Below are 135,106 nucleotides of genomic sequence, written 5' to 3' on the forward strand. Positions count from 1 at the left end.
TTCTCCATCTATGTTAATTGAGAGTTTTGCAGGATACAGTAACCTGGGCTGGCATTTGTGTTCTCTTAGGGTCTGTATGACATCAGTCTAGGATCTTCTGGCTTTCATAGTTTCTGGCGAAAAGTCTGGTGTGATTCTGATAGGTCTGCCTTTATATGTTACTTGACCTTTTTCCCTTACTGCTTTTAATATTCTTTCTTTATTTTGTGCATTTCGTGTTTTGACTATTATGTGACGGGAGGTGTTTCTTTTCTGGTCCAATCTATTTGGAGTTCTGTAGGCTTCTTGTATGCCTATGGGTATCTCTTTTTTTAGGTTAGGGAAGTTTTCTTCTATGATTTTGTTGAAGATATTTACTGGTCCTTTGAGCTGGGAGTCTTCACTCTCTTCTATACCTATTATCCTTAGGTTTGATCTTCTCATTGAGACCTGGATTTCCTGTATGTTTTGGACCAGTAGTTTTCTCTGCTTTACATTATCTTTGACAGTTGAGTCGATGCTTTCTATGGAATCTTCTGCTCCTGAGATTCTCTCTTCTATCCCTTGTATTCTGTTGGTGATGCTTGTATCTACAGCTCCTTGTCTCTTCCTTTGGTTTTCTACATTCAGGGTTGTTTCCATGTGTTCTTTCTTGATTGCTTCTATTTCCATTTTTAATTCCTTCAACTGCTTGATTGTGTTTTCCTCGAATTCTTTCATGGATTTTTGTGATTCCTCTCTGTAGGCTTCTACTTGTTTATTTATGTTTTCCTGCATTTCTCTAAGGGAGTTCTTCATGTCTTTCTTGAAGTCCTCCAGCATCATGATCAAATATGATTTTGAAACTAGATCTTGCTTTTCTGGTGTGTTTGGATATTCCATGTTTATTTTGGTGGGAGAATTGGGCTCCGATGATGCCATGTAGTCTTGTTTTCTGTTGCTTGGGTTCCTGTGCTTGCCTCTCGCCATCAGATTATCTCTAGTGTTACTTTGTTCTTCTATTTCTGACAGTGGCTAGACTGTCCTATAAGCCTGTGTGTCAGGAGTGCTGTAGACCTGTTTTCCTGTTTTCTTTCAGCCAGTTATGGGGACAGAGTGTTCTGCTTTCGGGCGTGTAGTTTTTCCTCTCTACAGGTCTTCAGCTGTTCCTGTGGGCCTGTGTCTTGAGCTTACCAGGCAGGTCACTTGCAGCAGAAAAGTTGGTCTTACCTGTGGTCCCGAGGCTCAAGTTCGCTCGAGGGGTGCTGCCCACGAGCTCTCTGTGGCAGCAGCAACTAGGAAGATGTGCGCCGCCCTTTCCGTGAGCTTCCGTGCACTAGGGTTCCAGATTGCGTTTGGTGTTTTCCTCTGGCATCAGAGATGTGTGTGCAGAGTGCAGTCTCTTCTGGTTTCCCAGGCGTGTCTGCCTCTCTGAAGGTTTAGCTCTCCCTCCCATGGGATTTGGGTGCAGAGAACTGTTTATCTTGTCTGTTCCCTTCAGGTTTCGGCGGTGTCTCAGGCGCAGGGGTCCTGCCGCTCCTGGGCCCTCCCCTACGAGGACCCAGAGGCCTTATACAGTTTCCTCTTGGGCCAGGGATGTGGGCAGGGGTGGGCAGTGTTGGTGGTCTCTTCCGCTCTGCAGCCTCGGGAGTGTCCACCTGACCAGGCGGTGAGGTCTCTCTCCCACGGGGTTTGGGCCTCTCTCACGGGGTTTGGGCTGTCATTTTTTACAAATAAGTTTGTTTTTATTTTAACTACTATGTAATAATAACATTTCTTCTCTCACTTCTTTCTTTAATCCACTAAATAAGCCACTGTCCCACTGTCCCTCTGAAATTAAGGGCCTCAATTATTTTAATTATACCCATTTATTATTATACCCATTTACCTACACTTACACAAATATAAAAATAAAACTATCAGAGTCCATATCATGTTGCTATTATGTATGTAATTTCAGTGATCACGAAACCAATTAAGGAATTCTGCCCTGGAAAATCCTAATTCTCCCCTCTCTTGACAGTTTAGAAGAAACTGTAAGAAAACAATGCTAAAGTATTATAATAAGCATAACTTTATGATTGATACATTTTCTAAAAAAACAAACATCTGTTGAGTGGGGATTTAAAGAATCATATGAAGAAACAGTTATTATATGCTTTGAAGCTCACACAAGAAATTCTTGTGAACTAAAATCTATGCTCATTCATTTATACATAGAAATTGTTTGTCTATCTACCATAAGAACATGTTAGAAACTCCAAATGTGAATTCACATATCTATCATACTGAAAAATGCACATATTGATTTACCAACATTTTTCTCCAGAAGAAAATGCATAAGCTGGGCTAACTAAAGATGAAAAGAAATTTATTAATAGCATACATCTGAAAAAAAAGAGTATGTTGGTGAATTTGCACAGGTTGAGGACAACAGAGCAGATGTGATCAAAATCATCATGAACATGGATCAGAAGAACTCACATAGAAAGACAAGTAGTGAGATGGAGCTGGAACATGAAATGTTTCCTCATGTATAACATCATCCCAAATGGCACCAAGTTTCCAATGCATTACCATGCATTTGAGGAGACACTGAGAACTTCTCCAATACACACAGTATGTGGGTCAAGAAAGCAAAGTATTCTTGAGACTTATTCTCATTGTTTTTATGTTTTGTATTCATGTTTGAGTGCCTGGGAATTTGAGAAGAGGACATTGCATTCCTAGATTTGGAGTTACAGTCAAAGGTTAGCTAATGCACGGAGGTACTTGGACTCTAGGATTTGTGATAAGAGAACAAATTTGTAACTGCTGATCCATCTCTTTGGCACTGAAGAAATCATTATACATGTTGATTCATTAATATTCAAAGAAGTGAGTTTTATCAGAGCATGTAGAAACAGAGAGACAATATAGAGCACAAAATTGTAATAGTCAAATACAATTCATACATACAGAAATACGTTCTCTATGGGAAGTGAAAATTGTTTAAGGTGATCTGCTTGATGTGTTCATATGGTCTGCCTGTTGTGCATTGATTCATGAGGAGACTCAGGCAGCAGGTATTAGACACATTTCATTGGTTTCCATTTCAAAAATGTATGCAGAGCTATATCTAAAGTAGAAGATTCTTTTGTGCACACTCAGAGCACATTGAAAGATGTTAAAGGTATATGTTTGAATTCAAAGTGTGGGTATGATTAGGGAAAGAACATACAATTCACATATGCACAAGGGGAACAGCAAATGCAGGCCATAACTGTATCTTCTATTTAAAAATAAATAATATTTTAAAATTAAATAGTATTGCAGTATTGAATGCAACAGAGCAAAGGAACAAATAAGATATAAACATAGACTTCCATTAAACAGGCACAGAACTTACTTCATGGTAAAACACCCTAAATCCAGAAAAAAAGACAAAGGTATTTAGCGTTTTGTTTTGTTTTAATTTAACTATCTTTACCCAAAACCTAAAGTTTACCTAATTTTCACTAGCTTTTAGAATTTAAGTATGTTGTATGATCATGCAAATATATAGCTTGCTGTATAATGAAAATAATTGGGTACATTCTTTTACTATCTTGTGTAAAAATGACTCCAATTATTATATACACATATTTATTCATTATATATATTTATGGGTGTGTGTGTGTGTCTGTGTGTGTACACAATCATTTGTAGAACAGGGATATATATCCTTTTATGCAAAAGCCTCCACCGTCAATTATTACCATTACTATGCTGACATTTCTTTTTTTTCCCATTTCTTTAAAATATATGTTTAATTGACCAAGACTGCATACTCAAGTGTGAACTAACAGTACTTGGTGTAACATTGTGTGTGTCACCACAAATACTCAACGCAACTGCCACCTCCCACAGGATAATCTGAACATGTTCACTGATGATGAACTTTGGATCAGTGTTTCTTGATGGCATGTGTTGATCAGGAATATAAGAAAAATGAACAGTCAAAGGGAAAGAGAGACTGAGAATGGGTAGAGCTATTCTACCTATACACACCTCTATATAAGGATATACAGGGAGACTCACAGATGCCAATATGTACACACACATACATGTGTACACACGTATATTTATGCACATTGAGCAGGAGAGCACTGAGTCACTGTGAGATTACATTTGTCAGTATCTCGGCTCCACACCCCTTATCCAGGCTCAGATTCAGTGATCCTATACACATATATTACATATGGTCAGCACTAATTAGACTCAGAGATTGATTAACAATAACAACAACAACAACACTGACGGCAGTGGTAACTTAAAACAGGACATACCAGGACATGGTGGCACACAGCTTTAATCCTGCTACTTAGGAGACAGATATGCTGACATTTCTTTCAGACAGATTTAATAACCATGTTAGAAGTTACCAGAAGCTTTCAGTTCAGTTCTTGGCTAGAGGCTTTGGGGAAATATCTATTCCTTTTCAAGGGCAGGCAGAAGTTGAGCGCCCAAGAGTCATGGTTCATGAAGAAAAAGGGATAAACAGTGGGGAAAAATGAAGCAGATATTGCAGTTACATTCACTATAATCCAGCTGGGATTATACAAGAAAGTTACTAAGAGCTGACATAGAGAAGAGACTGCATAAAAGGAGACAAAAGTACTGACTAGGAGAAGGATTGTTTTGGTGGCTCTGGATGCAGGGGAGGATGTGGAAGAAATATTCATCCTAGGCATCTGTTGCATCTTTTGTTTGTGCCTATACAGGGTTAGAACCATGAAGCCACTGGTGTACAGCATGAGTCCTAAGAAAATTATGTCAGGACCTGACACCAATGCTGCATACAGGATGTCACTGGTTGGGTCATGACGAACAGAATAGCAGTATACATAAGATTTCAGATTTATTGTACTTTCATTGTTATATTTTGCCCTCATATGCAAAAGATTAATAATGCTTATAATGAAATAAATCACCCAGTTCAGGTACAGAGAATAACTAATATACTTGTGTACTTTTACTTTAAGCTTTGAACATCTGGAGTTCCTGGGACTGATGATGATGGCCTGGAGTACACTGAGAAAGGATGTGCTACCAATACAAACACCTCTACCTACTCTGTGAAAGGAGAAAATCAATTTGCATCCAATATCATTGAGGAAATCTTTCAAGCCAAAAGCTGCAATTGTCTGGAGTATGCCTTTGGAGAGGATTGTTAAGATGCTGCCTACAGTTAAGTGCATCAGAACCCAGTCTATAGACCTCAACCTGTACCTTGTTAAGTAAAGAATCATACAGTGGTAGAGGAGAAAGAAATTAGCCAAAACTCCAATCACAGTCTGAGGTAAGACGATCACTCCTATAAACAGTTCACTGGCATCCATATGGTCAGTTCCTCCTCTCACTGAGGATACTAACTCAAAAGATAAGGCTGAGGCCACTTGTTCTTTTTCACAGGATACACAACATTCTCTATCCTAAATGAGTTCATAAGACATATTCAATCTGTAGGGAATCAATGGTACATATGAAAGCTACTGAATGTGGCACAAACTACTCAAATATTTGTATGTTCAAAGACACAAGTGTCTCATTAATTCTACAGGCACAAAATATCTAGTGTCTGAAACACAGCAATGAGAGTGTTGAAACAATTGGTCAAAAATCAAATGGCATACATTTAACTTTGGGAAATATACATAAACCCATGCAAAATGTGGTTAGATGGCAACCAAATCAGTATTAATTTAAGAACCCAGATAATTTCTTTATTTTTACCCAAATAATGTGGTTTTCTAATTAATGAAATCAAAATTGAGTTTTGTAAATTAAGGGTATATTTGCAACATGCAATGTGATAAGTGACAATTTCAACCATTGACACTGGTAGAAGTGGGAATACTATACTAATAGGCAGTTCTGTTTAGAATATTTTATGCTCAGAGCAAAATTTAGGAGTGAGAGAAAAGGATATTCCAAAGAACCTAATTTTCTGGTCAGTCTTCACATTTTTAGTTTCTTCAAGAATGTTTTCCGACTGATCAAAATGTGAATGCTTCACTCCTTCTTTAAAAGGGGAACAAGAATACCCTTGGCAGGGAATAGAGAGGCAAAGATTAAAACAGACACAGAAGGAACACCCATTCAGAGCCTGCCCCACATGTGGCCCATACATATACAGCCACCCAATTAGACAAGATGGATGAAGCAAAGAAGTGCAGGCCGACAGGAGCCAGATGTAGATCTCTCCTGAGAGACACAGCCAGAATACAGCAAATACAGAGGTGAATGCCAGCAGCAAACCACTGAACTGAGAATAGGACCCCTGTTGAAGGAATCAGAGAAAGAACTGGAAGAGCTTGACGGGGCTCGAGACCCCTTATGAACAACAATGTCAAGCAACTAGAGCTTCTAGGGACTAAGCCACTACCTAAAGACTATACATGGACTGACCCTGAACTCTGACCTCATAGGTAGCAATGATTAGCCTAGTAAGAGCACCAGTGTAAGGGGAAGCCCTTGGTCCTGCTAAGACTGAACCCCAAGTGAACGTGATTGTTGGGGGAAGGGCGGCAATGGGGGGAAGATGGGGAGGGGAACACCCATAACGAAGGGGAGGGGGAGGGATTAGGGGGATGTTCGTCCGGAAACCGGGAAAGGGAATAACATTCGAAATGTAAATAAGAAATACTCAAGTTAATAAAAAAAAAAAGAATGTTTTCCGACATTTGAATAACGATTTGAGCCTAATGGTTGAAGGCTGAAAGAAATTATATTTATAAATGCCTTTGTTTAAATATCCATTGTTATGCACTCAGAAAACTTTTCTTACATCTTAATCAATTTGTGTATTTTCAAACTTGCGAAAATTTTGTTCCCATTAATTACATTCTCAATCTGAGGAAGAGGAAATCTTGTTCAAATGAGTTCTTTATTTACAAGAAACTCCATTGCTTTATGAAACACATTTTACTCCTTATTACAAACATAAGGTGATAATAGTTGTAAGCCTAGAAGTTCTGAATATATGTTATGCTTATTAGATGAAGCACAAATTATTATTGTCAATTTGATGCTTTGAGAACTTTTAAATCTGATTTTATTTGTGAAAGTTATTTTGAAATATTTCATGGAAAACTTCGTTGAAGTCAAATTGCACCATGTTACAATCTGCGACACAAACAACATACTAATGAATCCTCCATGAAGTGCTTATGACCAAGTCCATCAATGTCTATAGTCTCCATTTGTACAAGAGCTCAAAGATTAACACTCATAGATATAAATTTCCCACAAAGCTAAGTGTGATAACCAAACACAAAGAGCTTCCTTTATCAGGTGAAATTTCCTTGTAAACAAAACTCTTCTTCCTTTTAGAGAAACATTATGTGACCTGATGAGCACCAGACTTCTCTTCCAATAAGACAGAGCTCAGCAGTCACTAACAGTAAAGGAAGGGAGAAGTTTGAAATGGAAAGCAGTGTTTCCACAATTTGTTTTAATTTCTCCATGATCCATTCTTTAGGAGTTTCTGTGTGTCTTCTGTGGCCTTGCCATAATCCAGATTGAGTCCAAAGTCCTAATATCGTCTATGATCACTTACAAATACTCACACATTTTACCTTTCTTCCTTCTGCTCTCAAATCGTAGTCTGTTACAGTCTCTTCAGTCTTTCTTTTCCTGGGATGCTTTTCTCAGCATGACGGCCCCAAAGTGTTCATATGCAAGGAAGCACCCTGTGCCTCAGTATTTATGATCCTGTGACCTCTCCTCCCCTCAGACTAATTATTATTTTACTTGGAGTAGCAATGGCCATTGCATATAGGATTGAACAGGCAAGAATGTTGTTCGGAAGTCTTCTCCCCTGGTGACTATTACCAAAGTAGAATTAGAAGTTCCAGCTGTCAGTTCTTAAGAGAATATTGTACAGTTCAGATAAGTTGTTATTTCCTCAGTTCTCTAGAGGTCACCAGATCTCAACTTTAGAGTTGACAAAATAATGTGGCCTGTCTGAGGTCTACAATTGAGTTATGCATGTGTATTGTATTTCTAGATTATTCGAGGTGTTCTGTAAACAAATCTATTATGTCTTCTTCATCTCAGAAGGTGTCATCATCATATATAGAATGGAAGTCCAATGACAAATATATTTTGATATTTAGAAAGTGAAACATAAAATGATCCAGATGCTATAAATCGACAGTTGTCCTGATAAAGTAATTTATCATTATTTGCTTTTCAACTGTAGCCAATGTTCAATTATTATTTTATGAGAAAATACCATTTATCACTGTTGACATTACTGAGTGAAGTGAAATAAAATCTTAAAGAGAGATAGTATGGCCCAGCTCACTGCTCGAAAACCCCTTGGGAGAGAGAGCTCACCGCCCGGACAGGTGGGCACTCCTGAGACTGCAGAGCGGAAGAGACCACCAACACTGCCCACCCATGCCCACATCCCTGGCCCAAGAGGAAACTGTATATGGTCTCTGGGTTCCCTTGGATAAGGGCACAGGAACAGCGGGTTTGCTGCATCTGAGACACTGCCAGAACCTGAAGGGACAGACCCGATAAACAGGTCTCTGCACCCAAATCCCGTGGGAGGGAGACCTAAACCTTCAGAGAGGCAGACACACCTGGGAAACAAGAAGAGACTACATTCTGCCCACATCTCTGACTCCAGAAGAAAACACCAAACGCCATCTGGGACTCTGGTGCACCGGCGCTCCTGGAGAGGGCGGCGCCAGTCCTCCTGGTTGCTGCCCCCACGGAGAGCTCATAAGCAACACCCCAAGAGCAAACGTGAGCCTAGGGACCACAGGTAAGACCAACTTTTCTGCTCCAAGCGACCTGCCTGGTGAACTCAGGGCACAGGCCCACAGGAACAGCTGAAGACCTGTAGATAGGAAAAACTACACGCCCGAAAGCAGAACACTCTGTTACCATAACTGGCTGAAAGAAAACAGGAAAACAGGTCTACAGCACTCCTGACACACAGGCCTATAGGACAATCTAGCCACTGTCGGAAATATCAGAACAAAGTAACACAAGAGATAATCTGATGGCGAGAGGCAAGCACAGGAACCCAAGCAACAGAAAACAAGACTACATGGCATCATCAGAGCCCAATTCTCCCACCAAAGCAAACATGGAATATCCAAACACACCAGAAAAGCAAGATCTAGTTTCAAAATCATATTTGATCATGATGCTGGAGGACTTCAAGAAAGACATGAAGAACTCCCTTAGAGAAATGCAGGAAAACATAAATAAACAAGTAGAAGCCTACAGAGAGGAATCACAAAAATCCGTGAAAGAATTCGAGGAAAACACAATCAAGCAGTTGAAGGAATTAAAAATGGAAATAGAAGCAATCAAGAAAGAACACATGGAAACAACCCTGGATGTAGAAAACCAAAGGAAGAGACAAGGAGCTGTAGATACAAGCATCACCAACAGAATACAAGAGATAGAAGAGAGAATCTCAGGAGCAGAAGATTCCATAGAAATCATCGACTCAACTGTCAAAGGTAATGTAAAGCAGAGAAAACTACTGGTCCAAAACATACAGGAAATCCAGGTCTCAATGAGAAGATCAAACCTAAGGATAATAGGTATAGAAGAGAGTGAAGACTCCCAGCTCAAAGGACCAGTAAATATCTTCAACAAAATCATAGAAGAAAACTTCCCTAATCTAAAGAAAGAGATACCCATAAGAATACAAGAAGCATACAGAACTCCAAATAGATTGGACCAGAAAAGAAACACCTCCCGTCACATAATAGTCAAAACACCAAACGCACAAAATAAAGAAAGAATATTAAAAGCAGTAAGGGAAAAAGGTCAAGTAACATATAAAGGCAGACCTATCAGAATCACACCAGACATTTCGCCAAAGACTATGAAAGCCTGAAGATCCTGGACAGATGTCATACAGACCCTAAGAGAGCACAAATGCCAGCCCAGGTTACTGCATCCTGCAAAACTCTCAAATAACATAGATGGAGAAACCAAGATATTCCATGACAAAAACAAATTTACACAATATCTTTCTACAAATCTAGCGCAACAAAGGATAATAAATGGTAAAATCCAAAATAAGGAGGCAAGCTATACCCTAGAAAAAGCAAGAAACTAATCATCTTGGCAATAAAACAAACAGAATAAAAGCACACAAACATAACCTCACATCCAAATATGAATATAACAGGAAGCAATAATCACTATTCCTTAATATCTCTCAACATCAATGGTCTCAACTCCCCAATAAAAAGACATAGATTAACAAACTGAATATGCAATGAGGACCCTGCATTCTGTTGCCTACAGGAAACACACCTCAGAGACAAACACAGACACTTCCTCAGAGTGAAAGGCTGGAAAACAACTTTCCAAGCAAATGGTTGGGAGAAGCAATCTGGAGTAGCCATTCTAATATCAAATAAAATCAATTTTCAACTAAAAGTCATCAAAAAAGATAAGGAAGGACACTTCATATTCATCAAAGGAAAAATCCACCAAGATGAACACTCAATCCTAAATATCTATGCCCCAAATACAAGGGCAACTACATACGTAAAAGAAACCTTACTAAAGCTCAAAACATACATTGCACCTCACACAATAATAGTAGGAGATTTCAACACCCCACTCTCATCAATGGACAGATCATGGAAACAGAAATTAAACAGAGATGTAGACAGACTAAGAGAAGTCATGAACCAAATGTACTTAACAGATATTTATAGAACATTCTATCCTTTTATTTTTCTCAGAGCTGGGGACCGAACCCAGGACCTTGCGGTTGCTAGGCAAGCACTCTACCACTGAGCTAAATCCCCAACCCAGAACATTCTATCCTAAAGCAAAAGGATATACATTCTTCTCAGCTCCTCATAGTACAGTCTCCAAAATTGACCATATAATTGGTAAAAATAAAAACGGGCCTCAACAGGTACAGAAAGATAGAAATAATCCCATGCGTGCTATCAGACCACCACGGCCTAAAGCTGGTCTTCAATAACAATAAGGGAAGAATGCCCACATATACGTGGAAGTTTAACAATGCTCTACTCAACGATAACCTGGTCAAGGAAGAAATAAAGAAAGAAATTAAAGACTTCTTAGAATTTAATGAAAATGAAGGTACAACATACCCAAACTTATGGGACACAATGAAAGCTGTGCTAAGAGGAAAACTCATAGCTCTGAGTGCCTGCAGAAAGAAAGAGGAGAGAGCATATGTCAGCACACCCACCTAAAAGCTGTAGAGCAAAAAGAAGCAAATACACCCAGGAGGAGTAGAAGGCAGCAAATAATCAAACTCAGAGCAGAAATCAACCAAGTAGAAACAAAAAGGATCATAGAAAGAATCAACAGAACCAAAAGTTGGGTCTTGCAGAAAATCAGCAAGATAGATAAACCCTTAGCCAGACTAACGAGAGAACACAGAGAGTGTGTCCAAATTAACAAAATCAGAAATGAAAAGGGAGACATTACTACAGATTCAGAGGAAATTAAAAAAATCATCAGATCTTACTAAAAAAGCCTATATTCAACAAAACTTGAAAATCTGCAGGAAATGGACAATTTCCTAGACAGATACCAGGTACCGAAGTTAAATCAGGAACAGATAAACCAGTTAAACAACCCCATAACTCCTAAGGAAATAGAAGCAGTCATTAAAGGTCTCCTAACCAAAAAGAGACCAGGTCCAGACAGGTTTAGTGCAGAATTCTCTCAGACCTTCATAGAAGACCTCATACCAATACTATCCAAACTATTCCACAACATTGAAACAGATGGAGCACTACCGAATTCCTTATATGAACCCACAATTACTCTTATACCTAAAACACACAAAGAAAGAGAACTTCAGACCAATTTCCCTTATGAATATCGACATAAAAATACTCAATAAAATTCTGGCAAACCGAGTCCAAGAACACATCAAAACAATCATCCACCATGATCAAGTAGGCTTCATCCCAGGCATGCAGGGATGGTTTAATATATGGAAAACCATCAACGTGAGCCATTATATAAACAAACTGAAAGAACAAAACCACATGATCATTTCATTAGATGCTGAGAAAGCATTTGAGAAAAATTCAACACCCCTTCATGATAAAAGTCCTGGAAAGAACAGGAATTCAAGGCCCTTACATAAACATAGTAAAAGCTATATACAGCAAACCAGTTGCTAACATTAAACTAAATGGAGAGAAACTTGAAGCAATCCCACTAAAATCAGGGACTAGACAAGGCTGCCCACTCTCTCCCTACTTATTCAATATAGTTCTTGAAGTTCTAGCCAGAGCAATCAGACAACAAAAGGAGGTCAAGGAGATGCAGATTGGAAAAGAAGAAGTCAAAATATCACTATTTGAAGATGATATGATAGTATATTTAAGTGATCCCAAAAGTTCCACCAGAGAACTACTAAAGCTGATAAACAACTTCAGCAAAGTGGCTGGGTATAAAATTAACTCAAATAAATCAGTAGCCTTCCTCCACACAAAAGAGAAACAAGCCGAGAAAGAAATTAGGGAAACGACACCCTTCATAATAGACCCAAATAATATAAAGTACCTCGGTGTGACTTTAACCAAGCAAGTAAAAATCTGTACAATAAGAACTTCAAGACTCTGAAGAAAGAAATTGAAGAAAACCTCAGAAGATGGAAAGATCTCCCATGCTCATGGATTGGCAGGATTAATATAGTAAAAATGGCCATTTTACCAAAAGCGATCTACAGATTACCAATCCAATTCTTCAAAGAGTTAGACAGAACAATTTGCAAATTCATCTGGAATAACAAAAAACCCAGAATAGCTAAAACTATTCTCAACAATAAAAGGACTTCAGGGGGAATCACTATCCCTGAACTCAAGCAGTATTACAGAGCAATAGTGATAAAAACTGCATGGTATTGGTACAGAGACAGACAGATAGACCAACGGAACAGAATTGAAGACCCAGAAATGAACCCACACACCTATGGGCACTTGATTTTTGACAAAGGAGCCAAAACCATTCAATGGAAAAAAGATAGCATTTTCAGCAAATGGTGCTTGTTCAACTGGAGGTGAACATGTAGAAGAATGCAGATCGATCCATGTTTATCACCCTGTACAAAGCTTAAGTCCAAGTGGATCAAAGACCTCCACATCAAACCAGATACACTCAAACTAATAGAAGAAAAACTAGGGAAGCATCTGGAACACATGGGCACTGGAAAAAATTTCCTGAACAAAACACCAATGGCTTATGCTCTAAGATCAAGAATCGGGAAATGGTTTCTCATAAAACTGCAAACCTTCTGTAAGGCAAAGGACACTGTGATTAGGACAAAACAGCAACTAACAGGTTGGGAAGAGATCTTTACCAACCCTACAACAGATAGAGGCCTTATATCCAGAATATACAAAGAACTCAAGAAGTTAGACTGCAGGGAGACAAATAACCCTATTTAAAAAATGGGGTTCAGAACTAAACAAAGAATTCACACCTGAGGAATGCCAAATGGCTGAGAAACACCTAAAGAAATGTTCAAAATCTTTAGTCATAAGGGAAATGCAAATCAAAACAACCCTGAGATTTCACCTCACACCAGTGAGAATGGCTAAGATCAAAAACTCAGGTGACAGCAAATGCTGGCAAGGATGCGGAGAAAGAGGAACACTCCTCCATTGTTGGTGTGATTGCAGACAGGTAAAACCATTCTGGAAATCAGTCTGGAGGTTCCTCAGAAAATTGGACATTGAACTGCCTGAGGATCCAGCTATACCTCTCTTGGGCATATACCCAAAAGATGCCCCAACATATAAAAAAGACACGTGCTCCACTATGTTCATCGCAGCCTTATTTATAATAGCCAGAAGCTGGAAAGAACCCAGATGCCCTTCAACAGAGGAATGGATACAGAAAATGTGGTACATCTACACAATGGAATATTACTCAGCTATCAAAAATAATGACTTTATGAAATTCATAGGCAAATGGAGGGAACTGGAAAATATCATCCTGAGTGAGGTAACCCAATGACAGAAAAACACACATGGTATGTACTCTTTGATAAGTGGCTATTAGCCCAAATACTTGAATTACCCTAGATGCACAGAACACATGAAACTCAAGAAAGGATGACCAAAATGCGAATGCTTCATTCCTTCTTTAAAAGGGGAACAAGAATACCCTTGGGAGGGAATAGGGAGGCAAGGTTTAGAACAGAGGCAGAAGGAACACCCATTCAGAGCCTGCCCCACATGTGGCCCATACATATACAGCCACCCAATTAGACAAGATGGATGAAGCAAAGAAGTGCAGGCCGACAGGAACCAATGTAGATCTCTCCTGAGAGACACAGCCAGAATACAGAAAATACAGAGGCGAATGCCATCATTAAACCACTGAACTGAGAACGGGACCCCCATTGAAGGAATCTTAGAAAGGACTGAAAGAGCTTGAAGGGTCTCGAGACCCCATATGAACAACAATGCCAAGCAACCAGAGCTTCCAGGGACTAAGCCACTACCTAAAGACTATACATGGACTGACCCTGGACTCTGACCTCATAGGTAGCAGTGAATATCCTAGTAAGATCACCAGTGGAAGGGGAAGCCCTGAGTCCTGCTAAGACTGAACCCCCAGTGAACTAGATTGTTGGGGGGAGGGCGGCAATGGGGGGAGGGTGGGGAGGGGAACACCCATACAGAAGGGGAGGGGGAGGGTTTAGGGAGATGTTTGTCCGGAAACCGGGAAAGGGAATAACACTGGAAATGTAAAGAAGAAATACTTAAGTTAATAAAAAAAAAGTAATAAAAAAAGAGAGATAGTATGTACGTCTGGAGAATTCTGCTATAAGCAGATGTATTTATTAAATGAAAACTAGTTAAATTATTAAATCAAATTTCATTTCTGGACATGACTCTTTCTTTGTGAGTTACTGGTGTGTGATGACTGAGGTGCCTAAACACCAGAGGGTGCTGACATTGCTTTTGCTTGGTGATGATAACTAGTTAGTAAGAGAACATTTCTATGGCACCAGGCACTAATGATGTAGTGTACAGAAAACTAAATATAAACTGTCTACAACATACTCTCACTGTATCCTGCACAGTAGAATGATGACTTTCTAGGCCAGTGGTGTTGACTGTTTCTAGAGTGGTACAGCTGTTATTGGAGTAACCAATCATTTAAAAATGGCTATGGGGCCTGTTTGCTATTTGGGATTTCATATCTGATACAATGAACTAGTCAAAAGTCAGAAACTGAGGATATCATAGGCCCTAGGTTGAATCTACTGCTGTTTTCTTCAAAAATCAGCCGCGCTTTCAATCCTTCTTTTAAATATATTTGTAATCATACATTCATTCTCTCTACCTTTTGTTAAGTTTATTTTTCTTTTGAGTTTTCTGAGGCAGAGATGAGTAAGAACCTTTCCTTTTAAATATATGTTTATATCTGAGGGGAATCTCTATGTTTTCATATATTCCCAGTGAAAGTCACACAATTCAGGGACTTACTTGACAGGGACAGAACAGCTAGGAAGACAAATCTTAATTTGTACAATGTATCTGCTTACTGTAATGGTAGCTCTGCTTTCCTTGAAATGCCACAAAACCACTAACTAAGTTGAGGCAGCTTATTATAAAATACGATTCCCCATTCAGCAAATAGTGAAAAATCAACAAGAATCTATTTCTTAAGAAGTTTTGGATAATTAGTGGTATCTACCACAGGACACATAGTTTCCAATGTAACTGATGGAATAAAAGTAATACTGCTGGAAAGAATCCAGATGCCCTTCAACAGAGGAATGGATACAGAAAATGTGGTACATCTACACAATGGAATATTACTCAGCTATCAAAAATAATGACTTTATGAAATTCATAGGCAAATGGAGGGAACTGGAAAATATCATCCTGAGTGAGGTAACCCAATGACAGAAAAACACATGGTATGTACTCTTTGACAAGTGGCTATTAGCCCAAATACTCGAATTACCCTAGATGCACAGAACACATGAAACTCAAGAAAGGATGACCAAAATGTGAATGCTTCATTCCTTCTTTAAAAGGGGAACAAGAATACCCTTGGGAGGGAATAGGGAGGCAAGGTTTAGAACAGAGGCAGAAGGAACACCCATTCAGAGCCTGCCCCACATGTGGCCCATACATATACAGCCACCCAATTAGACAAGATGGATGAAGCAAAGAAGTGCAGGCCGACAGGAACCAATGTAGATCTCTCCTGAGAGACACAGCCAGAATACAGAAAATACAGAGGCGAATGCCATCATTAAACCACTGAACTGAGAACGGGACCCCCATTGAAGGAATCTTAGAAAGGACTGAAAGAGCTTGAAGGGTCTCGAGACCCCATATGAACAACAATGCCAAGCAACCAGAGCTTCCAGGGACTAAGCCACTACCTAAAGACTATACATGGACTGACCCTGGGCTCCAACCGCATAGGTAGCAATGAATAGCCTAGTAAGAGCACCAGTGGACGGGGAAGCCCTTGGTCCTGTCAAGACTCAACCCCCAGTGAACGTGATTGTTGGGGGGAGGATGGTAGTGGGGGGACGATGGGGAGGGGAACATCCATACAGAAGCAGAGGGGGAGGGGTTAGAGGATGTTGGCCTGGTAACTGGGAAGGGGATTAACAATTGAAATGTAAATAAGAAATTCTCAAGTTAATAAAAATGAAAAAAAAAGATTGTAGTAGTTTAGTAAAGATGTGGTTGTAGGTTCTCCTCTAAGATTCCTGACTTCACTAGCACTGAGTAGGAAGCTGTGTTTCCAGTATCAGTCATAGTTTCCTTTTTAAGATGGTCTGAAGTCTAGTTAGAGAGCCGTTCATTACCACCAAGGTATGATTGCAACTACTGCACTCTTAGGGTTATCATGTTATGATGATATGTGGCTCATGGGCATCATAGGTATCTAGGATGGTTGATTGGCTACCTCCTTTGGAAGCTTGCATGGTGCCAGAAGGTATCATAAAGCTATTCCTTATGGAGGATTTTGCTTTGTTTTGATAAAAGATATCTGCATATTGCCAGCTATCCTTAGACTCACTATGTAGTTCATGCTGGCCTTCATCTTAGAGTTCCCTTGCTTCTGCTTCCTGAGTGGTGGTTTTGAAGGTTTGGATTACCTTGCTCAATTGCATATAACTTTTGTTATCATATCTTTGCGATTACCCAAGGTAACTCCAGAGCCTACTTGATAGTCTTGACTGAACGGGTAGATCTTATGCCTATTGACATTAGAGACTTCTGGTCCACTGAATTGGAAACTCATGTAAATAGATGAGTTCCAGGTGCATATACCATACCAAATTTAAACAAAGTAGTAAGAAATAATGTAAACAGAACTACAAGTAGCAATGAGACTGGAGCAGGAAAAATACCCCCCTAAAACAAAACCCACCCAGGACCAGACTGACAGGATTCTATCAGAACTGCAAAGAACTTAACAGCAAAGCTACTTAACTTTTAACACCTCTTATTACAAAATGGAAATGTCCAAATTCCTAGTAGTTAGTACCTGGTATTAAACCAGATAATGATACAACCAAAAGGAAAGTACAGACTGATGTGGCCTTTTAGAAATTTTGTTATTATTAGCTAGTTTATGCATGCATATATATATGCTTATACACTGTACATATACTTACTATATGTATATGGATATATATACATATATGTGCCTCAAATATGTATAACATATATGTATGTATACATATACACACATGTATTACACACTCAAATACTGCCTAATCTACCTACCTCTGTGCTATTCCCGTCCTCCATTCCAGCAATCACTCTACCGTGTTTATCTCTATTTATATTGGATGGGAACCACTGAGGTTGAGACTGTGAGTTTGCAGCTATGTGCTGGAGCCTGATGTGATCAGCACAGGATAACAACTAATGGCAGTGATTCTTCACCTACAGTCTATCTACAGCCAATGTCTGAGAAGTAAAGAGAGCTGCTTCCTTCCCTGGACAGATTGCGGTCTTCTGTGAAGTCAGCGCACGAATGGACAGTTGCTATTAGATACTGACTACAGTGGTTGTATGGAGTTTAGAGAATGGCGTGGGTTTGCCTCTTTCCCTTCATACTTCCCAACCAATTCTTCTGCCTTGGTGTTTCCAGGGCTAGAGATGGAATGGTGTAACTGACATTTTTAGGGCTGGACCCCCATATCTTTCTTATTTTCTGCACCGACAGCCAAAAGTCTCTGCATTCACTACTGCATTTTTTTTTCCAAAGAAAATTTCTGTTTTATCTCAAAGCAGCTTACAGAAGACTCCCTCTGAGCTACTGAAATGACAAGACCACCATCTAGTGGTGAAAGCAGTACACCGCGGGATGAATCCAGTCCAAGGTGTTTTTTTTTTTTTTTTTTTTTTTTTTTTTTTTTTTTTCCATCTTTATTAACTTGGGTATTTCTTATTTACATTTTGATTGTTATGCCCTTTCCCGGTTTCCCGGCTAACATCCCCCTAACCCCTTCCCCCCACTTCTCTATGCAGCCCAAGGTTCTTAACAAACAGCTGATGACTCAATTTTTGATACATCTATTTCTTTTCAAAATCCAAGTTTCTGAAATATCTGTCCCCAAGTCACAATTGTTGGATTTTGTTTGGGCTTGTCATTGTGTGTGTGTGTGTGTGTGTGTGTGTGTGTGTGTGTGTGTGTGTGTGTGTGTGTGTGTGTTGGGGATGGGACTCTGGCTAGCCCACAGGCTAGTAGTTAAATCGAGGTGTTAGGCTGTCTGTCTTGCATCTGAAAGGTTCTGAACCCAGGGCTGGGGAGCAGGTACTGGGGTGCAGCATCCTACTAAATCCAGTTTAGGTCTAGGTTGGCAGTGGTCATGGGGAGGCTGTGCAGAGCTGTTCCAGAGCAGCCTGACATCTGGAGCTGTGTGAAAGACAGCCTGCGACAAAGTGAGAGGGACTGGTCTCCACGGGGCGGGGAAAGTGTCTTGATAAAAAGGGTGCTGAGAAAAAGAAAGCCGGCTAGGAAGGCGTGGAAAATTCCACTGGACAGCAGGTTTGAATGGGTGGGCTGGGTCAGAGAACCTACGTAACCGGAACCAGTCTATAATAGGCGGACCCAAAGGCGGCTCCAAGGACCACTTGAAGGAGGTGCCAGAAAATCCTCCATTCTCTGAGGGACGTTGGGGCAAGATTTTTGGGCAGGTTGGGTGGCCTATACTTGCCAGAGTCTCCCGTGGATGTGATAACTTACTGCAGCCACCGGAGCCTTCTGGGGTGGTCTGGGAGAGTCACCAGTCGGCACCACTGAGGCGGGAAACGGAGCCCGGCGGTCCTGGAACCTCCCAGGTCAGAGAAGCTGTAAGGAAACAGGTAAAAGGGGCATGTTCAGTTTTCTGATGCTCATAACGATACCGCTTTCACAATTCTGTTGAGGGATAATACTCTTAAAGATAAGTTTGAGAATGTATGAACTGGGGCACATGCTGATTTTATCATTTATCTGTGGTTTCCAGGATAGTCTCATAAGTACATCTCTTACACTGATTGAATTTCTGTGTTGACGTTTGCAAGCACGGTTCTTTTTGCTGTTGTGCAAAAACTAAAACTGTTGGCATTTAAATTCAAACATACTTTCTAATGCCCTTGGTCTACCCCTTTCCTATTCAAGAGAGTGTCATTTAACATAAAGACTTTAAGGTCCCAGAGAGCTTGTAACCTATCAGCCTTCCCCCAACCTCCGCCCCTCCCCCCCCCCCCCCCCCGTTTTTGCCAAGCTACACAGTTACGGTTGTAAATTTTAACAATTATTGAGTAGATTTTACTCACCACTAATTTTGCATTTGAGATGTATACACTCTGATATAAATATAACAAATGTGTATTCTTATGTTGAGGTTTTAAGGCACACCTCAAGAGTCCAGAAAAGTACAATATGAATGTTGAGTGTGAGGATCTCAGGCCACACTGTTTTCATTAAGAAAAACAAACAAACAAACAAACAACCCAATATATATTAGGACAAAGTTAGAAAGCATCTCGTCTGGGGTACAAAACACACTCTGACAACAGACAAATGGCCAAACTGTTGCTTTTCAATTTCAGGGTTGTTGACATGCAGTGATGTGACTGTGAACTTCTTCTGTCAGGAAGAGGGTAAGTGCCTGAACCCCGCTCATAGGGTTTTGTACTGAGGCTGAATATTGCAGGATTGCAGCAGTCCTGTTTCTATGGGTGACAATAGTTTCTTGCAGTCTTCCTTGCTCCTTCTCGGGGTTCTTGGGGAAATTACTCTGTACATCTGTTGTCTCGTCCTGTAGGGCAGTCAACAAGGGTGCAGAGGGTACCTGGAAGAGAATGGGGGACAAGAGATGTGAAGAAGGACGCCAAGACAAGAGTCTGATCAAGGCAACAATTTTATTTTTTCCCAAGGCTGAATTTATATCATAACATGGGTAACAGAGAGAAGGGGGAAATGTGAAACATTTAGGCAGACCGAGGACACAGATCAGGCAATCGGCTTATGTCAACAGGATGTCAGAAAAGTCACAGGTTTGTCATATCTATTAGTCAGCAGGATGTTGGTTTTTCAGAAAGGTTACAGGTCATCACATTGGGCATCTTGGCGTCAGATGTATTTCTCACCAAGGTCACACTTTATCAAATCATTAGTCATCCTGACCACCAGATTTGCATTAGTATTCTGCAGCTGACTGGGTATTTTCCATGAATCCAGTCATATTTAACTCTAACTATACTATTAACATCACTAATGGAGGGTTTTAAGGGCATCGCTCCCAATAATATGTGAGCTGTGTGTGAATGAGCCTCACATCTCACAGAAGAAAGTGAGAGCCTCAGAGAAAAAGAAAGTTTTCATGAAATTTCATCTGTTCTTCATGTTTGTACTTTTGGGAAATGTAAGGCTTCTTTTATTTTTGTTCAATGATGAAATCAGATAGTAGTGTATTATAATATCACTCCAGTAACACAGATCCATTTCTTCCTTTGAGTTTTGATCGAGCTATGATTAGAAGTAGGATTCAAGTTATGGGAATATTTTCAGTGTGCTGGTCCTGTATAACATTTGGGAAATCATTTGTAGAACCCTCTATTGCCTTTTTCTGTATTTCTACTGAGCACAGTACTGTGTTAGAAATCCTGGTACTTTTTGAAGAATCTCTTTCTCATATGCAGGGTGTACACTTTACAGCCACACCTGCTCATCGTGGAGCAGGACAAAGTGCCCTGGAAGGAAGAGAGAGAGGCAACAGTAGCAATGGATCCAGGTACGTTGGAGGATTGACAAAGTTGTCGAAAGGGTTTCAAGTGACAGTGGAAGTGGGACATGAAGTTAGTTTTGCCACATTCTGTTATAGAAATGATTCTAGAGAATTCCACTATGAATAATTTCCTCAGGATTATCCTATTGAAGACTTTAAAAGATTCTCTGTGTAAGAATAAATAGTAGGAACAATTACAATTTGATTTGATTTTGATTGTGAGTGATGCTACCCCTCTTCCATTCATATTGCTGATGTGCTCTCATATCAATATTAAATGGTTGTCCTTTTCATAATTTTAATGTAATGCTTCACTAAGATACTTGATGCCTTTGGGTTTTTCCTGCTTTAAATTTTGGGAGCTTATTGCATTTTCTTTGGTTTTAAATTCTTTCAAGTTAATTTCCTCATTCCATAAAATAAAACCTGTGGGAATTTGACAAGTATCGCATAGTTTCTTGTTAGGAGTTTGCCCTGACCCGCAGGGCAGTCAGGAGAGGTTGGGGACCACCTAGGAGAGAATGGAGGACAAGAGACTCGAAGAAGGATTCCAAGACAAGAGTCTGATCAAAGCGACAAATTTTATTTTTTCCCAAGGCTGAATTTATACCATAGCAGGGGTAACAGAGGGAGAAGGGAGCGGGAAATATTTGCACAAGCCTAGGAAACTGTAATCTTGTGGTTAGGCAATTGGCTGACGTCAACAGGATGTTGGTTTCTCAGAAAGGTCACAAGTTTCTCATATCACTAGGCAACCTGCCAGATTTGTATCTGCACCTGGCTGGAGATTTTCCATCATCTTGACCTCTTAATGAAACCATTCATACTTAACTCTAACTATAATATTAACATCAATAATGGACGGTTTTAAGGGCAAAGCTCCCACCATCTCCCCCTTCCTTATAATCAAATGAAGGGGTGACCAGTGGCCATGCTGTCCTGGAATGAGCCCTTCGGTAACTGTGTCTGTCTTAGGTTGGAGCGATATTTGTCACATGGCCAAGAGAATCTCGTGGCCAGGGTCAGCCATGGGATTAGGCAGCAGCTAATGTCAGCCTTCTGTCTTAGGCCCTCTATTTGTGAGTATATCTCTCTCTTACCCATCATTGACTGTCCAGCTCAGCACGCAGGGGTGATGATGTGTTGATGTTTATTTAGCAAAGGCATCAGGACAGCAGGCAGTAAAAGAATATTGGCCTCATTTGGTCCAAGGACAAAAAGGTCCTTGCCTGGGCTGGGAGGAGATGTGTAAATGAGCTTGGCCCTTATCAAAGGCATCCTCCTATGATAATATACCTGAATAGGTTTTGCTGCCATATTATCTACTCATTGTTTAATAAAGCTGTTTAAATGATTAAATGTCCAAGGGCCAAAAGATATAAGCAAAAGAAGGACTACTAGGGTGCCCAACCGGGAAGGAAGCAGGATGGACAACCAAGGGGAATTGGAGAACCAATTTTGATACAAGCTCTCAGCTTTTTCTCTTTTCTATGCCTTCTCTGATCTTTTTCATGCTCTCTTTAACCCTATTCTAAGACACAGGAAGTGTCCAAGCACTGCCTTTCTCTCACAAACAAGAATTCATTGTGATTGCTCAAAGTTGGGTAATTAAATGTAAAAAGCCAATCAGAAATAAGTACACTTGTTAGCATGTATGGCTTATGTAAAAGGGGGGCCAGACAATTGTTCTTTCTGATTAACTTCTGACACTTAAAGACAATGTGGGTCAAAATTAAAATAGTCAGATATACTTAAAACACTGCTCCATTTTGAATAGATATGAAAGTTTAAAAATTGAATGAATTTATATGATTGTAAATGTTTACCAAGAAATATCATAGAACGGATGCCACCAGGCACGGAATTCCAATTTTATCTGATATTAAACATCTTAAAGAATTTGGAGAAACCTCAGCATTGAATTATAACCATCAGGAAAAAAAAAGACATAAATAGGTATTCAGTGCATGTTACGTAAGAAATAAGCAAACCCCAATTCAGTACAGTACAGTATCAATTACTGAAAGTTAAATAAAATGTTGATACATAGAATGAAAAAATAACATGTTGATTGACATTGTTGAAATTCCCAAAATAATCCTAATAGACAATTCAATTTGGGTTTCTGTGACAGGCATAATGCTTTATCCAAAAAGTCAAGTCCTACGAAAGGTATCGCATTGTGGAAGAATACATATCTCAGCTGTCCTAGGGTGGGTGGTAGAGCTTCTAATTTTTCTTGTGCGATGGCAATGGACTTGAAGCGGTGCAGCTCTTTGAGCAAGCAGCTCCTCTCAGGGAGTGAAGACTGTAGATGAAGTCCAGTGCGCCCTGCACCCTGTTCAGCGCCTCCATGGGCTCCTTCTTGGGGTGAGTACTCAGAAGCCAGGGATACCTGGGGACCCTGAGAGCCAGCAGTCCCAGGCTGCAGCTGCACCAGTATCTCTCTGGAGTATTAAACTCTATCTTCATTGTCTTCCCATTGCTCCTTGCATTACCAGTCTTCATGACATTACTTGACAGTTTGCATCACTATACTTTTAATATATTTTGAAATCACCTCTAGTTTTGATCCTTCTCTCAGAATTTTTGAAGTCTATGGTTTCTCCAATGTTTGCTCATATTAGGATTATTTTCTCTGTTTCTACAAAAAGTAACTGTAAGATTGTTGTATAGATTGCTTAGAATATTTATAGTCTCTTCCAAAGGTCCTGAGTTCAACTCCCAGCTACCACATGGTGGCTCACAACCATCTGTAATGGGATCTGATGCCCTCTTCTGTGTGTCTGAAGACAGCTACAGTGTACTCATAATATAGGTAAAATAAATAAACAAAAACTTTTTTGGGGCTGGAGAGATGGCTCAGCGGTTAAGAGCACCCGACTGCTCTTCCAGAGGTCATGAGTTCAATTCCCAGCAACCACATGGTGGCTCACAACCATCTGTAAAGAGATCCAATGCCCTCTTCTGGTGTATCTGAAGACAGCTACAGTGTACATATATATAATAAATAAATAAATCTTTAAAAAAAGAATATTTATAGTACACAGACCTCCTCTACATTGTCTTTCTATGTTTAAATTAGAATATTCTACCACTGTCTCTTCTAATGTATTCTGTTTCCCATCTACTGTTGGTGTCTGTTTCAGATTCAGAGAAAAGAGTTTTTAAAACATTGATATTTATTAATTTTTTAATTCTGGCGTTTCTAGGACATGGCTACACTGGTCAGTATCTCTTGAAGTTAGAGACTTCTGCCTGGGAATCTCCTACTGTTATATGGTTGATTCTTCTGAATACCTGCTATACAATTGGTTTTCTGTGTGATTTCATTGTGCCTCGAAGACTGGTGGATGTTGAAGCTTCCCTGCATTACTGTCTGTCTATTTTTCCCCTCCAATTCTACACTGATTGCTTCTTGTATTTGGGTGCTTTTGTGAAATGTATTCATATTGAATACAATCCTGTTTGTCAGTTTGAGGTCTGTTGTCATGATATGTAGTTCTGTTCATGAACAACTTCCCTATATCCACATACGGACACATTTCTACTCTGTGTTACTATACAAGTTTCACCGTTACAGATTATACATGAAGGTCTGTGATTCATTGTACACTGGGAGAGAATTGGGCCCCGGTTCATATTTCTGTGTAGATAGATACTTTTCCCAACACCATCAGTTGAAAAAGCTACCTGTTAAGCATCATGTATGTGCTGTTTTGATGATTCACATGGTCATTGTTCTGGGTCTGGTTCCCAATCAGCTGCTCTGTTTCACTGGGCTGTGTCTACTCATCTGCCACTCCCATAGTAATGTTGGTCATATGGCTCTGCGGTGTCATCTGGAATCAAAGCTAGGACAGCTTAAGCTGTGCTCTGTACTCTCAGATTACAGATTGTGCTTCCATGGAAATTCGTAAGAATCTCTGTAGTGTATCTGTGAGGTATATGATGGGGAGTTTGATTGTTGTGGAGTTGAAATTAATCATATCAATCTCTTTCATTAGTATTGTAATAACAGTACTATGCCCCATTCCATGAGCATGGAAATTCTTTCCATCTTCAAGTATCTATTCAGGTCCTTCAACAGATTAACGAGTTCATTTTAGAGGATTTTATTTTGCTTGTTTATGTTTTTGAGTTCCTGTTAAAGAAATGCATTTTTGAGGAAGGAATAGTTGTGTACGTTTTTAATCCCAGCATTGGGAAGCAGAGGTAGGTGGGTGTCCGTGAGTTTGATGTCAGCCTGAGAGTTCCAGGAGGCTGTTACACAGAAGAATCCTGTTGGAGACAGGGATGGGGGTTGGGGGTATGGGCTTCTCTTTAGTATTAATTGTGCAAATAGCAGTAATAACAGCACAAGGGTTTTATAATTGGATGATTGTATAAATGGTAAAAATTTGCCTCCAAATAGGTATTGGTATTTCCTATCATTTACATTTTTACAGATTTTGTAATGATTAATTTCGATATTTAATCATTTCATATTGAGTGTACTGTGATCATAGTTACTCCTCACCATTTTCCATCCTTTTATCACCCCCTACCACTCCTGGTTATTCATATTTACTTCCCAATTATTGCCCCTTTTATTTTACGGATCTATTGTGCCAGTCTTGGGCGAGTATTGAGGCTGTCATTTGTGTGCATAATTCAAATGCCAGTACAGTTTTCCTACATCACCTCCCTATCCTCTGTCTCTTACAGTCTTTTTCCACTTTTTCTGTCGTATTCCCTGAGATTTGAATTTTGTAATGTAGATTTCCTATCACAGCTGTGCAGACAGTGATCTTTGAAATAACACTTTCATGTTATAAATAAAATTTCTCTGGCCCAGACTATGAGCACAAACAGACCGAGTTAAAGGCCAGTGTGAGTATTCCCACCTGTAACAAAAAATTAGGAATGTATTCTTTCCGAGGGTCTTTCTCTTCCCAGTCATAGGCCTTTGGCCAGCTTCCCAGTGATATCCGTCTATTTCCTAATGTAGACCTGACCACAAATCCAACCGGAAAGTCTTCATTAACTACAAAATAGTTTTGGCACCGTTACACTGGTGTCTAGCAGGTAGGGATTTTAGCATCTAGGGTTCACTTCTGGATATGGGCTTTTTACCAGAGCAACCTGCACAACACTGTTTGAGAATTTGGATGCTACCACTAGGGAGACCAAAATATTTGTAGACACTGTGAATGGGCTGCTGACTTCTCAGCATCTTCTTGTAGGAATTCCAAGTGATGTTGTATGTGAATTATATAGCTTATTAAGAGGGCTGTCAAGATCTGAACTTTCTCATGGGACAATACAAAGTTTTTAACTTATAGAATCCTTTTTCTTCTATGTAGGAGTAATTTGCTTTTTGACTTCCTATTTTGACCCCTGTAAGTTTTTCTTTCTTCATCTGGATAACTGTTGATACACTGTTGAGTTGGTGTGGAAGAAATGGACACTCTTGTCTCTGTCCCAACTAAAGAAGAATGATTTTAGTTTTCCTCACTGAATGCAATGTTGGATATATGTTTGTGGATTCTAGTGTTTATGATGTTCAGAGCTTTTATAATGTGGTATTTTTCTGCAGGCCTTTTATGGCTCTATTGACATGATCATATTTCTTCTTTCACTGAGTGTAATTATTTGCTGTTTTACATTGATTGTTTTGTGTGTTTCTGAAACATTTGAACCCCTGGCATGAAGTCAACCTGAACTGTACTTCTGTATAGTTCAGAAAGAGTCTCTGTATCGATTTCTAAACTGACAACTGGTCTGTGCTTCTTCTTTGGTTATTTTTGCTTGTCCTTATCTGTTTTAGGTATCAAGCAGCTTCGTATGATATGTTGTTTCTTGAGAGGATGCAGTGTTGAATCTGTCTAGTCCTGGAATATTTTTAGAAGAAATTATTGGTGCCTAAATTCCAGTATTTGTGTAAGATCTATTCTAGTTTATAACAGAGAAAATTGTTTCTAGGAATTATCCCTTTCTTCTACAATTCCAGTTTATTTGGGATGACTTTCTACAGTACTCCATAAAGTAATACAGGGTTTCTACTGTTATTCCCCCACTCAGCTCTAATTCCATTGCTTAGGGATTTACTCTCTTAGTTCGGATCAGGTAAAGCCTGCTTTGTAAGAACTTTTATTTCTTGACAGAAACAAGTCTGTTACATTGACTCCTAGTGTTGTTCATTGTATCTCTATTACATTAATTTCTCCAAAGCATTTCTAATATCCTTCGATATGTATTATTTTGGATTGATTTGTTCTTATGTTTGTAAGCCCTTGGGTACATAATTATGGGCAAATGTTCTTTAAAACCAGAGCTTCTTGCTTCTAAGCTTCTCAGTGTGTCATTGTTACTTGTGTGTGACTAGTTTTCACCTCACACTCACCCTACCATGACATTTCAACAAGTTTTCCTCACTGCTCCATGAATTCTGTCTCACCATCCATTGATTTAGTTCTTCTCAGGAGTTAATTAAGGACCAGTAAATGAAGGGCTGGAAATGTGGCTCAGCACTTAAGAGTACTCGTTGTTCTTAAAGAGAATCTCGGTTCAGTACTCAACAAGGATGAGATAACAGTACAGGAAAGAGCATAGAGGTGTCTCTACTAGTATTAGAGTAAATACTAGCCTGGATATGTGACAGGAAAGTTCATACATCATACCAACATTGGAAGAGTTAGGAATGATCATACACAGATCTGACTTTATCATACATAAGTGTATGATTAATAATGTTGTTTGTGTTCATGGAGCCCAGAGCTGAAACTATCCTGTGTCCATTGTAATGTGGCAACAGAAGATTTATCATATTGATGATGTAGTTAGGTACCTAGTAGTAACTGTTATGAGGATCCATTTTAATTGTGGACAAATTTATAATTCAGGAAGATGTCGTCACCCAGCATTCCATCAACAAAGAAGTCTGCTATTGAAGGAAAGTAAATTGCATCAAATGCTACAGTTTTCTGGTAACCACAGGTCCGCAAATCTCAAAACCTCTTCGCTGACAATTAGATGTAATGTAGAATGGACATGCGCCCATTCTTTAGTACTTCATTTGCACTAGTACCATAAGTGAGTTAAGGGCTCTGTGTTAATGGTGTCCTGAGTCACACCCAGCAAGCTCTTTCATGCTGTTCATATGTGAAATGCATTGAAACCAAACACACTGAATGACATTCTGTCACATTCATTCCAGTGCTGTGGTTTGCAGTTGAGCTTCAAAGGTCTTGCAGGTCATGCATATTCTCTGAGGAGGGTTTATTGGGTGTGGTGTATTAACTGGGAGCTTTTGTGTTGCCTGCATTTCACCTCCATTTGTACACTGCTGTCAAGTTCTGTGTGGCTGCTGTGAATTTCCTGACCTCATGTGACTACCTGTAGAGCAGTCACATCCCATGTGTAGTTAGGAGTCTCTAAGGAAAAGAACTGATAGAGTGAATCTAGATATAGATACAGAAAGGGATTGTATTAGAGTGGGTTACAGGCTATGGACTAGCTTGTTCAGCCAATAGAAAGGCCACACATCCAGTAATTGTTCTGTTCTTAAGTCTGTGTGTCTCAGCTGAACCTCAGTATACACTGAAACCTTGGAGAAGTAGGCGCTAATGGACTTGGCAATGAGAACAAAGGCAAGCAAGGAAACAGAACAAGCTTCTTTTTTTATGTCATTTATATAGGCTGCTAGCTGAAGGTGTAGCCCAGATTAAAGGGCACCTTTAATCCCTGCAGTTACAGGTGAATCTCTGTGAGTTTGAGGCCAGGCTAGTCTACAGAGCTAGTTCCAGGACAGCGAGGGATATACAAAGAAAGAAAAGGTGGGTCTTCCCACATCAAATGATTTAATTACGGAAAAAAAAAACAAAAACAAACATGTGCACCAGACATTTGGGTTTTAGTTCATTCAGGGTGTGGTCATGTTGTCAAGCAAGAATAGCCATCTCACCCCATTTCCATTGCTGCTCATCTGATTCTTTCCCTTTTGTTGTTTAGAAACAACGAGTGCTTCCTCCCTGTGTTTCCTCAAGTTTTTGCTAGGTGAGATTAATGGAGATCTTGAATTATGTCTGTTTCCCATTTTAGATTTGAGAAATTCTCACCCATTGCCCCATGTTATAGATATGAGAACTACAGTCTGGTTTTGTCTCATTATTGTTTAGATTTTTGTTGTTAATAGTATTATTATATTAAGTTCATATAGTTGTATTTCTTCTTCCTTAGCTCACTATCTCTTGAATTCTTCAAGTAACTCATACATATCCATGGTTCATGATTTAACTTACTTATTTCATTTACTTTGATTTCTTCGAACGCTTCATAGACTCTTGTTTACATTTAAGAAATTTGCACAGGTTTGTAATTTCACTATTAAGGGGATAGTAAAATAGATTCCTCCAAATCACAGGGAATAAAAATGGAATGCCTTTGTTCCATTTTTAATCTTAGAGAGGCTATCATTCTAAGGGCATTCCTTGGAAGGACACACCTTATCCATGCACCTCTTTTCCCTGGAAGCCATGAGATGGATTCTGCCATGCCCTCCACTTTAATGAGTCTGCCTTGACATTGCCAAGAGCAATGGAGAACAGAGACATGTCACTGAAACCACATATTGACCTTTTATATGACTTCAGAAGGGTTGCAGGTATCAGATATTCTCACACAGAGGTGCAAATACAGGCTATCCAGCAAGAGGTCCATCTTGAGAAGAGAATTAAATTGGAAAAGTACACTTTACCTGAGTGAACAGTGTATGGTCTGGTTAGGTGATGCTGAGGTTGACTGTGACTATATCTGATGACAAGTATGCAATATTGAGAAGAAACATAATGTTTGCCAGATAGACTGAACCATTGCATGGTGTATGTACCTGTTCTCCAAGATATCATGACACACATGGTGAACAATGAGATCAAAGTGATACTGCATTCCAGTTATTTTCCACTATATAGAAAAGCTGACAGCAATATGCAATGATGAGAAATTCTATAACCTCTCAAACCTTTTCTTAGGAAATAACCTGTCGGGGAGTGTGATTATTTTTGTGGTGGACATGATTTTCTATATTTATGCTGAGAACATACCATCTCCCTCTACCTCATGTCATTATAGAAGCAGTCCTTTTCCTGAGCTGTGAGCTTGTGATGCTGTCAATAAACACTGCACTCTTGCCTTACAGTTTCCATATAAGGAACACAAGTGCTGAGTTGTTTATTCGTGATGCTTTAGTGCCTGAAGGCCCCACCATGGTTTCCAGGCCCTTCCTCCTGTACACCTCATTCCTGAAGGGCAACTATGTGTCAGTTTCCTTTACCAACCCAATTTCTTCCACTCCATTATCAATTTTGTCTTTATTCCCCACATGCTTCCAGAACTCTTGTTCCACTCTCAAGATGCTCTGTCTAGAACAGTAGTTCTCAGCCTTCCTAATGCCATGGAATACAGTTCCTTGTGTTTCGATGAACCCAACCATAAAACTATTTTGTTGCCTCTCCATAACCGTAATTTTGTTACTGTTATAAATCATAATGTAAATATCTGATATGCAGTATGTCTGATATGTGACCCCGCAAAGGAGTCTAAACACACAGGTTGAGAACCACTTGTCTTGCCCTAGACTCCCACTTACACCCATGTATATAAAAATAGGCTTAGCACAGGGGAGAAAACCTGCAGACTTTCTCATTCCTCTTAGGAAGTACAATTCATATAATTTATATTTCTATTAATTTTAATGCAAAGATCATGATTGCAGTTTTGTTGCAAAATAGAATTCCACCATGTAAGTTTGTAGTTGGGCATCTAGGATGGCTTCATTTATTATCTCCTTTGAATATTGTGCCAATAAACCTGTATGTCTGTCTTTGGTATAACTTAGGGCCTGTGTATTTTTGCTATGGCGGGCAATACAGTGGTTAAGATTTTGGATTGTGAAAACTCCAAAATGATTTCTATGGTTTTTACTGGTTCATAGTTCCTTGAGGAATGAGTAAGTGTCCCAGTTTTCTGTTTCCTCAATAGCATTTGTTGTGTGTTTCCTTTATCTTTATTTTTGTTTGGTTTTGTTTTGAGGCAAAGTCATATGTTGTAGTTCTATCTGACTTGGAATTCACTGTTTATACCAGAGCCAGCTTCTATTTCCTCTGGATTAGTAGAAGGAAATGAGACCCTCTATACCTTCTCCATTTTAGCCATTTTGAATAGGGTAAGAAGGAGTATCAGTTGTTTTGAATTTGTAATTACTTCATGGCTAAGGAAGAAAAACACTTTTTTTTAATGGCTGGCAGCCTCGTAGTGGTGGTGCATGTCTTTAATCACAATGCAGAGTCAGGCAGATCTCTGAGTTCGAGGCCAGCCTGTTCACAATGTAGGGCTGTCAAGAGAGATGGCTAAACAGTTAAGAACAGTTTTCTGAGTCAAGCACATGCCTGAAGATGGATAGCCAACAGAAAATGAACTCAATCGCATCTGCGGAGGCTTCTCCTTTTGTCAAAATGTCATTTTAGTGCATTTCCTTTCTTTTTCTTTAATGTTATCTTACTTTTTTATTTTGTATATTTTTTCTTCTGTCTCTTTACCCTAAAAGTCCTTTGTATAAGTATTATGGCTTAAAGGTTGGTGTTTTTATGAGAATGCTGAGTGTGACGGGCAGACTAGTGGATCTCTGTTTCTTGTGCCTTTGCTTGTCCTTTTCTCCTTTTCTTTGTTTTATCCAATTATGTATTTTTATTATTATCTCTTAGAAGCCTCTTTGCTTTCTAATGAGAGATGGAAAGTGATGGATCTGGATAGGGGGGAAGTGGGGAGGAACTGGGTGGAATAGAGGGAGGGAAAACTGTAATCAGGATATATAATGGTCCCTATAGGCGCATGTGTTTGTTTGGCTTATAGGGATTGGCATTATTAGGAGGTGTGGCTTTCTTGGAGCAAGTGTGTCATTGTAGGGTTGACTTTGAGGATTTCTATGCTAAAGCTATATCCAATATGTCTTACAGTCTCCTTGATCCTGTGGATCAAAGTATAGAACTCTCAGCTCCTTCCTCAGCACCATGGCAGCCTTCACACTGCTATGCTTCTCTCTCTGATGATAATGGACTAAACCTGTGAAACTTGAAGCTAGTCCCAAATAAAGATTTATCTTTATAAAGAGTGTCTATGGTCACAGTATCTCCTCATAGCCATAGAGAACCTAACTAAAAAAATGAAAGAAAAAAACTATTTTCAGTAAAAAACAAGACAAAAATTTGGTATGATCCCTATAAACTCATGTTTGAATGCCTGACCCATGGAAAGTGACACTTTTAGGAGGTATAGTCTTATGGAATAGATGTGGCTTTATTGGAGGAAATGTGTCACTGTGTCACAAAAGAAAACAAAAAGCACTTGTTGCTCTTCCAAAGGACCTGGATTTCTTTCGCAAAAATCTACACCTTAGCTTATAGCTGTCTGTAACTCTAGTTCCATTATATCCAATGCACTTTGATCTCTGTGACCACCAACACCTACATAATACACATTCATACATCTAGGGCAAAAATTCATATACATAGAATAAAAATACTGTAAAAGTGAATACATACACACATTGGCCTTTTTCTGTATTTTCTGTTAATGACTACCTTTTCAAACAAATATTAACTTTATTTTAAAGTTATAAAGATATAGGTGGTTATTTTCTAGCTCTTCTCTATTCATCTTCCTCATATAAGAAATATCTCATAAGAAATATCTTATTTCTTGCATTCTCATGGATAATTTCTTTTTGACTGATCTGTGTATATTTGCCTTTAATTATTATCTGCAATGACTTGAGTAGAATGGAATGTGTTAATTTATGAGTATCTTCAAATGTACTTCTCTATCAATTTTAAGACATAATTTTTCTGGCTGTAAAAATATGGTTTACAGTTACTGTTGGGTATTTAAATATATTTTTCTATTTTCTCCTTGCTTTAGAATTATTCCAGTATATTCTGATGTTTGGGTCTTTATGTTGTTTGACATTGTTCTTTAAGAGAGAATAGTATTAATTTTTGTTTTGTATTCTTGATGCCTGATATGAAATGGCAAGAAGGGGTCCAGTCATGGTTCTTGAAATGGAAACTCAGATCTGAGCAATAAGTGGAAATGGCTGCTTCTCCAGTAAGTACATCCCAGGTCTGTGTCATGTTGACGACTCCTCCTCCTCCTCCTCCTCCTCCTCCTCCTCCTCCTCTTCCTCCTCCTCCTCCTCTTCCTCTTCCTCCTCCTCCTTTTCCTCCTCCTCCTTTTCCTTCTCCTCCTCATACTCCCCCTCCTCCTCACTCTCGCCCTCCCTTCCTCCTACTCCTACTTCTCTTCCTCCTTTTTAATGACAATTGTTTTGGAAGCCTTTATTTCTGTTTCTGATAATGACATCTGAAGTGTTTGTTTCCCATGAATTCCTTTTTCTCCCAATACTTAAGATTAACTTTTTAAATACTATGTATCACAGCCCTTTCTCTATTCAGCCCTCTCCAGCCAGACGCTTTGTATTGGGTAACTATTCACAATGAAAATAAGACCTATGTTTCCATTGTGGTCAAACAAATATGTTGTTGTTCGGTTGCTACAGACGAAGGATTTGCGTACTTATGGATTAGTTATCAAGGCTTCTTTGTGGCATGTAATTCCATCTGAGGGATGTACTTAGGTTTCCTTGAACTACGTTTATGGAAGTGCACATTCAAACGCCTTGAATTTCTTGCTAGAATCCTTAATAATTTTTTTTTTTTTTGGAAAAGGATTCAAAGACATACTATTTGAACCCTCAATTGGATTATAATGCTAAGTATTGAAACTCTTTAGAGAGTGTTGAAGGTGGCAGCCGTACGTGCCTTGACCATGTGTTGAAATTGGTGGAGGAGATGCAGATTGTAGTCTGTTGGCTTCTTTCTTTGACACTTGATTTCACGAGGTGATGATGATGTGCCTGTGTTTGTTGACACTTGGCATCTATTCATCTCAGGAGAAATCCTGCTCATATCATTCCCTCGATTCGAATGTCCAGTGCCAGCTTCCCAAACTAGAGAGATGAGTGTTTTCGCTTTGTCTTTTATCTGTGGTTTCAGACAGCCACCCATTGTGTAGCCTCTCCTGGTGGTGAGTCTTTGTACGACATCATGTGGCATATATTAGTAAGAATTTTCTTGAGTGTGCTGAGTGTTGTACATAAGCCATCACATTTCACACAGAAATGAAGATTCCTCTTAATTACTTTCCTCTAATCTTTACCATTGGAGGAGAAAGGATGTCCCATGGCCTCTTTTTTTTTCTTTTGTTGAAGCTACTGTTTTTCATGGGTGCAGATTATGAAAAAAAAAAGGCTATGATGATCAGATTAACTTTTTTATTTGAAGTGGGTGAGTGTTGTTTCATTGTGTAGAGCTGGCTGTCCTAGAACTTACCCAGTAGATAAGGCTGGTCTTGCAGAGCTCTAACTCTGCCTCTTAAGGGGTGGGATTAAAGGTATGCACCACTACCATCTGGCCCAGGTTAACATTTTTTTCTTTAAAATGTTTTAATTTTGTTTCTACATGACTGAATGTTTCAAATTCTGAGTAAACTTCTGTATAGCACACAAAGTTAGAATATGCAGTTAATTTTTATTTTTATTTCATATGTATGGGTGGTTTTGTCAAAACGTAAGTCTATGTGCTACTTGCACGCATGTTGTCCTCAGAGGCCAGATGATGGCAATGAATCATGGGAAACTGGAGTGACATGTAGATATTAGATGCCATCTGGGCCAAGAACAAGTAGTGCATTTGTCTCCTAAGCTATATCTACAGCCTTTCTAAAAAAAATCTGGAAAATAATTTTCCTGTCTCATTTGTATCACAAAAAAATGTCCATAAATTCTTATGACAATGTCTGCTCATGGTAAAACCCTTAAATTTCCATTACAGGGTCTGTTGACATTCGGAGATGTGGCTTTGGACTTCTCCCAGGAGGAGTGGGAATGCCTGGACTCTACTCAGAGGGCTTTGTACATTGATGTGATGTTGGAGAATTACAGCAATCTGGTCTGTGTTGGTGAGATCATTTTTCCTGCAGAATTCCATTTTTTGTATTTACTGGGTATATAGATGTATAAATTCCTTCATACTGTCTAGAAACTACAGGGAATTAGGAAAATCCTCATAACAAAACAAAACACAAAAATTTTCATGGAATTTCCTTTTCATTTCCCTAAGTCATCTGAAAAATCAACAGTTGCTCTTAATTAGTAGTCCATCTCGCCAGTTCTCTTTCCAAGTTGTTTGTCTTTCTTCCTTTCTTTTGTTGTTTTGTTGTTTTTGTTGTTGTTGTTTATTCAAGACAGAGTTTCTCTGTGAAGCCTTGGCTGTCCTGAAACTCACTTTATAGACCAGACTGGCCTTAAACTCAAAGAGATCCACCTGCCTCTGCCTCCTGGTGCTGGAATTGAAGGTGTACCACCACGAGCTGGCTGTTCCTTCTTACCCAAGTTTTTATTTAAATGTATGGAACAAAGATACAATACACTTAGTAAGTTGATTATTTTAATTTTGATATTGCACTAAACTCTTCTTCAACTATTTTGTGGGGGAAAAGGAGATTTACAAAGAGGAAAATATTTTAAATCTAATCCTTCATATAGCTCTTTTCCGAAGTTATTTATTTTTCATCATCCAATTCTCTCTCCTTCTGCAAGTAGTGCAGTTTAGATAAGAATAAGAATTCTGTTATTAACCCCCACAGTGTGATGGAGATCAAAATGGAGGTTCTGAACATCCATACACCAGTGTTAAAATAAAAAGCCACTACTAAAAGCCGTGTTGTAAATAATTCTCACTTGTCTTAGAGAAGTGAAGCTCACTCAGCTATTGGACGTGTTACCCATGAGTCAATCCCTATTATTCCTAATTGTGCTCATTTCCCAGAGAAGCATCACATGTGTGGTAAATGTGAGAAGGTCTTGGATCAACACTCAGAACATATAGTCTATCAACATGAGAGTATCCAAGAGGAGTCTGACACATATAAGGAGCTTGGCAAAATGATTCATGAGTCCTCTCCATGTACACCTTACAACACAAGAGGCAATGTAGAAAACTGCACCAAGTGTGGATGTGGTATCTACGAGGATGCTTCTACAGAACCCTCAAACCTAAACAGACATAAAAGTGTACACACTAGAGAAGAACTTTTCCAATATAAAGAGTGTGGCAAGTGTTTATGTTCCAACATTAGTACAAATCAGAGTATCCACACTAAAAAGATGGAGCACAAGTACACAGAAAGTGATAACGGCTTTTCCCAGTTATGTAGACTTAAAACCCATTGCAGAATCAATACTACTAGAGAGACACCTTACAAATTCGAGGAATGTGGTAAGTGCTTTTCTCGATTGTCAAGACTTATAGGCCATTATAAACTCCATACCAGAGAGAAACCATACAAGTGTGAGGAATGTGGCAAATCCTTTATCCACTGCACAGCTCTTCGTACACATCAGAAAATTCATACTGGGGAGAAACCCCACTCATGCAAAGACTGTGGTAAATCCTTTTATCTGTTGTCAACACTTAAAGATCATTACAGAGTCCACACTGGAGAAAAACATACAATTGCAAAGAATGTGGTAAGTTCTTCCATTGGTTGTCAGACCTTAAAAAACATTCCAGAATCTACACTGGAGAGAAACCTTACAAATGTGGGGAACGTGACAAATCATTTACCCACTGCTCAAATCTTAAAGTTCATCAGAAAATTCATGCTGCGGTGAAACCTTACAAATATGAAGAGTGTGGCAGGTTCTTTTATTGCTTGTCATACCTTAAAACACATTCCAGCATCCATGGTGGAGAGAAACCTTACAAATGTGGTGAATGTGAGAAACCCTTTACCCATCGCTGTCGTCTTGGAAAGCACAGCAGAATCCATACTGGAGAAAAACGTGAACATAAGAAGCGGATGAGAGCTTTGATGAATGATTAAGTCATAGAAAACACCAAGAGTTTATATTAATTCATGAGGACAAAATGTAGTCATAAAATTCAAACCAGAAAGAGATCATAAGAATGTTCACTGTTGTAAAATCCTCACGTCTTGTGCATTAAAAATCCCATGCTAGAGAACACATGGTATGCACTGATTTTTTTTCCAAAGCCTTTACCTAGTGTTAAAATTGTAGATACATCTGAAAATTTATCCTGAAGGAAAACCCAAAAGACTCCTTTAATAATGACTCCTCTTTTTCTTACTTTCAATGTAATCATTGAGGAGTCAGACCATACAGATAGCAAGAGTGTGAGAAACGTTAAAGAGATAACTGGTGGATGTGATACATATACATGCATAGCCAGGAAATCCCAAAGGATGTGCAGGAAAAATTGTTTTTCAGTACTCAAGGAAATTGGAAAAGTATTTAGTCCAACTGAAAAGCGCAGTGATTCATACAGAAACAGTAATACACAACAGACATTAGACCAACAAGTGTATTGCAGAGAAGGGAACCAAATGCTTAAGGGAATTTGTCATGTACTTGAGTGGAGGAGGATATTTCTATTTGAGTAAATGTAAAATTCATATTAACACTTGGGTAATGCTAGTATTGCAATTTGATGAGATACAAGCACAGTAGGTTTTTTTTAACACTCAGATACTTCCGTGCTGTCTTGCTTACAGATGATTTTGTGACAATGTGTGTATCAATTGTTGCTGCTTCGGAGCTGATGAGTCTGAGACAGGAGCGATGAAGTTAGGTAGTTAATGACTGTCTGTTAACCATCAGATGACTCCAGCTATCTAGACAGACTCATGATAGCAAATTCAGATTCTTCCTCTGTCAAACCTTCATGCAGAGGCTGCACGGACCAGGGCACTTTTGAGAACTGCACTAGTTCGTGACAGTGGTTGTGTCCCAGAGAGAATTCTGTTACTGTTTGCCTGTGAAGACTACTTTTCTTTTAAACTACTTATCCCTGATTGTTTTCTTCATTAGCTCACTATGCAATCTGCTGTCTGTTAATAGTTGCCAGTAATGTCACGTGGTCCATGAAGAATTAGTAGTCAAAGCAAGCTTCCATACTGTAGCACAAACGGAGATGAGCTTTATTTTGCAGAAGGAGGAACACACATATGAGATAAGTATGCTAAGTATGATAAGTAGGAAGAGAAAGGGGCTTTTGTAGCCTTCAATAGGCAGAGGCAGGGGGATCTCAATAACATATTTTAGAAATATCAGAAAAAATTGATAAATCCATAGAACTGTTGATCTCTATCTGGATGTCCTCAAGGAAATTTATGTGGAAAAAATAGAGATATCAGAGGAAAGCAAAATCTAATATCTGAGAATATACAGTTGTGTTGAACAATGTATATCATGAAACTCACACCTTTGCATTCTTTGAAAATGGTCAATAAGAACTGTCAGTTTCCATATGTTAGTATAGTAAGTTGACATCTCTTCTATTTTTATCTATACTTTTCCTAAAACCACATGTATTTTTGAAATGTTCTACAACTCTATGTAAAGTGATTTTTTAAAATAAATAAAACAGCTGTCTTTAATGGTTTTACGTGGAAATTCAATGAGAAAATGTGATCTTGCCTCCAACCTGAACCTCTCGCTTTATATAAATATAAGAGAAACGCGGGATGTTGTGGTTTGCCCTTAAGTTATCTGTATTTTGATGCTAATTCCACTGCCCCAAGGACACCTGCCTAGTCACGTACTCAGGAATCAGATTACTTCACCAGAACCTTCTCCCCATTTAATCTGTAATGTACAGGTGAGGGGTAGGTACGGGATAGAAGGAGGCCTGTCATTGGAGGAGAAGGAAGGTGGGCAGGAGAGAAGTTTGAAGGAAGAGGAGGAGACTAGAGGAGAAGGAGAGACAAGAGAGAGGGAGGGAGGAAGGGAGGGAGAGAAGGAGAGAGGGGGAGAGAGAAAGAGGGGGTGGAGTGGGGAGGAGGGTGAGAAGCCATTGCAGGTGATGTTAAGATTCTGCTCTGTGTATTTACAGGTTGTTATTAATGTTCTCAAGGGATGGATGGTACCAGGCTTTGTATGTTTAAGTGGGCAATTATATCTTATCAATTGGATCTAAGATTATTGTGTTGTGTGTTCTTTAATGTGTAGATTTAAGTGTAATGGAGTGTGGGGCGACTGGTCTGGGCTGCCTCGGAGTTAGGATGTGTTTGTGACAAGATATCTAGCAGATATCTTGGGGAACTGTGGTGCGAACCTAGCGGGGTAAAAGTCAATATACTTTTTTTATTTTTTATATTTTTACAGCAGCAGGATAATTTGCAAGGCTTGATCAAGCACTAGCATGCTTTCATTCAAAATCTTCCCACAGTATTTAAACCTTATATGATTTGCATAATCTTGTCAAAGTTTATATTTCATGTTTGACGCATTCTAATGAATGCAACAGAAATTACCTGGCAGTGAAATTGGAATTCTTTTTTTTTTTTTTTTGGTTCTTTTTTTTTCCGGAGCTGGAGACCGAACCCAGGGCCTTGCGCTTCCTAGGCAAGCGCTCTACCACTGAGCTAAATCCCCAACCCCTGAAATTGGAATTCTTATTCACAGTTATGGAAGTTTTAACTACAAACATCCAAGTAGTACTTTCCTTTGTATCTCACCTTTGTCAGCCTCACCTGAACATAGAGATTTGGCTTTTCCTTTATATTTAAATACATGTGTAAGTACTTGGACTCGAGAGATGCTGAGTGGTTAAGATCACTGGCTGTTCTTCTAAAGGACCTGGGTTCAATTCCCAGCACCCACATGGCAGCTCACAGCTTTCTGTTCAACGGGATCCCACACCCTCAAACGGACAGGCAGATGTATAGGCAAGACATAGATGAACATACAAGAAATCTAAAAATGTCTACATATACTAGAGTATAGTTTATTATTTTAAATTTCATATATGTGTGTCCTGCATTTTTATAGACTTTCCCCTGAATGCCTTCCCTTCATTATTCCCAACTTTGCCCCACCCTTATTCTATTGCTTCACATCTTCATGTGCTCTTTATTTAAAAAAAAAAAAAACTGCCTCAGTGTATTTAGTGCCAACTGTATTACGTGGGTGTAAAACCAATCCGCAAGATCATGGACAGCTTTTTAGAGGCCATCTTCCTGAGGAAAACTAATTCCTCCTCCAATCAAATATACAACAAATTCTTCTACTCATTTGGTTTCTTCTTTGCAACACACTTGTTGTTTCCTAGTGTTTCTATATGAATCACTATGGTTTTCCGTTGGAGTAAGTACTCCAACTGTCTGGAGTACTGAAAAGTAACTGTCTCATACACTCTGAGATTCCTGGCTGCATATACATGTGTCACACCCACAGATTATCTCTTCAATGTTTCTCATACTCCTACTTTTTGTAGGGTTTGCTGCCAGCTAGTGGTGTGAGGAGTCCCTCCCCCTAGCCATGCTGGCATTTGAGTTGCACTCAACTTGTCAGCTGCTGTTGACTTAGGTGGTCAATAACAGTGCCATGTGAGAGATGAGGAAAAAAGATCAGCCATGCCTGTGCTCTACTTCCTTAGAAACACAGAGACCCTCCGGCTGAACGAAGTTTCTAATTTACATTTTATCTAGCATAGCTGGATCATGGTCAAGTAGGTAAGAGTGATCTACAGATGACAGAGACCTCTCTCTTCTGCCCATCTTATCTACTGCTTGAATATTGTGGTTCTCCTTCTATGAGTGGAGATAGCAAAGGTGCAGAAGGACATGGCCAGACAGAGATGTGTTTCTGGGCCAAGATACCTTCCAAAATTTTAAGGTAGAAGTCATAATATTGAGGCTTAGTGAGAAAAACAAATGCAAGTGTGGGTTATCTCATCATACCCCTAGCCTGACCTCTTAAAATTAGTAATGTGAAATTTGTGATATTATTAATGGGTTTACCATAATAATTAGACTTATTTTTACCCCTTTCTGATTGTAATTGCTCTTTATGGCTAAACATGGCAGTATTGCTGTGTTCATGTGTGTATGTGCACATGTGTGCATGCATGCATGCATGTGTTTTGATATTTGCTTTTAATGTCAAGATTATAGATTCTAAAATGAGTGAGTAACAATGTATTCTTTTTGACAGTCCATGTAATTAACTAATGAAAAGAATTTTGAAGTGTTGTACCCCATCTGTAGTCAAAGCAAACTGTAGTCTCTGCTGAATAGAATAAAGTGCACTATCAGTTGGCAAATCAATGCTGGATAATGTAGAGATTCCTTCCATCATGAGAATAAGGTTTCTGGGTCTGGAGAGATGGCTTATTGCCTAAAAACACTACTATTCTTCCAGAGGACAAGAGTTCAAGTCCCAGCACTCTCATGGTAGCTTACAACTGAAATTTCAAGGGATCTGACAACTTCTGACTCCTGGGCTACCAGACAAGAACATTGTGCACACACAAACATGTTAGCAAAGCACTCATAGATAAAATTAATATAATGGAGTCACAGATATGAAAGATGAGAGAACAAGTGTTACTTGTTGTAAAGGTGTTACATAGAAGCAGGATAATTTACACAGCTTAGCCTGCTGCTAATACCAGGGCACACAGGAAAACCATGGCCCAGGGCATGATTTCCAATCAAGACATCAGGAGCTGATAACATTACTGTATGGCATGACACATTGTTACTTCACAGAACAGTGTCCAAAATCTGTTGACTTCTGATATTATTGTTGCATGCATTGGGACCGTCACATTTATCAGACTATGAACCACCAAACACAGGAAAACAAAGGTGCTGATATACTTGGTAGTCTTTGGACTCACCTGTGACCACCCAGAGCCCTGGGGCTGTTGATGTCTTTAAAACAACCAAGAATCAGGTGCTGATGAACACAACCCTACACATACTGTTAATGGGGAAAACAAGTTATTATCAATTATTAGAAACTACATTTGGGAGATATGCAGCCAGTATAAATTTAAATGATATATTACAGGACTAATACTAATTACTAGTTGTTACTGGGTTGGGGGGGGGGTGGTTGTCTTTCTTGTTTTTTTTTTTTTGAGACAGGATCTCACTGTGTAGCTCTAGCTGTCTTAGGACTCATAGAGATCATGCACCACCATGCTTGGTTAAATTAATTTTTCGTGAATAAGAAAAATGTATTTACAGAGCACTGTGTGATATTTTTATCTATATAATAAACTATTAAAATGTATTTTATGAGTATGAATGTCTTCCCTGAGTGTGATGGTTTGAATAAAAATGGCCCCTATAGGCTCAAATATTTGAATGCTCAATCATCAGGGAGTTGAATACTGGAAAAGGGTTAGTAAGTGTGGCTACAGGGGCACGGAGCTTCTGGGTGGGCCAGTTTCTCAGCCAAAGGTTCTTACTGACAGGACAGCCTACAGTGGAGATAAAAGGTTCAAGAAGGGGAGGGAAGGAGTCAGGCAATGGTCAGGGAAATTTAACAGCTCTGACTAGCTACCTAGCTATCAGGCTGCTTCTGTGGCTGATTTACTTATTTTACTTATTTTTGTTGCTCTGACTGACGAGCAACCAGGTGCTTCTTTATCTCCTCAGTTTTCACAAAACAAGGACAGACTAGCGATTATCCAACTGGTATAGTGTTTGTGTTCACTTTTCATCGTATGTCCAGGGTTATACTTTCAGTTACATTTAGAAAATATAAACAGAATGGATTTTATTCTTATCAGCCCTGTAATTACAAGTTAAAGAGTCCAAAGAGTCTCCTCTAAAGCGAATGCATTTAATTTTACATCCTGCTTTTAGGCTAGCAGTCTTTGCTGTTTTAGACCACTCCAGTCAAAGAGAAAATATCTGAACTGGTCTTTTTATGAATAGCAAATACTAATAAGCATTTTACTAAATGTTTCATCATATATGCTATAAAGTAGGAAAAGTTTACTTTAGTCAGTCTATCTTATTTACTGAGTTTTATACCCTATATGACACCCCCATCCATTTTTAAACTACATTCTCAGAGAGCTCTAAGCCTATAATAAAAAAAGACACTTTGAATCTGTAACCTATTCTCCTGGCCAGTCAGAGTTTGTCAACCATCTCTGCTTACCCTATACCCATTATACTGTTCGATCCCAAGATCAAAGCATCAAAGATTCAGGAATTTGTTACTTCACAAACACTGAAGACATATTGATTGCTCTGAAGAAACAACACATACACACAGAGAAATACACAAAGAAATATGCTCAACTTTTCACCAAGAGAATGAAGGAAGCCAAAAATTCCAGGTACAGAGTATCAAGAAATACAGTCTGTCCTTACTGAGAGCTGCTTCTTCTTTTTTTTTTTTTTTTTTTTTCAAGGAAGGGTTTTGTTGTATAGGCCTGGCTGTGCTGGAATTAACTGTGTAGACCAGGCTGGCCTTAAACTCAGGAAATGTGCCTGACTCTGCCCCCTGAGTGCTGAGATTTTACAGGCTTGCACCTCTACTGCCCAGTGAATTTTCCTTTTCCCCTCTTTATTTCATATTGTTTTCCTTAGCGCTTCACCTTATTGAATTAATCTTTTTAGTCCTTAGTTTTCCCTCCGTCTTTTGCTTGTGATTTTTTTCTTTTCTTTCTTTTTCTTTTTCTTTCTTTTTTTTTTTTTTAAGATTTATTTTATTTATGAGTACACTGTAGCTGTTTTCAGACAGATCAGAAGAGGGCATCTGATCCCCATTACAGATGGGTGTGAGCCACCATGTGGTTGCTGGGAATTGAACTCAGGACCTCTGGAAGAGCAGTCAGAGCTCTTAACCGCTGAGCCATCTCTCCAGCCCCCTGCTTATGATTTCTTGATCTCCAGTCATTTTGTTCCTGTTCTTTTTAAGTTCTTTCAGATATTTGTTCCTTTTCTTTGTGCTTTCACTCCATTGAACAGTTTGTAAAACTGTTTTGTAGTCTGCCTCTAATTTGCTGTCCTTAGAGAGCACTGTCCCTTTTCACCCTTTCCCATGGCAGCTGACAGCTTCAGCGTCGCTGCTGCCTCCTAGGAGCGTTGGACACTTGCAGTTTTCAGGGCTGGCCACAGCTGGGACCCTTGGGAAACCAAACGGAAGAGGAAGTAGGTGGGCGGGATTGGGTACATGTGAGAGGAAACTATATAGTTGGCGGGGCCAGAGTGGGCAACGTATCCCCAGAATCAGGGGAGGGGCGCAGCAAATTTGCTAAGGAATTTCGGGGGGTACATAGTGCAAACCTGGACCGAGGACACTGTCCGGGGTCTTGCAGAGACGTGAAAACTACCTTAAGCCTCAGGTTTCGCGCGGGGAATCCTGGGAGAGTCAGCAGCGCTGCGGCAGGAACCGCTGCCGGGCGGCCCGGGAACCTCCCAGGTCAGAGTTGCTGAGGGGCTGGCGTGGAGCAGGGTGCGATCGGTTTCTGGGCTACTCATTAGGACCCTGTTCTCATGAACTCGATGAACTGGACTAATCCTGATTTTTTTTTTCTCGTAAGGTTTTCAACATATTCTATTAAAAATAATCTCACAATTCTCTTTGTTAGTTCGGAAACGACAAAGCACTTTTTAAAATTATCCAAGCTTTTCAAGACAGTGGCATTTAGAGCCGGTGGATTGTCAACCTAAAAAACTTGTTAGATATTAGTCACATAAGGATCGACAGAAGAATCACAAGTATATTTTTGCAAACTACACAGTTATGGTTGTAATCGTTATGGTTGTAATCGTTAACATTTTTACTACGTAGAATTTTATCACTAACTGGCCGTATGAGATGCACACATTCCATGATGTAAATACAGTACTCAAAATCTTGTATTCGGGTGTGAGGGTCTTAATGTTATATCTCGAGTCTAAAAAGACACCTTATGCATGCTGAGTGAGAATATCAGGCCACTGTATGTCCACAGTTACAAAGCATTGTATAGAGCAGCACCACAGTAGAAAGAACCTTTGAATTACTGTGGCCGCTTACTTACATCAGAAAAGAGTCTAATCAATGTCTCCTTTGCACTTTACTCAAGGGAAGGGGGCCAAATCGTTGCTTTGTATTTCAGGATTTGTTGTTCTTCAGTGATGTGGCTGTGGACTTGTCCCAGAAAAGGGGGAACACCTACACTCTGCTCAGGGCACTTTTTGCATAGAGACTTCATGTTAGAATGAAAGTAGAATAAGGTAGAAAAGATCATTTATTTGATACCGAATTACTGATTTATTTAATGATTTACTTAAAGCACTACTGTTGTAACTTCATCTTGCTTCTTGAAACAGAGTGACCTGGAGAGGTGTGGCTGAAACAAAAGTCTTTCCCTTAGCAACCTTATCTCTGTCAGCTGTAACCTGCATTTGAAAAGCCCCCAAGCCTTTATGCTTCTTGGGAAATCCTGCTTATTTTCCTCTTGGCCCCACCAAGTGCTTGTAGACTATAAAATGCAAATAGGATCTGGCCTGGAGACCTGAACCTTTCAGAGCTCTCCCACCTTCAGTCCGTCTGTGACATCTAGTCTTTCACTGGCAGTGGTGTCTCAGAGTACTTTAGAGAGATTACACAATGGAGGCGCGGCTGTTTGGTTACTGTGTGTGTAAATAGTTTTCTGGAACTATTATTTTCTCATCCTCAGGTGTCTTCTCAAACTGGGCCACATGTGTGAGCTTTATGTGGATGAACCTCACAACACATCTCATTACAGTGAAAGATTCTCAAAGCAAGAAAGAATATTAAAGTGAAGTGTTCTTTATTCCTTAGGCTTCTCATTTGGGGAAGTGTTAATTTTCTTTATTTTTGTTCCATGGTAAATTCAGAGACTTAATGGTATTATAATATTGGCATCTCAGTCATGAAGTTTCATTTCTAATCCTGAGGGGTTTTTAACATTTAAAAAAATTTTTTTATTTGCTCATATGTTTTTGCTTATGCTTAGGATTGGAATTGCAGATGGTTGTGAGCCACAATGTGAGTGCTGGTCCTTGGTCCTCTAGAAGAGCAACAGCTACTGAACCATCTTCGCTGCCTTTTAGTTTTTGCTGAGCTGTGATAAGAGGTGGAATTCAAGTTATGTAAAATGAAAATGCTCCCTAAATATTTTCAGTATTCTGACACCACATGACAAATGGGGAATCATTTGTAAAATTCTCTATTTAGTTTTCTCTTTATCTAATTGAGCATAATACTGTGTTAGAAATCCTGGTACTTATTGATGAAGCTCTTTCTCATATCCAGGACTTACTGATGAAGTGGAACAAGGAGCCCTGGATGGTGAAGAGAGAGAAGACAGTAGCAAAGGATACACGTATGTCTGGGGAAATTGAGGCAGGGATTAGTGAGAGGCTTAAGTGACAGCAGAGACAGGACGTGAAATTCATTTTGCCACAGTCTGTTTCACTAAGAATGAGACTTCCACTGAGAGTAGTCTCCTTGGGATGACCCTATTGTAAGTGTGGAAAGACTTCTATGTAAGAATTAATAGTAAGAAGTGAATGTAATTTTATTTGACTATACATGAAATGGATGGCATCCATCCTGAATTTATATCACTGATCATATCTTGAGACCAATATTAAATAGTTTTCATTGCTATAATTGTAATAGATTACAAAATTAGGAAAATCGATGCCTCTCGGTTTTTTTTTCTCTGTTCTCTGAATTTTGGAGCTTTTTGTAGTTCCTTCACATTCTACATCTTTTAGGGTTAATTTCTGTATTTCCTAAAATAATGCCAGCAGGATTTTGATAAGAATTGTTTAGTATGTCTCTAAAATATTAAACTCTATGTTCGTTGTCCTCCCGATGATACCTCTTGTCTGTCCTTAGGTCAACATTCAGTGGGTTTATTGTAATTTTAACAGATTTTCAAATTCCCTCTGTGTTTGATCTTTCTTTGAAGATGTTTGAGCTATTTGTTGTTTCCCACAATTTAATATCAGTTTCTCCATTTCTACAAAAATGCTGGGATGTTGGTAGGAATTTCGTGGAAACTATACAGAAGACAAACCTCCTTCTACTTTGTCTTTACATGTTTGAATACGCGCATGCCAGCTGTTGATTTTCATGTCCTGTGTTCTTCTGTTTTCCATGTGCTATTGATATCTATATTCCAGGAAATCAATCTGCAGACCAGGCCGACCTCAAACTCAAGAGATGCGCTTGCCTCTGCTTTCCTAGTGCTGGGATTGATTAAAGGCATGCACTACCACCTTCTGGACACTTGTTCTTTTTCTAAGATTTGACCACAGTAGAGCATGCTCCTCGAAGTTTGAGAAGATCTTGAAGTTTGAGACTTCTGCTTTGTTTATGGATGGCTTTCTGTAAGGCTGCTAGGCATAATCTTTTCCTGTGCTACGGATGCTGGTCTTTCCTTAGCAATGCTCTGTCTGATGTTAGTATCTGTCACTGAGTGTTGAATCAGAGGCTAAACTTTCCCAGCATCACTGTCTCTTTTTTTTCCTGCCATTGTGTCAGTGGTTGCTTTGGGTGTGTGGAAATGGTTGTGTGAAATGTACTCATATTGACCACAAAACTTTCTAATGAGTGGAACATTTTATCACTATTGATTTGTATTTTGATGGATTTGGTTTTTTTCTGAGACCTACAATAACTATGTCCAACCTTCTCCTCTCCTGCTATCGACATTCATGAAATGCTTTTATATAATTCTTCCACTCAGAATTTCTCAGTTCTTAGGTTTTAAGTCAATTCCTGTGTAGAAAATGTTTTAATTTAATTTAGTTTTCTTTTTTCCTTTGTTCCTTTCTGACTGTCTGCATATCTGAAGGTCCATTTCTATTAGCATGTTTTCTTTGGGCAATATTCATTTATATTTGAAGGAATCACTGAGAGGAAAGAACAAACGCATAACAGTTTGATCATTTTTTCTCTATGTCTTTCATGTCCTCCTTCTGAGATATTTTGCCTTTCATTGGTATTCTTATAGCTTATTCCTTTATAAATTTCATTTTGGCATCTTCTATAACTTCCACTTGTGAAGTGATTTCAGAAGTCATCTTAAGTATGTGTTTCAATTAGAAATAATTCCAAACAAAACCGCATGTGTAATATAGTTGGATCTTATGAGATTTTTTTTCCTTGTTTGGTTGTTTAGGAAGCTGCATACTTGTACGGTGGCTGCAGTGAGTTCAAATTCCCACTGACAGTATATTTCTGTATTCTTCCTCCTACGTTGTATCTCTTGTTTGTCATTGTTTGGGACTATGAGTGTGCGTACTGACTGGGCAGGTCTGTAGGGCCATTTAGAAACTAGTTCCCTATGTCTACATATGAACATGTTTCCCCTTTATGTTACTCTTCCAGGTTATACATAAGCTTTGTGAGCCATTGCACAGTGGGAGAGAATAGACCTAGGTTTGTATTTTCTGGGTGGATTGATACTTTCCTCAACACCATTGGTTGAGGAGACTGTTCTATTCTTTAGCTTAAGATATTGGTGTTTTGGTAAAATTACAAATGATCTCAGCTGCTTTGGCTGTTTTATGTCTGCTACTCCATTGCCCTGGGCTGTGTCTATTCTTCTGCCACTACCATGGTGTGACCTGACATCATGGCTTTTTGTTTATTTGTTTCATTTGGAGGCAGGGTTTCTCGATATATAGCCTTGACTGTTCTGGAGCTACCTCTGTAGACTGGTCTCAAACTCACAGCGATCCACCTGTCTCTGTCCCAAGTGCTGGCATTAAAGGCATGCACTACCACTGCCTGGCTTCCTAACAGCTTTTAATATTAATTTCAGGTACAAAAGTGCAAGAGGAGGAAACTCAGAGAAGGGCAATAGGGAAAAATGGCTGGCTTTCCAGTAAATACATTCCAGGTCAGTGTCATGTCCACTTCTCATCTATACAATAGTTATATGTCTGGTTTTTTGAAACAGGGTTTCTCTGTATAGTCCTGGCTGTCTTAGACCTTGTTCTGTGGATCAGTCTGGCCTTGAACTCACAGCTCTACCTGCCTCTGTTTCCTAAGTGCTGAGACTAATGGCATACACTGCCACCGCCACCACCAGGTTCACTGCAGGCTTTTAATTCTGTGTTTATGTTATCTAGTTTGTTTTTTCTTCTGATAGATAGATAATATTGACCACATAAATGTACAGCCTTTCCCTCCACCTGTCCTTCCCAGACTTAAACTTGTAAGGGTAAATTAATTTAAGACCTGTAATCTGAAAGTGTTTTCCACTGTGACTGATGATCAAAGAAATGTATTGATCCCCAATTGCTGCTGCAGACGATGTGTGTGTGTGTGTGTGTGTATATGTATATGTATATGTATATGTATATGTATATGTATATGTATATGTATATGTATACACACACACACACACACACACACACACACACACACACACATAGTTAAGGTCTGGAAATTGTGGCACAAACCACTCAAATACTTACTTCAGTTAAACAGGCTGGTTCATTGAAAGCACACCCCAAGACTGATTGATCAGGATCACAGTATAGAGTTTAAAGCTAAACGGCAACCACAAATGTTTCCCAGAGCCAATGTGTATAGGCAAAAACCACCATGAGCTCATGGGCAGATACAGGAAGTACTGGCCAGGGGTCGGCCCTGACTCAAGCTCTTTTGACTAGCTAGACAATAACAGTTCTAACTGACCTTTTTTTCTGATTGGTCCTAAGTGGAATGGGTGGTTATGGAATTTCTTAAGATTAATAAGCCTAGAACATAACAGGGAATGTGGTCAGCTTGATCCTGCTCTGAGTCAAGCTATTTTTCTGTTTTAGTAACAATACGAAATGACTGGCAGGCATGGAACAAAGTGGCTACACCTATGCTGGTTGAGCAGGCTTCAACATATATTAGTGAGGAAGGCCTCATGTTCAGCGGAGGCTCTGATTGAAGGATCTACCAGATTTCTTCAAACCAGTTTTAGGAACATGAACATTCAGACACCTGGAACTCCTCTTTAGTACCACTAAACTGTTTATAGAAAAATAGACAAGACCACACTGTCTGTGATCCTAATACAGAGTATGGAAGCTCTCTAGAGAGTATGGAACGTTCAGTCTATGTGTGTTGACTTTAAGCAGTGGTTCTTAATCTGTGGGCGATGATCCCTCTGGCAAACCTATTCTCCTTAAAGTGTTTGCACTATAATTCAAAAGAGTAACAAAGTATAGTTATATAGGAACAACAAAATAATTTTGTAGTTGAAGCTCACATATTTGATACAGCATGAGGAGCTGTATTAAAGTGTCAGGGTAGATTGAAAGCCACTGGGCTAAAGTGATAACTATTGTCAGTAGATTCAGGCTCTATAGTTTCTTTCTCTCCTGCCTCTGGCCCTCTGCCTCTCTGCCTCTCTCTGCCTCTCTCTCTCCGCCTCTCTCTCTCCGCCTCTCTCTCTCCGCCTCTCTCTCTCCGCCTCTCTCTCTCCGCCTCTCTCTCTCCGCCTCTCTCTCTCCGCCTCCGCCTCCGCCTCCCAAGTTCAGGAATTAAGGGTGTGGACCACCACCACCCTGCATCCTTGATAACTCTTCAGGAATAAAACTCTCTGAAATTTGTGAAATTGCTATTTGTCTTTCTTGTATTATGTGTATTAGAAAAAATAATTATGTGTGACTATTGCTGATTTTTATATGTAATTCATAGTTAGAATGATTTTGTTTTGGTTTTTTGTTTGTTTGTTTGTTTGTTTGTTTTTCAAGGCAGATTTTTCTGTGTAACAGCCCTGGCTCTCCTGGAATTGATTTGTAGACCTAGAGACCTGCCTGCCTCTGCCTCCTGAGTGCTGGGATTAAAGGCATGCGCCACTGTACCTGGCCTCATAAAATAAACTCACTTATGATGAATGTTTGGAGAATTGGCAATTTCGATTGTTGTTATTCCCTTCTTACTGGGAATTGAACTCATGACCTCTGGAAGAGCAGTCGGGTGCTCTTAACCTCTGAGCCATCTCTCCAGCCTAGTATTCCCTTCTTACTATGAGAAAACCAAGACTCTCTGACAGACTTATTTATTTACATTATTTATTTATTATTTTGAGGCAGAGTCTTACTTTGCAGCCTTGGTTTCGAATTCACTATATAAGCCTGGAATGCAAAGAGATCTGCCTAGCTCTACCTCCTGAGTGCTTGGATTTAAGGTGTGTTCTGCCATGCCTAGTATTTAAGACTCTTTGACATTAAATTGATCCATACATTCTGCTTCTCAAGTTCTGCCTCTGCTATAGAAAATTGTGGAGCTGGAGCATGGATCCTAGAGCATTAGCATCCCAATTGAGTTAATCCTATAACTGAGGATAAAAGAAAGATTGATCCAGTGTCAATCTTTTAATGAGGTCTACAATTATGATATTTAGAGGCACAATTTTGCTCATCACAAATTTTATGTCTGAAATACATATAATATGATTCTATGTGAAATTAACACTGCCTTCATAGAAGGTATATTTCTCTGTCCAAACCTTAAATTTATATCTTATATACCCCAAAAGAATATTGTTTCTGAGAATATGGTGTCATCCCTTTTTCTCAGAGTTGGAAAATGTGTTTTTAAGTATTATGATTCCAGAAAGCAGCGTCCTGAATAACTGTGCTTCTGCATTTGCAGAAGAATAAAAAATGTTCCTGTTTTCCGTATACTTTCTGTATTCAGGAAAGGATTCTGCACATGGTAAATATTTTCATTGCAGGGTTTGTTGACATTCCGCGATGTGGCTGTGGATTTCTCCTCGGAGGAGTGGGAATGCCTGGATTCTGCTCAGAGGGCTTTGTACATTGGTGTGATGTTGGAGAATTACAGCAACCTGGTGTCTGTGGGTGAGAACATTCTTCTTGCAGAATTGCTAACTCATCCTTGATATATATCTACTTTTTAGATGTGGAGACTCTCTGAGTAGCTAGTTAAGAAAGTATAGGAAACTAAGTAAATTATGTTAATTCTACTTCTTCCTGGTATCTAATATTTTCTCTTTTGGGGGTGTTATGAAGACTTCCTTTTGTTGAGATCTGAGAAAGGGGGGAGTGGGAGCTGCACTGATTCAATAATGACTCAGTCAATGGTAGATGTAACTGCCAATACAGGCGCTTTCTCTTTGCCTGAGGATTCTCATCATTCTCCCTTCTTCTTGTTTCTTCTTCCTACTTCCTTTTTCTTACCTTCGTCATTATTCTCATCCTTTTTCCTTCCTCAGTCTTCTTATTCATTTTCCTTCTTTCTACCAGATAGCCTGAACTTAGTATTTATTTACAAAAGTTACATCATCAAGGCTTTGACCATTATTAAGAAGTTTTTCATAAATCCTAAATTTATATAAATTTTATGAATCCCAGATTATTAGTCCCAGCCCCTGATTCCTTAAAACAGAAACAAACACAAAGGAAAAGCACATTTTCTTACAGGTTTACAGTCTGTTCTTCACTGGTATCTAGGCAAGCTCTAGCAGTTTCCTAATACAGTCTTTCGTAACTTTTCATTTAAGAACAGAAAGGTGACAGACTTCTAAGGTTAAAATAATTTCTTACAAAGTTTTAAAATTTATGCAAGTGAAGCAGCTAATGCTCTCTAATATCTCTCTAGATATTGTCATCCCCAATCCTTCAAGTAGCCAGGAGAATGAAGTACTAACTTTTTATATGCTTGAATGTCATCTTTTAATCCTCTAATAAACCCATTTATCATTTGCTTGTTTTTTGTTTTTTAATAGGTTTCTCCGTTTCCTATACATGCCTTTTCTTCTTGAGGCCATATTAACTCTCTATCCTTGATGTCCCCAAGTTCATCCTGGCTAAATTAATGCAGCAGTCATTGGAGCAGAGGGTATATATGTCTCCTCATAACTCCAAGTTTAACCAAGTCTACAATAATTTCTACAAAGAACAATGTAGGCTTTTATGGCCTCTATGGTTATATTGTCTAGATCCTTTCCCATGGCCCTAAAGGCCAAGTGGAAAGCCTGTTCTTTGTCACCCATAGCCTCATGACCATCTCCATTATTCCTCAGTCCTGAGAACTGCATCTGTTCCGTTTATTATGGAATCATTAGCTCTGAGTAACGGGGGAAGTATATTCCCAAGAAAGGGAGATCGAAAGTAAAACAGAAGAGACAGCAGATCAGCTTCAGAGCAACAGCAATCATCAGAGAATGCTGGGATCAATGCCACGGTGATGCTCCAGGGGCATAAACAGTATCACACTGCCCCTTAGGCAACCATGCCAGACCCAGCACTTTCGGGTCCACAATACATTCAGAGAACCAGTCACAGATGTTTCTACCCACCCGCATCCTAAAGTTCCATTTCCATCATTGCATTTGACTCAATCTTAGCTAGAAGCAGAACTTGGTCTGCAAACTGAAAATGTTCCCTAAGTATTTCTTCAGCTTTCTTTACTTTATTTATGTATAGCTGTTAGCCTGCAGCTCAAAATGCCCAACTAAGCCAGCAGAAGGCAACAAGTGCCCTGAATCTGGAGTTGCAGAGAAGTGTGAGCTTCCCCAGGAGCTGGGAACAAAAGCTGGACCGTTTGACCATTGAGCCATCTATTTAAGACTTCCATAAATATTTGTAAGACTTTTACATGAAAATAACATCTAGCAAATCATATCTATAGCCTTATATTATGTCATCTCTTAGATATCTAGTATGTCCTATAGAATCCAACAAAATAATGTGCTACTTTTTGTGTGTGTGTGCCACTTTCTAATACGTAGGTATTGTGTGCAAGACAGACCTGGTCCCCTGTCTGGAGCAAATCTGCATGCCCTGGAAGGTGAAGAGAGAGAAGATGGTGACCAAACCAGGTAGAGGTAAGTGAATGAGCAAGAAAGAGGGGCTCAAGTGAAAAAGGAAGGAAACACATAAAACAGTTTTGCCATGTTCTGTCTTACTAGAAAATTTTTGTTTGTGTTGTTTTTTTTTTTTTTTAAGACGGTTTTTTTATGTAGCTGTGGCTATCCTGGAACTTGTTCTGTAGACCAGGTTGGCCTTGAACTTACAGGATCTACCTGCCTCTGCCCTCTGTCCTCTGGCCCTGCATCCTGCTCCCTGCCCCCTGTCCTCTGCCCTCTGCCTATTGCCTCTGCCACTGCCCAGTGCTGGGTTTAAAGATGTGGATAACCACTGCCTGGTGTAATAAATCTTGATAACTTTACTTAGTACAGTGTCCTCAAAATGTGTCCTACTATAAATGTTGGAAGACATTATTGTTCTCATTGGAAGTACTACTATTGTAATCTATTGGAAGTACTTGCAAATGAATACAGTTTTATTTGATTAAAAGGGAGAGAGATTCTCAGTAACTATTCATGTCTTCAGGCCAATAGTAAGTAGCTTTCATTGCTATAATTTTATTATTTTATTAATCATAGTGTCTTTAACTGGGTGTGGTTGTGCATACCTTTTATTCCAGCCCTGGGTGAATCTCAGTGAAAGACTGGCAGGAGGGTGGCAGATATTCGTGAGCTAAAATGTAGCTTAGTCTACAGAATGAATTCTTGCCGGCTGGGCATAGTAAACCCCTGTCTTAAAAAAAACAAGTGTGTGTGTGTGTGTGTGTGTGTCTGTGTTTGTGTGTGTGTGTATGTGTGTGTGTGTGTGTGTATGTGTCTGTGTGTGTGTGTGTATGTGTGTGTGTGTGTGTGTGTGTGTGTGTGTGTGTATGTGTATTTCTCTGAGCATCTCTATAAGGTTACACTTTCTGCTATGAGAACATCTCAACTCCGTTTAATTCTCCGAGATTCTATGTATTTGTAGAAATATTTACTGTGTTTCTTACACAAATTGTATTGTGTGGTATTTAGGTAGGAATTGCTTAGGGTCTTTATGGAATATGGCCTTCCTTCCATTTTGTCTTCCCATTTGCGAGCAAGATCATGCTCTTATCAGTGTCACATTCCACGTTACTCATGGAGTTCTATTCCATTTGGACAGAAGAAGACTATTTAAACATTCATCATTTATGTGTGTATTGTTTTGCTTTGTTTTTTTTTTTCTGCTTTTGTTTATCTATTTGTTTGGTTTTTGTCTTTTGTTTTTTTTTTTTTTTTTGAGAGAGGCCACTGTTGCTCTGAGGAGACACCATGACCAAGGGAACTCCTATAAAAGAACGTATTTAATTGGAGGTTTTCAAATAGTTTCAAAGGTGTAGTCCATTATCATCATGGTGGGGAGCATGGTGGCAGGCAGAAAGGAAGGCCTGGTGCTGGGTAGCAGAGCACTTTATATTTTCACAGAGAGCAGGCAGAATGGCATTGGGCCTGGTATTGGCTTTCCCAACATCAAAATACACTCCCAGTAACACTTTCCTATCAAGTGTCCTTCAACTCCCTCTTCAGTTATCAATTGATGACAAAGCATGCGATATATGAGCCTATGCTGGGCAGTGTCATTCAAACCATCACAGATATCTTTGTATAATTTCTTCAGTCAACATTTTGTATCTTTAGATCTGAAGTGGATTCATGGTTAATATATGTGTATATGTGTGTATTATAATATATATGTATTATATATGTCTAACATGTGTTACAATATTCATATAATATATTAATCTTTTTTATTTGTCTTTGTTTCAGTTCTTTCTTTTTTAATTTCAATTTTGTGTATAGAGGCTTTGTCCAAATGTATGTCTGTACACCACTAGTAACCTGGTGCTTTAAGATTCCCTGGAACTAGAGTTTCAGAGGGTTGTGAGCTGCCATGTGCATGTTGTTTATGTAGCCTGGGTCCTCTGGAAGGCTATCCAGTGCTCTTATTCTCTGAGCCATCTCTGCAGCCACTCTGTCTCAAATATTTTGTTTGTTTGTTTTTGAGACAGGGTTTCTCTGTGTAGCCTTGGCTGTCCTGGAATCACTTTGTAGACCAGGTCATCCTTGAACTCGTAGAGATGGCCTGCCTCTTCCAACTGTTAAGACTAAAGGACTATGCTGCCTGTCTCATTCTTGAAACATCTTTGCATCTTCTCCTTTGGGAATATTTAAAGAAAATCATTGAAAATAAGGAACATACTATCAGGTTTTACAAAGTGCTCTGTATTTTTCATAGCTCTCTCTGTCTTAATAACTTCTTTACTCTTTGTACTCAATTTATTGTTTTCATTTTATTATAAATTTCAGTCATGATGCTCTATAATTATTCTATATTTGCATACCACAGGGCTTGCCAGAGCCAGTACCTGAAAATATTTCAACTGGTTTTAAAGTGATCTCATATAAAAACACATCTGAATCCTACACACTTTCTGGTCTCTAGAGTCTTTGGCATTGATATTCTGATCAAGAAGAATTGGAATTTTGCAGTGTCATAAAAGTGCATACTTTTATGACAGAGGGAGGCAGAACTCTTTGAGTTCAAGGCCAGCCTGGTCTATAGAGCAAGTTGCAGGACAGCCAAGGATATACAGAGACACCCTGTCTCAACAAAAAGAGTAAAAAAGAACACAACAACAACAAAGAATTGGAATCTCCCTGTTAATACTCTATACTTTCAGAATTAGTCCTATATAGGACTGAGACAATGTCAAAGAGATTATTTTCTCTGGTGAATCTCTCATGGTCCCATGGTCAGTTTTCTGAGTCCTGTTTCTGCTGTTGACTTGAACATCTGCTTTGTTCCCGTTCTCTTTCCTCATCCAGCTCACACAGGATTTGTTGCTTTTCAACAACTGGGTTTTCTGTCTTGGTCTCTCTCTAATTTTAGTATTCTAATTGGAAAAAGAAAGAATTATCTGAATACCTAAGAAACTGTCTTCCTTGTTTCCTACTTATAAATGTAGTATCCTAGTCTACTGTCTAGTGGCAAGCTTCTAACTGTTTTAGAGAGTTCACTGAACAATGTCGTCAGTGAATGTTTTTGTTATGTACTATGTGCTAGTTTGAGGATATGAAATTTTTTATACTACCACCTCTCTACTGTCCTCAGGAACAATTTTGTACATTATAAATCTAACATGAGTCCCTGAAGTAGGATAACTCTATAATTTTCTTTCTTGCAACTGTATTACACCTATTGATTATCCTCATGGGTGAACACACAAAGATCCTTCTAGAACATAGTCTTAGAAATCAATGAAAGGAGAAAACTTGAGAATTTCTTTTTAAAGAAAGGCAGGGAACACAGGGCTGAGTTTGTAGATATCAGACAGTATAAGGTTTGAAATAAAGACTATATAACAACTACCCATGACATCCCTGCCCTGGGTTAGCTATAGCCTTGGATATTTACTAAAAAGATTTTCTTTGCATCTATTTTTTTGATGAATTTTTATGGATCATTAAGGAAAAAATCTCTATCAGTGTGGGTTTTTTTTTTGTTTGTTTGTTTACTTTTGTACTTGAGACAGAATCTCTTTATGAAGTTCTGGCTGTCCTTGGATTAACTAATGTAGTCTAGGCTGGCTGGGAATTCACAGAGATCTGTCTGCATCTGTGTGATAAATTGGGATTAACATCACACTGCACCACACCTAGCTCTATCAAGTTTATATAAAATTTGTAAAGTCAAAAGAAATTTGATTATTCTAAGCAGGGATTGTATAGCAGTACACTTGTTAAGTGATGATATTTTGAATTTAGTGTTAAACTTTTCTAGAATATTTCTGGGGAAAACAGTTAGATAAAGTAACATATTTCAAAGGTAATCTGTCAGAGAGCTCTGTTCCCAAGTTCACTCTTGTTTCTTCAACATTTGTTCTATGTTTTGTAAAGTTTGCAGTTTAGATAAGAATGAAAAGGCTATATCAGTGATAGAGATCAGAATAGAGGTTCTTCTGAGAATTCATAAAGTGGCTTCCACACAGTGATAATAAATAATAGAAAAGCCTCTGCACAGAACTCTATTCTAAAGATCTGGATTTACTTATCTCAGAGAACTCAGAATTGTATTTACTTATCTCAAAGAACTCAGATATAGAATCTGATTAATCATTCTTCAAATCCCCTTTTCCCTAATTATACTCATTTTCCAGAGAAGCATCAAGTGTGCAGTGAATCTGAGAAGGTCTTGGATCAAGATTCAAAGAGTATCATCTATGAGTATGTGGATATGCAGTGGAAGTCCAGTGAATGTAATGAACTTGGCAAAATGCTTCAGGAATCTTCCAGATGGATACTTTGCAAAGCAAATAATACTCCAGAAATCTGCAACAAATACAGATTTGGTAACTACGGGGATGCCTGTTTTGAATCACCAAACCTCAGTAGACATAAAAGTATACACACTGGAGAAGAACCTTTTAAATATAAAGACTATGGCAAATCTTTAAGTTTATTTTCAAATGTAAGTCAGAGTCATGGAATCTACATAGGAGAGAAAGAATATAAAGAATGTGATAAAACTTTTGGCTCTACCCCAAAACTTGTACAACTAAAAATCCATAGTGGAGAAAACCCACGTAGAACAGGATTCAGGACCTGCTCAAGCCTCAGTACATATCAGAGAACTTATACTGGAGAGAAACCATGGATATGCACAGAATATAACAAGGTCTTTAGGTGGTTGTCAGATCTTAAAACCCATTACAGAGTCCATCCTGGAGAAAAGCCTTTCAAATGTAAGGAATGGGACAAATCCATCACCTTCTGTTCCTCTCTTAGAGAACATGAGAACCTCCATGAGGGAAAATTGTACAAATGTTTGGAATGTGACAAATCCTTTACCCGGTGCTCATCTCTTAGAGCACATGGAAAAATTCATACTGGAGAGAAACCTTTCAAATGTAAGGAATGCATTAAATCCTTTTATATGTTCTCCCAACTTAGGAAACATGCCAGAATACATACTGGAGAGAAACCATACAAATGTAAGGAATGTGAAAAATCTTTTACCTACTCCTCATCTCTTAGAGAACACCAAAACATGCATGCTGGAAAACTATATAAATGTCAGGAATGTGACAAATCCTTTACCCGGTGCTCATCTCTTAGAGCTCATGAAAAAATTCACACTGGAAAGAAACCTTTCAAGTGTAAGGAATGTGGTAAGTCCTTTTATATGGTGTCCCAACTTAGAAAACATGCCAGAACTCATACTGGAGAGAAACCATACAAATGCAAGGAGTGTGAGAAATCTTTTACCCAGTGTTCAACACTTAGGATACATCAGAAAATTCATGCTGGAGAGAAACCCTACAAATGTAAAGAATGTGGTAAGTGCTTTTATAAGTTGTCATACCTTAAAGTACATTACAGAACCCATACTGGAGAGAAACCTTACCAATGTAACGAGTGTGGGAAGGGCTTTTCCCAGTTGTCCTGTCTTAAAAGCCATGAAAGAATCCATACTGGAGAGAAACCTTACAAATGCAATGAATGTGACAAATCCTTTGCACATTGCTCAACTTGTAGGAGACATCAGAGCACTCATGCTGCAAAGCTTTACAAATGTGGGGAATGTGACAAATCTTTTGCCAAATATTCATCTCTCAGAACACATCAGAAAGTCCATGCCGAAGAGAAACCTCATGCTTGTAAAGAATGCGGTAAGGCCTTCTATCAACTATCACATCTGAAAGTTCATTACAGAATCCATACTGGAGAGAAACCTTACAAATGTGATGAATGTGAGAAATCATTTACAAAATGTTCATCGCTCAGAACACATCAGAAAATTCATACAGGAGAGAAACCTCATGCTTGTAAAGAATGTGGCAAGGCCTTCTATCATTTAGCACACCTTAATATCCATTACAGAATTCATACAGGAGAGAAACCTTACAAATGTAGTGAATGTGACAAATCCTTTACCACACTGGCAAACCTTAGAAGACATCACAAAATTCATTCCTGGGAAAAAACCTTTCCATAGTAAATAATGTGGTATATGCTTTTTCCAGAGGGCTGTTCTTAGTGACCACTGCAGGTTCCACTCCAGAGAAACATTATGAACATGAGAGACCTGGGGAAACCTTTATGGAATATTTAAATCTTAGAAAACATCAAGAGTTTATAGTGAAGAAAAATTCTGAAATGTTTCACTGTCGGAAGCCTTTCATCACATTTTACTTGTTCAACCTAAAAATTGAAGACAATATGTGTTAATCTAAAGAATGTCATCAAGCCTTTAGTTATTCCCTGAAATGACATACAGCAGAAAATTCGTATTAGAGAGACATTCATGTTTATGTTTGCCATTGTGCTACATTTATGCCTTGCTGCATACTAGAAATACCTCTTGAGACCCCGAAGAAATAACATTGAATTTGTCAAAGCTTTTTCCTACTAGACATCTGGAAATTCTTCTTGAAGGAAAATCCAAGAGGGTGCTTTAATAAAGACACCCTTTTCTTTTTTTACCTTTAAAATATTCATTCTGGAGCGAAAACCTGTCAATAGCAAGATGGCAATAACTTTACAGTGATAATCTATAGCTGTGACAACATGTATGTTCATGCACAGGTAGAAAATCCCCAAGAATGTACAGGGAAATTATTTTTCAGTACTCAAGAAACTTGGGGAAGTATTTAGTAAAACCACAGTAATAGTAGAAGTTTCATATACAAATACTAAAACACAAAGGTTTGTAGGCTTAGTCAAGCCAGTTACTGCATTAGCAGATGGTTATGTGATAATCTGAAGTTGCTCCTTCAGAGCTGAAGAACTCAAGACAGGAGTCACAAAAGTTAGTAGGGACTGACCATAATCATCAGGGGACGTCAATTGTCTGCACAGACTTAATGCCAATTTCAGGTACTCCCTGGATCAGAGCTCCTTTGCACACAGATCCTACACATATCAAAGCCCCTTTAATAACCTTTCAATACTTTTCTTCATTCCTTATCACTGAAAAGCAATTCTTAGCCAGGTGGTAGTGGTACAGGCCTTTAATTCAAGCACTTATGTTGGGAGAGGGTAGACGCACGTGCATCTCTATGAGTTTGAGGCTAGCCTGATCTACAGGGTGAGTTCCAGGACACGGAAACCCTGTCTCAAAGATAGAACACACACATACACACCCACAGACCAATTCTTCCTACTTGAGCAGAATTCTGTCTTGGAAACCCTCCACTTTCAGAAGTTACTTTATTTGTAATAAATATTGGTTGGAAGCAAACCTACTTCTGTTGACTACACCTGGAAGCGGTATGAAAGTACATTCTGGGAACAACACCATGTTATGGAAAAACAGTGTCTTGGAGGTGTCCCATAAGCACTCAGAACTCTCCTTACATTGGATCATTCGTGGACTATATTATGATATCTTATCCATTTTATCTTTTGAACTCAGTATATGTCTACAGTGATTTCCATTCAAGATATTGTAGATAAGTCTAATTGTCATTTGATGCATGAGTATTCTATAAATAAGCAAATTATCAACACAATAATATTAGGACAATGAAAGCATTATTTGTTATAATCTGCACCAGCAATGGGATTCTTCCTAATGATTTAGTTATTCCATCAGCCAAATCCTCATAAGAAACAGTTGATAAGCTATCTGAAAATGTTAAAAACATTAAAATTTAAATTCCCTTGGAAAGCTTGTAAGTGGTTTTTGATGTGTTCCCACATGTAATTTTGTTGATTAGATTCTGTAGGGGTAATACAAAAGTAAGTTGAATTCCAATCACACTTGACAGACACTTAGGGTTTTTTTTTTCATATTTATAATCTGATACCCCCAACAAATTAACCATCTGTTGTGCCTCTTCTACCTCTGATTCTATTTGTTCATCAATGCTTGTCTTACTCATAGATTATGAGAATTATGTTACTGTTTTTGTACAAACTGTTGCAATGGTAATTATTCCTATGACGGTAACAAGCCATTCAATTCAATTTTGTCCTTTTTAGAAATCTGTCAAGAGCATTTATCATAATAGCTACAATAGACCCTTCTTCCCATGGCCTGGTCAGTTACAGGTAACCATAATACTATAATTTACAATAAAACTCATTACACTATTCAGATTAAGATTAATGTTAAAGCAACCTTTCGCAAAAACATAGGGCAACTTTACACAAGAAGTTATATGAAAGGGGTTACAAAAGCAGAATTAAAATGAATGGAACAGGTGTGTCTAAAATTACTGGACCATGTCTGATTTGAAGTTAATGCTGCCAGGATTTTCCAAATACGCCATTGTTCAGGTTCCAGTTAATTAAACCAAATCCTAGTCCTAGGGGGAGCTCAGCCTCTATTATACCAAGCTATCGACCCCGTGCATTCAGAGTAAAAAAAAAATAGTATAATTATGAACATGCCATAGAACCAGCTAATTTTAATTACACCATTGTCTATTATCCAACTGTTAGAAACAAATCTCCCATAAAGACCCCAATCAGTTAACATAGGATCACCATGTTAAATGATTTTCTTTTTTTCAAAATTCAGCATCTGGATGAAAGAACAGGGAAGTACTTAAAATTTTAGAAAAGAGTAGTGTAAACAGGATCTAAACTATGCCCAGTACTGTTGGTGACATTATTTAATATATGGACCAGAAAAGAACAGCTCGAAAACAGACCTACCTATATGATTATGAGTTCTGTTGTCTGGTAAAGCATCAGTCCACACTTTCCTTCTAAGAGGAATGGAAATGCTATGTGCTATAGAAACAGGAAGTGATTAGATCCCAAGGAAAAATTAACACAGTCCTTTTTTTCAGATAAATGAATGAGTCTACTATGGTCTCAAGGGCCAGTCATAAACATAGAATTAGTAAAAAAATAACAGGATCTGGATAGATATGTTGAGAGCTATGCACTGCAGATGCATAGGTCAAAGCATATAACATCACTAGAAAAAGAGTCTCCAGTGACATAGGGTTCTGTGTGCATCATAGAATATCTTCCCTTTGGTGTACAGGGCAACGTGGATCTAGGTGGGTGGGCAGACTTGATTTCTGATAATATGGCCAATATCTCCTTTTGTTCTTCAGCTGGAGGGTTGCTGTCTTTCTACTGACTTCAACTGTCTCCACCCTCTGCTATCATCCTTGAGGGCTTGGAGCCAGAGAAGCCTAGGAAAAATCCATAATGTTTCAGTGGCTCCATCTGTAATGACAGATACAAATCTCTGCCCAGTCCTCCTCTGATAACTGGGCTTACACATCTCAAACTGTTTAAACCACCTAGGTCTGTCTAGACCCTATACTATAGAAGCAGTTTATAATCTATAGAAAAATGCTTTTGAGCTCTTGAGCATAGATCACTTCGAGGAAAAATTTAAAGATTAAGAGTAAAGAAAAGTGCAAGAATATCACTGATGCCCCTTCCCTTTTTAGCTTTTGATAATTAATATTCTATGTGCCCTGATCTTCAAAAATATAAGGAATACCTGTGATATAAATAATATTGTGTTCTTCTCAGAAGTTTTAAAAAACTTTTTACTACTATACTAATACTATAGTAATCTTTACTGCTATTATCAGTTTCTATAAAAGTAGGTACTCCCATAATAGCAAAAATTTGCATGAGAAGAGTACACAGCAGAAGCATTCTCTGAAACTGAGGTACAGCCCAAAGAAATTTAGAAGTATAACACAAATAGGACACTGTAGTAATGTGAGCATAATGTGATCTAAAGACAAAAATCAATTTCTATTGCTGGAAATAAACCTTAAACATAGGCAGAATCTGAAACAATATTTAAGGGCGTATGAACTAATTATAATTATAGTAGATGAATCAAAGCATCCAGTTTCACTTGGAGTGAGAAAAAGAGGTATTAATAGATTGATGAATATCTGGACCATGGATTCTTCCCCTGCACCATTAGATGAGCCATCAATAAAATACGTTTCTGCCTGTGGAATGGAAGAAGGTTGAACAATTTTTGTAATCACAAATTCAGTTCATATGAAAAAAAAATCCTGTAGTTTGCCAGCTGGATAATGATTTCTTATCCTTCCACAGTACTCTGCAAATGAAACTTGAAAATCCAGAGAGTTCTGTAACACTCTTCAAAACTGATTGCTAGTTAAGGATAATGTGGTAGAGCAAGGATCAAACACAAATAATTGTTGACTTTTGGTCCTCCACTGATTTACTAATTGAGCAAGAAGAGTAAGTATTTTATGGCCCTCATGGAGTAAATAGATACATTCTAAAGATTTGTGTTCTTATGCTATAGTACCTGTAGGGGACAATTTAGTAGGGAAAATAAGTTTAAAGCAGTGAAGGAGCCACAAGATAAACAAATGTTCCTGTTAGTCTGTAGTTCTTCCTTTGTGAAGGACTACCTGATGCCAGATTTCCTTCTAGAGTTTTAAGTAGATTGGAATACAACATTTTTCAGTTGGGTGGGAATTTTTTACATTGCTACTCAGTGGTGACAATAAAGGTAGCATATTTTCTGAATGTAGTCACAGGCAAGGGTCGTGAGGTTATGTACCAGATGAAAACATCCTGAGTTTTCTCTTTAGAGTTCTGGCATAGCTTTGACCACTGTACTTAAATGTCATGATAGTGAGCACAGATCTCCTGTGCATGCAACTTTAAATCTTGTAAATTCACGCCAGCATTATTATTTATTTTTGAGGAAGGACCTATTCCTGACTATCTTAAAACTCACTATATAAACCAGACTGGCCTTGCACTCATGTAGTTATGAGAAGCCTACACAATGTGCTTGTAGGTGACAGTGAGTTTTAATTTATTATTTTATATGTAGATATGTTTTTCCTGCATTTGGCTATGTATACCATGTGTTTGCCCCGTATCTGCAAAAGTCAGAAGAGGGCTTTAGGTCCCTGAAACAGAAGCTACAGACTGTTAAAATCCAAATTTGGTGGTGGGAATCAAACTTTCCTCCTGCACAAGAGCTACTGAGCCAACTCTCCAATCCATCTCAAGGATTTTAAGCAACAGTTTTGTGTAATTCAGTAGTGCTTAGCATTGAAATTTGATAAAGAAATTACCCTACAGAAAACACTTTGAAAAACGACTTTTGTTTTGTTTGGGGGTTTTATTTATTTATTTTGAGACAGTCTCACCATATTTCTGACATCCTAGAACTTTCTATGTATACTAAGCTGGCCTTGAATTCACAGATATCCTCTTCCTTCTGCTTCGAAGGTGGAAGTTTTTAAGATAAACATTCTTGCCAGACAATGATGGCGCAGGTCTTTATTCCTTACACTCAGGAAGCAGAGCTAGGCAGATCTCTGTGAGTTCGAGGCCAAACTGGTCTCCAGAGCTAGTTCCAGGACAGCCAGGGCTACACAGAGAAAACCAGTCTATTCTGAAAGCAAAACGAAAACAATAGAAAAAGGATCAAAAGCATGCCAGATCTCCTTCTAGAGAGGCATGGGAGGTGCATTTACCCTTTTATGTTATAATGGCCAAATTCTGAATCCTCCTCCACCCCCAGGCCTTTTTGGCTTTGCTGCTGCTTGAATGCCACAAGCACTCTGGAGGTTCTCCTTCAGTAAAACACACAACAAAAACTACTCTTTGATCATCTCAGTTACTCATTTTAACATTTCGGTGTGTGCGTTGACTATGCTTGTCAGTAGAACAATGCCAGCACAGGTCCAAAGAACATCTAAAGAAAGCAGTACTTAGTGGCTTCAGAATATTAATTTTATTAAGTCTGGTAGATAGCAAAATCAGGGCACATTGAAGAAACTCATATGAAAGGATACAGGATGTTTATGTAGTTCCCGCTTCAATATCAATATCCACCTGTGTCCCATTCTTCCCCACAAGGACACTTTTCCAGACTGGATTTGTGGGATATATAGCAGGATCTTATAAAGAGCAAACCCGGATCTGAATTCACAGAGAATGCTCAGGATCAGACAGGCCTGGCTCACTTTGAGGAAAACAACGGTGCAGTCGAAGGACTCCCCCACCACTGCACACCAATCAACTGACCAGTCCAAAATTGAGCCTGAATCCCGTGCAGGGATTCCTATCCTTTGTTGCTTTCTTGTCCTCTGCATCACAAGTCAGAGGGATGTGTATTTTTATTAACTTTGTTAAGCTTGCTGAACAGTCAGAACATGCTCCCACCCCCAATTCCCCGCCCCCCACCCCTAGCAGAAATCTTTGCTCAAGCTGCAGCACAAGAACTACTTGTGTGCCCACGAGCCATTTCTAATCCAATGGAAGGAGAAGAAATTGGATTTCACAGGGGAGTTGGAAAAGTGGGCGGTAGACACAATAAGGGGCCAAATAACAGGGGTTGGGCAGATTCTAAGTGGGTGAGCTCTGAACATCTTGAAGAGGAACTTTGCGTTGGAGGTGGGGTCAGAGGACGCACTTAGGACCCTAAGGAGAGAAAGAGGAAAACCCGCCTTCCTGAGAGACCTCTGGGATTCTTAGGATCTTAAACGGTTTGTAGAAGACTTGCGCTTGGTTCCCTCCGGAACCCTGAAAACTCTCTAGAGACACAGTTTACTGGCTGCAGGTCTGGGAGAGTCAGCAGTCTGCAGCACAGCGGTTTGAACAGCAGCCCTGCAGCCTGGCGGCCCTGGAACCTCCCAGGTCAGAGGAGTTGCAGGGCTGGAAAACGGATGGGAGGGGGGAGCGGGGCATAATCAGGCTTTCTTTTGTTGCTAATAAGAACGCCAGATCTCAAAATTTTACTGTGGCTCTTGAACGGATCGATATATATCAGATCATATAAATTGGGACTTAGCCTGATTTTTTTTTTTTACATTCAGTTTATAGTTGCCTGGATATTCACCGAATAATCTGGTAAAGCACTTGTTAGGAGAGACCGCACAGCAGGGATTTCCCACCGACCCCAGATTAGGCAAAAACCACCATCAAACACCACTCTTCTTCACAAGAGATATTAAGCGGAGAAGAAAAGTTAAAGTGGTTGCTTTCTGACTCAAGCAGAAAAACATCCGCAAATAAATTTGCAGGTGTAACTTTAAAGAATGGGCTTGGATATGGTGGTATATTTTGACTGGGCAAGTTAATTAAGCGATCTAAACGGGTCTTTTGACTTTAATACTTTGATAGCTGGACCTTGGTAGTCAGCCTCAGGAGGAGGAAGTGGCTAAATAAAAGAACAGTTTGCTACTTTTAGGAATGTAATCTAATGGTTTTTAGAAAGACCGAAAGAATGGGGCAGAAGACCAAGGCCTGCCAGAGCCATGCTCACCATGATTAAGCTTGCCAGGGCCTCTTCTGTTGTTTGCCAACGCTATTCTCTTTGCTATTGTGGTGGCAGTGACAAAGCTCCTGGAATTTAAATTCATCTACACTTTCTAACCCTTCTGCTTTATCACTTTCCTGTTCAAAGAGTGGCCTTTGCATCTGGGGACTAGGCATCCCCAGGGAATGTTTTAGGTATTAGTCTCTTAGAGGACCAGGGAAGATTTGATTGTAAACATTAACACTTACTAAAAAAAAGTTTCACTTCCATTAATTTTCCATCTGAGACATATGCACGTCGTGATTAAAAATAGCATTCAGAAATGTATCTGCATATGCTGACTCCATAATACTACACACTAAAGTCCAGAAAGGCAGAGTATGTTCCTCACAAACATACCTCAGTGAAAGAATATCAAGTCAAACAATTTTTTACAGTCAGAAAATACACTATAGATTTGGATGAAACCAGAAAGCATCTTTTAAGTAATTCTGATCACTCAAGTGTATGAGAAAAGTTTCTTTGTCTTTTTCCTCTTTGGTCCAACAAAAACACTCTTCCCATGGATATATGGGCAGATTGCCTTGGTGTGGTTTAGACTTGGCTTTGTTTTATAGAATCAGTTTATCAGCCTGTTGCCCAGTCTGTCTCACATTGTACACCAAGCTGGTCCCACAGGGATCTGCCTGCCTCTGCCTTCTGCGTGCTCAGAGGAAAGCCCTGCAGGAACACAGATGACTCAAACACCTCTTTTGACTTTTAATTTCAGGATTTGTTGGCAATCAGGGCTATGATTCTGGACTTCTCTCAGGAGGGGGGACAAAACCTGGACCCTGCTCAGCTGGCTTTGTACAGAGACTGGGTATTGCAGAAGTGCAGCAGTCTGTTTTCTGTGGGTGAGAATAGTTTTCTTGCAGTCTCCCTTGCCCCTTATCAGGGTTTATGGGAAAACTACTCTGCAATTGAATGAGCCGCACATCTCACAGAGGAAAGGAAAACGATACCATTGTCTTTACTTATTTTGCTGAAATATCCCATTCTTGTTGAAATGAATTCCTTTAGCTCCTTACATAAGAGAAACCTCCTAGGCAATTGTGTTCCCATGTTTCAGCGAGAGCATGCTAGCGTTGTGTCAGTGTTCACGTGTCATCTATGTATTCTTCTGTTTTCCATCCGGTGTTTCTTTTCACATACATTTTTGTCAGTGACTAATTCCTCTTTGGCAAGAATGTTTCATAATTAGTCATTTCATATTCTGGGCATTAGCATATCATGCAATTAATAACAAGCTAATAAATTTATCTGCTCAATAGGCTGCTTCTTCATACTTTGATTTTTTGGGATTTCTGTGCATGTATCCTTTTTCTCAGTTTCACTATTCTAGCATAGGTGAAGGTCTGAGCCATTGTATGGTGGGACAGAATTGGACCCAGTTCCAGTTTTCCCTCTGGATAGATACTTTTCCAAAAGCATTGTTGAAAAAGGCTGCTTATTACATAGCATGTGTGGGTTATTTTGGTGACATTCACATGCTCATTGTTACTGTTCTCTTTCTCAATCTGCTGCTCTATTGTATAGGGCTGTATTTCTACTCTTCTGACCCTCCCATGTTCTAGTGGTCATGTGGCTCTGAAGTGTTATCTAGAATCAGAGCTGGGATAACTCCCTATATAACTATATAACTGCTCTATGTAGCTGGACTGAATACGGGTTCTTTGTGATTCCCTGTATATTTAATTTTCTCCTATTTTTGTGGATAATATTTTAAGTATGGTGTGTGTCATAGCTAATCACTTTATTCCCTCCTCTTCTGTCATATTCCTGGGATGCGGACCAGGTCCTGTGAATTTTATCTTCATAGCTGTGCAGCAGCCGTCACTACTATGAGTCCCTGAAATAACTGTTGCCCATGGCATACAAAATTTCTCTAACCCAGGCTAAAAGCAATGTCAGGCTGTGTCATAGGCAGAACAGGTAAAGTAGTGTTAATACTTTACATGTACCAAAATGTCATGAATGGAATCTCTTCTGTGGCCTGTCTTCCTCCTAATTATAGGCCAGGTTTTTTCTTTTCTTTTTTTTAACGTCCATATGGAAACTAGCAACTTTATTTTCCTAGTCCTTTCATAGTGCACCATTATAGAATATCACAGTTTGTTTGTTGTTTTGTATTAACCTCTTTTTAATTTAATTTTTTACTTACTCACTTTTATATTCTGCTCACTGCCACACCTCCCGGTCAGCCCCTTCCACAATACTTCCCTATCACCCCTCCCCTTCCCCTCTGAGCACCCTGGATATCACTCCACCAAGGCATTTCAAGTTTCTACTAGGCTAGGCACTTCTTCTCCCTCTGAGATGAGACAAGTCAGGCAAACTAGAAGAATATATCCCACACACAGGCTTTGTGGACAGTCCCCACTCATGTTGTTCAGGAACCACATGAAGAGCAAGCTGCTACATACGTATGGGGAGAGTTAGGTTCATCCTGGGTATGTTCTTTGGTTGATGGTTCACTCTCTGAGAGCCCCAAGGGGCTCTGATGGTTGATTTTGTTGGTCTTTCTGTGGAATTCCTATGCCCTTAGAGGTTGCAATCCTTCCTTCTGTACTTCCACAAGAGTTCCCAAGCTCCATCCACTGTTTGGCTGTAGGTATCTGAATCTGTCTGGATCAGCTGGTGAGTGGAGACTCTGAGAGGACAGCCATGCTATACTCTTGTCTGCAGGTATAGCAGAGTATCCTTAATAGTGTCAGGGATTGGTGATTTTCCATGGGATGGGTCTTCTTAGGTTGGGTGGGTTATTGGTTGGTTTTTTACTCAGTCTTTGCTCCATCTCATATCCCTGTATTTCTTGTAGACAGGAAACATTGGGGGTCAAAAGTTTTGTGGGCGGCTTGGTATCCCTATTGCTCCCCCCAGGGTTCCTACCTAGCCACCCTAGGTTCCATATCTCCAAGACTGTGAGTCACAGCTGTTACCCCCATTGATTATTGAGTGCCTTCCTTATCCCATTTCTGTCTCTTTATGGAGATGCCTCCTACCTCTCCCCACTTATCAGTATCAGATTTCCATTCATTCACATGGCCATATGATCAAGCCCCTGTCCCCTTCTCCATACCCAACCTGAACCCACCCAATTCCCTCCCTCCATCTGACTTCCATGACCATTCCACTTCCCCTTCCAAGTGAGACGCCTTCCTGTCCAGACATTTTGGGTCTGTGGAGTGAGTGTAGCATAGGCATTCTCTATTTTATGGCTAATATCCAGTTATAAGTGAACATATACTGTGCATGTCCTTTTGGGACTCATTACCTCACTCAGGATAATATTCTCAAATAGCATCCATTGCTAAATTCATTATATCTTTGTTTCTAAGAGCTGAATAGAATTCCATTGTTTAAATGTACCACATTGTTATACATTCTTCAACTGAGTGACAACTAGGTTATTTCCAGTTTCTGGCTATTACAGATACAGCCTCTATGAACGTAGTTAAGTTTTTGTGGGATGGTGGAGCATTTTTGGGTATATGCCATTAAGTGGTATAATTGCGTCTTGAGGTGGAACTATTCCCAGTTTTCTGAAAAATTTTGGCCAGGTTTTCAAAGCATCACATATATTTCTTTCTTTGAGACTGGCCAATAATTCAGCCAGAAAGCATTTCTTTCTTTTGATTTTTGTTTTTTGTTTTGTTTAAATTGGATTCTTTTATTTACATTTCAAATGTTATTTCATTTCCTGGTTTCCTGGATATAAGCCCCCTATCCCTTTCCCCTCCCCTTCTTCTGTAAGGGTGTTCCCGCTGCAGACATTCCCCTACACTGGGGTCCAACTTTGGCAGGACCAAGGGCTTCTCCTTCCATTGGTGCCCAACAAGGCCTTCCTCTCCTACATAAGCAATTGAATCCAGGGGTCAGTCCAGGTATAGACTTCGGGTAGTAGTTTAGTTCCTAGGAGCTCTGGTTGGTTGTAATTGTTATTCTTATGGGGTTGCAAGCCCCTTCAGCTCTTTCAATCCTTTCTCCAGTTCCTCCAGTGGGGATCCCGTTCTCAGTTCGGTGGTTTGCTGCTAGAATTCACCTCTGTATTTGACATGCTTTGGCTGTGTCTCTCAGGAGATATCTATATCCGGTTCCTGTCATCATACCCTTCATAGCTTCATCAATCTTATCTAGTCTTGGTGACTGTATATATATATATATATATATATATATGGGACACATGTGGGGCAGGCTCTGAATGGCTGTTCCTTCAGTCGCTGCTCCAAACTCTGCCTCAATATCCTCTCCTATGAATATTTTTGTTCCTCCTTTTAAGAAGGAGTGAAGCATCTGCGTTTTGGTCATCCTTCTTGTGCTTCATGTGGTCTGTGTATTGTATCTTGGGTGATTCGAACTTTTGGGTTAGTATCCACTTATCAGTGAGTAAATACCATGTGTGATTTTCTGTGATTGGGTTACCTCACTCAGGATGATATTTTCTAGTTAAATCCATTTTACTATGAATTTCATGAAGTCATTGTTTTTGATAGCTGAATAGTATTCCACTGTGTAGATGTACCACATTTTCTGTATCCATTCCTCTGTTGAAAGGCATCTGGGTTCTTTCCTGCCTCTGGCTATTATAAATAAGGCTGCTAAGAACATAGTGGAGCACGTGTCTTTGTTGTATGTTGGAGCATCTTTTGGGTATATGCCCAGGAGTGGTATAGCTGGGTCCTCAGGTAGTAGAATGTCCAATTTTCTGAGGAACCTCCAGACTGATTTCCAGAGTGGTTGTACCAGTTTGTAATCCCACCAACAATGGAGAGAGTGTTTCTCTTTCTCCACATCCTTGCCAGCACCTGTTGTCATCAGAGTTTTTTTATCTTAGCCATTCTGACTGGTGTGAGGTGGAATCTCAGGGTTGTTTTGATTTGTATTTCCTTGAAGACTAAGGATGTTGAGCATTTCTTTAGGTACTTCTCAGCCATTCGATATTCCTCAGCTGAGAATTTTTTGTTTAGCTCTGAACCCCATTTTTAATAGGGTTATTTGGCTCTCTGGAAAGCATTTCTTCTTAGAAAGCATTTCTTTTCATAGAAAACTGTCTTTACCCTATAGCACTGTTTTAGGAAACCAGGGGAAGTAACTAGCAAACTCTTATCCAAAAAAACAGCTTTATTTTGCAGTGCTGACACAGACAAGATCATTCGATGTAAGTTTAAAATCTAAGCCCCAAGTTCAGTTAAACAGAGTGTTTTACAGCCTTCTGTCCCCTGTATGCCTCCAAATCTTCTCCCTATTCCAGCAATCCATGGTGATATAGATTCTGACTGGCTATTTGAAGTTTTGTTGAATTATTTTATATGCTGACACATTTCCCTAGGCAGCTAAATATACCAGTAATCATTTGTAGTCCTGAGGGTCGAGGAGAGGATATTGGTAACAGATGAGACACAGGGAGATAACAGGGTGCTGACCACCCTGTTGCAGATCTGTCCTGATAACCTTCCGGGACGTGTGCTACATCTTCAGACACACATTGCCTGGCATAGGATATACACATCTGGTTAAGTCATTGATGCCACTTCTCCCCACAAGCTTTACACCTTCTATTGCTGTGAATGCTACCATCATGGTATCTGAAATATTTCTTTAATACATCTGGTGGAGACTAGTCCCAAGGTCTAGGAGAAAGGGGTTTATAAAGAGAAAATCCATGAGCAGGGATTTCTAAGCCTTGGCATTTCATGTTTTGGTAAGAAGGTAAAAGGAATGTTGGCCTTTAAGTTGGTTGGTTCACAGCATCTGGTCAAACCACAAGGACCATATATCTAAAAGAAACATCTTGACCTGGGAATGACTAATGTTTTCTTAGCCCACTCTGTTGTGATCAGCTAGCTGCAGCTACAGTGCCTATTTTACAATTGCTAGGGACATGTGGTTTTTCTCAGGACTCAAGGGTGGGGGCCATGACACTCTGAGAACAAGTTAACTTTAATGGAGTCTGAAAAGCAAAATGGATTTTATTCCGGTACTTTGATCCCTTCATAGTAAAATGTTGCTTTTAGGTTTGTGGCTTCTACTGTTTATAGTGCTGAGGTATGTTCCTCTTATTCTCAGAGTTTTGAGGTCTTTGATAATAAGCAAATGTGAAATTTTCTGTCACCTTTTTTGTATGTATTGACACAACCATATTCCTTTTGTTAGAGTCTCCACATTTTCTGTTTCGCATTGATGGATCCCTCAGACTTAGATGGTAAGTTGTTGTTTCTGCAATCTCCAAAGAGATTTCTACTGATGGCACTAGTTTGCATTCATTTTAGAAATTACAGTCAGGACCTGTGTTGACATTTTCCCACAGGCATTTGTGGACATTTCATTACTTTGTTGTTTACTATGTTGGGGGGGTGTTATTATATAACTGCTGCTGGTCTGAAACTTACTATGTAGACAAGTCTAGCAGTAAATTACAGTTACACATGCCTCTGTTTGCAGAGTAGTGAGATTAAAGTGGACAGTAGTGAGATTAAATAAAGCCATCATACCTGTCTCCATTTGCTTTCTCCTTTTTGCTATTTTTATTATATTTTATGTGTATGGGTGTTTTGACAGCATGTTTAACTGTGCAACATGTGTTCTTTGTTCCTGTGGAGGTCACAAGAGGGCATTAGATTCCCTGACAGGGAAGTTACAGATGACTGGGAGTCAGGATACTGGTGCTGGGATTCAAACACAGGTGTTGTTGGAAGAGCAGTAACTGCCCTCAACTATTGTATTAAATAATAAAAATGGGTGCACCATCCCACGGTAGCGCCATCTACTCTCTGGACTCTGCCTCCATGGCTAGCCCCATGCAGCTACCACCCATCTCAAGGTTAGCTGTCACAAATCGCTGCGGCCTTGTTAAATCGAAACTTTTGAAGCTTGCAATTTATCAGTCAGATTTATATCAGTAAATTCTCAACCCACAAAATGCCCAAACAAAGAACTCAGAGCCAATTGATATTGATATAAACTGCCCACTTAGATTGGACAAATTGTCCTGTAATAATCCATCCCTTATATGATATTCATAGCTACCTGTGTCTATTTCTAAGCTTGTGTTGGTGTTAAAGAGTACGAGAAGATAATTGGAAAATGGGAGTATAGGTTGATGTCATTATGCAGGCGAGGGCTGTCACAAGTTAGGTCAAGGCTATGATTGGACAGTAAAAGAATAAAGTGGGGACAAAGTTTTTGTAGGGAGGGAGAGGAGAAGGAGGAGGAGGAGGAGAAGGAGAAGGAGAAGGAGAAGGAGAAGGAGAAGGAGAAGGAGAAGGAGAAGGAGAAGGAGAGAGAATCCAGATGGAGACAGAAGGATGACCCAGATCCCGGTTGTCCTGAATTGCCAAGGTTGCTGGGATGGATTTCTGTAGGCAAGTTTATTTTATCTAGGTGGGCGCTTTATATTCTTACCAATTGGTTGTAAGTTTATTGTGTGGATGTATTGTAGATTGAGAATTTAACATATAAATCTAATTGTTAAACTACAAGTTTTTAGAGCTTTGATTAACCCAGGCTACAGGGGATGTGAGCAAAGTTTCTGGCGGGCAGAGAGATAACCTGTCTAAGTTCTGGAAGCAGTGCTAGGCTATAGAGTGCCTGGTGCTAGCGTGGTGTGGTGCCATGCTAGAATGGCTGGTGGAACACGATGTGTGTGTCAGGTATGGTTAACAACAGCCTAAGTGACCAAGTGCTAGAGTAGCAACCAGAGTGAGCAGATCCAGCTTTCGGGAACTGTTAGAAAACACAGCATGGGAACATGTAGCCACAACACTTAGATGCAAGAATAGCAGGATAGACATGGGAAATGATGAAGACATTTAGACTGTCCTAGGGTACATCACTGCTACATCACTTCATGACCCTTGCCTGTGACATTCAGAGACCCACAATCTGAACACCAAGCATAAGTAACTTGAGCTTTCCACTGTATATAGTTCATGCACTACCAAGTTAAGGTTATATTGAACTATGGCTGTCTGAGAATTCTGATGTTGTTGCCTTTCCTGTTTGCTGCTTGGGTCACCTGCTCAAGGCCCTTTGAATGGAAGCCATGTTGTTCATAAGTGAAAGGCATTAAGAAGCACATACTGTACACCTAGTACAGTGGATTGCAGTTGTGCTTCTAAGGTCCCTGAAAGCTGTCCATATTCTTCTATGAGGACACTTGGCTGGATGTAGTGCTATTCACTGAGAACTTTTGTTTATGCAGCATTTCAGCTTGATGTCTACACTGCTTTAAAATCCCATGTTGCTGCTATGGCTTCCACTGACCTTATGGATCCACCTTCAGAGAGCACAGATCCCATTTCTATTGCTGCTCATTAGGTCTTTCCCCTTTTATTAGGTTAAAACAATGAATTATCCATTCCCATGTCCTCTTGTTTCTGTTGGGTAGGATTGGTGGAGAATTCCTCAACTATTGCTTCATCTTGTAGATGTTGGAGCTACAAGATGGTTTTCTTTTTATTGTCCTAATTTTTCAATGATAGTATTGATATCCTTATTCATTTAATTGCCATTCTTATGGCTTAACTCATTGAGTATCTTTTGAATTCTTAATGTAACTGATAAATATCCATGGTTGATCCTGAAAGAATTTGGTATTTAATTTACCTAAGTTCTTTGAACACTGTCTAGACTGTTGCTTAAGATTGATAGTGTAAGAAACTTGCTGCTGGGCAGTGGTGGTGCAATACTTTACTCCCAGTGCTGGGGAGGCGGAGGCGGAGGCGGAGGCGGAGGCGGAGGCGGAGGCGGAGGCGGAGGCGGAGGCGGAGGCGGAGGCGGAGGCGGAGGCGGAGGCGGAGGCGGAGGCGGAGGCGGAGGCGGAGGCGGAGGCGGAGGCGGAGGCGGAGGCGGAGGCGGAGGCGGAGGCGGAGGCGGAGGCGGAGGCGGAGGCGGAGGCGGAGGCGGAGGCAGGTGGATCTCTGAGAGTTTAAGGCCAACCTAGTGTGCAGAGTAGCTTCAGGACAGCCAAAGCTACAGAGAAACCCTGTTGGAGGAGGAGGAGGAGGAGAAGGAGGAGGAGGAGGAGGAGTAGGAGGAGCAGGAGCAGGAGCAGGAGGAGGAAGAGCAGGAGGAGGAAGAGCAGGAGAAAGAGGAGGAGGTGGAGGAGGAGGAGGGGAAGGAGGGAGGGAGAGGGAAGAGGGGAGGGTGAGGGAGGAGGGAGAGGGAGAAGGGAGAGGGAGAAGGAGAAAAAGAAATTTGTCACTGTCTGATGTATCAATAAGAGTAAATTTCAATAAGAGTAGAGAAGTTACTCCAAATAATGAAGGATGGATGTAGTTTTGGTTCTTTCCATGATTGAGTATGATCAGATGGAATGAAGTTAGTTTTTAGTTTCATTTCCTCTCCCACTGTCTCTCTAAAATACTAGAGCATTTGCTAGGTAAGAAACCATCCAAATGTCCATTACCAATCAAGAGAACTGTTTGAGATGTTACATATATGGTCAGTGTGATATATATGCATATCTGCATATATTGGTGCCATGGTTATAAAAATATTGTTTAGTAATAACATCCAGATATTCAGAATGACTCCTTATTTTATGACACATGGACAGATGTAAGACATATACATGTGTGTGTATGAATATTTGAACATAAGATTTTTTATATATAGTATATATGATATAGGGATTATATGATTATTTAATATAGATTATATATTTTATATTGTACATTATATATGGATTAAATAGATTATATATTATCTATATGTATTATATAGTATAGAAATAATACATGATATGTTGATTATATAATATATATTGTATAGAGATTATATATTATTTATTTTATAACAATTTTATATTATATAAGTTATAATTTATATATTATAATTATAAAATTATATGTTATATTTACATACCTTATATAATATATGTAATAATATATATTATATGATTATAGTGATATATATTTTATCTAATATATAATAGAGATTATTACACATTGGATATTATATATTATACTATATAATCTCTATATCATATTTTATATGCTATATTTATATATAATATATAATATATTAATTCTCATAACTCTATATATTAATCTGTATGTAATTAAAACAAATTATGTATTATATATCCATTTATTATAATTGTTATATAATTATATAAAAACTATATAGGATTGTGCATAGTAATTATATAGAATTATGATTATATATTATATATTATACATAATATATATGCATGCCAGGAGACTTGACCCATGTCCCTTGTCACACAATCCTATTTTGATGTGTAACTGTAAAGTTTGTAACCTGAGAGAGATCTCACCTTAGTCTATTAATACTAATAGTGAACCTGACAACTACTGGGAAGAATACCATGGCACAACTGTATGCGTATCCTGGAAGATGTTTCTACAGGTAATAAAAGTTTGAAGTTTCTGACATAATTAATGATTAATTTTAAGGGCACCCTCTGCGACAATTCAGTTTATCCCTGTATCTACCTGAAAACTCTTCTCCTCTGGCAGCCATCAGGTGGTATCTACTATGCCTCCTCCTTGATGGCTCTGCCTGGACATTGCCTAGAATGTTTAGCATACTGACATTTTATATAAGCATTTGTGTGCTGAGTTGTATTATTCTATCTCAATATGATTCCAGGTGGGTTGCAAGTGATCACTGTTCTCACATAAAGGTGTACATGCAAATTAGAAAAAAGTTCACCTTGAGAAGAGGCATCATTTGGACAGGTATACTCTCCTCAGTGAACAATGGAAAGCCTTCTCTGACAACGATGAGAATGGCTGTATGTAGATCTAATGACAAGTTTATCCTGTTGAGAAAAAAAAAACCTATGATATTTGCCAAACAGACTGACCCATCGCACGATGTGTCTGCTCTCCAATATAGCATTACACACATGGTAAATACATGTACTCTATCTTCTAGGTAGAATGAAATGAAATGTGACCACCTAGAAATGCTGACAGCAATGTGCAATAATGGAAAAATTTTAGGGCCCTCAAACCTTTTTCCAGGAAGAGACTGATGTGGGATTGTGACTGTGTTCATATTGAAGGTGGTTTTCTATATTTATCCTGAGAACACACCACTGACCCCTGCCCAGTATCAGTATGGAAACATCCTTTTGCTGAGCTGTGAAGTTGTGATGCTGTCATTAAACTCTGCATTCTTTCCTTACAGGTGCCGTGTGAAGAACACAGAGTTGAACATTTGTGGTGCTCTCCTGCTTCAAGATCATATCATGGTTTCCATTGCCTTCTCCTATAAACCTGGGGGGCAACTATGATGCAACTGCTGCCAGTCCTCCAATACCCATCATTTTCTCTAGTTCTATGTCTATTGAGAACTCTTGTTTCCATCTGTCTTAGTTAGGGTTTTCCTGCTGTGAACAGACACCATGACCAAGGCCACTCTTAAAAGGACACCATTTAATTGGGGCTGGCTTACAGGTTCAGAGGTTCAGTCCATTATTATTAAGGCAGGAGCATGGCAGTGTCCAGGCAGGCAAGGTATAGGATGAACTGAGAGTTCTACATCTTCATCTGAAGGCCACTAAGAGAAGGCTAGCTCCCATGTGATTAGGAGGAGAGTCTCATTGCCCACCCCCACAGTGGCACACATTCTCCAACTAGACCATGCCTACTCCAATAAGGTCACACCACCTAATAGTGCCACTCCTGGGCCAAGCATATTCAAACCACCATACTAGTTCTTCCTGCAAAAGCCATGGACTATAGCTACAAACACACTAACAAAATTGAAAATATGAGGTCCGCACATGGAAAAAAAAATCAAAGATACTTCTTTCTCACTAGCCATTGACTCCATATGATTTTTTCACAACTATTGATTTGAATTCCAAGTTCTTGATTGTCATTTCTTTGTGGCAAATAAAAATTCCACAGGAATGCACTCTGTTTCCTTTACTGGTGATCTTTCCATGGGCATATTGACTATCTCTATTCTTTCAGTATTGTGAATAGTGATACACTCTTTGTGCTGGCTGGCTGTGGGGGAATTTAGGATCTGTGATTAAGGACTCAGTTTTCCTGTGTTGGGTAACATTGTAGTTTAAGATTTTGACTTTTAAGACCTCTAGAAGGAATTTGCCCCAGTTGACATTCCCCTGGGGATGAATAAGGAAAGGACTTTGCCATTCCCTCACCTGTACTTGTTGCAATCCATTTGCTTTTTCCTTGTTATATAAGACCTGGCCTCATTGTGCAGTTCTAGCTGGCCTCCAGTTCATTATCTAGACCAGGCTAGAATGGAGTCACAGATTCACCTGCCTCTGTCCCCACCTCTGATGAAGTGGTATTGAAAGTATTCCATTGGTTTTCTTAATTTTAGCCATTCTGACCAGGGAGAGAAGTTGGATTTGGATTTGTAATTTCATGAATAAGAATGATAATCACTTTAAACCGTATGTTTTTGTCCGGCTGTAGAGCTGGCTCAGCAGTTAAGAGAACGTGTTGCTCTTGAGGAGGATGTGCTTTGCTTCCCAGCTCTCACTTGATCATGGTCCGGGGGATCAGATTCTCCTCTTTCTTGCTTTCCCTGGACACTTATGTGGTGCACATCCATCATACTCGCAGGCCTAATATGCTTACAAAATGAATAAATAACTGTTCTAAGAATTAAATGTTTTGGCTTTTTTAGTGCTTGTCTAGTGTACATGAACTCTGACTCATTTTTGGATTGCGTCAGTTTTATATTAGTTTGGACTGCATTTGCTTACATTGAGCAGCTCTTTGTGTGTTGTACATATTAACCCCTTGTGTGGAGAAAATCTGCTAAGTGTTTAGTTTCCTCTCTTAGCTGCTATTCATTCTTCTTGTATTTCTCACTCTCTGCCCTTTGCAGCCCATACTCCATGAATCCTCTTCCTCCTTCTTTCCTGGTTAACTTCTGTGCTCCTGAAGTCTCTTCCAGACAGTCTTTGCCTATTTCTGAGTTATTAACCATTATTAATCAGGTTTTCCTCTAGTACTTTTAACATTTCCAGGAAGCTTTCCAGGAAGTTCCTTAGTCTAGTCTGTATTGATTTCTGTGGACAGTGGGAGATACGGGATCTAATGTCACTCTTCCAGCACAGAAGGCTCAAAGGCTCTCTCTTTTTGAGTTTGTCTTTGACATGTTTGGCTCTCAGTGTCTCTCTGCTGGGTGTCTATTTCTGGGTTCTTTGTTCTGTTCCATTTTCTACATGTTTCTTCATGTGCAGCACCATCCTGCCTTTATCTTTGTGCTTCTGTATTATCATATATGGTCAGGTCCCCAGGAATTCTCTTTCTTAGGATGGAAGTTGATATGTGTGACTTCCCTGTGTCCTTGTGCCTGTTTCATATCAGCGTTTTTCTGATGTGAATTGCATTAATTCTGTTGATTGCTGTTAATAACCATTTTTACCATGTCATTTGTTAGTGAAGTGTGTGGCAGTTCATTTTCTTGTGTACTCTTACTTTTCATTTTTTCTCTGTGGCTTAAAATATTCCTCCTAGGAATAATAATAATTATTAAATTTCTAATGTCCTTCTCAGATTGTTGTTATTGATATACAGGGAAACGAGTGGTGTTTATTTGTGTGTGTGTGTGTGTGTGTGTGTGTGTGTGTGTGTGTGTGTGTGTTGTGTTCAATAATACTTAAAGCGCTTACGTATAAGATTTCCCCATGGTGTTTGGGAAACTTTTGCGTGTTCACATCATTATTAAAAAGGAGTCTAATGCCTCTCTTATTTACATGTATGTCCTTTTTATCCTTTGTCTGATTCAAACTTCTCTAGCTCACTCTTATGGCTCTGGATTAAGTAAGTTTAGAAATAGTTAATTTCGTGCATCATCTCTTCCTCTAGTGTTCCTGCTAGAATTATTCCATTTTTTTTCTCTGCACTGTACTCTTGGCCTAGGTGTGATACACATGCCCTTTACTGTGTTGAGCCATGGTCTATTTCTTCCTAGATCCTTTCAGAGTTTATCACAGGATTTTGTTGAAGTTTGTCTCATGACACTTCCATTTCTACTGAGATTTTTATTTCATAGGGCTTTCATTTCTGATATTTTTGTTATGTGTTTTTAATATAATGGTGGGTAAAATTACCCATAGTATTTCTCTCACCTCTAGTTTCAAATAGTGCTTTGCTGGTTGTGTGTGATATTCCCCAGCTGTCCTCTACTTATCTATTCTTCAGGTCAATTATTTCATTTCCTGTGTTCTCTTGGGTAACTTCTCTCTGGTTTGCCTATGTACAATTTTTCCTCTAATTATGATCTGAGGGGCTGCATGAGTGCATAACTTTCTTCAGATGAGCTTCCTTCTCTGTGAATTTTAACAGCCAATGTTTCTTAGTACACTATGGTTCACAGGTTTTTTGGATTTTTTTTTTTTTTGCCACTTTAAATATATATGTACTGGCTGGTTTTGTGTGTCAACTTGACACAAGCTGGAGTTATCACAGAGAAGGAATTTCCAATGAGGAAATGCCTCTATGAGATCCAATGGTATGGCATTTTCTCAATTAGTGATCAAGGGTGGGAGGTGCCACCCCTGGGCTGGAACCACTCCTGGGTTCTATAAGAAAGCAAGCTGAGCAGGCCAGGGGAAGCAAACCAGTAACTAATGTTCCCCCATGGCCTCTGCATCAGCTTTTGCTCTCTGACCTGCTTGAGTTCCTGTCCTGACTTCCTTTGGTAGTGATCAACAATGGAGAAGTGTAAGCTGAATAAATCCTTTCCTCCCCAACTTGCTTCTTTGTCATGATGTTTTGTGCAGGAATACAAACCCTGACTAAGACAATAACCTCATTGTTCTCTTGTCTGTAGGAATGCTAATAACTTTACACCATACATATACATATATATATATTCATATGTATGTGTGTGTGTGTCTTTGAGATACTCTAGCAAATTTAGATGACCAGTAACTTTAATCTAGGAGTCATCACATTAGAAATTAGAAGTTATGGTGCAGTTAACACATGGTGACAATGTTGTGACAGATATCTCCTATGATCATGTAAGGGAAAGACACTGACAAGGTGGCAGTGTTGAAAGCAAACACTGGATTCAGTGAATTCTAACATAAGAAGAAAGAGGGGAAACCAGTGTTGGACAGTGCAGAGACCACTTGCATCAAGAGAAGGTGATTTCCAGAGGAAAAGATTCAGTCCCAAGATCCAGGGGCTATGATGTCTTTTTACTTCCTGTGACGCCAGGCACAAGTTCAAGAAAAATAGTACGTGTACAAAAAACCACTGATATACTTCAGTAAATTTAATCTGGTTTCTTATGCATTCATTTTTTTTCTTTAATATTCTTTTTTTTTTTTTTGAGGTTTTTCTGTTTGAAAGTTTGAACCTTGAGTTTTGAATCCACTCATTATTGCGTTTTCTGGTTGTTAAGAATATCTAAGCCCTTTTTTGTTGCTGTAAGGCTGTTCATATTATCTCGAGGTCCAGTTGACACCAAATAAAGGCCACTGTGTTTCACAAAATGTCTGGATTTGGCATAGTTTTATAATCTATTGAACATCCTATTTTGAAGCTTTTCGTGACACTTTTTAAAAAAAAAAAAACATTTTCCTCTTGTACAGTTGGGAATTAGATTGGTTTCATTCCTTTGTCTCAAGCTGCAGCCTTCTCAGAAGCCTCTTGGCAAATGGCAAATTTGTATAAGCCTCAACCTGCCACAGAGAGGGTCTGAGTACCAGTCTAACTGCCCTTATGCCCCTGAGTACCACAGTGAACCATTTCAAGGACACCACACTTTCTTGCTGCAGGCTGCTCATTTGACCTCAGTACCAAGCTGAGCCTGAATTAAGTTACGGTTTTTCACGCCTGTGATTCCCTATCCTGTACACAAGGCAGTCACATAAATTTTGGTTGTCTATATTAAGCTTGCTGAACAGAGTAGGCTAAAGGGACTCTGGAGAAAAAAAATTCCCGAAGCAGCAGAATTTCCCACAAGTCATTGCTAGTACAGAGGGAAGGGAGGAACTGGATTTTACAGCAGAACTAGGATTGTTGCCAAATTCAGGATTGCTGGCGAGTGATCAATGGACATTTGCTGTCTTCAGACCCAGAAATAGCGAGGAGGATGGGAATCTGAATGGGGTAGAGGAAGTGGGTGGGAGGGAGCCACAAGGCATGTGACCTGAACAGGTATGTGATGGGTGGGGCCAGATGAGGCACTGAGGAACGGAAGGAAGTAGGATTTCAGACACTCGCCATCTCCTTCCCCCATCCCCCCGGGGGGATATGGGAAGCAACCTTGCTTCAGAACCGGGTTACAAAGGAGACAGGTTGGGGTCTAAACTGGTGGTGAAAACTCCCCGCAGCCACAGGTGCCACTCGGGGCGTCCCGGGAGAGTCAGCAGAGCAACAGCGGGAATCGCTGCCGGCGGCCCTGAACCTCCCAGGTCAGAGGAGCTGCGGGGTTTGGAAACATGAGGGAACCTGACCAGGAGTGATTAGTTTCTCTGCTGCTCGTAAGGAAACCCGCACTGAAACTGCTGTGGATGTCTCACCCTTATCGATAAATTTTACATTACGAGAGCTGGGCCTTATGGATTTTTTCATTCATTTTATGGTTGCCAGGATATTTACAAAACAATCTCATAGAGGACTTGAATTATTTGTTGTTGGTAAACGTGGTTCTTTTTCCCACTGTAATGCGATGCAAGTCCTGTGGAGCTTAAACACAACCACGCTTTCTAACTACCCCCATTTACTACATTTCCGACCACGAAAGTGGCCTTCAGAGGGTGATCTTTTACCCTGGGGACTAGGCATCCCCAAGAACTTTTTAGATATTAGTCACTGCAGACTTGATGGAATCAGAATGTATATTTTACCAAACTTTACGGTTACGTCTGTAAACGTTAATATTTACTAAGCAAACTTATAAAAACTATTTTATGTTCATTGGTTTTCTGCTTTTCTGTATGCATGTGTGAGGGTGTCAGTTCCCATGACAGTTTTTAAAAGTCCGTTATTTTCCATCTGAGATGTAAGCACACTAGGATGCAAATACAGCATCCTGAAATGTGTTCTCATAGGTTTAATTCTTAACTTACAGCTTAGATTCTGGAAAAAAAAATCACAGAATGTATGCATGTTGTGAGATGATATCAGGCCACACTCTTTTACAGCTATAAAACACTAGATTGGAACAAAATTGGAAAGCATCTCTTAAATAATTCTGATCATGCAAGTATATGTGCAATATTTTCTCTTTCTGTTTCAAGAAAAGCACCCTGCCCATGGACACATGGCCAAGGTGACATGGTTTTGATTTTGTTTGGTTGAATAAGTATTTCAATTCTGCCCTGTCTAAGAACTCACCATATCTGACTGCACATGGGATATCTATCTGCCTGCTTCTACTTTCTGAGTGCTGGGATTAAAGCAGTGCAGAAACAGAGATGGCTCAAGCACTCACTTCCTTTGGTTTTTAATTTCAGGGTTGCTTGACAGCTAGGGCTGTGACAGTGGAATACCGGGCAATGACTGGATCCTGCTTCGACGACTTTGTACAGAGATAGGCTGTTGCAGAATTGCAGCATTCTCTTTGCCGTGGGTGAGAATAGTTTGCTTGTAGCACCTTTGCTCCTTGGGGTTCCTAGGAAAACTACTCTGCAAGTGTGTGAGCCTTATGAGAATGAGTGTCCTTTGGGGTGGTTGAAGGCTGCTGTCATTTTTTTGTTCCATGACAGATTGAGAACTCAGTGGTGTGTAATACAGTCGTCCCACTCATTCAGCTTCATTTCTGCTCTTGCGTTTTGATTGAGCTGTGATTAGAAGTGATGGGCCTCCACGTATGCTAACTGAAAATGGCCTCTAAGTATTTTCTATATTCTGACCCTGAACGACACCAGGGGAATCATCTGTAGAACCTTCTATTTTACTTTCTCATTATCTGCAGAACATAGTCCTGTGTTAGAAATTCAGGTGTTTTCTTTAAAATCTCTTTCTTGTGCAGGTCTTACACATAAGCCAGAGCTGCTCAATTTTGAAGCAGAACAGAGAGGCCTAGAAGGTGGAACGGAAAGACACAGAAGCAAATATACCAGGTATTTTGGAGGGATTGAGTTAGGTATGGTGAGAGGGTCAAGTGAGATGGAAAATGGAATTGTGGGGAGGCACTATTTAGATGGTTCAACAGTTAGTAGCTGTTTCTGCTCTGAAGAGGACGTGGGTTCATTCTCAGCATCCACATACTGACTAACACCTATACATACTTTGTTTTCAGAGCTCTGATGCCTTTTCTGACCTAGTTACACACACACACACACACACACACACACACACACACACACACACACACACACACACATATACATGCAGCAGAACGTGGATACCCATCAGCTTAAATAGAAACCCTAAAGAAAAATTTTAACAAACAAAGTGCAAATGAGACTTGAGGTTGGTTTTGCCACATTGTTTCTCTAAAAAAAGTTTTTGGAATATTCTTTTATAAATCATTTCAAGATCATCCTATTTTACATGTCACTGACTTTATATGTATTAACTAGGAAAAAACATAATTTATATGACTTCAGGTCAGTGACCAAGACCCCATTTGATTAGTCTCTCTCTTTTGTCTCTTCATTGCAATATTAAATGATTTTTCTTACTGTAACTTTAGCATTTTGTAAAATTAGGGAAAATCATGTCTTAGGTTTGTTTTCTGATCTCCTAACTTTGACATTTTGAATGTTCCTTTAGATTCTGTTTCTTTCCTAAAATCATGCCATCAGAACTTTGATAAGCATTGTTTAGTGTCTCTGCAGAACTGTAAATGGTGTGTGTTATCTTTCCATTGACATTTTGTCTTAACACCAATACTCACTGATTTTCATTGCTATACTTTTAATAGAGTTTGAAATCTTGGTTTCATCTTCTGAAGCATTTCGGATTCTGTGCTTTCTTAAATTTCATACTATGATACTATTACCTTTGCGTACTTTGTTGAAATATCCCATTCCTGTTGAAATGAATCACTTTAAGAGAAACGTCCTTGGCAATTGTGTATCCATGCTAGTGGCCTGTCAGTGTTTTCTGTGTCACATTTTTATTCTTCTGTTTTCCACCTGCTGTTTCTGTCCACATGCATGTTGGTCAGTGACTAATTCATTTTTGCAAGAACATAGTATTATGAAACAACACATGTGATAGCTAAATCTTTGTGAATAGTTTGATTATTTGACAGTTGAGGAAGCTGCACACTGACTTGCATGGTGGCTGCAGTAAGTTGGCTTCTCACTGACACTGTATCTCTTGAGTTCTTTCTGTTACATTGTCTTCAGGACTCATTTTGTGCAAATCTGAGTGTGCTCCCTGACTAGCTCTCACTGACCTAATATGTGATCTTGGTGCACACTAGGTGAGCATTTCTTTCATGACTCATGGTGTGAAGCATTTTTAATGTGTACTAATCGGCCATTGTGACTGCCTTTTAGCATGATCTCTTAAAACTATTTGCTTCTTAATTGAAGTTATTTTTATTTGCTTGCGTTTTTTTCTTATGATATATTTTGAGTGTTAACCTGTCATATGGTAAATAGCTAGCTAATACATTTAACTGTTATTTCTTTATGGTTTTAATTTTTAGGATTTCCATGCATCCTTTTTGACTTCAGCTCATACATGAAGCCAAAGTCTGTGATTCATTGTATAATGGGAGAGAATGTATAGAGGTTCATTTGTGTGGATACTTTTCCAATATGTTGGGTTGATGAAGGAGGCCACCTGTTATGTAGTACACCTATGTTATTTTGTTGAAAATCACATGTCATTGCTATTGTTCTGTTTCTGGATCTGCTGCTCTGTGGCATAGGGCTGTATATCTACTCTTCTGCCATTCCTATATTCTGGAGGTCATTTAGCTCTGCAGTATCATCTGGAATCACTTTTGGGATAACTCAGGCTCTGCTTTATGTAGCTGGGGTGCTCTCTACACTCAGATTCTTTGTGTTTCAATGTAAAATTAGTTTTCTTGTGACTATTTTTGTGACTGTTATTCAATATATTGTGTGTATCTTCGATTACCTCCCTATTCTTCTGCTTTCCCAGTCTTTGTCCCCTCTTTGCCATGTTCCCTGGGACTTGAACCAGGTTATTTAAATTTCCTCTCCATGGTTATGCCATAAGCAGTCACTCATTCTCCATATGCAACCAGTAAAAAATCTCTGAAGTAACTTTTGACCATTACATACAAAGATCCTCTGACCCAGACTGAAAGTAGGCTAAGTTGTGGACAGAGCCTGGTAAAGGCAGATTGAGTACTTACACATATAGCAAAATATCATGAGTCACTTACCTCCTGTGGCCTGTTACCTTCAAAGTCATGGTGACATAAGTCACCACTGCATTGCACATATTTCCTTATCAGGAACTGGCCCAGAATTCAACCAGACAGCATTTCCTTAAGTAGAAAACTGTCTTCACACCGTAACACTGCTTTAGGAAACCAAAGGAAGTAACCACCAAGCTCTGATTCAGGAGACGGTTTTATTGTGCAGTGTTGACATACACAGGGTCAGCTGATGTCCATCTAAAGTCTGAGCCCTGAGTTCAATTAAACAATTTTATATCCTGTCCCCTTGCATGCCTCCAAACCTTCCCCACATGCGAGCGATCCAGAGTGACATAGAGTCCGTCTGGCTTTCTTAACTTTTTAAATAGAATTTGCTGAAGAATCTCATATGTAGAAAATATTTCTAAGGGGCAAAATATTCCAGAATTCATATAGTTTTGATGTTCCAGGAGAGGATATTTGGTAAGACGAGAGACAGTGGAATACCACAAGGGCACTGACCAGCTGGTTGCTGATGTTTCCTGGTAACTCTGATGGGCCCGTGCTATGTCAGTAGATTAACATAGAGTCTCTTGCAGGTTGGTAATATGGCACAGGTGGTCCATGTCTGGGTAAGGGTTTTTAAGATTTATTTATTTATTTTATGTATATGAGTGCCCTTTCTACATGCATGCCAGAAGAGGGCATTGGATTGAAGCATAGAAGTATAAATGGAGATAGGCCCCTACGTGTTGGCTCGGAATTGAACTCAGGACCTCTGGAACAGTATTCTTAACCTCTGAGCCATCTCTCCAGCCCTCTGGGTGAGGTTATTAAGGACTTTTCTTGTCCACTAGCTTACACAGCACCTTTTGTTGCTCTGAAGGCTATCATCAGGGCATCTGAGATGTTTCCTAGATATTATGGAGGTCTTAGTGGTTTGCCTTATTCTCACCCTCATCTTGTAAAACTTATGTAAAACAACTGAGTTTTATGGCTCATTTCAAAGATTATCAGATCTGAGCTTTCTTATGGAATATTTATAATTCTTGAAGTTGAAAATTATATTTCTTGCTGAGCAGTGGTGGCAAACACCTTCAATCCCAGCACTTGGGAGGTAGAGGCAGGCAGATCTTGGTAAGTTCAAAGCCAGTCTATATAGTGAATTCCGGGACAGCTAGAGCCACACAGAGAAGTCCTGTCTTCAAATACCTGCCTTTTCACTCCCTGCCTCCCCTCCCGAAACCCCAAAGAATATTTTATGTCTTTGGAATAAGTTGCTCTCTGACCTGTATTAACCCCTTTAAATTGAATTTTTTTCTCTTTCCTTTTTGGTCTGGATAACATTTGATGCACTGTGCTGATGAGTATGAACAGACTGTACACCCTTGTTCCTGTCCTGAGAAGGTTGTACTCCTTCTAGTTTTCCTCATTTAGTAAAACGTGGAGTTTAGGTTTGTGGCTTCTCGTGTTTAGTATTCATAGGTTGTGTTTTCCCCATTGCCAGGTTCTTCAAATCTTTGATAAAGAGCAAACATGAAAATTTCCCACAGGTGTTTTATGGATTATTTTGACACGGTCATGATCCTTCTGTTACATTCTAGATAGTCACAAGCTTACACTGAGAGATCTACACACATTGAAGCAGCCTTGTATTCTGCAGGATAATATGGTAGTGCATATAGGTGGTTTCAGTCCTCTCCAAAGTGACTTTTACTGTTTGCAGTAGTTTGCATTCCCAATAGGAGTTAGAATAAGGACCCACTTTACCATTTCTTCAGATGCATTCCTGGGCATTTGATTATATTTGTTGTTTATTATTTTTTGAGGGGATAACACATATATAAAGAGTTGTGTATATAGTGTCATTGTTGTCAAAATCAGCATGTGTATAAGGCTAGCAGCAAATTACAGTTATAGTTGCCTCTGTGATTCTTCTACCTTATGAGCATCTATTTTATTTTCTTGTTTTTGTTATTTTATTTTATTTATGTATACATTTCTTTTGGGAATATGTATGTCTGTGTGCCTGGTGCCTGTGGAGGTCACAAGAAGGCATTGAATCTCCTGGGAGAGTAGTTATGGATTGTTGTGAGCCCATGTGTTAGTTCCGGGATTCTAATTCAGGTAGTCTAGAAAAAACAGTATGTGCTCTTAACTACCACATCATCCTGACAGCCCCTTATTTGGTTTCTTCACATTAGTCATTCTGGTGAGATGGAGTATCACTCATGCTCAAGTTTGTAATTCCCTCATGGCTGAGGATTATGGACACATTAAATTAATACTTCCTTCCTGAAATTGAAGCACAAAGAGCTCTGAAGGTCTTTGAAACTTCTGAGAATGGTATATAATCCTCATTTGTTTTTTCAACCTGCTCATTAAACTGGAGATTTGCTTATGTTATCTCTTCATTCTCCAATATTACTAAAACATTTGTCAAGTATAAAAGTTTCTAGTGGTATCTTCAGATAGCTTATATAAGCAATCACATTGTTGTTGAAAAGGGTAAGTTCAATGTCTTTCCTACTGTATCTCTTTGTTTTTTGGGGTTTTTTGTCTCTTTCAAACTTCTATAGGTTGTTCTTTTATAATTATTATTATGTGTGTATGGGTGTTTCGTCTGCATGTTGGTGTACATACATATACATGTATGCAGTGCCCACAGAGATGGACATTGTACCCTCCAGAACTAGAGTCACAGACAGTTTTATGAGCTGACACGTAGTGTTCCTCTTGAACAAGCAATGCTGCTAACCACCAAGCCTAACTCCTTCCATCTTCTCTAGCTACTTTAAAATTCTACTTTAAGTATGACTGGGGAGAATATGAACTTTCCCCTATTATAGTACATTTTCTTCTTCCTGGACTATAAATCTAGATTGACACAAACACACACACCCACTTCCCCATCCCCTTTGGTTTTTGAAGACAGGATTTCTCTGTGTACCCCTGGTGGTCTTGGACTTCAATCTGTAGCCCAGGTTGGGCTTGAACTCAAAGATCTGCCTGCCTCTGCCTCCTGAGTGCTGGGATTAAAGGTGTGGCCCAACATACACCTGAGGTGAGAGTTCATGCTATTTGAACTTCTACAAGGAATTTTATGATGAAATTTTAAGAATGGTAGATGAAATTCTGTTCCTACTGAGATTTCACGTCTCAGGTTTCTATTCTAGAAGCTTTTGCTGCTATTGTCGCTTCCATCTCTGTCCCGCAGAAAGGAGTGACACCACGACGTTCTTCTCAAAGCAGTTTATACTGGAACCTTTCTTTCTGCATGCAAGCAGCAATCTCTCTTTTCTTCCCTTCCTCCCCCTTCCTCCCTAGCACACTCCCTTATATCCTCCCGAAGTTCATAGATCCACATCACATGGCCTGATCTTGCATCATGGTGCGCCTGTGCAGCTCTCACAATGGACGTGGCTAGTTTCAGGTGTGTGAGGAAGTCAGGTGCTAGTCATGAGACTTAACTGCAGTCCCGGGCGCCATCTTGGGACTGCCGCCACACCCACGCTCCACATCCTTTGTGACTGTATAGCTCAGAATGGCTCCCTACATGCTATTCTGGATGATGGATTACTGATGATACTGTTCTCTATTCCCTGTAAGGGTTAATGTTTTCTTGTGTTATACATGATGGGTTGGTTGCTTTCCAGTTCTCCTGTATTCATTAATTCCTCTATAAAATATATTCCTTTCCTAGAGTTTGTAATGTTAAGTTGGGCCCTTCAATAGTATGCTAATTATTGACCCCTTCAAATGTACTTCCTTTTCTGTCAATTCTAGTAGTCATGTGTGTAATCTATGGTTGGCAGTTATTTTCTTTCAGGGCTTTAAATATATTATTGCACGCTCACTGAACATTAGAATATGGATAAATATTCATATGGATTGTATTTCCAAGCCCATGTTGGTATATGAGTAGATAATTGGGAAATGAGTGCCTATTTACATAGCAATTAAATGTGAGGGAGCAAGATAGATCTGGGAGATGAGGCAGCCTCAGAGAGACTATCCTAACGATAGCCTCCTCCTATAAATCGAGAGGCCCACAGTCTGAATACTAAGCATAACTATCTTGAACTTCGTCTACTATATGAAGTTTAATGCTCAATACTATGTAGTGTTCATGCTCAGACAAGCAATACTGACACATAGGTATCTGGGAACGCTGACATTCTTGCCCATCCTGTTTAGTTCTTGGATTGTATGCTCAGGGCTCTTTGAATGGAAGAGCCAGATATGTAAACATATGGCTGTTAGAAGTAAGTGTGTGTGTGTGTGTGTGTGTGTGTGTGTGTGTGTGTGTGTGTGTATTTGAGGAAATTTCACTTCTGGGTTTTAATATAGAAGCCCTGGACAGAAAACTTCATGGTGGAATCATGTAAAAACATGAGTTACTTATCATACCACAGGAAGACCTCCAGCTCATTCTCTGTGTATTGAAAATAAACCTTTTCAGTTGAAGACAAGGACCCGACTAAGTCATCTGACACATTCCTTTCCCATATTTATTGAAATACAGCATCTGTCCTTCGGCATTAAAGTTTTTACTGATGCAGGTGACAGTACTACTCAGCCTGAATGTCACAGGCAAGAGTTATGAAGAGGTATGCCAGGTGAAAACATCCTGACTTTTCTCTTAAAAATTTATATATGGCTGTGTCCATTTTTCATCACCATCCTATTATTGACTATGAATCCCTTGTGCTTAAAATTATAACTATTGTAAAGACAGCACCATATTCTATACTGGCTCTCAAAATTCTGTTGTGCATATTTTATTGTTATTGGTAACTTTTAGCTCACACAAACTATAACTTATTCTGGTTTTTCCACTTATATTATCGATATTGGAGTATTTATTTAGAGAAGAATACATATAGTATTTACATTATCTGTTTTTCTTGCTATTGCAGCTATTTCAAAGCTCCTGGAATTTACATTCATCCATGCTTCCTAAAATCCCTGTCTGCCACTTGCATTTTAAGAGAGTGGTCTTTATAACTATTGCTCCCTGGAGAGCTTGCACCATTACTGTGTCCTCTGTCACATCTCTGGTTCCACAATTTCTTCCTTTCAGTCCCTCTTGTATGTTGTGGGACAGGTTTTGAGCTGTAGCCAGGCTGTTGTCATGTGTTCATAAATCCAACTGTGATGTTTTATGACAACATGAATTTCTGTAAGTCATCCCCCATCCTTTAACCCTTACATTATTCTCCACTCTTCTGTAATGTTCCCTGTTTGGATGTGCTAATATTATTTTTCCATCATTGATTGTGCACTAAGCAGTTTCTCAAAATTAACAGTTTGTTTTTGCAAACAAAGTCTTGTTGACTGGGGATGACAGTAGCTCTAGGCTATGGTGCAAGAGAACTCTTTCAAGGTACTTTTAGTATTTTCTACGTGTACCTATATTTCAGGAGTGGATTTCCTCTTATACCCTATAATTGTCCCAGTCATTGACTTTTACCTGCTTTCCAGTGTCATCTGTGCTTTTCTCTCATTGGTTTGTCCTTAGATGGAACCAGAAATCCTTTTACTCACCAAATAGTCTTGGCATTATTACACTATTGGACATACTTTGCCCAGAGAGTTGGTATCATAGCACACCGAATTATGATACATGGACAGCCATTGACAATGCTTTCACCCAGTAGCCTTCCGAACACTTTTAATAGTTTAAGTGCTACACCAGGGCTTCCAAGAAATTCTTAGACACTGAGTGGTTTGCTGACTTTTCAGAATCTTCTGTTGAAATGTACAAAACTAATTGATATTGTCTATGGAGTTTATAACTTATTAAGACAATTATCAGTTTTGAGCTTTGTCATGGAATATTTAGTTTTTGACTTGCAGAATTATATTTCTTGTTTGTTGGAAAAACATGCTGTGCCGGATAATTTTATGTCAAATTGTCATAAGCCAAAGCCTCTGAAAGGAGAGAACCTCAATTAAGAAAATGCCTTTGTAAGATAAGTCCATAGGCAGTACCTAAATCCCATGGGAGAGAGAGCTGGACTCTTAGAAGTGCAGACAATTCGCAGAGCTCATAGAAGACAACTACTTCTGCTCACATTCCCGGCCCAAGAGGAACCTGCCTAGTCCCCTCTGGGCACAGGAATCTAGGAGCAGTCAGGGGCAGGACCCTACCGGTTTCTGACTGAGCCCTAGAGCTGAAAGCCAGTCACTAGGAATGCTGACACACCTGAGAGCAGAAGTAAGACAAACTCTTCTGCTCCAAGCAACTCGCCTGGAGGCCTAAAGACACACAAACCCAGGAGCAGTCTAGGATAGGACTCTCCCATTTTCTGCCAGCACCCAGAGCTGAACTAGGCCCACAGCTCTCTGAACCCAGATCCAGCTGATAGAAAACAGGTCTCTAAGAGTGCTGACACACAGGCTTATAGGAGGGTCAAGCCACTGTCAGAGACAGCAAAACAAGCTAGCACTAGAGACAACCTGATAGCAATAGTCAAGGAACTAAACCCCTAGTTAAGCAACAGAAACCCCGACTATTTGGCATCATCAGAGCACAGTTCTCCCAACAAAGCAAATGCTGGATATCCAAACACATCGGAAAAGCAAGATTTGGATTTAAAAATCACATCTCATGATGATGATAGAGGACTTTAAGAAGGACATAAATAACTCTCTTAAAGAAACATAGGACAACAGAGGTAAACAAGTAGAAGCCCTTAAAGAGGAATCACAAAAAACCCTTAAAGAATTACAGGAAAACACAACCAAACAGGTGAAGGAATTGAACAAAACCATTCAGGATCTAAAAATGGAAATAGAAACAGTAAAGAAATCACAAAGGAAGACAACCCTGGAGATAGAAAAACCTAGGAAAGAGATCAGGAGTCATAGACGCAAGCATCACCAACAGGATACAAGAGATAGAAGAGAGAATCTCAGGGGCAGAAGATACCGTAGAAAACATTGACATGACCATCAAAGAAAATGCAAAATGCAAAAAGCTCCTAACTCAAAACATCCAGGAAATCCAGGACACAATGTCAAACCTAAGAATAATAGGTTTGGAAGAGAGCGAGGACTCAGAACTTAAAGGGTCAGTAAATATCTTCAACAAAATTATAGAAGAAAGCTTCCCTAATCTAAAGAAAGACATGCCCATAATCATACAAGAAGTCTACAGAACTCCAAATAGATTGAACCAGAAGAGAAATTCCTACTGTCACACAATAGTCAAAACACAAAGTGCACAAAACAAAGAATATTAAAAGCAGTAAGGGAAAAATGTCAAGTAACATATAAAGGCCTATCAGAATTACACCAGACTTCTCATCAGAGACTATGAAAGCCAGACGATCATGGGCAGATGTCATACAGACCCAAAGAGAACACAAATGCCAGCCCAGGCTACTATAGTCGGCAAAAGTGTCAACATAGATGGAGAAACCAAGATATTCCATGACAAAGTCAAATTTAGACTATATCTTTTCACAAATCCAGCCCTAAAAAAGGATAATGGAAAACTCCAACACAAGGAGGGAAACTACACCCTAGAAAAAGCAAGAACGTAATCTTGCAACAAAACCAAAAGAAGAGAGCCATACAAGCATACTTCCACCTCTAACAACAAAAATAACACTTAACAACAATTACTATTCCTTAATATCTGTTAACATCAATGGACTCAATCCACCAATAAAAACACATATACTAGCAGACTGGATACATAAAGAGGATCCAGCATTTGTTTTTGTTGCTGGATTTTTTTTTTCACTTTATTAACTTGAGTATTTCTTATTTACATTTCGATTATTATTCCCCTTCCCGGTTTCTGGGCCAACATCTCACTAACCCCTCCCCATCCTCCCCCCATTACCACCCTCCCCCCAACAATCCCATTCACTGGGGGTTCAGTCTTGGCAGGACCAAGGGCTTCCCCTTCCACTGGTGCTCTTACTAGGATATTCATTGCTACCTATGGGGTCAGAGTCCAGGGTCAGTCCATGTATAGTCTTTGGGTAGTGGCTTAGTCCCTGGAAGCTCTGGTTGCTTGGCATTGTTGTTTATATGGGATCTCAAGCCGCTTCAAGCTCTTTCAGTCCTTTCGCTGATTCCTTCAATGAGGGTCCCGTTCTCAGTTCAGTGATTTGCTGCTGGCATTCGCCTCTGTATTTGCTGTATTCTGGCTGTGTCTCTCAGGAGAGATCTACATCCGGCTCCTGTCAGCCTGCACTTCTTTGCTTCTTCCATCTTATCTAGTTTGGTGGCTGTATATGTATGGGCCACATGTGGGGCAGGCTCTGAATGGGTGTTCCTTCTGCCTCTGTTCTAAACTTTGCCTCCCTATTCCCTCCCATGGATATTCTTGTTCCCCTTTTAAAGAAGGAGTGAAGCATTCGCATTTTGTCTATACTTCTTGAGTTTCATGTGTTCTGTGCATCTAGGATAATTCGAGCATTTGGGCCAATAGCCACTTATCAATGAGTGCATACCATGTATGTCTTTCTGTGATTGGGTTAGCTCACTCAGGATGATATTTTCCAGTTCCAACCATTTGCCTACGAATTTCATAAACTCGTTGTTTTTGATAGCTGAGTAATATTCCATTGTGTAGATGGACCACATTTTCTGTATCCATTCCTCTGTTGAAGGGCATCTGGGTTCTTTCCAGCTTCTGGCTATTATAAATAAGGCTGCTATGAACATAGAGGAGCATGGGTCTTTGTTATATGTTGGGGCATCTTTTGGGTATATGCCCAAGAGAGGTATCTCTGGGTCCTCAGGTAGTTCAATGTCCAATTTTCTGAGGAACCTCCAGACTTATTTCCAGAATGGTTGTATCATTCTGCAATCCCGCAAGCAATGGAGGAGTGTTCCTCTTTTTCCACATCCCTGCCAGCATTTGCTGTCACCTGAGTTTCTGATCTTAGCTATTCTCACTGGTGTGAGGTGAAATCTCTGGGTTATTTTGATTTGCATTTCCCTTATGACTAAAGATGTTGAACATTTCTTTAGGTGTTTCTCAGCCATTCGGCATTCCTCAGCTGTGAATTCTTTGTTTAGCTCTGAACCCCATTTATAATAGGGTTATTTGTCTCCCTGCAGTCTAACTTCTTGAGTTCTTCATATATTTTGGATATAAGCCCTCTTTCATTGTAGGATTGGTAAAGATCTTTCCCCAATCTGTTGGTTGTCGTTTTGTCCTAACAACAGTGTCCTTTTCCTTACAGAAGCTTTGCAGTTTTATGAGATCCCATTTGTGGATTCTTGATCGTAGAGCATAAGCCACTGGTGTTTTGTTCAGGAAATTTTCTCCAGTGCCCATGTGTTCGAGATGCTTCCCCACTTTTTCTTCTATTAGTTTGACTGTATCTGGTTTGATGTGGCGGTCCTTGATCCACTTGGACTTAAGCTTTGTACAGGGTGATAAGCATGGATTGATCTGCATTCTTCTACATATTGACCTCCAGTTGAACCAGCACCATTTGCTGAAAATGCTATCTTTTTTCTATTGGATGGTTTTGGCTCCTTTGTCAAAAATCAAGTGACCATAGGTATGTGGGTTCATTTCTGGGTCTTCAGTTCTATTCCACTCGTCTATCTGTCTGTCTCTGTACCAATACCATGCAATTTTTATCACTATTGCTCTGTAATACTACTTCAGTTCAGGGATAGTGATTTCCCCCAGGAGTCCTTTTATTGTTGAGGATAGTTTTAGCTATCCTGGGTTTTTTGTTATTCCAGATGAATTTGCAAATTGTTCTGTCTAACTCTCTGAAGAATTGTATTCGTATTTTGGTGGGGATTGTATTGAATCTGTAGATCACTTTTGGTAAAATGGCCATTTTTACTATATTAATCCTGCCAATCCATGAGCATGGGAGATCTTTCCATCTTCTGAGATCTTCAATTTTTTTCTTCAGAGGCTTGAAGTTCTTATCATACAGATCTTTCAGTTGCTTGGTTAAAGTCACACCAAGGTGTTTTGTATTATTTGGGACTATTATGAAGGGTGTCGTTTCCCTAATTTCTTTCTTGGCCTGTTTCTCTTTTGTGTAGAGGAAGGCTACTGATTTATTTGAGTGAATTTTATACCCAACCACTTTGCTGAAGGTGTTTATCAGGTTTAGTAGTTCTCTGGTGGAACTTTTGGGATCACTTAAGTCTGCAAATAGTGATATTTTGACTTCTTCCTTTCCAATCTGTATCCCTTTAATCTCCTTTTGTTGTCTAATTGCTTTGGCTAGAACTTCAAGAACTATATTGAATAAGTAGGGAGAGAGTGGGTAGCCTTGTCTAGTCCCTGATTTTAGTGGGATTGCTTCAAGTTTCTCTCCGTTTAGTTTAATATTAGCTACTGGTTTGCTGTATATGGCTTTTACTATGTTTAGTTATGGGCTTTGAATTCCTGTTCTTTCCAGGACTTTTATCATGAAGGGGTGTTGCATTTTGTCAAATGCTTTCTTAGCATAATCATGTGCTTTTTATTTCTCATTTTGTTTATATAGTGGATTACGTCGATGGTTTTCTGTATATTAAATGATCCCTGCTTACCTTGGATGAAGACTACTTGATTATGATGGATGATTGTTTTAATGTGCTCTTGGATTCGGTTTGCCAGAATTTTATTGAGTGATTTTGTGTTGATATTTATAAGGGAAATTAGTCTGAAGTTCTCTTTCTTTGTTGTGTCTTTGTGTGGTTTAGGTATAAGAGTAATTGTGGCTTCATGTAAGGAATTCGGGAGCACTCCATCTGTTTCAATTTTGTGGACTAGTTTGGATAGTATTGGTATGAGGTCTTCTATGAAGGTCTGATAGAATTCTGCACTGAACCCATCTGGACCTGGACTCTTTTTGTTTGGGAGACCTTTAATGACTGCTTCTATTTCTTTAGGAGTCATGGGGTTGTTTAAATGGTTTATCTGTTCCTGATTTAACTTCGGTACCTGGTATCTGTCTAGGAAATTGTCCATTTCCTGCAGATTTTCAAGTTTTGTTGAATATAGGCTTTTGTAGTAGGATCTGATGATTTTTTGAATTTCCTCTGATTCTGTAGTTATATCTCCCTTTTCATTTCTGAATTTGTTAATTTAGACACACTCTCTGTGTCCTCTGGTTAGTCTGGCTAAGGGTTTATCTATGTTGTTGATTTTCTCAAAGAACCAGCTTTTGGTTCTGTTGATTCTTTGTATAGTCCTTTTTGTTTTTACTTGGTTGATTTCAGCTCTGAGTTTGATTATGTCCTGCCTTCTACTCCTCCTGGGTGTATTTGCTTGTTTTTCTTCTAGAGATTTTAGGTATGCTGTCAAGCTGCTGATATATGCTGTCTCCTTATTCTTTCTGCAGGCACTTAGATCTATGAGTTTTCCTCTTAGTGCAACTCTAATTATGTCCCATAAGTTTGAGTATGTTGTACCTCCATTTTCATTAAATTCTAAGAAGTCTTTAATTTCTTTCTTTATTTCTTCCTTGACCAGGTTATCACTTAGTAGGGCATTGTTCAACTTCCATGTATATGTGGGTGTTCTTTCCTTATTGTTATTGAAGACCAGCTTTAGCCTATGGTGGTCTGGTAGGAGACATGGGATTATTTCTATCTTTCTGTATATGTTGAGGCCTGTTTTCTGACTGATTATGTGGTCAATTTTGGAGAAAGAACCATAAGGTAGTGAGAAGAAGGTATATCCTATTGTTTTAGTATAGAATGTTCTATAAATATCTGTTAAGTCCATTTGGTTCATAACTTCTCTTAATCTGTCTATGTCTCCGTTTAATTTCTGTTTCCATGATCTGTCCATTGATGAGTGTGGGGTGTTGAAATCTCCTACTATTATGTGTGAGGTGCAATGTGTGTTTTGAGCTTTAGTAAGGTTTCTTTTATTTATGTAGATGCCCTTGTATTTGGGGCATAGATATGTAGGATTGAGAGTTCATCTTGGTGGATTTTTCCTTTGATGAATGTGAAGTGTTCTTATATTTTTGATGACTTTTGGTTGAAAATCGATTTTATTCGATATTAGAATAGCTACTCCAACTTGCTTCTTCAGACCATTTGCTTCTAAAGTTGTTTTCCAGCCTTTTACACTGAAGTAGTCTCTGTGTTTGTCTCTGAGGTGTTTTTCCTGTAGGCAGTCCTCATTGTATATCCAGTTTGTTAATCTGTGTCTTTTTATTGGGGAATTGGTCCCTTGATGTTGAGAGATATTAAGGAATAATGATTGTTGCTTCCTGTTATATTCGTATTTGGATGTGAGGTTATGTTTGTGTTTGTCTTCTCTTTGTTTTGTTACAAGAAGATTAGTTTCTTGCTTTTTCTAGGGTGTAGCTTGCTTCCTTGTGTTGGGCTTTACCATTTATTATCCTTTGTGGGGCTGGATTTGTAGAAAGATATTGTGTAAATTTGGTTTTGTCATGGAATATCTTGGTGTCTCCCTCAGTGTTAATTAAGAGTTTTGCTGCATACAGTACCCTGGGCTGGCATTTGTGTTCTCTTAGGGACTGTATGACATCTGTCCAGGATCTTCTGGCTTTCATAGTCTCTGGTGAGAAGTCTAGTGTAATTCTAATATTTCTGCCTTTTTATGTTACTTGACCTTTTTCCCTTACTGCTTTTAGCATTTTTTCATTGTTTTGTGCATTTGGTGTTGTGACTATTATGTAACAGTAGGAGTTTCTTTTCTGGTCCAATCTATTTGGAGTTCTGTAGGCTTCTTGTATGGTTATGGGCATCTCTTTTTTTAGGTTCGGGAAGTTTTCTTCTATGATTTTGTTGAAAATATTTACTGGTCCTTTGAGCTGGGTGTCTTCACGCTCTTCTATACCTATCGTCCTTAGGTTCTGTAGGCTTCTTGTATGCTTATGGGTATCTCTTTCTTTAGGTTAGGGAAGTTTTCTTCTATGATTTTGTTGAAGATATTTACTGGTCCTTTGAGCTGGGAGTCTTCACTCTTTTCTATACCTATTATCCTTAGGTTTGATCTTCTCATTGAGTCCTGGATTTCCTGTATGTTTTGGACCAGTAGCTTTTTCCGCTTTACATTATCTTTGACAGTTGAGTCGATGATTTCTATGGGATCTTCTGCTCCTGAGATTTTCTCTTCTATCCCTTGTATTCTGTTGGTGATGCTTGTATCTACAGTTCCTTGTCTCTTCCTTTGGTTTTCTCTATCCAGGGTTTTCTTTCTTTGTTCTTTCTTTATTGCTTCTATTTCTGTTTTTAATTCCTTCACCTGTTAGATTGTGTTTTCCTGTAATTCTTTTAGGGATTTTTGTGTTTCCTCTCTATAGGTTTCTACTTTTTTATTTGTGTTTTCCTACATTTCTCTAAGGGAGTTCTATATGTCTTTCTTGAAGTCCTCCTTCATCATGATCAAAGTTGATTTTAAATGTAGATCTTGCTTTTCTGGTGTGTTTCATATTCAGTGTTTGCTTTGGTGGGAGAACTGGGCTCCGATGATGCCATGTAGTCTCGGATTCTGTTGCTTGGGTTCCTGTGCTTGCTTCTCACCATCAGGTTGTCTCTGATGTTACTTTGTTCTGCTATTTCTGACAGTGGCTAGACCGTCCTATAGGCCTGTGTGTCAGGAGTGTTGTAGACCTGTTTTTCTGTTTTCTTTCAGCCAGTTATGGGAACAGCGTGTTCTGCTTTCAGGCATGTAGTCCTTCCTGTCTGTGCTTTCCAGCTGTTCCTGTGGGCGTGTGTCCTGAGTCCACCAGGCGGGTTGCTAGGAGCAGAAAAGTTGGTTTTACCTTTGGTCTTTGAGCCTGAAGTCGCTCCTCATGGCTGGGTTCCAGCTCTCCGTGAAGGCAGTAACCAGAAGGGCCTGCCCCTCATTCTCCAGAGTACCTGTGCAGAGGGGCCCCAGATGGTGGTAGGTTTTGCTCTAAAGTCAGAAATGTGGGCAGAGAGTAGTCTCCTCTGGTTTTCCAGGCGTGTCTGTCCCTCTGACGGTCAAGCTCTCCCTCACAATGGGATTTGGGTGCAGGGAACTGTTTGACTGGCTCCGTTCAGATCTGGGCGCAGTCTAGACCGCAGGACTCTTGCAGCTTGAGTGCCCCTATCTTCCTGTTCCCAGAAGCCCTATACAGTTTCCTCTTGGGCCAGGGATGTGTGCAAAGTTGGGCGGTACTGGCGGTCTCTCCTGCCCTGCTGTCTCAGGAGTGCCCACCTGTCTGGGTGTTGAGCCCTCTCTCCCATGGGGTTTGGGAGCAGTGAACTGTGGGCCAAGATCAGAGAGGTTCAGGTGCCAGCTAGAAACTGGAAGTGTTTGGTTCCAGAGGAGTTTTGTCTTTTTGTGTCCTGAGTCCACCAGGCAGGTCACTTGGAGCAGAAAAGTTGGTCTTACCTCTGGTCTTGGGCTTCAATTCGCTCCTCAGGGCTTGATTTCAGCTCTCTGTGAGGGCAGCAAACCAGAAGGAGTATCATTCATTCTTAGCTACCATTCTGCATGCACTTTTCTGACCTTTTCAGCTTTTTACTCCATGAAATCTCATTTTCATTTCTTTTCTCCCGGTTATTTTCTTTGTTCCTGAAATCACTTTCAGACACTGCTTTTCTCTGAATTGTTAAGCATTTCATCATATTTTCTTCTAGTACTTTCAGTATTTTAAGTTTTCCAGGAAGGTGTTTGAAATGGTTTTTATTGATTTTTGTGTAGGGTGAGAGATGTGGAACTAATATTACTCTTCTCCACATGGACAATTATTTTTCAGCACAGAACATTCAAAGCCTTTTTCTGTCATCATCCTTGACATACTTGTCTTACATTACCTCTCTGCTGTGTTTATTTCTGGGTTCTTTGTTCAATGTTCTACATGTTTCTGTATGTGCAGGACCATGCTGTCTTTTCCTTGTACATTTGTATTATGAAATATGTTCAGGTCTTGTGACACCCCAAGGGATGATCTTTTGTTATGTTTAGTTTTGATTTGTCTTGTTGTCCTGTGTCCCTGTGACTGTTTCCAGGTAGTGCTCATTGGCAAGCTTAGTGGGCTCTGACAAAACATTGGATGTCTGCAAGTGTATTTGTATTATATCAAGTCTGATATTCCCGACCAATGTCAGTTGGGACTTCTATCATTAACAATGAGTTTGGTGCCTTTTTTTCCTACCTGTTTCTCTTTTTTATCCTTTGTCTTTAAATTTTTCTGGTTTACTCCTTCTCTTCCTCCTCCTCCTCCTCTTTCAGTTTCCTCTTCTTTCTCCTCCTCCTCCTTCTCCTCCTTCTTCTTTCTTCTTCATTTTGATTTTTCAAGATAAATTTTCTTACTGTGTAGTCCTGGCTGTCCTGAGACTTGATCTATAGATCAGATTGGCCTCAAACTCACAGATATTCCTGTCTGTGTCTCCCAACTACTGGGATAAAAGGTCTATGCCACTACTGCCAAGCCAGTCACTTTAGCTTGATCTTATGGCTCTGGATTCAGTAAGATTGGTGAGTGCCTGCATCTTTTCTCTGTACAGTGTTCTTGCTAATGCTGTTCAGTATTCCCTGAAGTGTATGTTGGCCTGGGTGTGACATATATGCCTGTTACTTAATGATCCTGGTAACATTTTTTCCTAGTACTTTATGAGTTCATCACCAAAACTTGTTGAACTGTATCTATATTTTACAACTTTCTTCAAGTACACTTACTTGGCCATGAATTTTACAAGTCAGTGTTCAGTGATAAAGTTCACAGCTATTTTCTTTGCCCATTCTAAATATATCTTTCCCCACTCTCTTCTCTGTAGGAGTGTTGATAAAACCTCTGGTATCATTTTGATTTTGAAGTCTTTTTTATGTGTTTTTACATAGTCTGTAGCACAGATGCATTAATTTTAGTTTTGTATTTTGACTTCTCAATGTGGAATTTCAACAAGAGTTCTAGTCTTTGTTCCTGAGAAAGAAAGTCAAAGAAGAGTGACAGAGAAAAATGACTGCTTCTCCAGTAAATGTGCTCCAGGTTGGTGTTTTGTCTGGATTTCTTTGTAAATTGTTTTTATGTTGAAACCATCTTTTTAATTTTCTGCCTCTGGTAATGTCATTTAAATTGTTATTCTTTTTTTATTTGTTTGTTTTGTTTTCTTTTTTTCTTTTTTCCTTCTCTGGTAACCAGGATTAAATCTTTATGTCTTGTCACATACACAGCACAGCCTTATTCCATTCTATCTTCCCTCAGATATTATTGTGGGGACATATATTTTCATGGACTTAATTGAGACTGTAATTCTGAAGATTCCATTGTAAATGATGATCAAAGAAATTCATTGATTTTTTTCAGTTCACACAGAGGATGGATTTGTGTCCTTATATATTAGTGAGGAAGGTAGGTGTCATGTGCCTCACGTAGTTTACATTTTAGGGATGGACAGATTCCCAGAACCAGGCTTACAAAGTGGACAACCTACTTTTGGCTGACATCACTGAACAATTTATGGAAAAATAGAATTAGAAGGAACTCACTGTCTTCAATCTTTTTTTTTTTTTTTTCGTAGCTGGGGACCGAACCCAGGGCCTTGCACTTGCTAGGCAAGCGCTCTACCACTGAGCTAAATCCCCAACCCCTGTCTTCAATCTTAATAGTAAATATTTCAACACCCTAGAGAGAGAGAGAGAGAGAGAGAGAGAGAGAGAGAGAGAGAGAAGATGATGGAAAGAGTATGTGACTTGCTCTTGCTGTAAAACTAATCTTTCTGTAAGGAGATGTAGGTTACAGTATGGCGGATTTTCTCTTTGCTAGTGTGCTAACACCTGAAGTCTATTTGTCTCAGGAAGGGTGCTGCTCATATTCTGTTCTTGATTCCAGTGTACAGTGGTAAATTCTCAACAGAGAGATGAGTATTTTCTCTTTGTCTTTTGTTTTATTTTTCTGTCAGAGTGTAATCACTGCTAATCCAATCTCTATATTGCATTACATGGAATGTACTAGTAAGAATATTCTACAGAACATTGATTTTGGGCTGTCACACATCAGCTTTCATGCATAAACCAATGTCCCTCTTAATGACTTTGCTCGCTCTCTCTCTCTCTCTCTCTCTCTCTTTTTCCGAAAGTCACCCTATGTTTGTTGTTTCCCTGAAGCTGTGTATTACATAGAGTTTTTGAAGTGAGCTTGAGGTGGACAGGTTTCCATTCTTCTTTAAAAAACTTTTTTGTCTGACTATGTATGTTCATCCCCATGTTTTTATGTGCACTAGATGCCTGCATGGTGCCTGTGGATGGCTGAGGATGGCACCAAAGCCTCGGCACTAGAATCAGTTTCTGTAAGTGAGCTGCCATATGGGTAGAGAAAATTAAAATAGGTTGCTCTGTAGGAACAGCAAGTGCCCTTTACTTCTTAGCCATCTTTTCAGCCCCCAGGTTTATATTTCTGGTTCATGACAGAGCCAGTATGTAAACTGTCATTTTTTATTTTTTGAAAAATGAAGAATCAAATAAAAAATGGTAATTATTTATGCAAGCTAAAATCCTGTTAGATGATTGAGCTGAAATAGTGAAGAAGAGGAAACTTAAAAGATTCAAATTTCTTTTTCCTTTCCTTTCCTTTCCTTTCCTTTCCTTTCCTTTCCTTTCCTTTCCTTTCCTTTCCTTTCCTTGTCTTGTCTTGTCTTGTCTTGCAAGATAGGGTGTCCCTGTGTAATCTTAGCTGTTCTGGAACTAGTTCTGTAGACTGGGCTGGCCTCAAACTCAAAGAGATCTGCCTGCCTCTGCTGCTGAGTGCTGGTCATTACTTGCCAAAGGCAAGTACCATCATTGCCCAACTAAGATTCATATTTTCAATTGAGCCAATTTATTGACCAATAATATGTTCAGAATTAGTGAAAACTTGGCATAATAATTATTCAGCTTAATGCATTTGTTTGGTCACTGATAATTTTTCTACTTCATCTGAATGAATTTTCACACAGGCAATTTATTTATAGACATTTTTCTAATTATTCTGTAGAGAGTATGGGATTTCTGAATTGTTATTCATCTCTATTGGTTGTGTGGATATTTAGGAAAATTTAGATAATATTAACACTGCCCCTTGGTATTTTTTCTATTCAGTTTAAAGTTGTCAAAATATTCTCATAACTTCACAAAATATTAATTCTGTTTCTTGTTTGGAACATTGGTTGAATGCAGTAATGTTTTATATTCCTTAGTGTTAAAAAAAAGGATTATTTGACTTTGACTCATCCATGAATTCTGTATTTAGAATTCTGTCTTAGAAAGAGTGCAGGACTGCGCATAGGCCTTAGCATCTGAACTGAGCATTTTAGAATAGAGTCAGTTGGGACCCAGCTGTAGACAAGATTGATGTAGAGCCCATATTTCAACATGATTGACAATTGTAGAATTTGGAAGCACAGTTATGCTCATCATAACTTCTCCATCTGAGAGGAGACACTTTAATCTTGTTTGATATCAATATAGAATTCATAGAATTCTATCAATATAATTCATAGAATTATATTTCTACATCCAGAACGTAACTATGTATTTTGTATTCCCTACAAGGCTGCTGATTGTGAGTCCACCATCACAATCACCATATTTTCACAGAGGTAGGAAATACAAGGTAGAGCATGACTATTTTGACTTATTTATTTGATTTTTTAAAAAAGATTTATTTTTTATGTGTGTCTGGTAGTCAGACATACCAGAAGAGGACATCAGATCCCATTATAGATGGTTGAAAGCCACCAAATACTTGCTGGAAATTGAAGTCAGGACCTCTGGAAGAATGGTCAATGCTCTTAAATGCTGAACTATCTCTCCAACCTCCAACCCCTGTTTTTTTTTTTTTTTTGAGATAGGATTTGTGTGTGTGTGTGTGTGTGTGTGTGTGTGTGTGCGCGCACACACACACATGCATGTAACCCTGGCTGCCTTGGAACTTTCTTTGTAGACCAGGCTGGCCTCAAACTCACAGAGATCTGCCTGCCTCTGCCTAACAAGTTATGGGATTAAAGGTATGTACCACCATGTCCAGCTCAAAGTATCCCTTATTAAAATTAACCTAAATTTTTGTTTTATGAATGTGAGTATATTTGCTTTAGTGTATTCGTGAATGCTTTGCCTTCAGAATTCAGAAGACATCATTAGATCTGATACAATTGGAGGTAGAATCTCTTATTTAGCGTGATGTGGTTCCTGAGAACCAAGTGTGAGTCCTATGGAAGAGCATCTAGTGCTCTTTCCTTCCAAACCATCTCTGTAACAGCTCTAGAAAACTTTTGTCATTGAATAATTGTCCTAGTCTATATCACAAAAATGTCTCTAATTCTTTAGGTCTAATTCATTAGGTAATTCCTTTTAACTAAACATTTTCCTCCCAGCAGCACATGGTAAATGGGTAATTTTCTATTACAGGGTCTGCTGACATTCAGGGATGTAACTGTGGACTTCTCTCAGGAGGAGTGGGAATGCCTGGGTTCTGATCAGAGGGCTTTATACATGGATGTGATATTGGAGAATTACAACAATCTAGTCTTTGTAGGTAAGAATGTTCTTCTTTTAGAACCCCCGACTATCCTCTGTATTTACCTATTTTGTATGTGTTTAAATTCTCTGAACTGTCTAGAAACTACCAGAAAGAAAGGAAATTCTGATAATGAACACTTACTCATAGTGCTTCTTTTACATTTTTCTTTGTGCTCTGCAACATTAACCAATGCTATATTCTGTGCAATCTCTCCAGCTTTCTTAAGTAGTTTTTAAGGAAAACTTCAATGTTCAAAGAAAATTCAATATTCAGAGTATGGAAATGTCTTACAGTACACTTAATTAATTGGACTATTTTTATTTTCATATTGAATTAAACTGTTCATTTCTTCCTGATTTTTAAAGATTGAGAGTTTTTAAAATAAAGAGCATGTTGTTGTTTTTTTTTTTTTTTTTTTTTTGACATGCGGTCTCTATAATCCTGGCACAGTATGATTTTAGTACTAGGGAGGCTGAAGCCTGAGGATCTGGCAAGTTTCTGGAAAGCCCGATTTACATAGTGTGTTCCTAGTCAAGAAAAGCTGCATGGTGGACTCTGAAAACAAACTTCATATGACACTTCAGAGAACTGCTGTCTCAATGTTCATTATTGCCCCATCACCCATTTGTCCAGGCTCTGAAAGATAAGTAGTTTAGATAAGAATGAAGAGACTACTATTAATTCTTTTGGATTGATGGAGACCAGGGTGAAGGTTTTATCTGAGCATCCATTTAATGATAGTGAAACACAAAAGGCCTCTGGTGAGAGTGGTATTTGTAAGAACTGCTACTGTTTCATGTTTAGAGAACTTAAGGAAACATCAGTTATTGAATCTGTTACTCATGCATCAATTCCTGTTATCCATAATTGTGCTAACTTTCCAGAGAACCATCGCATAAGTGGAAAAAATGAAAAAATCCTCTACCAAGGCACAAAGCATATTGTCCATCAGCATGTGAATATCCAAGAGAAGTCCTATAAATGTAACAAGTTTGGCAAAATGGTTCATGAATCCTCCCAGTGTATACCTTATGACACACGTGATACTGCAGAAAACTTCAGTAAGTGCAGATATGGTAAACACAAAGATGCTTCTGATGAGTCATCAACCATATACAGACATAAAAGTGGGGACTCTAGAGAAGAACCTTGCAAGTTTAAAGACTGTGTATACTGTTTAAATTTGTTTCCCATAATCAGTCACAACCAAAGAATCCATTCATACCTCAGTATACAACAGAGAAATCATTCTGTAGAGAAACCCCACAAATGTAAGGCTTGTAGCAAATGCTTTTATCAGTTGTATCAGGTTAAATACCATTACAAAACCCATATTGGAGAGAGACCTTATAAATGCAGTGAATGTCACAAATGTTTTAGCCAACTCACACACCTAAAAAGCCATCAAACAATTCACACAGGGGAGAAACATTACAAATGTAATGAATGTGGCAAAAACTTTAGCCGACTGACGTACTTAAGAACCCATCAGAGAATTCATACAGGAGAAAAACCTTACAAATGTAGTGAATGTGACAAACGCTTCATTCAGAAAGCCCAACTTACAATACATCAGAGAATTCACACAGGAGAAAAACCTTACAAATGCATTGAGTGTGAGAAATCCTTTACATGTTGCTCCGGCCTTAGAAAACATCAGAGAATTCATACAGGAGAAAAACCTTACACATGTAGTGAATGTAAGAAATCTTTTACCAGTGGCTCAGATCTTAGAAGACATCAGAAAATTCATACTGGAGAGAAGCCTTACAAATGCAGTGAATGTGACAAATGCTTTATTCAGAAAGTCCAACTTAGAATACATCGTAGAATTCATACAGGAGAGGAACCTTACAAATGCAGTACATGTGTTAAAGTCTTTACCCACCTCTCAGGTCTAAGAAAACATCAGAAAATTCATAGTACTGAACGAAAGTTTCCATTAGTAAAAAATGTAGCATATGCTTTGTCCAAGTTCTGCCCTTAAAAACTATTGCATACTCCACACTAGAAAATCATAATGAGCATGAGCAATTTCTGAAATCCTCTTAAGTAATGTTCAAATCTTAGAAAACATCAAGAATTTACATTGAGGAAAAATGATTAAAATGTGGCAATGTATGAAATACATTATTAAAACATTCTACTTTTTCAACCTCAAACACTTCATAATGAAGAAAATATGGAAAGGCCTGAAGAATGTGCTGTTTGTGCAGCTGGTTCCTGGAGACTGAAATGTTCTGTCCTGAAGAGAAGCTGATAAAGGCAGGAAATATAATTCCCAAATGGCTTCATGAAGTCTGTGAAACTGACAGGGTTCACTCTACTCAACTCCCATAAAAAAAAAAAAAAAAAAAAAAAAACTAGATTACAAACCAAACCACCAAATAGGATGCCTTTTAACCAGTAGATATGCCACCAGTTGTACAGTATGCTTCAGGTGTCCACTGCTTATAAATTGTTTTCCACGCTGGTTAGAGTTTCCTGATAGCAACTGTCTTTGATTCCATTCTGCTGCATAAGCACCTCTTTCCCCATATTTCTGTAAATAGCCCCAACAAAGGTCATTGGGTCAACACGATAGACTTAGGTGGCATGCATACTTTGTTGTCAGTTCTCAATCCCAGAAAAGTCTCCTATACATGTCCTATGCCTGTTCTTTGTTCAATCATGTTCACCAGAAAATTAATATTAAAGAGAAAGCATTTGATCAACTAAAGTAGGGAAAGTATGTGCTTACTTCTCCAGGCTTACTGCCACAGTAATATTTGGTCTTGTTCAAAGGGCTCAACATAGACAGAATGTAGAAGCTTAGGAAAGCCAGAGTGGAAGCTACTCTCTTTCCTGCAAGAGAGTGTGAAAGATCTATCGAGGGAAAAATGAAAATACAGTAGCAAAACTATCAGTGACAGACCATGGTTCAAGTTTGGCTGTGTCTGTGCATGGCTCTGAACTCATGCTTTGCAACCATGATTCAGTAAAGGAGCAATGACCTCAGTACAAATACTGACTGCCATCATGCCTTACTTAAGTTCTGCTGTGCTGTGAAAATTCTATCCTACAAGCCCCAAGAAGTGATTGAATTTTGTTAAATCTTTTATTCAATGCTTATATTGTAGACATAGCAGAAAGACCATGAAATAAAACTCAGGAAAATATTAATAAAGACATATATTCAGCTTAATTGAATGTTTGAGTCCATTTGTACAAATACCAAGAAACTATCCGAAGCTTTAAAGAGATATCTTATGAACAAGACAATATGTGCACGCTCTTGTAGAGCTTAGGCTTCCTCAATGGTGTCCTGGAAGGTTATTTTGAAGTACTGAAAAAAGAAAGGGAAGTATTCAGTACAGTGCCAAAGTACTGTACTAGGATATTGATACATGAGATGACTATTTTTTGACTACATCTATATTTAAAATCTAAAAATGGAAGGCACACCTGTGAGAGTTTTGCTGAATTTTGAAGTGGGAAGATCAACTTCTAATCCAGATCTTTGAGTTAGAAAGACACACCCTTAATATGTGTCTTTGAGGTAGTAAGACACACCCTTAGTCCAACTCTTTGGAGATAGGAAGACACACTTTTGATCTTGGCCACACCTTTTCTGCTGTCAGCCTATATAAGGATATGGAAGAAGGAAATTTTTGCTCTGCCTGCTTTTTCTTACCTCTCTAGGAAGTCATTCCTTTGCTGGCATTGCAGCCTACTTCTGAAGACCAGCTGAGACATCCAGCCTGGGGACTGAACAATTACTGGATTTTCAGAACTTCTGTACAGAGGCAGCCATTGTTGGAGTAGCTGGACCACAGTTTAGAGAGAGATAACATTCTATAAATTCTGTTTTAGGGAGGGGTCAAGTCTGCATGTCCATCTTGTAGCAGAACTTGTCCAATTGAGTCTCTCACATGGTACTGGTTTTGAAGTGTTCATGAAGAGCAGCTGAAGCTTGGAATTGTGTGGCATCATCAGAGGTTCCTTGAGGAGAGGGCATTGATGAATATGCAGCCCCAGTTGTAGTAGAAACTCCTTTATATTGGAGTTGCCAAGATCATGGAGTTGCCAAGGACAATGACAGGTATGGAACCCATCTGGCTTGAGATTCTGAGACAAGTTGTGTGTGCTGTACACGGCATACTAAGAGAATTAAGCTATACAAAGCTGTGGGTCTTATGACATAAAACACTAAAGTGTATATTTGATTCTGGATTTAATTTGATTTTATTGTAATTGTGCCATAGCTCCTGCATCTTATTCTAGAGTATAACGTATTTCATTTGAGTGGCAGATACAGCTAAAAGATAGTTTTTAAGGAGGCATCTGATTGTATTTATTTATTTATTTATTTTTGAAAAAGGTTATGGGGACATTTAAAGTTGAATTTTAGGATCGACAAGAAAGGAAAAGTTTTTGATTGATAGGCCATAGTACTGATTGATGTTTGTCAACAACAACAGATCTTAAGAGTCTTTTTGGAAGAGTTAACCATCAAGAAAGATTTACCTCCATCTTGTTAGTCTATGGGATGTCTATATGCCATTTTCATGATTAATGATTGATATAGGAGGAACCACATCACTGTGGATATTGCTACCCCTGAGAAGGTTGTCCATGACTGTATAAGCAAGCAAGCTGTCCTTGAACAGCAACCCAGTGTTCTCTGCTATGGTTTCTGCCTCTGGATTCCTCCTTTTATTTCCCTCAGTGATGAACTGTAACTTGGAGGATGAAATAAACCCTGTTCCTTCCCCAGGTTGTTTTGTTGTTGTTGTTGTTGTTGTTTTGTTGTTGTTGTTCTGTTATTGTTTGTTTGGTTTGCCTGCCAAGGACCAGCCTCCACTTGGAGAGGGGTTCTAAGAGAATGTTTGACTCAATGTCAATTGTGGGTCCAACCTGACAACCTGCATTCTGCTTAATAGAGGTTTTCAACCTGCTCTCTCTCTTGTCCTTTCTCTCTGGAGATTTTTCTTTCTATATTCTGCATGCTTGCTATTCTAAGAAATCTCTCTGTCCATGTCCTGCTTGTGTGTGTGTGTGTGTGTGTGTGTGTGTGTGTGTGTGTGTGTGTGTGTGTGTGTTTCCTTCAAGCAGTTCTTTTTATCTTGGATGGATAAAATCCAAGATAAAATCCAAGATGGATAGGTCATCTCCTGAAAACACATTCCCAGTCTTTCATTTTACATATCAATCCATTCATTTACTCCAGGTAAATGATTTTTTGATTATCGTGTGAACCATCATTTCATGACCCCAGCCCTTTGATTCTTAAGAGAGCAAGCCTACAGTTTTTCTTAACATTGCAAAAGAATTCAGAGATCTGTCTGCTGTTGTTAAGCACAGATGACTAGTTAGTTGGGTGGGCCCCTGCCCTGAATTTACCATTGCCCCCACACCTGAGCCTAATCTTGCTCTGTTCTAGGCTGATCCTGAATTCAGTATTCTGCCAGTGTTTGTATCTACCTGCCTTTGTATCTTTATCTTTCTGACAAGCTGGGTCATTAATGAAGCTACCTTTTTTTTTTTTAATTTGTGAAGCCCCTCATAATTCCTATTGCATCCTTAGATTTTTGCATAGTTGACAAGTTATATATTTTTGAACTCATTTTTTAGAGTTCTTTTCCATAGCCTTAAAGGCTGTCCTGAAGGTTCTATCATTTATCATTTTGCTGAAACATTAGCCATACCCTCAACTCCTGGAGTCATGCTGTTTCTAATTATCATGGAGTCCTTAGCTTTAACAGGGAGGACATTCTTGGGAAGAATGAGAAATATGTACGTTATAATACAAACAAGCCTGATGCCTACAGTAGCCACGGACACTCTTAGAGGTTCTCTCCCCAGGGGCAGGAACCATGTTACTCAGTTCACACCGGGGCCAAAACAGGATTGGCATTTGCTTTTTTTTTTTTAGACAGGATATCATTATTAACTTTGGCTGTTCGGGAACTCAAAATGTCAACTGGGCTGATCTTTAACTCACATAAATGTAGCTGCCTCTGCATCCGCAGTACAGGGGATTAAAGGCATGTGTCACTATGCCTGGCTCCAAGTTGGTTTTGATAAATGTTTTCTCAATCAATAGAAAAGTAGTTAAGACATCTGCTATTATAAAAGTACACATCCCTCTCCATGTAAATAGTACATTCTCTTACAACACATCTAGGTTCAAGAGTTCCCCCCCTTTTTTTTTTAATCATTCCATTCATTTACCTCTCAAATGATATCCCACTTCCTGGTTACCCTCTCCACCAGCCACTCATATCACATCTACACTCCTGCCTGTATGAGAGTGCTCCGTCACCCATCCCACTCCAGCATCCCCCTATGCTGGGGTATCACGCCTTTCCAGGACCAAGGGCCTCCCCTCCAGTTGCTGACAAACAAGGCCATCCATTTCCCTATGAATTTCATGAAGTCATTGTTTTTGATAGCTGAGTAGTACTCCATTGTGTGGATGTACCACATTTTCTGTATCCAACCCTCTGTTCACTGAATTCTAAAAGGTCTTTAGTTTCTTTATTTCTTCCTTGACCAAGGTATCATTGAGTAGATAGTTGTTCAGTTTCCAAGTGTATGTGGCTGTTATTTTTGTTGCTATTGAAGACTAGCATTAATTCGTGGTTGTCGGAGAGAATACATGGGATTAATTCAATGTTCTTGTATCTGTTGAGGTTTGTTTTGTGTCTGAGTATATGGTCAATTTTTGAGAAGGTACCATGAGTTGCTGAGAAGGTCTATTCTTTTGTTTTAGGGTGAAATGTTCTGTTGATATCCATTAAATCCATTTGGTTCATAACTTCTGTTAGTTTTGAAGAAATAAAATTTGATAGATGTGAAAAACAAAGTTGTAAAAACAAGGTTTTGAGAAATACAACTGGTGGTCAGGATGCCTATGACAAACTTGTGACCTTTCTGAGAGATACATCTGAAATCAGGATGCCTAGTGATATTGAAAAGCTCTCAGGGAGAACTTTCCCTCGGGATGGAGACCCTCCAACTCCAAAGACCAGACCGAGACACCACAGGATGCAATCAGCAAGAGGATTTGGTTTATTGTTGGGATACACAGGCACAGGCACCTGCGGGCGCTTCAGTCACTCGGGGGACTGGCACGCCCCACGGAACCAAGGATGGGCTTTTATAGGATTTTGGGGAGCAGAAGCAAGCATACAGAAGCAGATGCATGGTTACAGGGATATAATTGGTGGATTCTAATATGGCAAGGGTTTAGCCCAGGGGCAAGTTTCCTAGCTACCTTCCTGAAACATAACGGCTGACTCGGCCCCCCAAGGGTTCAGCCCGGGGGCAAGTTTCTTAGCTACCTTCTTGGAACATAACGACTGACTCGGCCCCCCACCAGGGTGTGGGACCTCTCCTGGGGCTTTTTTTCATTGTCAGGTGCTCAACCGAAGTCGTCCTGTTGCCAGGCCTTCAACCAAACATATCTTGCTTGGCAGCCGCTGTGTACTCAGTGTTCTAACCTTTCCCTGAACCAGTCATCTTAAGTACAGCCTTGCAAAATGGCGTTACTGCTGCTAAGCTGGGGTCTTTCATTCCCCCATTTTTTTGCTAACTTTGAGTGAAATCTTTCACTCAACTTGGTCAAGAAATTTCTGTCTGGTGGGGGCTTATTCCCCCACTGACTCTAGGCCACAAAAGGGCTAGGAGGAGCCACGTAGGAGTTTTAACTTTAAGGGGTTTGGAGTGCGCTGAACTCTCCATGTCTGGGGTGTAGTGTTGTGATTAGTCAATTCCTCAGACCGGACTGCCTTGACGTGTGGTGTGTGGATCTAAGCCGAGACTCCGTCTACCTTTAGGGCGGTCGGGGTAGTCAGGAGGACGGTGTAGGGTCCTTTTCACCGTGGCTCGAGATTCTTGGTCTGGTGTCTGTGCACCCACACGGTGTCTCCAATCTGGAACGGGTGTGGCACCACCGGATGCTCAAGCTTGTCCTGGTAAGCAGTGGCCAAAGGTCTCCAGACGTCTCTCTGCACAATCTGTAGGGCCTGTAAATGGGCCCTCAGAGAAGGGCTGTCAACAAAATCAGCAATGTTTGAATCAAAGAAATGGACAAATGGGGGTGGTGCTCCATACATTATTTCAAAAGGAGTTAGACCATGGGGGCCCGGGGTATTCCGGGCCCGATATAGAACTAGGGGAAGGAGGGCCACCCAATCCTTTGAGCCAGTTGCAAGCGTAAGTTTGGATAAAGTCTCCTTAATTGTTCTATTCATGCGTTCTACCTGACCTGAACTCTGGGGTCTATAGGCACAATGTAATTTCCAATCAATCCCCAGCAATTTGGCCACCAACTGACTTACTTGGGAGACAAAAGTGGGCCCGTTGTCCGACCTCAACGCTTGAGGCATGTCATACCTGGGAAAGATTTCCTCGAGGAGCTTCTTGGTGACCATTTTTGTAGTCTCGTGCTTCGTGGGGAAGGCTTTGACCCATCCTGAGAAGGTGTCTACAAACACTAGGAGATACTTGTATCCATATATATCTGGTTTAATTTTAGTAAAATCAATTTCTCAATGGATGTCAGGACGGTGTCCCCTAGGACGAACTCCTTGTCCAATCATGGTCCTTCCCGGGTTAACCTGAGCGCACGCTTTGTAACTCTCAGTCACCTTTTGTATCGCTTTGTCCCAATTCAAAAAAAAAACACAGATTTATCTCTTCTCGATCTAGTAAGGTTTTTATCTTCTTATGTAAAAAGGAAATCAATTCAAAAGTCCTTTGTAGACCCACTGTTTTAGTTGAGGGTGGTAGATGGCCCCCATTTTTTTAGGAGCTCTATGTCCTCATGGGCATAAACCCAACTAGTTTGTCCCACTGGTGGGGGCGTGGGTTGGTCTGGGCTATTTAAGGGCAAGATTTATTTGCTCACGGCCGCTTCTCGAGCCGTGGCATCGGCCAGCCGGTTTCTTCGTGCCTCTGGGTTGTGCCCTTTCTGGTGTCCTGGACAATGTATAATACTCAGTCTTTTGCATAGATTAACAAACTGGATACGCAACGAGGACCCTGCATTCTGCTGCCTACAGGAAACACACCTCAGAGACAAAGACAGACATTACCTCAGAGTGAAAGGCTGGAAAACAATTTTCCAAGCAAATGGTCAGAAGAAGCAAGCTGGAGTAGCCATTCTAATATCAAATAAAATCAATTTTCAACTAAAAGTCATCAAAAAAGATAAGGAAGGACACTTCATATTCATCAAAGGAAAAATCCACCAAGATGAAGTCTCAATCCTAAATATCTATGCCCCAAATACAAGGGCACCTACACATGTAAAAGAAACCTTACTAAAGCTCAAAACACACATTGCACCTCACACAATAATAGTGGGAGATTTCAACACCCCACTCTCATCAATGGACAGATCATGGAAACAGAAATTAAACAGAGATGTAGACAGACTAAGAGAAGTCATGAGCCAAATGGACTTAACGGATACTTATACAACATTCTATCCTAAAGCAAAAGGATATACCTTCTTCTCAGCTCCTCATGGTACTTTCTCCAAAATTGACCATATAATTGGTCAAAAAACGGGCCTCAACAGGTACAGAAAGATAGAAATAATCCCATGCGTGCGATCGGACCACCACGGCCTAAAACTGGTCTTCAATAACAATAAGGGAAGAATGCCCACATATACGTGGAAATTGAACAATGCTCTACTCAATGACAACCTGGTCAAGGAAGAAATAAAGAAAGAAATTAAAAACTTTTTAGAATTTAATGAAAATGAAGGTACAACATACCCAAACTTATGGGACACAATGAAAGCTGTGCTAAGAGGAAAACTCATAGCGCTGAGTGCCTGCAGAAAGAAACAGGAAAGAGCATATGTCAGCAGCTTGACAGCACACCTAAAAGCTCTAGAACAAAAAGAAGCAAATACACCCAGGAGGAGTAGAAGGCAGGAAATAATCAAACTCAGAGCTGAAATCAACCAAGTAGAAACAAAAAGGACCATAGAAAGAATCAACAGAACCAAAAGTTGGTTCTTTGAGAAAATCAACAAGATAGATAAACCCTTAGCCAGACTAACGAGAGGACACAGAGAGTGCGTCCAAATTAACAAAATCAAAAATGAAAAGGGAGACATAACTACAGATTCAGAGGAAATTCAAAAAATCATCAGATCTTACTATAAAAACCTATATTCAACAAAACTTGAAAATCTTCAGGAAATGGACAATTTCCTAGACAGATACCAGGTATCGAAGTTAAATCAGGAACAGATAAACCAGTTAAACAACCCCATAACTCCTAAGGAAATAGAAGCAGTCATTAAAGGTCTCCCAACCAAAAAGAGCCCAGGTCCAGACGGGTTTAGTGCAGAATTCTATCAAACCTTCATAGAAGACCTTATACCAATATTATCCAAACTATTCCACAAAATTGAAACAGATGGAGCCCTACCGAATTCCTTCTATGAAGCCACAATTACTCTTATACCTAAACCACACAAAGACCCAACAAAGAAAGAGAACTTCAGACCAATTTCCCTTATGAATATCGACGCAAAAATACTCAATAAAATTCTGGCAAACCTAATTCAAGAGCACATCAAAACAATCATCCACCATGATCAAGTAGGCTTCATCCCAGGCATGCAGGGATGGTTTAATATAAGGAAAACCATCAACATGATCCATCATATAAACAAACTGAAAGAACAGAACCACATGATCATTTCATTAGATGCTGAGAAAGCATTTGACAAAATTCAACACCCCTTCATGATAAAAGTCCTGGAAAGAATAGGTATTCAAGGCCCATACCTAAACATAGTAAAAGCCATATACAGCAAACCAGTTGCTAACATTAAACTAAATGGAGAGAAACTTGAAGCAATCCCACTAAAATCAGGGACTAGACAAGGCTGCCCACTCTCTCCCTACTTATTCAATATAGTTCTTGAAGTTCTATCCAGAGCAATCAGACAGCAAAAGGAGATCAAGGGGATACAGATCGGAAAAGAAGAGGTCAAAATATCACTATTTGCAGACGACATGATAGTATATTTAAGTGATCCCAAAAGTTCCACCAGAGAACTACTAAAGCTGATAAACAACTTCAGCAAAGTGGCTGGGTATAAAATTAACTCAAATAAATCAGTTGCCTTCCTCTATACAAAAGAGAAACAAGCCGAGAAAGAAATTAGGGAAACGACACCCTTCATAATAGACCCAAATAATATAAAGTAACTCGGTGTGACTTTAACCAAGCAAGTAAAAGATCTGTACAATAAGAACTTCAAGACACTGAGGAAAGAAATTGAAGAAGACCTCAGAAGATGGAAAGATCTCCCATGCTCATGGATTGGCAGGATTAATATAGTAAAAATGGCCATTTTACCAAAAGCAATCTACAGATTCAATGCAATCCCCATCAAAATACCAATCCAATTCTTCAAAGAGTTAGACAGAACAATTTGCAAATTCATCTGGAATAACAAAAAACCCAGGATAGCTAAAGCTATCCTCAACAATAAAAGGACTTCAGGGGGAATCACTATCCCTGAACTCAAGCAGTATTACAGAGCAATACTGATAAAAACTGCATGGTATTGGTACAGAGACAGACAGATAGACCAATGGAATAGAATTGAAGACCCAGAAATGAACCCACACACCTATGGTCACTTGATTTTTGACAAAGGAGCCAAAACCATCCAATGGAAAAAAGATAGCATTTTCAGCAAATTGTGCTGGTTCAACTGGAGGGCAACATGTAGAAGAATGCAGATCGATCCATGCTTATCACCCTGTACAAAGCCTAAGTCCAAGTGGATCAAGGACCTCCACATCAAACCAGACACACTCAAACTAATAGAAGAAAAACTAGGGAAGCATCTGGAACACATGGGCACTAGAAAAAATTTCCTGAACAAAACACCAATGGCTTATGCTCTAAGATCAAGAATCGACAAATGGGATCTCATAAAACTGCAAAGCTTCTGTAAGGCAAAGGACACTGTGGTTAGGACAAAACGGCAACCAACAGATTGGGAAAAGATCTTTACCAATCCTATAACAGATAGAGGCCTTATATCCAAAATATACAAAGAACTCAAGAAGTTAGACCGCAGGGAAACAAATAACCCTATTAAAAAATGGGGTTCAGAGCTAAACAAAGAATTCACAGCTGAGGAATGCCGAATGGCTGAGAAACACCTAAAGAAATGTTCAACATCTTTAGTCATAAGGGAAATGCAAATCAAAACAACCCTGAGATTTCACCTCACACCAGTGAGAATGGCTAAGATCAAAAACTCAGGGGACAGCAGATGCTGGCGAGGATGTGGAGAAAGAGGAACACTCCTCCATTGTTGGTGGGATTGCAGACTGGTAAAACCATTCTGGAAATCAGTCTGGAGGTTCCTCAGAAAATTGGACATTGAACTGCCTGAGGATCCAGCCATACCTCTCTTGGGCATATACCCAAAAGATGCCTCAACATATAAAAGAGACACGTGCTCCACTATGTTCATCGCAGCCCTATTTATAATAGCCAGAAACTGGAAAGAACCCAGATGCCCTTCAACAGAGGAATGGATACAGAAAATGTGGTACATCTACACAATGGAATATTACTCAGCTATCAAAAACAACGAGTTTATGAAATTCGTAGGCAAATGGTTGGAACTGGAAAATATCATCCTGAGTGAGCTAACCCACTCACAGAAAGACATACATGGTATGCACTCATTGATAAGTGGCTATTAGCCCAAATGCTTGAATTACCCTAGATCCCTAGAACAAAGGAAACTCAAGACGGATGATCAAAATGTGAATGCTTCACTCCTTCTTTAAATGAGGAAAAAGAATACCCTTGGCAGGGAAGGGAGAGGCAAAGATTAAAACAGAGACTGAAGGAACACCCATTCAGAGCCTGCCCCACAGGTGGCCCATACATATACAGCCACCCAATTAGACAAGATGGATGAAGCAAAGAAATGCAGACCGACAGGAGCCGGATGTAGATCGCTCCTGAGAGACACAGCCAGAATACAGCAAATACAGAGGCGAATGCCAGCAGCAAACCACTGAACTGAGAATAGGTCCCCCGTTGAAGGAATCAGAGAAAGAACTGGAAGAGCTTGAAGGTGCTCGAGACCCCAAAAGTACAACAATGTCAAGCAACCAGAGCTTCCAGGGACTAAGCCACTACCTAAAGACTATACATGGACTGACCCTGGACTCTGTCCCCATAGGTAGCAATGAATATCCTAGTAAGAGCACCAGTGGAAGGGGAAGCCCTGGGTCCTGCTAAGACTGAACCCCCAGTGAACTAGACTATGCGGGGAGGGTGGCAATGGGGGGAGGTTTGGGAGGGGAACACCCATAAGGAAGGGGAGGGGGGAGGTTGATGTTTGTCCGGAAACCGGGAAAGGGAATAACACTTGAAATGTATATAAGAAATACTCAAGTTAATAAAAAAAAAAGAAAAGAAAAGAAAAAAAAAAGAAATGAATAAATGAATGATTGGAAAAAAAAATACTCAGTCTTTTGGGCAAGAATAGGGCTTCTAAGAGGGCCAGAATTTTAGCCTTATTTTTAATATCTTTATCTTTAGATGTGAGCAGCCCCCACCTCCGGTAGATCTCCCCGTGGATGTGTGCCGTGGCAAAGGCATAACGGCTGTCTGTATATACATTTAGCCTCTTACCTTTTGCCATCTTGAGCGCCTGAGTCAAGGCGATGAGTTCAGCCCGTTGTGCGGAGGTACCAGCAGGCAGGGCTTTCGCCCAAATCACTTTGTCCTCCGTAGTGACCGCAGCTCCAGCCTTTCGCTCTCCCTCTGCCAAGAAGCTGTTGCCATCCGTGTACCATGTGTGGTCAGCACTCTGAAGAGGCTGGTCCGATAGGTCCAGCCTGGTTCCATGTACTTCTGCGAGGATTTGTAGTCAGTCATGCTGTTCTGCCTCCTCTGGTAGAGGAAGCAAGGTGGCAGGATTGAGGGTGACTACGGGCCCAAACTGAACCCGTTCTGCATCCAGTAACAAGGCTTGGTGTGAGAATTAGAGAGCCAGCGGTCTGGGGGCTGCTTTACCAAGGCCTCCACTGCGTGGGGTGCTAGGATGGTGAGTGGCTGTCCCAAAGTCAATTTTCCAGCATCCTTGATCAGGACAGCAATAGCAGCCACCATCCTTAGGCACGGTGGCCAGCCGGAGGCCACAGGGTCCAATTTCTTAGACAGGTAGGCCACAGGGCGTTTCCAGGGTCCCAACCTTTGTGTTAGGACCCCTTTAGCAAACCCCTGTTTCTCATCGATGAACAGTTACTGAGCAAATTGTAAGGGTTTGGAACAGTCGGATGAATATCTTCTATCCTCTTGTTGACCTTTCTCAAGTCTTGTACTGGCCTATAATCTCCAGTGCCGGGTTTCTTAACAGGCAGAAGAGGCGTATTCCAAGGCGACCGGCAGGGGATTAGGATGCCTTGATCTAGAAGCCTCGTAATGTGAGGCCTTATACCTTGATAAGCTTCATGTGACAGGGGGTATTGTTTTATGGAGACTGGAGTTGTAATTAAGGGGGGCTGTTGGAGCGCCAACCCCATCCCACCAGTCTCTGCCCAAGCCAGTGTCCTGTCCCGGTTCATAGGGTTAGAACTTGAAGGGGAGTTCCGTGGGGGCCAGTTATTTGGGCCCCTCCTTCCTCAAAATGAATTTGTGCTTTTAGTTTGGTGAGCAGGTCACGGCCCAGCAGAGGGTACGGGCAGTCCGGAACATGTAAGAAGGAATGGGTCACCTTACCAGTAGCCAGCTGAACCGGGCGGTCCGTAGTCCATCGGTATTGTTTCTCACCAGTAGCTCCTTGTACCCAGGCCATCCGGTCGCTGAGTTGTCCTGAAGCTTGAGTGAGGACTGAATGCTGGGCTCCTGTGTCTATCAGGAAAGCAACCGGCTGCCCCCCAACTTTAAGCGTTACCCTGGGCTCAGGGGGGGCTCCTGGCCCTGACCTCCCTAATCTTTATCTAGAGCCAAGAGGGAGGTTCGTGGTCGAGGCTTTCGGGGTCCGCCAGGCTTCTTGGGGCACTCTCTGGCCCAGTGCCCTTTCTCTTTGTAATAGGCACATTGATCTTTATCCAGCTTCAGCCCCTTTCGAGCTCCCCCCTATCTCCCTTCCTTTTTTGGCCCTGAACTACGGCGGCCAAGATTCGACTCAATTCTTTCTTTTTTTATCTCTTTCTTATTAAAAATCTTTTCAGCTTCTTTAAGTAAATCCTGTAATGTATAGCCCTGCAAATTTTCTAACCTCTGTAACTTAGTCTTGATATCTGGAGCAGCCTGCCAGATGAAGGACATAGAGACACTCGTCATTTGTCCTGGGTCATCTGGGTCATAGGGAGTGTACATACGGTAGGCCTCCTTAAGTCTCTCTAGAAAGGCGGAGGGAGTTTCCCCTGCTTCCTGTAATACCTGTTTTACCTGAGCCAAATTAGTAGGGCGTCATATAGCCCCTTGGAGACCCGCTAGAAGCAACTGGCGATAAAGGCGTAGGTGTCCCTTACCTTCAGCTGTATTAAAATCCCAGTTTGGTCTCTTAAGTGGGAATGCAGCATCAATTTTTTCAGGCAGCTGGGTGGGACGCCCATCATCTCCCAGAACATGCTTTCTGGCCTCTAGGAACACTCTTTGTTTTTTTTCTGAGGTTAAGAGAGCCTGTAAGAGCTGTTGGCAGTCATCCCAAGTAGGCTGGTGGGTAAGTAAAACAGATTCTATTAGGTCGGTGAGTGCCACCGGGTCTTTGGAGAAAGAAGGGTTGTTTTGTTTCTAATTGTAAATGTCAGCTGTTGAAAATAGCCAGTATTGGGTCTGGCCACCGGTTCCCTGTCTAAGTGGGAAAGCCTGGGAGGTTGTATCTGGCATCACCTCGCGCTTATTGCGAAATCTCCCTGTGACAGGGGAGAAACCCTTATCAGACTGTGGCCTGGCAACTGATCTGGCCGGCGGCTCTGCCTCCTCTGTTTTAGCCGGGCCTGTCAGAGAGAAGATCTATGAGAGGGGAGTTTGGGTCTGCCGGGAGGACAGGTTTCTTAGAAGGCTCTGATTTCACAAAGGTAGAGAGAGGAAGACGTGGCCGGCGGACCGGGCGGGGCCGAGGGGACAGACTGGGGGTTGAGGGGAGGCCAATTTGGGTCCACGAAGGGTTCCGCCCGGGGGGGGGTTAAGGCGAGACTCTCTCAAGTGATAATATAAGAAACCTGGTCAGGATGTCCGTGGACGACCCGATCTTTAACCTGTAAAATAATGATCTTATTAAATGTGCCATTCACTGGCCATCCCGCTCCGAAAGTGGGCCACTCGGATGTGCAGAGAGTCTGTCATTTTCCTTTTTTTTTTAACCTCGACGGACTGGTTGTGTGCCCGGTCGTGGACGTCTTTCTAATGATCAAGAGTGAGACTTAGGGGCGTTGTTAGGGACTGTCCCATGTTAGTTCTAAGGAAGATTAGAACACAGAGAAAACAAACAACACCAACAGTCAAACAAACAACAGACAGGCGTGCTGCACGGCTTTGGTACCAAACTGAAAGCAAAAAGTCAGATGGAGGTGGCAAAGGTCCGGAGCCCTCTGAAAGCCAAAACTACAGACAGAGGTGCCGTTAGTCCGGATCTTTCTCCTCTCCCAGATTGGGCCCCGAAAAGTCGGGCCCCTAACACCCTTGGAACGTCTTCCAGGGCTGCGGGGCGAGAAGTCCGAGCTCGTCAGCTCCTTCTTCGTCCCGCCCAAATTCCAAACAACCTGGCTGAGCGATCACAGAACAGACCTGGCTGAGCGCTCACAGAACAGACCTGGCTGAGCGCTCACAGAACAGACAGAATAAGGCAGAACGAGACAAAATCAGACAGACAGACAGACGGCGGCCGGCTTACCTCCCAGTGGGTGGTCGGTGGTCCCTGGGTGGAGGATCTCCTTTCCCGGCCAATGCACCAAATGAAAAGCTCTCAGGGAGAACTTTCCCTCGGGATGGAGACCCTCCAACTCCAAAGACCAGACCGAGACACCACAGGATGCAATCAGCAAGAGGATTTGGTTTATTGTTGGGATACACAGGCACAGGCACCTGCGGGCGCTTCAGTCACTCGGGGGACTGGCACGCCCCACGGAACCAAGGATGGGCTTTTATAGGATTTTGGGGAGCAGAAGCAAGCATACAGAAGCAGATGCATGGTTACAGGGATATAATTGGTGGATTCTAATATGGCAAGGGTTCAGCCCGGGGGCAAGTTTCTTAGCTACCTTCTTGGAACATAACGACTGACTCGGCCCCCCACCAGGGTGTGGGACCTCTCCTGGGGCTTTTTTTCATTGTCAGGTGCTCAACCGAAGTCGTCCTGTTGCCAGGCCTTCAACCAAACATATCTTGCTTGGCAGCCGCTGTGTACTCAGTGTTCTAACCTTTCCCTGAACCAGTCATCTTAAGTACAGCCTTGCAAAATGGCGTTACTGCTGCTAAGCTGGGGTCTTTCAATATAAAGTTTTGGTGATCAAGATATTGAGGCTATTCTGCGTAAGCAAATTAAGACAAAACAATAACAACTGTTCTCCCTACCCCTTCCTGTGGTAAATCCCTCCCCTTTTCTAAGAGATGTGCCAAATTAGCCCTTTTCCAGCAAATTTCCAAGGCCAGGTGAAAGGCTGGACGAGGAAAGTCACCAACTGTATCACAAACAGCCCCTTGAGCAGGCCAGCCAATACCTAACAACATCCTTTGTCCTGTGTACCACCAATGATAATGAGCCAGCTGACCTTGTTGCTGAAGTCTGCCCTCTGTAAAGAATAAAAGTTCTTTGCTTTTTGGGTTCAGGTTGCTTTTCCCTGCGTGGATGAGCAACCCATGTGCGTGGATTAAAAACCTTATACCCTCTTGCTATTGTAGCGGTCACTTTGTTAATCTGTGCTCTGTGCGTGGCGCTCCTGAGGTAGGTTACTTCAGGGGTCTTACAACAGTTTCACTGTCTCTGTTTAGTTTCTGTTTTCATGATCTGTCCATTGATTAGAGTCGGGTGTTGAAATCTCCTACTATTATAGTGTGAGGTTCAATGTGTGCTTTGAGCTTTAATATCTTTTCTTTTATAAATGTGGGTGCCCTTGCATTTGGGGCATAGATGTTGAGAATTGTTGAATTTTTCCTTCCATTATCCTATGTAGGGCTAGGTTTGTGGAAAGATATTGTGTAAATTTGGTTTTGTCATGGAATATCTTTGTTTCTTCATCTATGGTAATTGTGAGTTTTGCTGGATATAGTAGCCTGGGCTGGCATTTGTGTTCTCTTAGGGACTGTATGACATCTGTCCAGGGTCTTCTGGCTTTTATAATCTCTGTTGAGAAGTCTAGTGTAATTCTGATACGTCTGCCTTTATCTGTTACTTGACCTTTTCCCCTTACCGCTTTCAATATTCTTTCTTTGCTCTGTGCATTTGGTGTTTTAATTATGTGACGAGAGAAATTTCTTTTTTGGTCCCATCTGTTTTTGTAGGCTTCTTGTATGTTTATGGTCATTTTTTTGTTTGAGTGAAGACATTTTTCTTGTAGAATTTTGTTTAAGATGTTTTCTCCCCCTTAGTGTTGGGAATCTTCACTCTCTTCTATATCTTTTATTCTCAGATTCAGTCATTTCAATGTGTCCTGAATTTCTTGAATGTGTTGAGATAGGGGTATTTTGCTTTTTGTATTTTCCTTGAGTATTGTCTATTCTATCTTCTGCCACTGAGATTCTCTCTTCTATCTCTTGCATTCTGTTCATGATGCTTTCATCTGTGACTCCTGTTCTCTTTCCTAGGTTTTCCATCTCCATGGCTGTTTCCACTTGAGTTTTCTTTAATGATTCTATTTCCATTTTTTAGATCCGGGACAGATTTTCTTTCAATTCAGTCATCTGTTTGATTGTGTTCTCCTGTACTTCTGTTTTTTTTTTCTTTATTAACTTGAGTATTTATTTACATTTCGATTATTATTCCCTTTCCTGGTTTCCAGGCCAACATCCCCCTAACCCCTCCCCCTCCCCTTCTATATCACTGTTCCCCTCCCCATCCTCCACCCATTGCCGCCCTCCCCACAGCAATCATGTTCACTGGGGGTTCCGTCTTAGCAAGACCAATGGCTTCCCTTTCCACTGGTCCTCTTACTAGGATATTCATTGCTACCTATGGGGTCAGAGTCCAGGGTCAGTCCATGTATAGTCTTTAGGTAGTGGCTTAGTCCCTGGAAGCTCTGGTTGCTTGGCATTGTTGTACAGATGGGGTCTCGAGCTCCTTCAAGCTCTTTCAGTCCTTTCTCTGATTCCTTCAACGGGGGACCTATTCTCAGTTCAGTGGTTTGCTGCTGGCATTCGCCTCTGTATTTGCTGTATTCAGGCTGTGTCTCTCAGGAGAGATCTACATCCGGTTCCTGTCGGCCTGCACTTCTTTGCTTCATCCATCTTGTCTAATTGGGTGGCTGTATATGTATGGGCCACATGTGGGGCAGGCTCTGAATGGGTGTTCCTTCTGCCTCTGTTTTAATCTTTGCCTCTCTCTTCCCTGCCAAGGGTATTCTTGTTCCCCTTTTAAAGAAGGAGTGAAGCATTCGCATTTTGGTCATCAGTCTTGAGTTTCATGTGTTCTGTGCATCTAGGGTAATTCAAGCATTTGGGCTAATAGCCACTTATCAATGAGTGCATACCATGTGTGTTTTTCTGTGATTGGGTTACCTCACTCAGGATGATATTTTCCAATTCCCTCCATTTGCCTATGAATTTCATAAAGTCATTATTTTTGATAGCTGAGTAATATTCCATTGTGTAGATGTACCACATTTTCTGTATCCATTCCTCTGTTGAAGGGCATCTGGGTTCTTTCCAGCTTCTGGCTAGTATAAATAAGGCTGCTATGAACATAGAGGAGCACGTGTCTTTGTTATATGTTGGGGCATCTTTTGGGTATATGCCCAAGAGAGGTATAGCTGGGTCCTCAAGTAGTTTAATGTCCAATTTTCTGAGGAACCTCCAGACTGATTTCCAGCATGGTTCTCCTGTACTTCTTTAGATATCTATGCATTTCCTCCATAAGGGCTTCTACTTATTTACTTGTGTTCTCCTGTGTTTCTTTAAGGGAGTTATGTCCTTCTTAAATTCCTCTATTATCTTCATGAAATGAGAGTTTAGATCTGAATCATGCTTCATAGATGTGTTGGGGGTATCCAGGAATTGCTGTGGTGGGAGAACTGGGTTCTGATGTTGCCGCGTCATATCGGTTTCTGTTGCTAATGTTCTTGCATTTGCCTCTCACCATCTGGTTATCTCTGGTGTTATCTGGCCTCCCTGTCTCCTGTGCCTGTCCTTCCTGTGAGCCTGTGAGCCTGTGAGCCTGTGAGCCTGCGATCCAGTGATTCTTTGATCCTTGGAACTGGGTGTGTTAGAATACCTGGGAAATAGAGCTCCCACTGCACTGAGGGCTGTGTGTGATCAGGCCTGGTGTCAGGGCTCTGCTCCATGGCACAATTCTTCTTCCTTATGATATATCATGGCTGAAGTGCTCAGTTCTTCAGCCCATACGTTTCATATTTTGTTCTCATTGTGTGAGGTCTGGATTCCAATGTCACTGCAGCTTACATGTGCAGCCATTGTAGCTCACTGCCTGCTGCTGCTACAAATCCATATTATTCGCAAACCATCCTTAATGTTACTGGAGGCAGGAATGGTTAGTGGCCCAAACAAAATTCATGCTGCACAACAAATGCAGATGTACTCTCTTTTATAGTATAAGGATAAAGGCCTTCTCAGTGGTGTGGCTATGCTGATGGTCATTCCTCTGTGCTAAAGAAAAGGGACAACCCTGAACATTTGTAATAAACCTTGCTGCTGATTTCTGAAGCCAGGGAAAGTATGGCATTAGTGGCATATATCTACACATGGAGTAGCTGGATGTCTTCAATTAAATCTATGGGGCAAAAGGCTATATAGACTGCTGGGAAAGTTCACACTAACACTATAACAGATATAATTGTGCTTAATAGGGTTCACCCCAACTACCTATGTTATACCTGTTTGTCCATTGTGAGAGGGTTTATACCCTGACCCAGGCAATTGTCTGCCCTCCTTCTCTCTTTGTCCCTCCCTGGCTTTGCCCCTTGCTGGCTGCATCACTGAGTTTGCTAGCAGGGGCAGTGCCGGGGGGTTCACCCTGGTTGTGTGTATGTGAAAGAACAGGTGAGTAGACCAACACAGCTAGAACAAGGCACAGATCCAAGACTTTGTGTAGGCTCACAACATCTACACCATCTATGAACTGCTGGACCACCTGAAGGGGCCCATCCTGGAGATCCAAAGCTGCAGGATCTTCATGATATAGGGCAGCAACAGGTTATGCAGAAGGATCTAGAATTGATAGAGTAGTAGAAGCCAGAGGCTTCAAACAAGGCCAATGTGTGGACAAAAGTTACACACTGGAACACACTGTGACAGCTTTCAAGACAAGAAGGGATTTTGTTTCTTTTGGGGGCGGTGTTCCAAGGCCAGAGTGTGAATACAAAGGGGTCGGGAGATGAGTGGGGTTGTGTTGCATGCTGGGAAACTTACAAAGAGTCAATATCATCAATGTGATCCACTATATAAACAAGCTCAAATAAAAGAAAACCACATGTTCATTTCATTAGAGGCTGAAAAAGCATTTGAAAAAATTCAACACCCTTTCATGTTAAAAGTCTTGGAAAGATCAGGAATTCAGGGCCCATACCTAAACACAGTAAAGCAATATACAGCAAACCAGTAGCCAACATCATACTCTATGGAGAGAAACTTGAAGCATCCCCACTAAAATCAGGGACTAGTCAAGGCTTCTCACTCTCTCCCTCCCTATTCAGTATAGTGCTCGAAGTCCTAGCCAAAGCAATTAGACAGCAAAAGGAAGTCAAAGGGATACAAATTCGAAAGGAAGAAGTCAAAATATCATTATTTGCAGGTGATATAATAGTATACTTCAGTCACTCTACAACTTCCACCAGAGAACTCCTAAACCTGATAAACAACTTAAGCAAAGTGGCTGTTGATAAAAATCAACTCAAACAAATCAGTAGCTTTCCTCTACTCAAAGAATAAACAGGCTGAGAAAGAAATTAGGGAAATGACACCCTTCTGTATAGTCACAAATAATATAAAATATCTTGGTGTGACTCTCACCAAGGAATTTAAAGATCTGTATGACAAAAACTTCAATTCTCTGTAGAAAGTTAAGAAGATGTCAGAAGATGGGAAGACCTCCCACATTCATGGATTGGCAGGATTAATATAGTAAAAAAAATGGCTATCTTCCCTAAAGGAATCTACAGATTCAATGCAATCCCCATCAAAATTCCAACTCAATTCTTAATAGAGTTAGACAGAACAATTCTCAAATTCATTTGGAATAACAAAAGTCCCCAGGTTATTGAAAACTAGTCTCAACAATAACAGGACTGAGGGGATCACTATCCTTCACCTCAAGCTGTGTTACAGAGCAATAATGATAAAACCTGTATGGTATTGGTACAGAGACAGGCAGGTAGATCAGTGGAATAGAATTGAAGATGCAGAAATGAACTGACACACCTATGGTCACTTGATATTTGACAAAGGAGCTAATGTCATCCAGTGGCAAAAAGATAGCATTTTTAAGAAATGGTGCTGTTTCAACTGGCAGTCAGCATGTAGAAGAAGGCAAAATGATCCATTCTTATTGCCTTATTGTACAAAGCTAAAGTCCAAGTGGATCAAGGACCTCCACATAAAAACAGATACACTCAAACTTATAGAAGAGAAAATGGGGAAGTGCCTCGAACACGTGGGCACAGGGGAAATTTTCCTGAACAGAACACTAATGGCTTATGCTCTAAGATCAAAAATTGACAAATGAGACCTCATAAAACTGCAAAGCTTCTCGGTCCCCAGCTCCGAAAAAAAGAATAATAAAAAAAAAAACTGCAAAGCTTCTGTAATGCAAAGGACACTGTCACTAGGACAAAATGGCAACCAACAGATTTGGAAAGGATCTTTACCAATCGTACATCCAATAGAGGGCAAATATCCAATATATACAAAGAAGTAAAGAAGCTAGTCTCCTTAGAATTAAATAACCCTATTAAAAATGGTGTACAGAGCTAAACAAAGAATTCTCAACTGAAGAATATCAAATGGCCACAAAGCACCTAAAGAAATGTTCAACATCCTTAGTCATCAGGAAAATGCAAATCAAAACAATCCTGAGATAACACATCACACCAGTCAGAATGGCTAACATAAAAAACTGAGATGACAGTAGATGCTCCAAGGATGTGGAGAAAGAGGAACACTCCTCCATTGTTGGTGGGATTGCAAGCTGGTACAACCACTCTGGAAATCAGTCTGGAGGTTCCTCAGAAAATTGGACATAGTACTATCTGAGGACCCAGCTATACCTCTCCTGGGCATATACCCAAAAGATGCTCCAACATATAACAAGGACACATGCTCCACTATGTTCATAGTAGCCTCATTTATAAAAGTCAGAAGCTGGAAACAACCCAGATGTCCTTCAACAAGGAATGCATACAAAAAATGTAGTACATCTGCACAGTGGAGTACTACTCAGATATCAAGAACAATAACTTTGTGAAATTCTTAGACAAATAGATGAAACTAGAAAATATCACCCTAAGTGAGGTAATCCAATCACAAAAGAACATACATGTTATGTACTCACTGATAAGTGGATATTACCCCAGAAGCTCAGAATACCCAAGATCCAATTTACAGACCACATGAAGCTCAAGAAAAAGAAATACCAAAGTGTGGATTTTTCAGTACTTTTTAGAAAAGGGAACAAAATACTCACAGGAGGATATAGGAAGACAAAGTGTGGAGCAGAGACTGAAGGAAATGTCATCCAGTGACAGCCACGCATGGAGATCCATCCTGCATGCAGTCACCAAACCCAGTCACTATTGTCGATGCCAAGAGGTGCCTGCTGACAGGAACTTGATATACCTGTTTCCTGAGAGACTCTGCCAATGCCTGACAAATACAGAGGCAGATGTTTACAGCCAACCATTGGACTGAGAACAGGGTCCCCATTGGAGAAGTTAGAGAAAGGACTGAAGGAGCTGAAGGGGTTTGCACCCCATAGGAAGAATGGACAATATCAACCAACCAAACACTCCAGAACTCCCATGGAGTAAACCACCAACCAAAGAGTACACATGGAGCGACCCATGGTTCCAGCTGCATATATATGGGCCTTGTCAGGCATCCATGGGAGGAGAGGCCCTTGGTCCTGTGAAGACTCAATGCCCCAGTGTAGGGGAATGCCAGTATGGGGAGCTAGGAGGGAGTGGGTAGGTGGGTTGGGAAATACCCTCATGGAGGCAGGATTGAATGTGGGGTTTCTGAAGGGGAAATCTGGAAAGGGGATAACATTTGAAACGTAAGTAAAGAAAATATCTAACAAAAGAAAAGAAAAATGGTTTTTAATAAAAGCATAGCTGTTCCCAATTTTTCTAAAGGTTATGATGCTGACCATGAATCTCCTGTGCATGTAACTTTAAGTATTGTAAATTCATGGCAGCATTTTATCCTGTTACTGATAGAAACTTCAACTTTATGGCTCTTGCCAAACACTGTGGCTCAGGTAAGTACAATGCACCTGATAAGTATATTGATATTGAAGAAAATTAAATAGGTTAATGAAACACCATCTAGTAGGATATATAAAAACATGATACAGCACTGCATTCACTCTTTTTTTAAAAGATTTATTTATTTATTATATATAAGTACACTGTAGCTGTCTTCAGATACACAAGAAGAGGGCATCGGATCTCTTTACAGATGGTTGTGAGTCACCATGTGGTTGCTGGGAATTGAACTCATGACCTCTGGAAGAGCAGTTGGGTGCTCTTAACCGCTGAGCCCTGCCCCTGCATTCACTTTTTTTTTTTTATTAACTTGAGTATTTCTTATTTACATTTCGAATGTTATTCCCTTTCCTGGTTTCCAGGCCAACATCCCCCTAATCCCTCCCCCTCCCCTTCTTTGTGGGTGTTCCCCTCCCCACCCTCCCCCCATTGCCACCCTCCCCCCAACAATCACGTTCACTGGGGGTTCAGTCTTAGCATGACCAAGGGCTTCCCCTTCCACTGGTGACCTTACTAGGATATTCATTGCTACCTATGAGGTCAGAGTCCAGGGTCAGTCCATGTATAGTCTTTAGGTAGTGGCTTAGTCCCTGGAAGCTCTAGTTGCTTGGCATTGCTGTTCATATGGGGTCTCGAGCCCCTTCAAGGTTTCCAGTTCTTTCTCTGATTCCTTCAATGGGGGTCCTGTTCTCAGTTCAGTGGTTTGCTGCTGGCATTCGCCTCTGTATTTGCTGTATTCTGGCTGTGCCTCTCAGGAGAGATCTACATCTGGCTCCCGTCTGCCTGCACTTCTTTGCTTCATCCATCTTGTCTAATTGGGTGGCTGTATATGTATGGGCCACACCCTGCATTCACTCTTAAACTGTGTTTCTTGCTTTAAGCTAAGACATTGAGCACTTGGGAAAACCATGAAGTGTAGGTTTACATTAAAGTTCATATGTCAGATAAAATGAAAATGATAATATGTCAGATATAAATGAAATTGATATATATTTTGCAGTATGAAAAAGCAGAATGTTGAATGCTTCAATTCCATTATAGTTTTGATGTGTCAGGAGATAGTAGCATTTATGTATTAGTGATATAGATGACAATGTTAAGTTTTAATACCACAGCATTTGTATGTTCTCATGTGTATGTTACAATGAATAGAACTCTGTAATACTTGATATGTTAATTACCCCAAATCATATCAATAGATATTGTGTGCTTTTCCTTGTTTTACAGATAGGGTCTGACTCATCTAGCCTGGAATATTTTATGTATTCTAGGCTGATTTTAAACTCACAAAGATCTATCTGACTCTGTTTTCAGAGTCCTGGAATTTAAGACATGCACCACTAGCCTGAATGATACACATTTTTAAAATATCACAACTTCTAAATTGTATGTCATTTAAAATAATTTGTTTAGAATTTCATTCAAAATATTTTTAAACTATTAACATTCAACTCTAAATCTAGTCTTACCTTTCTAGCACCCTTCCTATTCTGGTCCTTCCCTATTTTTAAATTTAAAATAACTTCAAGTCCAGTCCCTGTTATCCACATACGTTTGAGTATGTGTTCATACACTGGAACATGTTGATCCACCTAGAACTCACAACTCTGAAGAAAACAAACTCTTTCCCCCTGAAACAATCAGCTCTTCACAGTTCTTCAGATAAGAATGAGGTCTCATAAAGTCCTTCTCACATCATTTTAGCATGTTGGCGGGCTGGAAATAGTATGAACAGTCATAGCTGCTGTTAGGTTATGTGGAGAATGGTCCTTTCAGATTCAGAAGCTGCTGTTTCACTGTGGTTGTGTCTCTTGAATTGTTCTCTCTGACCTCTGGCTTTTCAGGTCTTTCCATCCCCTTTTCAGTCATGACACCCAAGCATTGGGGAGGATGTAATAGAGATGCTCCAATTGTGGCTGATCACTCCTCAATCTAGTATTCCCCCTACTTTGACATTTATGATTTTCTGCATTAATTACCATGGAATGACTGCATAGAGTTCCTTCTCTGCTAATGTCTGGGAGCTGCCCAAATCTATGGCTAGAGAGATATGTATGTAGAAGAGAATGCCACAAGGTGTTCGTTTCTCCAAAATAGTAATAGGTTCACCCTTGGGGCCTCTGAGCTCCCCTCTCATGGTTTCTTAACCACATTTGGAGTACGAGGGATGTTTTTCCTCTTGTGTTATGTGCTTTCAGTGTAAACAAAGAGTGTTTTTTGTCCCATAATAGTCATGCTACTATTGTACCTATGGATATATCATGCATGCTTTTCATCTTTTAAGTTCTGACTTTTCCCTAAGGGTAAGATTGTCGATGCATGCCAAGGACCAGTCTGAGCTTGGAGAGGTTCATGAAAGACAGGTGTTTGGGAGTCAGTCAAATTCTGGGTCCAAGCTTGTGGCCTACATTCTGCTCTGATGGCTTTCCAAACTGTTTTTTTCTCTGTGTATTCTGCTCTACCCTAGACAGCTTTTTCTTGTTATTCTAAAATCTCTGAGGTTGAGAGAGCTAGCTCTCAACTCGAGATAGCCAGAAAGGACTGGGACAGGCAGACTCCATGACAGGCTTCAAATTGGTAGGTCAGGAGATTAGGCCTAAATTTCTGTTTTCCAGAACTGTACAAGTCCAGGCAAGTCAATTACTGGAAAAATCCCAGTCTCAGGCAGCCAATCAGAAACTGCCTTACCATCAATTGGGATGAGGAATTCAAGGTACATACCTAAACATAATAAAAGCAATATACAGCAAACCAACAGCCAATATCAAGTTAAAAAGAGAGATACTTGAAGCAATCCCACTAAATTGAGGGATAAGAAAAGGCTGTCCGCTCTCTCTCTGTATCTATTCAATATAGTACACAGAGTTCTAGCTAGAGCAATAAGATAACAAAAGGAGAACAATGGGATAAAAATTGTCAAAGAAGAAGTAAAAGTATCACTATTATTAGATGATATGATAGTATACATAGGCGACCCCAAAAATTTTACCAGAGAACTTCTATAGCTGATAAACAACTTGATGAAAGTGACCAGATATAAAATTAAATCAAACAAATAAGTAGCCTTCCTATATACAACTGATAAACAGTCTGAGAAAGACAGTAGGGAGACAACATGCTTCACAATAGTCACAAGTAATATGAAATATCTTGTGATAATATTAACTAAACAAATGAAAGAGCTGTATGACAAGAACCTCAAGTATGTCGAGAAAGAAATCATAGAACATCTTGGAAAACGGAGAGATCTCCCATGTTCATGGATTGGTAGGATTAACATTGTAAAACAAGCCATTGTACCAAAAGCAATCTACAGATTCAATGCAATCTCCTTCAAAATTCCAACATAAATTTTCATAGATATAGAAAGGGCAATTCTCAATGTAATATGGGAAAGAAACCAGGATAGCCCAAACAAGAACAAATGGAGGAGTCATCATCCCTGAACTCAAGCTGTACTACAGAGTAATAGTCATAAAATCTGCATGATATTA

The 135,106-nt window shown here is 39.8% G+C and overlaps 3 protein-coding genes, 1 long non-coding RNA gene and 1 pseudogene across 19 annotated transcripts; 4 read left to right on the plus strand and 1 right to left on the minus strand.

The window, feature by feature from the left end:
- Nucleotides 1-4,370: 4,370 nt before the first annotated feature.
- Vom1r23 (vomeronasal 1 receptor 23) lies at nt 4,371-5,336 on the minus strand. Its single transcript, NM_001008941.2, is given in 1 exon segment — nt 4,371-5,336. A coding segment is annotated over 1 exon segment (948 nt). The 5' UTR covers nt 5,319-5,336.
- A 13,748-nt stretch (nt 5,337-19,084) lies between these two features.
- Tmem65l1 (transmembrane protein 65 like 1) lies at nt 19,085-38,790 on the plus strand. The gene is given in 8 exon segments (XM_087606027.1): nt 19,085-19,322; nt 20,055-20,105; nt 21,147-21,238; nt 23,367-23,602; nt 33,303-33,373; nt 35,158-35,284; nt 36,154-36,831; nt 36,834-38,790. Coding segments are annotated over 4 exon segments (1,197 nt in total). The 5' UTR covers nt 19,085-19,322; nt 20,055-20,105; nt 21,147-21,238; nt 23,367-23,602; nt 33,303-33,358; the 3' UTR covers nt 37,211-38,790.
- Nucleotides 38,791-44,331: 5,541 nt separating this feature from the next.
- On the plus strand, nt 44,332-61,648 carry Zfp748-ps1 (zinc finger protein 748, pseudogene 1; annotated as a pseudogene). Of its 2 annotated transcripts, none has more exons than XR_015649465.1 (5): nt 44,332-44,692; nt 46,422-46,491; nt 51,865-51,991; nt 53,884-53,979; nt 58,137-61,648. The product of XR_015649465.1 is annotated as a zinc finger protein 748, pseudogene 1, transcript variant X1 (transcript). The 2 variants fall into 2 exon arrangements; XR_015649467.1 differs by lacking the exon at nt 58,137-61,648 and adding an exon at nt 48,946-49,023 and having other exon boundaries at nt 44,332-44,576; nt 53,884-53,987.
- A 15,915-nt stretch (nt 61,649-77,563) lies between these two features.
- On the plus strand, nt 77,564-79,153 carry LOC148007190 (uncharacterized). Its single transcript, XR_015649600.1, has 2 exons — nt 77,564-77,635; nt 78,422-79,153. It is a non-coding gene; the product is annotated as an uncharacterized LOC148007190 (long non-coding RNA).
- Nucleotides 79,154-83,413: 4,260 nt separating this feature from the next.
- Nucleotides 83,414-116,670, plus strand: Zfp758l1 (zinc finger protein 758 like 1). 14 transcript variants are annotated; one of them, XM_087606006.1, is made up of 8 exons: nt 83,414-83,651; nt 84,696-84,811; nt 85,214-85,304; nt 88,129-88,161; nt 103,373-103,455; nt 106,851-106,977; nt 107,847-108,023; nt 110,644-111,717. In XM_087606006.1, exons 5-8 carry the CDS (start codon nt 103,426-103,428, stop codon nt 110,679-110,681), a joined length of 372 nt encoding a protein of 123 aa, XP_087462132.1. In that variant the 5' UTR covers nt 83,414-83,651; nt 84,696-84,811; nt 85,214-85,304; nt 88,129-88,161; nt 103,373-103,425; the 3' UTR covers nt 110,682-111,717. The 14 variants fall into 14 exon arrangements, with proteins under 14 accessions (XP_087462132.1, XP_087462146.1, XP_087462133.1 ...); XM_087606020.1 differs by lacking the exons at nt 88,129-88,161; nt 110,644-111,717 and adding an exon at nt 115,961-116,670; XM_087606007.1 differs by lacking the exon at nt 88,129-88,161 and having other exon boundaries at nt 103,244-103,455.
- Nucleotides 116,671-135,106: the final 18,436 nt, after the last annotated feature.

Source organism: Rattus norvegicus, chromosome 1, assembly GCF_021556685.1.
Source record: "Rattus norvegicus strain SHRSP/BbbUtx chromosome 1, alternate assembly SHRSP_T2T, whole genome shotgun sequence".
Lineage (NCBI taxonomy): Eukaryota > Metazoa > Chordata > Mammalia > Rodentia > Muridae > Rattus > Rattus norvegicus.

What these genes read in the sequence shown, in the direction of transcription:
- Zfp758l1 (XM_087605970.1), top strand. Translation starts at nt 103,786, where the DNA reads ATGGATTTGTGTCCTTATATATTAGTGAGGAAG. An exon ending in CTTATATATTAGTGAGGAAG is followed by an intron (nt 103,819 to 106,850) that starts GTAGGTGTCATG and finishes TTTCTATTACAG; the next exon opens with GGTCTGCTGACATTCAGGGA. An exon ending in CAACAATCTAGTCTTTGTAG is followed by an intron (nt 106,978 to 107,846) that starts GTAAGAATGTTC and finishes CTAACTTTCCAG; the next exon opens with AGAACCATCGCATAAGTGGA.